Source organism: Halichoeres trimaculatus, unplaced genomic scaffold (genome assembly GCF_033239565.1).
Source record: "Halichoeres trimaculatus isolate MK-OKI-2021-1 unplaced genomic scaffold, fHalTri1.1 fHalTri1_scaffold_19, whole genome shotgun sequence".
In the NCBI taxonomy this organism is placed as follows: domain Eukaryota; kingdom Metazoa; phylum Chordata; class Actinopteri; order Labriformes; family Labridae; genus Halichoeres; species Halichoeres trimaculatus.
In genome coordinates this window covers 16,903,848-17,014,708 of record NW_027437197.1, presented here as the reverse complement: position 1 = coordinate 17,014,708, position 110,861 = coordinate 16,903,848, and the positions used below count along the sequence as shown (strand labels likewise).

The following is a 110,861-nucleotide window of genomic DNA, read 5'->3' as shown; positions in this document are numbered from 1 at the left end:
ACATGCCTTCTCTTCATGCTGAAACCTCCAACTACATGGCTTTGCTTTCTCTGTCTCTCCTCATCAGTCTTATCATCTATCAACACTAGAGGGTGCTAGTGCCAGTCTTAAGGTCAAAGACAAATAGCAGTCAACAGGTTTACACAGAGAAGGGTGAGTCAGAGTTCTCCAGTTGTCAAGGCGCCTGACCTGAGAATGAAAGACTTTGAAGGAGCAGATTTCTCTCTCTGCGCTCACTTGTTGAAGTAAGCTCTTTTAGCATAGGAGGGAGAATAGCAACAAAGATAAGCTTTTACAGGTGTAGAGGATGGAAGTCAGCGTGATGTCTCGGAGGATGCAAAGGCGACACCTCAGACTACAAAACCTACAAAAATAGCAGCATTGGAGTAACACCAAAGCTAACAGAGAATGACTGACAAGTAGGGTCTCTAAACGCAAACACAGAGCGAGAATTACCTCATTTATCCAGCTCCACCCCGACGCACAGATAAATAGACGTACAAACTGAGTACAACTCTCTAAACTGTTAAGAGCTGTCTGCCTTTTCTTCTCCGGGCCTGATTGTTATCCCCAGAGACAGCGCTGGCTGCTCGGAGAAGAGCTGGAGAGTCCAAAATAAAAACAGCTTAAATGGTGCAATATGAAGTAATAGCCTGTTCTGCTCCTGTCAGGGGAGCTCTCAACAAACTCCCAGCTTCCATCCTCCTTTTTTTCCCTCTCTATCTGCTGTACTCTCTCACTCTGGAACTGTAAAGATGAAGCTGCTTTATGCATCTGCCGCTGTATGATAATTTAACTAGCGATATCTGTATATGCGCACGTCTTTCATGTTTGCGTGCTCCCCTCTCGAAGCCTGCACGAGCTGTCAGTGCCGCCTTTAATCACACTTGCAGTTTGCTGTGCATCTCCCCTGACGGGAGGCAGACAGAAAACAGGAAAGGGTTGTGACAAGTTCAGATTTCATAACAACAACTCCATGAAGCATGTATTGATCCGTGAATCAAATTGATATAAATCATGCTCCTCTTTGTTTTTATCCTTTTTACCTGCAGACTCATGAGTAACAGGACGTCTTCACCGACTCTTGATTGAGCGTTTGTCATTCTGTCTCCCTCTCTTGCCTTTTCTCCACAGACCACTCCATTTAACAAGACGGCAAATACATTTCCATCTGACTGACAAACAAGAATTGTGTCGGGATTAGATGCAACATAGTTTCTGGAGCTGTTACAGTGGTGAACAAACACACGTTAATGCTTCTCCAGAGGACTGCAGGGTTTTTTATGACAGCTGAGAGCAGCACGGGTTGTTTTTTTACTTTCTGTCATCTCATGATTACTCGTTATTTTAATTCTTACCATGAAAAGAGATCATTTTGCATTACCGAATACTTTAAGATAAGACAGCTTAAGAGAGACTAGTGTGTGGAGAATGAAGGATGACGATAATGGATTCATCTCATTTCCAACACAAAATGTGCAGGCATGGCCATTCTAGGCCTCCATAGCTCTCTCCTTGACTCTTGTACTTCCCTGTACTGTAAGCCTTCCCGCTTCAACTGTCAACGCTGTCATTATTCATACCAAAAATACTCCAAAATTCTCTTTAACAACTCCTTTGGCGTTTGTATCAAAGACGCACCACTGACAGCAACATGTGCCCATGTGAATAAGTCATAACGTACACGATTGAAGCAGAGGGCAATGTCATGCTTTCCATTCAGCATGCAGATGACTCTATGGCATTGCTGAGGAGACATAAGTAGCATGGAGTCTGGAGATGTCAGCCAGAGCAGGACTCATTAATTCAGCACAACTTTGGCTCCTGGCTGAAGTTGTTGATGTGAACTTTCTCTGGGTGAGAAAATGGGAAAACAACAGTTAAGCTGGTTCAACCCTGTCTGTGTGCGTTATCTGATTTTGATAGCGACTGAGCCGCAGCAGAGAAGAGGCCTCTTAGCTGAGGGATAAGAGCGGTGGAAAATGTCAGCTGCTTCCGACACATATTTTCAGTGGTATCTTCCAAGCAGAGCAACAGCCACAGAATAATGTATATATATAGCTCTTTAGCTATCAGGGAACTCTTTCCAGCAGGGGCCATGCTAGCTGCTAATCAGCTAATACATCAACTGCTGGCAGTGAAGGCTTTCCTCACACACTGTGCGCAATAGGGTCCCACTTCCAAAACGTTTCCTGGAGGGCAGAGAGTAGGGAAATGCCACAGTTGACTTTTACCTCACTGCTGTTGGAGAGGAAAAAGACCCTGGTTCCTTTTCCACCTCGGTAGTTTACCCCAGGAATTAGGGCTTTTTGCAAGGGTTGATCTACCATAGGTGCTTTCCAGATCTCCAGGAACTTTAGTGGGCAAGACCTGCAATCTGATTGGTAAAGCACCCACAGTGTCACCCAGCTGTGATTGACTTGAGTCAGTAACTCTTCAACAATCCTCTCCTTTCAGTCTGATAGTGTGGATGTGTCTCTGTCAGCTCCCAGTGTTTCAGTTTAAAGATCGAGTTCAAGTTTAGTTTTATAGAGGTATATTTATTCTCTTAATCTAAAGTTGTTCTAGAGGGATGCATCCCACTGAAGGTCATCCATCAACAGGGTTGTTTAGAAACACCCATCTATCTCTGCCTTTTTCATGCTTTAGACGACAGAGATCCAGTGTCTAAATATTCTTCATTCATGCCTCATGCATGTCTTCTCGTCTCCTTTGGTGTCATTGTTGCTGAATTGTCTTCACCAATGTCTTACTGCCCTCTACTGGTCTGGCAGTGTGATGCAACTACTTTCTTCCTCTATATGTCACTGGTCTGATTTGGATTATCTCCCAGGTCTTTTAACCTGTGGTGGAAATGCAGACAAACATTGAGCCACAAGAACCAAGTAGTTCCTGGGAATGTTTACCCCTGCCAAGGAGGTCCTGTTTTTGGAAGAGTTTGTTTGTTTGTCTGTGAATAACATAACTCAAAAAGTTACAAACAGATCTTGAAGAAATTTTCAGGAAATTTTCAAAATGGGATAAAGAAGAAGTGATTAAATTTTGGAGGTGATCTGGATCACTGTCTGTATCCAAGTTTGTTTTTAAAGGATTCTTTATCATTGTGAGATAGGGCCGTTATCACCATATGTGTATATAACTCCACAATAAATGGTCGGATTGCTTTGCAAAACAATACAAGACAAGGTCACCATAATTTCTGACAGATGTAAAAGTACGATCCAGATGCTGACAATATTATGGATACTAAGATCTGGGATATGAAATATGTACTGGGTCATCATAATTTTCAACACTGTCAGGTAACAAATTATCGTACAAACCTGCAACTAACACCAAATTGTAGCAGACAGTCTGATGAAAGGGAGTATAACATTAAAGTAGGACTAAAGTGTTGGTGACAATCACAATGTGCTTGGCAGAGATCTGCGCTCTCTGAGTGCTTTTCTAGTTTACAATGTTTTACATCCCTGTGTTTTGCTTTGTTCATGAGGATAGTGAGTTTACCAGTTTGCATTCACATTTCCCCCCTCTGTGGTCATGTGTGGTTATTTTTGCCATGATAGACATCACATCTATCACAGGGAAACTTAAATTCAAGAGTTCTACGTCTTCTCCCCCCTACAGTGGCCTTTAAATCCTCATGGCAACACCGCACTATAATGCAGAGTGACCTGAAGTGAAAATTACTGTAATAGAAACTTTCTTTGCCTCTCCTGCTGCTACAAGCCACCCTACTGCAGCCTTTGTGGATTACAGTATTTGCCTGCATGCTAAAATAAAGCGAGTAAATACAGTTAGAAGGGCTGAGATAAAGTAGATCTGCAATAACATAGATCCATCGAACAAACACGGACCATCTGACGGTGTTTGCTGTTTTCCTTAAGTTGAGCTCTGCACATTTGATGAGCTATGCAGAGCCAACAGGACCCGGTTTCCTGGCTGATGGGATGTTTTACTTCTCCGCCTGGGCATGTGTACTTCTGATGGTACTTCTGTATACAGTGAATACACGCCAGATTTGACGTCTGCCTGGTTAGTGACAGAGAGCCACGCAAGTGAGCTGATGTCTTCATTAGCAGAGTATAACCCCCCCCCACACACACACATACACACACACACACACACACACTCCATCCCACCAGCAACGACACGCCGCTGTGCCCATCAGCTCCCATCAGCTTTCCTCTGCATGTGAGACGTTACCCCGACTGCTGTCACACTAACTCATGTCGCTAATTAGCTGACAAACACTGTACAGCTCGACCAGGCGTTGGGACAATTACAGCACTTATGTTGGTATACATCTGCACACACACACATACACACATGTGCTTCCTTTGGTTGCATGCATATGGCTTTGTGAGGTGTGATTTGTTTCATAAAATCAAAATCTATCATCATGATTTACTGGCTTTTTACTCATTGGGACCGTGCCCTCTATCTTATTTGATGTTATACAGTTTCAACAAGAAAGTCTGTAAAATTAAATCATCAATTTAGAGCCTGCCCTGCCTTTCTACAGCTCATATACTGTAACATTAATGTTTCACGAAAGGAAGTGATTACCATCCCCCACCCTTCGAATCACCTCCTGGCTTCCATGGTAACCACCTCCTTGAGAGAATTAACATTAAAATAAAAAAAAACTTCATAATTGTGAATGAAGCAGTTATGACTGGCATTAATCTCCATTATATGTTTTATCTGTTCCTTATTAGTGCTTTTAATCTGACACTTGTAAGTGTCACATTATGGCCCCGCTGATCCAATCAGGTAAGAAATATGAAGCCAGAGGATTTCCATTCTTTCTCTCAGAGTGTCATTGTCTCCCCCTTTCATTCATGCAGCTTCTCCCTTTCCGAGCAGCTGCTTGATGTGACACAGAGGCAAGCCAGCTTGTCACCATCACCACAGCCTTCAAATATGACACAATAGGCCTGGAGGGCACGGAAATGGTCTTGTCCATGTCAACATGTATCATTTCAGCTCTGGTCCAGAGCACAGACACTGCTAATGAAGTAATGAGAGGTCCCGTGATACCTTCTGGAGACATTTTCTTTGCTCCATCATCTGCCAGTCTGTGCCTAATGGCGTTCAGTGCAGACACAGCCATCAGCTGCTCCTTTTATTTCATTTATGAGCTCCAAACTTGAGTTAGAGACTTGATAAGCAGGCACACGTACAAAACCCACATTTGGTGCCATTTTTGCAGCATTTGAATTGGATGTTTCTGATGTAGAGCTGGTGGGGTAACCATAGACGGTAATTCCCCAGTGTGAATGTTATGAATTAGTCCTTTCTCTCTTTATCTTGCAAGCTAATCAAAAACAGAATCCACTTTGATTGAAACATGTTAGAAAATTGCCAAGTTAAGATAACTCTGCACCCTGGCAACAGTGTGGCAATCAGAGGTGTTACAGCATGTGATTTCCTCTTCAACAGCTGACTGAAACATCACTGATTGAGGTGTGGCCAAGGGAGCAGCGAGCTAGCAGTTTCACACATGGCGCACACTTATCTTCACGTTAAAGTGGTGAACATTTCCACTTTTAGAAATCCCTCCGTATGTTTCTTACTTACTAATTTGTGCTATTTTAGCTGTTTGACTTTAAATCTATCCTGCTATTTCAGGAAATATGTTTGAGTAGTTTTTTTCATTTCTACTCCTTGTGGTTGATGTCCTTTAAACTCATTTATTTAAAAAAAAGTGCTCAAATTTTATGATTGGATTTTAAATCTTAAAATGTTAAACATTTTGTAAAATAAAATTTGTAATGAGAACATGTGGTAAGCTATTGAGTGCTAAAGCTTGAATTATAATGCTATATTATTGTACAGCTATACTAAATGTTTGCTACCCTGCAACATATGTCCAGAAAATGCAAAATGAAACAACAAATCTTTATTTAAATGGTCTGAAAGTTGGCGCAAGCATTCTTTGGATATCAATTGTTAAATGTTGACATTTTTGTAAAGAAAGGTCAAATAGTGAGGCTGTACTATGGGCACTACTGGATGGAAAACAGTTTCAATTTGACCATTAGTTTAAAGGTCCCATATTATGCTCCTTTTCTGCAGTTTAATATGGATCATTGATGTCTTCATGAAATGGTAGTGACATGTTTTGCTCCAAAAAGCCAATAAATCAAGCACAGCAGCATTGTTTCCAGGCTCTCATAGCCCCTCTGTTAAGAACGCTCTGATTTAGTGGGCGTGACCTTCATATGTAAATGAGCCACTGCTGATACTGCCCCGCTCTTCAGCGTCACTGAGGGCGGCGCCACAAGCTCTGAGTCCACAGTGTTTAGAAGACAGCAAAGCTATAACAGCCTGTAACATTACAGGCTAAAACATTAGGTTAACTGCAGCTAAAGTTTGCATCCTGAAGCTAACGCAAAGACAGGGGGGACACTGAGGAGAAGCTCTTACATCTGCTCCACAGCACACAGCATTTAAAATACTCACATTTCCAGGGTCCGAGGTTTGTTGGTGGATGGTTGGTAATGCGCCTGGATTCAGGACCAGTCTATTCGCTAGCCCTCTGTTGTACTGTCCAAAGTTGGAAAAGCAGTCGGCCGTGAAGTGACTGGGACACACATGCACAGTTTTACAGAGTGTAGCTGGCACATTTCCTTGATAAATGAACTCTAGCCACTTAGTCTTGTCTTCTTCTGAGATGGGAAGCTTGTGCATGGAACTATGTGGCTGTTTACCGCCAAAAACAAAGCAGTGATGGCCCTTTAACTTCAGCAAAAGGGGATCCCTGACGTCGGCAAATCCCCAAAATACAAACAGCTGATTTTAGGTCAGGATTTTACATTCACAAGCACTACTAAGTACAGGTTTTGTAGTTAAATGTCACATTTTGTGGGCTGGGAGGAAAGCCAAAGACCCACAAATTTCACTAAAAGACTTAATAAAGGGATTTTTTACATAATATGGGACCTTTAAACATTTGTTTAGACATCCCCAAATTTCTTGATAACTTATCCCAGACAAATATTCAACTGAGTATTTTCAAAATATTGCAATACACTCTCTGAATTTTATAGCCTTCTTTTCAAATTTCCACCCTAGTGATTTCTTGGCCTCATGCAGTGAAAACGTGCGGTCTCAAAGGATTTCTCACTTTAAAAGTGTAAATTGTTTTTTTGATGAATTTTTTTGTGGCTTTTTTTGGCTTTTCTAGCAGCTTGGGAGAAATGTGGTATGTGGAGTGGCATTATACACCAAATCAGTGTGACTGAAGCCTCTGTGCATGGGGCGCCTGCTCTACCAGCTGAGCCAAACCAGCAGCCTGAAAGTGCAAATGAATTTTCATCACAGCTTTATGAGCGTGAAGAATTAAGGTTTGAATGAATTAATTAATAAGTACGCATAAGGGCAACATGATTTTCACAGTTTTATTTTCAAATTAAGAGGCTCAGATAATGCCACAGGTAAGCATTAGTGACAAGGGAACAAAATTCACCTTTCCAAATTTTCACACATTCAATTTGAATCTCTTTCAGTTCCAAGTTCCACACACTTTAAATTTGAACATTGATTGTCTCTCATGTTGGTACAGTCCACAGCAGCACACCTCTCGTGTTGATTAAAAGCAGACACCTTTGACTTTGGAAAGTCGAACTATATTGTCACTCACCCTTCCTTCTCTTATTTGCTAATCAGGCACAAAATTTTGCAGGAGCCTCATTGGTCCGCAGAGCTGTCAATCACAATGTTACAACCATCAAAATTAAACTTTCCTGAGAAATAAGCATGTGAGCATCAGTAATTGGATCATATTGTATAGACATGGAGGCTTGCTGTCAACATCTCATCTATCAAATTAACTCTCCCATTAAGTCATCTATTTAAATCACTCTGATTTCATCTGTGAGCAGGAGACCGGAGACATTAGAGACTGAAGAATGTATTTATACCCTCTTTGTATTAGCACTTCATTAACGGTGAATCAGAATCAAACTTCTAACATGTTACCGCAAGTTAAGTCAGTGAAGCTCAGACTTGGGCTCTGTTTGTGACTTAACAGCAATTAACCACCAATTTAAAGTTGTCCAATTAAATTAAGAGTAACTTAAAAGTATCTTTTATGTTGTTACTGAGGTATTCACGCTTATAGAGACTCCTTGCTACACAGATTAATCCAGAAAACTTAGCACAGAAAGTTAAGTGTTTCCTTTCTTTAACACACCATACCAATCCCTCTCCTCCATCAGCGAGTCCTTTCAGAGTAAAAGCACAGCTCTTTCTGATATTAACAGATAAAAAGCACAACTTCACAAAAATTACATTCACACCCATAAAATAGAAAGTTCATTTACAGTTAACTTTAAATTATCTGTTTTATGGCTAATGAGAGTTCATGCAAGTGTTTGTACACAACCACATAGAGATGCTGTTTGTGTGTTTTTCTTTTCCTTTTTTAAAACTCTAATAACACAAATATTTTCTGCGCATTAATAATCTGTTTACAAGACAGATAGCCAAATCTGCTGCCGACACAGCTAACATGAAAGGCAAAGCCTGGGTGAACCTCCGGCAGCAGACAGCCGTGTAGCCCTCCAGCATGTTTGTCACGCTTAGCCCTCCCTTCAGAGTGTGAAAAGGTGGTAGCTTATGCGAGTTTAGATTCTTGTTTACGCCCCTCTAACAGCACTTTTTGTCCGCTTTAATGAACCATGCACTGTTTATTTAGCACAAGCTACACAGCGATAGCACTTTATCAGAGGTGTAAGCATGAGAGGCTCTTTAAAACTGTACTTATTGAGGTTGTATAGTAAAACAAGCAGCTGAGGGCTCAGATACAGGTTTTACTAAAAGAGAATGCACAAATCTTTCATCCTGAGCGTCTCTCCACCACAGCAGGCCCATTAGACTTCATGATGCAGTGTGCGGTAATTGGTGTTTCTGTTGGTAAGCAGCTTTTTTATCCCAGAGTCGAGGCTCACGCTGTGCTGGAGACTGTAAGATATCACAGCTGTGGAGGAACACACGGCTGAACCTGTGCACAGCGACGTATCACTCAGATAAACACCTCCAAGGACCAAACTCCAACACTTCACAGATGAAATCAAATAATACAAGATTTGCTTTGTTTTTTACACAGGCGTCCTCTCAGTGAAGCTACAACCCCTCCCCATGAGGGTTTTGCATATCGTATTTAATGATGACCCCAACGTCGCTAAAGGGATGTTTATAAATTAACTCCTTTTTTTCCTGAATTGCCTGTGTCATCAGAATTGGCGGTTCATTTTACACAAATGGCAGGAGGCTGGATTTCTCTTTGATGTGCTCATAAGCTGTTTTGATTCTGTGCGTCAGGCATGTTTTAATAGTGAGAGGCATCCCCAACAGCTATCACTTCGAAATCAATTAAAAACGCTTTCACTAACAGCCTGGTTCAGAGGGAGCCATGCTGAACCCCTTCTTTCTCACGCACACGCTCTCACATATAATTGAAGAAAGTGGACCAAAAGGAGCAGAGATACAGAGTCCTGAGGGAGAAACAGAGAGTCCTGGATTCAGATAGCTGGGCTGCACTTCATGTCTTCAGCTCTCAACAGGTTTACAGTAGAGCCTGAGCGACAGCAGGGATCATACAGAGGGATTTTTTTCTGCAGATGTTGCATTTAAGTTATTCATGAGTGTATCTGCAATGATGGCAGTTTATTGCATCCACAGATATTAGTTGTAGCCACAGGGTGTGCAGTATTTTCCTCCAACAAAAAGATGATTTATGAATAAAAGTGAGTGTTTGTAATTGTGCTTCACCTCATCGTCATCTGCCGCCATGCATTCGAGCCAAATCTGTCAATGTGATTGCATTGCTTCTCCGTTGCTTTGGCTGAATTCTCCAGTGACAGCTGAAGCCAGCACACAAATTCATCAAATACCAACAAGATTTGTTACTTTTGTGCACAACAGAAGGAGCGTTAATCATTCTTTGTTTTTATTTACTCGTGTTTTTTCGCACAATAAGGCAAATGACTGAGCACAACTGACTCCGATCTGAAGAACTTTTGTGTGTAGACGTGATCATTATCAAAATGATAATGTTCCCTCAAAATTTTACAGCTTATTGTACAAAAAAATGTCAAAATGTATGAGCTATTCTTCATACATTAAAGGAAGAAGCCTCATTCGCATTATCAGCCAGATGTGTTGAACACTTGATTCTGATTGGTCGATATACAGCGTCTCTGGTACTGTCAAGTGTCACCCGGTGTGGTTACACTTCTAATGAAGACTGCTCTACGACCTACATAGAGCGTAGACAAGGTGGTGGCTGCTTCTCACACCCTCGTTTCATCTTCATCAGCTGTTCAAATTTCCTTCATTAATGAGAGGAAGTGAGGGAGTGAGGTCACACCGGCTCTCATGCACTTATTCTCACAATCAATCAAAGCGCAGGCAGGGCAGCTCGTGATGAAACCCAGCTCTTAAAAACCTGCTCTGTCCCTCAGGTGTCTCTTGATACTGGATGACGAGTGGTCAGTTTTCTGCAGTGTTATGTGCTGCGTAAACATCAGTAGACTCTGCTTCTGACCAAAGAAGAAGTTCTTCATTAAGGGGCGATATAGGGAAATTGGGTCAGGATGTTTTTATGGCTGGATCACAGTCTCAATTTTAACATTGCTGTTGGTTATATTTTAAACTGGAAACTACATTTTTAGCACCAAGTATTTCTTATCCTACCTACTTAAAGGGGCTGTGAGGAGTTTGAAAGTGATCTTGAAAAACTCTCACTTCTAGATATATTCCTGATCGTAATACACACTTTAAAATACAGGTTACAGGTTATTTTAAATTGCTACTTCTTAGCTTCCAGGTTGGGTCGTCCAGGACAGGATTTACAGCACGTCTAGGTCTCTATGACAACACCACGCCGGCTGTTGAAGTTTAGCAGAGAGAAGAGATAAAACACAGAGATCCTCTCTGCTGAAAATAATTTCTGTGACTAATTTTGTAGTGATGGTGGACACAGGGGCCTAACTGTCAGACAGAAAAAGGACAGAAGAGCAAAGGCTCATTAGCCTTTAGCTCGGGTTGTATCAATCCATAACACAGGGGCTAAACTGTTTGTGATAATGTTCATTCCAACCCACAGTCAGCAGTTATCATGCAGTGGTCTGTTCAAACTTTAGAGTCTATCAATGAAATGAAGAGTGAGGTTACGTTAGCTCTGATTGGTAGATGACTGGAAGGACATAGCTAACCAGGATTCACTAACGTTACACATTACAGACATGTCTTAGAGGACCGGGCTGTTAGCTGAGCTAAATATAAACAGCTACTTGACTACTAACGACACGTAAGCCTACGGATACGTCAGAGCACTGGGCTGGCAGAGCTATATGTAGATGCTACGTCTGCTTGATGTCACGTTTCAAACCGTTGCACCATATAACTGTACTGATAAAAACCTTACCTCAGGGCATTATCTCCAGTAAAAAGTTGTCTTGAACAAAGAAAACTGTTTCAATCAGATGTCCATATAATTCCCAAACAAACACATGTCTCGCTAAATGTAATTTACAACAATGTGTGGAGACTCTGGGCCACAAGGTGGCGAGGGAGTGCAATCAAAACAGATCCTCCTCATAGCATCTTTAACCATTTTTCTGCACCATTTAATAATTTTGATTTAGTCTTGTGTCCTTTCACAGGTTTTTCGAACTCTCACATTTTCACATTATGATAAACACATTCATTTAAAGACATCAGCTGAAAGAGTAGTTGAGTTTCTGCTGAATATACAGAGCTTTGGCTTTATACAAGCAGCCTGTACAGAGTCCAAATGTAGCATTGTGAGGCGTTACTGGATAAACTTTGAGTTTGTTCGTGTACTTGACAGAAAATGTTATGCACACATAATTTAGGACATGTTTTATTTTGGTGCCACGATTAATACATTTTAAGGTGAAACCAGGCCTTGGACGAACAGGATTCTTCTACAGATGAGTTTTGGTGCAGATGGAAACATGGTCAAAGCTCTTTGGAAAACAGGAGATAAAAAGCAAACCATCACTCTCAGGGTCACCTAGAAAGATGTTTTTATACTTCCAACACATTGGTTTCATAGTTGACAAAGTTGGCTACTGATTAATTGACCTTCAGAACTTTATTTCGACATTGAACCAAATAACTTAATAAATTTGTTTTTCTTCATGCGTGAGCTGTTTTTTGTTGATGCATTTCCAGTTCTTTTAAGCATTGAAGTGATATCCCATGACCTGTGAAATCCAAATAACCTCCTGATAAACACTTTTTAACAAAGGAATTTTCATTAAAACATCAGAAACCAAGTTTTTTTTTTTTTTACTCCAACAGCTTTCATTTCCAAAGGTTGTACCCCCAAATCAATACAGTTATACAAGCCTCATTCCTGGCTCCAGAATGTGAGCCAGGAATGTCAAGGCTTGCATAAAGCGGTCTGTTATGATTCACAACAACGAGGGTCCTCTATTGCACAAGTGCTCCCAGTGTGAAGGGCTTGGGTATTTGCTTTAAAACTCTGAGGTGTGTCAGAATTTGTTAGGGCAGGATCTTCCACACGAGTCTGCATGCATGAGTGTCCACAGGTCTACACATGCTGATTGCATGTTGTTGTTTTGAGGCTCCTCTTTTGCTTTTCCACAGTGGTGCTGCCACAATCATAGGGAATCTGTCAAAAAGAGGGGCAAAGGTTGAGAGATTTTTTTAAAGATCTATAAAAGATCATAAATCTGACTCATAACTGCTGAAGAGGTAAAAAAAACTTGTTTGGTAAACTGATTTGCATGGGATGTGCTAGCGTGCAAATGCGTTTGCATCAGAAGCGGTGTTGTCCAAATTGGTGTTGTTCACATCAGGTATATGTGAACGCCTATGTGTGTGTGTTTGAGTGTGTGTGTCCGCGGAGATGAATATGCAAGTGTGTTTGTTTAAGCAAGTGGAGTGCATGACTCAGCCCGAGGTAGGCAAGCAGCTCATGTTTCTTCTGCTTGGCAGGCAGCAGAGATAAAATCAGACTGACCTGATCATTTACGAAAAACCCTGGGCTTTACCTCGGCACAACATCACAGAAATCTTTATCAGACAGCTCTTAACTCCTTTTGAATACTTTGGTGAAATGCCAGTGTGTGAACGACCTTGTTTACCTTGAAACTAAAGAATATCATCCTCTAATTGTCACGTCCTTTTCGTGTAAGGGCTCAGGTAGATAGATAGATGGATAGGGAAGGTTAGACTAAGCTCCTCAACAGGCCCTTATCTGAGCCTGCCTCCTGTACACCAATTTCATTGTGTGACTTATTGTGTGTCATCACCATCAATACCTCAAAGTGACCTTTAACAGGATTTAATACTTGTTTCCTGGAGACCGATGCACTCTCCGTCGTCCCAGCTCAGGTTTCACCATCCATGATGATGATGATGATGATGATGTCACAGAGCTTTCTCAGTGCTGCATGAGGAGGCACGAGCGCACACCTTCATTCATGGCTTTGCAATTTTTCAGATTTCACAGAGCTTTAGCAACCTGTTCAAGGACACAGGGACAGAAGTTTTTGTTGCAGAGTTAGAGGATTCACTTAAGTCCTCGCTGACAGCGATGCAGTATGTAACCTTGAGGCTGAGATTTAATACACTGTGTCTTTCCTTCGGTGATATTTGTTGTGTAGCTGGAATAGATAATTGGTGGAGCTGGAATCAAAACATGTTGCTGTTTATTTTTTTCACTCTGACTGAGATGAATCATACACAACTGTGGCTTAAACAGTGATTGATCTGTTTCCTTATAGAAATCATAATTTTAAGCACATGATCGCTCCTGTGTTACCAGCTAAACATGCAGCAGGCTTAGTAACCAGGGGGGATAATAAATCTCATCAAAGCTTGCAGATTGACCCAATATCCCTTTACCTGCGGAGGCTAAAATAATCTGGACATATGTCGTTATTATGGCTGTGAAATGGGCTGAAAACATCCTGTGTCTGGGTGCTTATTTTGCCACTTTTTCCAGTCCATAAACTTGTATTTTTAACATCTGGTATATGATTATTGCACATGATATTGAATGAAAGCAATGTAAAAGAAGAAAAACACAAAAGTAAAATATATTTTTTAATAAGTTAAGTGAAAAAAATTGATGAACAATGGGCAAATACTGGAGGAGTTACAGTCGTTTAGAATTTTGCAGTGTTCTGTTGTTTTAGGCTTGTTTGCTAGGCTACGTTGCATGCATGGATTACCATAATAAATGGACGTAGCCTCTGTAATGTCACCTGTCTGTTCCTTACACTTGAAATGAAGTCGATCCATGGACGCAGTCACATTCTTTATGACACCAGTTGTAAGTTTCATTTCAAACAGCTACAGGGCGCTCATCAGTCACGTGACCTGAGCTGTTTCTCTGATTGGACAATCAAACGATCCTAATAACTTCTAAACTGCCAAGTTAGGAAAAAACTTCACTCACCGTACAGTGTGTGCCAATAGAGAAATCAGTGTTTCAGACCCAAGCCAGTTTTTGAACCAGGCTGTAAATGTGTTTTTAATGCCCTAAAAGTCTGTTTTTATGGCTGGGTGTGTACGTGACTTCAGGTCTTTCTGCCTCCAGCCTCAAGCGGACTCTCAATGAGCAGCCACTTTTAGCACTTCCGCATAGGCTTCATTTTCACTGACTGGATGTTGACCCTTTATCAGAGAGCACTTATTCTTAGGTTTCAGTGCTAATAAAAAATATTCTGATTGGACAAACGGTGACAGAGTTATGGCTACAACACTCTGGCTAAGATAATATAGTACAGATGCTATTGCAGTGGATAATCTTATTTGTGATCATTTTTTGATTTTTGTATGAAACTTTGTCACAGTTGCACCTGATAGCTACATTACTTACCATTAAGGTCAGGATGACGGCATGCAGGTCACAAAGTAACTTGCCTTACCTGCCCTTTTTCAAAGACCTTGCCTTGGATTTAATTAAAATCTACAAATACAACAACTTTATACCGAGGAATCTCCAAAGTCACTTTGCGCTGCACAGTGGAGATGCTAACAGCTCATGTCTATCACAATTTGGTGCAGAACTGGAGCTAAATACACAGCGCTGCAGAGCATTGAAGGCGTTTTATGCCTGAATACCATTATTGCGATTTGAATTTGAATACAAATTGAGACCGAGCAGATTGCAGGCGCGGACACTGCAATTCTTAGCGCTTTCAGTGGCTCCAATCCATTCTCTGTGAACTCCCCCACTGAGTTTGTCTATAGACGAGGAAAACAAACATGTTCCAGTTTTTAATGAATGAACTGAATGCATCTGCTGTCCAACAAATGCTGTTTTCTCTCACTGTAGACCATTTTACCACGTAAATAAACACAGAGTGATGTTAAAAGTCTCTGAAACACTTACAAATTACTCTGCCTTAATGGTTTTATGACCAGTGTATGAGATCCGTTCTTGCAAAACGGAGTTGTACAATTTCAGTTAATTAACACAAGTTATTCAACAATAACAACAACAACAACAGACTGCATGAATGAGTTATATAATAAGATGTGATGTATTTACCTCTTCATTTAGATTTTCTTTTGCATTCTTCTAATCGTCTTATGCTGCAACAAGCCATAATTTTGAAGAGAGAGAAGCAAAATTACAAGACGCAAAGAGCACAAGTCTCTGATGCCAAAATCTACCCCTGAGGTGAAAGTAATCCAATAATAAAAGCAGAAAGTAATCCTGTAATTATTGTTTAAAGCCTGCTCACAAAGTCGAGCCGAGTGTCAGACCCAGTTCAACACAGGCCAGGAGCAGAGCTGTAAACCCAGGTTGGGTAATTCACAATGGGAGGGGGGTTAAGTCTGAACAGGAAGTCAGAGTCATGTTCCTGGGACAGGACTGGAGATTTCCTTGTAGCAGAAATCCTTTTTACTGCTGTAATTATAGGCACATATACCCTGTAATTTCTCAGGGCTTGATAGCTGAGCTTGTACTGGAGAACAAAACATAGTCGTGTTCAGTTTTTTCAGATAATAAGGTTAGATGACACTATGTACTCACCCAAAGATAAAATGTTAAAGTTCTCTACTTGATCATTACTGCACACTGAGGCCCTCGCCACGGATGCTGAAAAGACTAATTCATTAGTTAGTAAATGAGCTGGTTAATCACTATGTTTGCCATAGAATTCATCTCAACTCCAACAGCTTCAAGGGCTTTTGAAAGTATAATTACTCACAGTTTGCTCAACAACATTTACAGCTAAATGGTGCTAAAACAGAGAGTAAGAAAGATAAAATACTTGAAGTCTGCTCACCTAAAAATCAGGGAGGACAAACTTCATGCAACTGTGCTGCTAATTATAAGAAAAAAAAATTTAATTAAAAAAATAATAATAATAATAATAATAATATATATATATATATATATATATATATATATATATATATATATATATATATATATATATATATATATATATATATCCTCCAGTCTAAGAATATGAGACAATGGGGAAGTGCTAAATCTGGTGTTTCTCCAGTGTCTGCTTGAGGCTGGCTCCTGAAGTACTGGAAGTCACATACACACCAAGCCAAAAAAAGCAGTTTTCAAAGCAGAAATTAACCTAATTACAGCCTGGTTCAAAAAACGTCTCCTGTCCGAAACGTTTACTCTACTATCAGCACACATTGTACAGGGAGTTAATTTTTTTCTAACTTGGCCGTTCGGAGGATATTTAGCTCGTGCGCTCGCCCAATCAGAGGCACAAGCTCAGGTCACTTGGCCGAGTGGCACCCTATAGCTGTACGCGACAGCCGATGTGCTTCGTTTTCTGTTTCAAGAACAGATGGGTGACGTCGGGTGAGACTACGCCCAGTAATTATACAGTCTTTTGGCTAAAGGCTGTGTTATGCTCTCCGCATGAACGTGACTCATGGAAATGTGACACATGAGATTAGCGCGAGAAAACGCATGAGGCTTTTATGCTTTTTGACATCCCGCACAGCGTTCGTTGGTGTCCATTCCTAAACTGCAGGGGGGAATGTATCACAAATGTGCGTCTTCCAAGATTACTAAACAAGAGTCAGAGAAGTTCGGCTTTGTTTAAAACTTATTTACACATCTGTCCCAGAGATTTTTCCAGGTTCTTTCAACTGATTGCTCTTTTCTGCCGACAGTGGTTGTAATTTCACACTATGAACTATTTACCACTTGGTTACTATGGTGACCTCTGTGTGAAGAGTCATACAGTTGCCTGTATTTCTGCACTTTGACCACTTTCTCCATCTTGTCCATGCGTCTCCGTCCAGCAGGTTAGAAATTTTTGAGTGTGCATGGCGTGGAAATTTGCAGTGTAAAATGGACCACGCAAAGGGGCATATGTGCAAAAATGACGTCATTCATCCACGAAGTCGCGCGGACCCCGCAGACGCCTCAAGCATAAACCAGCCTCAATGGGGACTGATTCCCTTTTGCAACCTCAAGTGACCACCCAAGGAACTGCAATCTTTTGGCCTCTTTGATTGTCTGTTTATAAAAATCCAACAAGCGTGCCAAGCCATGTGATACATGCCATCAAGCATTTATATTTAATAAAATCTTATATTTGGTGCCATCCAGTGCTTTGTTGTTTTTTTTGTGTGGTTAATGCTATGATTCAGTAATCTGCCTGTGTATTAACTCAGCCTCCATGAAGCCTTTCTCTCGTGCCCACATACTGAGTCATGTCAGCTTTTTCAGGCCCATGTAGTGAGAGTGACTTACCTTGTTCAGCACACAAAACGCAAAAAAGCTCCAGCGAGTGTAACCATGAAAAGCAAATGATGTTTTCCGCCTGGAGTTGATAGATAGCATCTGCTTTGTTGTTGTTACCCAACAGCAAAAAGGGACAAGCCTGCACCTGTGAGGAGAGGGATGATGATGAAACGTGCGTGTTGTGTAATGTGCTTTGTGTTTTGGGGCGTAAAGTCGAACAATCTTCACAGTGTGTCTAAGCTCACCTTGATGCCCTTGCCATCATGAGCTATTCACGGGGAAAAGTGTGTGTGTGCATGTCTGTGTGTGTCACTTTTGTCCGGTACATTACAAATGAACCATGTTTGACACTGAGCTTGATGCTAGACAACCCTAGATAACCAAGAGAGGGAAAAAAACGAGGCAGACAGAAAGCTGGAAGATGTGAGACTAAATGGAGGAACCTTGCTAAAATCCTCTTTAATGAAGATCTCAGAAAACGAGAACAAGCGCACACAGCTGCCTTTTTGTTATGACACAGGAGGATTTCACCACCCTGCTGCCAGATTCTGTCATAATTATATCTGATTTGTTCTGTTATTCAGCGTGGCCTTTTGGCTCTGCTTCTGACATTGTGTGAATATTAACACCTGCTGAAACATGGTATAATAATATCTTCTGTAAATCCAGACAGGGCATGAGGATCTATTGTCACTCAGATGTTCAGGTACTTGTTGCTGCGTTCAAAAGCTCATAATTGTCCTATTCAGCTGGAGTAATCATTTTCAATGAAATAAGTATAGGATGGGTCTTTCAACTACCAGTCAGCTAATGATTATGAGAATGTCGTGTAGTGTTTGGCTAGCTTCTCTGTAATTAGAAAAAAGAAGGAGGTCTAAGAAACATACAGGTGCATCATTTTACATCCACAGAACAAATCTCTGACTCTGGACTTCAGAAAACAGATAACCAACATCAGCACAATAAGTTTCTCAGCGAAATTAATTTCTTAAGATTATCTTGTATATAAATACTCTTAAAAACACCTGAAAATATAAAATGAAAGACTCCAATCTTTTGTTCGTGAAAGTGAAATCGTTTTCAAGTATTTATAGGCTGGAAAAAATCTTTATAATGGAAAGAAACAATTTGTGCTAAGACGAATAAATTAGCTTTTCAATGCATGTAATCATAATGTAATCATAGCAATCAAAGCATTCAGGAAGATGTGAGGGCTTTATACCAAGCACCATAAAAGAACAGGAAACAAAAAAATCTATTGAATGTGCAGGATGAATAGGAGACACATGGATACAAGGACCTTGGTTTTATGGTAGTATTCTAAATTAAGAGCACAAATAATGAAGAATTAATCTGCCAGAAAATGCAACCTTTTGTGCTTCTGTCTGCCTGATTCAGATTAAACCAAATCCCCGTGGCTGTGATCAGGAGTGCATACAGTGTAAGATTGATAAGTTTGGATAACCAAGCTTCTTTTCTAGCCTCAAATAAAAAAAACGCATGTGCATGACACTTGACATAAAGACAAAATTACATCTCTGTCTGCTGGTGCCTCAGCTCCATATAATCAAAGGTTATCTGACAATGCAGTGTGTAATCTCCAAAGCCAATGTGAAGTGTGGCGTGAGGAATTGAAGTGTGTGGCTCCGACTGTGTAGTGACTCAGCTCGCATTAAATCCTGGATAGGAGAGTGGCACTCTGGAATCCGGTTGGTCCCAGCTGGAGTGTTGTTGCCGTCTGCCTGCTGTCTGTCAGTGTGGTGGCTGTCAAAACCCACAGTGTGTACAATATGTCAGGCTGGTGTCTGTGACTACACAATCTACATACAATCAATCAAATCAATCTCTGGTATCACACGAAAGTGAGAAGGTTAAATTGTGTAACAAACTGGTTTTGCTGTATTTCTGTTAGAGCGTTGTATGATTAGCAGTATTGTGCACTAATGGCCCAAATATTGAAAAACACATACTAAATACCCTCTTGAGAGCCAAAATTCCTGCTGAAATCCCCACTTGATGGCCGAAACATTCTGTTGTGTCCTCCTGAGAGCCAAAATCTGTGCAAAGTGTCCTCCTGGAAGTCAAATTGTGTGCTAAAGGCCCTGTTTACACGACAACGTTTCATCCGATAACGCCAAAACGCAGTGGAAAAAATTACAAAGAAACGCTGACACACTGAAAGCGCTGTAGCAAGCAGACCAGGCCTGTAGATGGCGCTTTAACTATCTTGTTCAGATGCTGCTTTTGGAAGATGTCCACTGAAGAAGGGTTGGGACAATCATCTGGTGTATTGGGGAAGACAGTCAGCAGATACAACACATTCTGCAGCACAAGCACAACATAGTAGTCCATGACGATAGTAACAACCAGTGTTGGGAAAGTTACTTTTAAAAAGTAACTAGTTATAGTTATAGTTAGTGCTGAGAAAATGTAATCAGTTACTTTACTAGTTCCTAAATTATAAAAGTAACTAGTGACTTTACTTAACTTTACTTTAAAAAAAACTTTGGTGGCTCAGTAACAGAAAGGCCAACTTTATCATTAGTGACTAGTTTCGTTGTGTGTTTCGTGGTCAGGTGCTTTAAAAGATTGGCATCGCTGGATTTCGACGTGGATAAACGTTTCTGCACTGGGCAGAGTTTGCATTTCACAACAATGTTTTTGTCGTCTGCCTTTATCTGCCTTTACGAATTCAAAGTAATGGTTGTACTTCCATCCTGCAGAGCTGGCACTGCTGCCTTCCATTGTAGATGGTTGTGAGGTACTCGTCTGCTCGCTGCTGCTCATCTAGTCGTGTTTGTTTACTGTGTGTGCATGCTTGATCATACTCAGTGTGTGTGCAGCAGCATGGGCCCGCCCAACTCTGTTTCTGATTGGCTTACCGTCAGCAGTTCCCCTGTGTTAACCAATCATCACTATCACTCGCTTTCTCAGCAGCAAGATTCATGTTAGTGTGAGAGCTCACCGCTCCTCATCCATGCGTTTGTGAGAGGAGGAGGAACGGGGAGTGCTTCATTATAACGCGACTAACGCAACTAACGCACCTATTTAATTCAAAAGAACTGTAACGGCACCACAGAATGACAAAAGTAATGCGTTATGTTAGAAGTTACAGAGAAAAGTAATTTCGTTAGGTAACGTAACGAAAAATAATTATTTCTTCACAACACTGGTAACAACAGTACTGTTGGACTATTGTATGCACTTGCACAAAATGGGATGTGACATCAGCGTTTCCACTGAAAAGACCAGCTTACTGTTTACACAGGAACAGTGTTGAGAAAAACTCCACTCTTGAGGCCGTTTTTAAAACTTTGCGTTTTAGGTCGGCTAAAACGCCATTTCTGTGTAAACGCGAGGCCGACAATACTTTTGTGTTTCACTCTAGAACCATTATAGTGAAAACAGCCCCTAAGACCTCGTATACACAAAAACGTTTCATCTGAAAACACTAGTGCACAGGACCCAAACACTGTAGTAAGCATGCCAGGCCTGTAGGTGGTGCTATAACTGTCTTGTCCAGAAGCCACATTTGGGAGATCTCCACCGAAATCTAGTTGGGACAATAATCTGGTGTATTGGGGAATACTAAGTGCAGCAGTGGAGCAACAGATGCACATTTTGTTGAAAGATAGTCAGCAGTTTGAGCAGCACAAGCACGACATATTAGCCCGTGACAATCGTAACAACAGTACTGTTGTCGTGTTGTATGCGCTCATGCAAAACGCAAATATTATGTCAGAAAACATTATGTAAGTGGTCTCTTGGGACCCTCTAAAAAACCCCAAAACTGCTCCCTTGGCTGGTTAAAACATGTTAAACTGCCCATTTGGGAGGTTATCTTTTTTTTCTTTGTGCCCTGCATTCCAAAAAGTGTTTGCACGCCACTTATTTAAGAAATCTAAAAAGCTATCATCTAATCTAGACTCTAATGTCCAAACCAACCAATAAACCAAACCTTATGCGACCTCATATGGCCCTCTGACTGTCACATTTTCAAACTGACATGTAAACAGATGAGGAAAACATGGTTCCTGATAGCGATCGCTCCATTTTTGTGGATAGATTCTGCACAACAGTTGCTCTCCATAAGCACTACCCAACCCTTTCTACCTCCACCCCACTTGTACTCATGTATAATTCAAGTGAAGCACATATTGAGACATAACTTTTGTTTGACAGTGAAATACACTTTCTTTGTTCTCTCTTTGTCTTCCGTCCATCTGAATTATTTCCTCATCCCTCTTACCTAGCTCTTAGGAAAACCTCTCAAAATAACTACGGCCAGAAGTAGTTCTGAGCTCTTTTTTCATTGTTTTGGACTCCATCAGAGCAAAGAGCTTTTGTTTACTTATTTATCATTTCCCTCATTTGTTTCAGAGATCATTTATGTAACACAGCATCTTCCATGCACCCTGGTATACGGGTGGGATTCAGCAAAAAGGAGGAAGACTCATGTGAATCAGTGTTTGTGTGGTACATGTTTTTTTACATGCTATTTTATTGCTTCAATATCAAGTGATGTGAACATCTGCATGAGGACATTTGCTTTAATATCTGAATCTTAAATTGGAAGTGAGTGTGTATGTGTGTGTGTGCAGCTGTTGGCTAAGATCTACCTGTACACACTCCTGTGCAGCACTGACATTCTTGTGAGACTGGAGAAAAATGCACAGAGAAACCCAATAAATCATTCATATACTTTTGGGTTGAACTATGAAATGTGTGTATGATGAAATAAAGGAAAAAATCTCCCCTGCACACTCACCCACTCTCAACTTTGGCACCTTTTGCTTTTGATGTTAATTTTTCTAAAGCAAGTGCTCAAAAATTACATAAGATGACTGGTTAAGAAGCAGAAAAACAAAAGATGCAGCTCCTAAGACTTTCTGTGGGTGATGGACCCTGTTACTCTGTTATGAAGTGCACACAATGCAGACTCCTCTGTTTCCATGGAGACCCATTGTGATCCCCAGCACCCACTCCGCTTGGAAAAATTCTTCTTTATTTTTTCTGAGCAAACACACTTGCCAGAGCTGGCGTGAGGGGTCAGGGGTGATTTTATCGCCAGTGCTAACACGATGCTTGGCTCAAAAAACACCACAGCTGCCTTTTGCTTGCTCCACGCTCGTGCAAACTGTGCCATCTCTCTCCCGGGCAATAAGGAGTCTGTTGAGGACTGTGCTAAATTTAGGTGCAGAAATATGTAGACCAGGTGTAATGCACATGGCCTACCTACTGTAGCCAGCGATGGGATAATTCAGCCATGTTGGCTCTGTGAGAACTCATCAGAGGCCAAACCTTCAGCCCACACGCTCAAACCAGCGTCTGATCTCACACTGGCTTGCTTTTTGTTGGCAGCTAAAGCTTTTGTTTTTGCCGTATGATATAGCAGTCTGCTAATGACACAGTTTGGGACAGAAAAAAGGACAAACATCTCCTTTTTTTTTAATCGCGCAGTTAGAGAGATTTGAGGTTTATAACGCACTGTATTCTGTAAACATGTCCTTCTGTGCTTTGGGGGCCTGGACCATTTCACTGCTAGCACAGAAAGTTTAATCTGAGATGAAACCCAAAGCAAAAGGAGGAAATCACTTTTAACTTCTTTCAAAGTTAAAAAAAAAAAAAGTGTTCATGTTGCATTCAGGCACTGTTCGGGACTCACAATTCCCAGTTGATAAGAGAATACCAGATGGATCCATTGCAATTACTTCTTGTGTGCAAAGTCGTACTCATTTATTTATGTAGGCCCGTCACACAGGAGAGATCTTTATTGGGTTTCTCTAAGTAAGGGCTTTTTGGATTCTATATTCCTGCTCCCTCACCAAAGCCTTTTTATCTCATTGTGCTATTTTTCCTGTTCCCTCCCAAACTCATATTCACCCTGTCTATTTTGAGACCCTCTTAATATCACAGCCGAGTGGTGCAAATAAATAAATCTGTGTATGTCAAAGCGACAGTCGCTTCAGCTACCTTGGATTTTGAATCAAAGACGAGTGGATTTTTCTTTTTGCAACTTCCAACCTTTGCTAGAAGGAGGAGGTGTTTGTTCTGATATTACCTGCAGTTTTCACGCAGAGAGGCTCATCATTATGCTGATTACTCGTTGTGACAGTGTGGGGTGGTGGAAAAACGAAAGGGTGGGAGTGATATAATGCAGACTGCAGGGTAAATTATGCATGAAGAAAGTGACTTTTTTGATCCACATAAGACAAGTTAACACCACAAATGAATAGGCTGGTGTTAAAAACAGGATTTATTTCCTTATCCGCTGAAGGACCCCATCATTATACACTTAATATGCAGCATAATGTGATTCATGTCAGCCTTTAAAAGTGCTTAAACTCCCACCTGCAAAATAAAAAAAAGCTGAAAACACTGATAGGTCTGGAGGATTAATTACCCTCCACTTGGCTTAACCCATTCAAACCATCAACGATCCTGGCCTAGAATTTAAATTCAGAAATGCAAATGTAGCGGCCTCTCCCACAGAGGACGGATGGTGTCCAACGCGGGCGGGGCGTGGCTTCAGGGAGGGGGTGGGGGCACTGGCAACACGCTGTTAAGTTTTCAAAGTGGCAGGCAGGCAGGCAAACAAAAAAAGTGGCTCCCAAAGCAGGAAGCAGGCACATAACCTTGGAAGAAGAAGAAACGCGGAGGACTTGCTTTCTCTCTGGGAGCAGATCACAGGATTTGACTGACAGAGTGTAATTACGCAGCAGTGTTTGAACTCCTGCGTCAGTCCGTCTTTTCGGGCGCAGTTCAGCGTGTGAATCAGGTGTTCAATTGCGATCCCCGAGTGTTTGGAGTGAAAGTATTCATTGATTAAGCTGATGCATTGTGTCAGAGCACAAAGCCCCCGTCTGCTTCATCTCGAGCGCCCGCCCATTGGGCTTTCTGCGGAGCGATAGTGGGAGATTGATTATAGTCTCCGGGATTTTCCGTGGAGTAAGCCAGAGCCTGCTTGGACTGCGATTTGCTCTCCCATCAGTGAGGAGGAGGAAATTAACAGCCAACATCAAGGACTTTTTTTTCACCCTGACCGCACATTTCCAGATCCCCTGCTCACATTCACCGGTCAGATTCCCAATTTACGCGCAAGTCACGCCGGACTTTTCCCTTTTTTTCTTTGTGTTTCTTTTTTTCTTCGGAGGAGGCTGTGTGTGAGTGTGAATCGCCTCCGCAGTCTTGGATGCGTAGTAAACGGGGGAGTGGGTTGGGTCGCCCATACAGGCGCCTGGCATACATACGCACACGTCGTCAGCGATAAAAGCAGATAGGTGAGGGTGGAAGCGACAACCGGGGGACGGGGGAGTCGGACAGCGGGCAGACGCGGGACTGTGGATTTGACTTTTGAAGACAGGCTGCGTTTTATCGCCAGGGATTCATACCGGCTGCTTTCATCACGCCTGTCCGGCACTGACCACGACCAGACGTCGCGTCCTCTCATCTGGAGGGAATATTGGAGTGTATCTGCGGGGCAATACACACACAATGACAGCCGGTGCGCTTCTCCTCGCCTGTGCGCTGCTTGGTAAGACATCTAAAAAAATCTCTCACAGCCATGAAATGATGTGGAAAAAAACTCACCATGTATGTGAGTGAGTGAGTGAGTTAGTCACGGCGCACCTGTGTGACACATTCAAACTGGTTTGAGTGGACAGCAAGTACTAGTCATCACGAGTCAGGTGGAAGTGGGTTACATTGGTAATCAGTGCAATAATGACAGATGCCTGGGAACAGCTGTGTGTGAGGGCGAGGGTGTGTGTGCTGAACTGGGTTAATGTGATATTTGGACTTAAGTCACAGATTAACCCTTTACACTCTGACATCCTGGGCTCAATGATTGATCAATAACACACACTGCTATTGCTTATTGTATTGATTAAACAACACAAACACACACACACACACATGATAACCTGGATCACACATCCTCAACATCCCCTGAGTATGAAGTCATCAGTGTGTTGACACCCAGCACCAGCTTTGTTGTACAGTAACTCACCTCTCAAGTGTGTGTGAGAGTGTGTTTGTGTGAGTGTGTTCACCACTCACACATAAGTTGTCACCTACCTGCAGATTATTAGATTTCACAGACCAATGCGAGTTCAAGCGTGTTCACCTGATGACAGTGACACATACAGAACACTCAGACAGACAAGGACTGCTGGCACACACACATAAGCACACATGCACACACACACACTGCATCCTGCCTGTGAACTGTCCCAAACAAACACCAGATGGCTTTTCTTTCTGTTCCTGGACGGGTAGGCCTGAGGGGACAGAGGAGGGAGGGTGGAAGTGGGAGTGGGAGTGGGAGTGGGAGTGGACGTCGGGCCCATTGGAGGCCCCCACTTGGCACAAAGGATTACCAGTCTGCTCCTGAGCTCCACGTCCCCTCCTTCAGAAGTCATTTTCACCAGCGTTAACGGGCAGAAATCTGCGTTTGGTATCACACATCCAAGAGTTAACAGTCACAATATCTTCAGCGTGGGATGGAATAAGAGCGGGTTTTCACATTATGTAACAATGATGAATCACATGTTTAAATAGGAAGCAGTGTGAGGTGGTGAGGAACATTTTCAGGTGTTGTGAAGGAGGACGTTGGGTGTTATGCCGTCCTGTTTGTGTGGATTACTGGCACACACCACCATGCATGGCCTCCTGATGTTTTGCCAGAGTTATTGCTGAGTGTTTGACTGGTAAATCTGTGAAATGATGAAAATAAGTCCTCCAAAATTGACAAATTAGTTGACAGACAGCGAAAATATTGGCAGGATTTCTCTCAGTATTCACTCATTGGAAGCAGAGATGGAGAAATTCTCCAGCTCTGGCTTTTGAATATTTTCTGTTGCTTGGTGCTCATGACAGTAAACTGATTTTCTGTTGGGTTCAGCTGCTGGTCATACAGAAAACAACATCTGAAGATGTCACATTAGGCTGGAGGACTCTTTGTACATCAAACAATAGATTTTTTAGATCAAATGCATCTGAGAAATACAAGCTGTCCACACTGAAGCACGACTCAGTCTTTATTTAACACAAACAGCAACATATAGTGCCATCTCCACGCGATCATAACACAGTGGCAGAAGGCTGATCTTATTTTGAAAAGTAGAGCTGCTTCATTTTTAAATGCTATGAGTAATAATAAATCTTCTCTCCAGCACATGCATTATTTGTGCCAGTGTATTAATACCACATTACAACAGACTGTACAGCTATATTTTGCTGTATCATTACTCCATCTCTCTCCCTGTGCGTGTCAGAGCATCTGTGCTCCTGTATGATCAGCTGTCTCAGTCTGTGTTAGCTGCCATGTGTGTTTGCACTTGCATTGGCTTGTTATAAAGAAAAGAAAGGGCGGGGATAAAGGTGGTTGACACCTGCGTGTGTCAGACAGAGACTGTATCAGTCATTGTTCAACCCAGAGGTACCACTTACTCAGTTCTTCAGGAGGCAAATCTTATTTATGCTGCTGAGTTTGCAACCAGGTGTGATGGAGTGAGTGTGTGTGCGTTTTTGTGGCACTGGGGGGATACGATAAAGAACATATAAAAAGAGTTGCCTGAAGGAAGCGGTGTTTATTAGCTTTAGAGGCAGGATGTCTTCCTCCCCCCCACAGAGAGTGAGAAAGATGTCATGCCTTTTTGTGTGGTGCCACACAGAGTGCTTTTTTGGGGGCTTGTGTGCGTCTGCCTTTGTAGGAGCGTGTTTGAAACAGGCAGCCTAAACCGAAAGCACCCAAGACGTCCTAGTTTATGTAACTAAATTGAAATGTAATATGTGCGTGGCTGCCTTGGTTTAACTGTGAAATGCCTGAGTGCTTTCCATTTGCCGGGGCTGACGGGAGAGAGCAGCTCTGCCTGCAGACACACAGGTTCAGACGAGCTGCCACTGGTTGGGTTTATCAGCTGGTCTCAGAGCTGCTATACCTTTTGTACGGAGGTGGGGGGGGGGATCTTTAGAGGCTTATGTCTGACGTGCTGCACCTTCTGCCATGTGCGGTTATTCACGCCCTCGTCATGATGTGATGTTTTTATTTTTATCCGGCTGCCAATTCAGGAGGAAGGGTGCTGTTTCCTGGCTGTTCACACTCTGTGCAAGATGTTCTGCATGAATTTGCACAATCCTTTGTCAGATGGTTGAAAAAAGGGATGAATATTTTATTAGGCTTTGCTTGCAGCTGGGTGGGGCAGTGGGTGTGGCTTCCTATTCAGAGGGACAATAACAAGAGTCCTGAATATATGTGTCTTTACATTTAGACAACTCATTTCACTAGTAAGTAGACATGCACTGATTGATTGGTTGGCCGATCGATTTGTGCCAATTTCCTTAATTTTGAGAATCGATGATTGGTCCATTCTTACATATGAAACTGATCTTATATATCTCTGGGAAGGTCTGACAGCTAGCCTTTGTTGCTTTTTGCTCTGAGACCTAAAACTCAGGACACTTTATTAGTTGTATAAGTTATGACATAATGATTTTATTGTTTCACAGATATTGTTCAATGATTTTTAATAAAATAAGATTGGAAAATTGAAGGTATATGCTGTCAGTTATAAAAAATAAAAATTGGCAGGTATTGGCAGGTCAGGCTTTGTAAAGATCGATGATTGGCCAGAAAGTTGTGATCGGTGCACCCCTACTAGTAAGCAGTAAGTTCAGACGTCTTACACCACCTCTACAGTAGCTGAAGCCACACTATTAAACTACTTCACACACAGACAGAAAGAGAAACTGGCTCTACATAATTGGAAGAATCAAACAAGGTGACAGTAATGACTTCATTTGCATTTTATACCAACTTTTTTCACCAAACTTCAGTGCTTCTGAAGAAGGCCGGCTCTCAAAGCCACTCGAGCATAGATCTATTGTCAAGCGGTGTTGTCACGAATGCTTGAAAGTGCTGAATACTTGAACAATCTCATTTTCCATTTCAGACGCAGAGTCATTAAATGTCTGCATCAGGGAATGTCAGACAAGTTTATAATTAACACTGAGAGAAATTAAACTCCTCATCAAGATGACTGTGTGAACTTCAGTAATTGCTGTAGAGAGTTTTCGATGTATTTACAAGAATAAAGAGTAAACTATGAGAGCTACAGAAATGATCAACTTTGGGTATCTTGAGGTCAACTCACAGGCATCTCAAACTTTCTCACCATTCAAAGTTTTCAGCACCACGCCTCGACGCCCGGCCCTGCCTCTCTTCTGTTGCGCGGAGGAATGACAGCTGAAGCCCCCGCGCCCCCAGACTCATGGAGGTTTCAGGCTTGTGTGTGGCCTTCTGGGGTCGTCCTTCCCTTTTTTCTGCTGCGCGTCTTGACTCAGCTGTTCCTCGTTGGGAATGCTTTCCATGTGTGTGCGTAAGCTTCAGCTGACACTAGAGAGAGCGCCGTCTAGACAGTAACGCCAAATGCAATAACTCACCGTCGCGTGTTTGTATAGCTGATGCAGAGCTAAGTATGGAGAAGTTTTCTGTCTGATCATCCCAAGTTGTGTTTCTCATTATTGCCTATCTCCAGCTCTAACCTACTTCTTCCTACCTTTCTCCCTGTGAGGGGAAATGAGCGCTCCTGTGTGCTTCCCTTGTTATTCTCTGCGCCTACTACGCTCTGTGCTTGCATTGCACGAATGTTTGCATCATAAGCACCAGACCCACGTCTCTGTGTGTACACCCATGACAAGATGCCTTTTGTGCTATTGTTTTTTCATATCATAACACTGTTGACTCAACTGACAAAAACCAAACAACAAAAGAGAAGAAGAAGAAAGACTGTCAGCTTGGCTACCATCCATCATCCAAGCGGCTGGTTTCAGTAAATATTCATTAAAGTCGGGATGTGGAATGAAACTCGGGCCATCTTCAGGTCAGGACTGAAACAGCTTATTAGCTGGAAATCAATAAGACTGGGTAAGAGGAGTGATTTTCTTGCTGGCATGGGCATGTTTTTCCTTCATGCTGCATGTGGTGCACCTAAAGAGGAGTCAAGCCCTCGTTACTGGTGTCTACTTCCCTCAGGGCACGCAATCGCCCTTTAATAAAGACTTCACCGTCAGTTTCAGAAGCTCACACTCGAGTGCTACGACTACCGCTGTCCTGCTTTCAGGTTTCCCTCCCATCCCTTAAAGGGGAGAGCAATAAAACTCCAAGAGATGAAGGAGAAATTAGAGATCGGACTGACTGACATTTGCTGCCAGCTGAGCAGTGAATTAAAAATAAAGTGAGATAATGAAAGCTTGTCCTCTTCTCAAGATTTTTTTTTTTTCTTTAACGATGATCCTCCCCTCTGACCCAGATCTGAGCTGCAGTCTCTCCGGTTCACACGGGGGGAGATGAGTGACTCGACTGTGTGAAGTGAAGCAAACTTTGTGAGGGAGACTTCCTGCCTGCCTGCCACTGTGAATCAGGAAAGTGGCTGGAGCCAAAGCAGATTCACAGTCTGCTTTGTGTCTCTTCTTCTTTTTTTTTGACTCTGCAGCAAGCAGCAGCAGCAGCAGCAGCACCTCTGGTTAACCGTCAGGACTGTCTCCCACCGCGCTCCTGCACATGCTCGTCACGCCTCAGATTGTATCTCATGTTTGGTGATAGCATCACAACAGCACCCCTGTAGCTATTCAGATGCAAACCATTTAAAGGGCTCTTTTAGGTTGATTTGCATACCTCTGCTTCTCCTCCTCCTCCTCCACTAAATACCCCTTGACCTCCCTCCTCCACTAGAGCTGGAGAATACTTTGCCAAGCCCGCCTCCTCTTCAAAGATCACTAATTAGAAACTGCCCTCAAGTGTGACCCAAACCAGATATTTTCATCCTCTGCTCAGCGTTGGATCACATGGACTGTTTACAAGCACCTCGTCTGAAGGCCAGCCCCCTCCCCCCTCGAGATCCTGCTCCTCCCTGTGCTGCTGTTTGTAGTGATGATGACCGTCCAGCAAGAGAATACCACTTTACTCCTCCACACACACACACACACACACACACACACACACACACACACACACACACACACACACACACACACACACACACACACACACACACATGACTAACCACACTGCTGTGAGCTGCTGTCCACTGGTGAAACCACACTCTCTCCCTGCTTGATTCCCCACGCTGGTGGGATACACACCAGGCGAGGTAACTATGGCGACAGCGCTCCCCACCTGCACATCACTGATCCATATTCAGTCGCTCGGTTCGGTGTGCCACACTCAGAGGAGTGTGTCTACGGCACATGCATGTTTTAAAAAGCCTCTTATGCAATGAGAAAGAGCACTTCACTCTCTTCCATTATGTCCTGTTAATGCACCGCTTTCCCGCTTTACACCTTAAACCCAAAGAGATGCATATGTGTGTGTGTGTTTGTGTGTGATTGCTTATGAATAAATGCATGAATATACAAGCGCATGTCTTTTATTGCCTGAGAGACAAAATGACTGACAATGTTGCAAAAAGTCTGTTTGAAGTAGGCTAATTAATAGTTAATTAGTTTCTTTGCCAATCTGCAGCTTAATTCACAAAAGTGAGAACTGATAACAAAGCTGCCAGTCTCACACAGACTAACCACTGTATATATAATAGATACAGCTGTCAGGCTTAATTGTTCGCTTGCTCAAGATGGATAATGACCGAAGATAGCTGCGAGTTTTATAGCTTCACGTTCTTTGACAACAATTAACTCAAACATTCAGTTGACTCAGAATCCGACAGGATATTATTAGAGGAGGTTTTTATGTTTAATGTGTACATCTGTGTGAAAGTTGATGGGGAAGCAGAGTGCTTTGTCATGCGGGCAGGGTGGGGGAGGTGTGTCTGTGTGTGTGTGAGGGGGGTTGGGTGAGTGAGGTTAGTAGGGTAGCAGGTGTCCTTATGGAGTTAATGGATTCAGGGATCAGAGTAAATAGAGGCCCGTTGGCGAACTGGAGTTGTGTGTGTTCATGTGTGTGTGTGCATGGGTTAGTATGAATAAACCAGTTCGACCACTCGCCTCCGCAACACTAACTCCTTTCATCGTGCTATCACTGAAAATAAACAGAAGAGAGTGTGAAACGTTTCTTTATAAGAGAAGGACTAACACACACTTCCTTTAACTACACACACAGTAATCATGTCACAGTGTGAGTTTTCACCCCACTCTCAATAACCCACAGAATCAGATCTGACAAGCCTCTCTATAATATATATTGTTGCAGCTTTCTTACTGTGTTGATGTCATCTATGTCATGGCTTCGCTCCAAGTGGAAATGTAAGTCAGAAGCATGAAGTGCAGGAAATGAATTATTCTTTCAGTTAAGTGTCTTCAGCTCGGCGTGTGTATTCAGTGATCTACAGTTGAATTTCAAAGCAGGTCGGTGGAGCCATTCATGAAAAAGGTGACGGAGAGTGAGATTACTTTTTGTGTAGGGCCCTAGATTTTCTTTATGCGCAGGTTTTAATGATGGCTCACGTTGTATCTGCAGGACTGAGGGGACTTGGTTTCAAACAAGCCGCTACCTCCAACTTCAACTCCAATTTCTCACTCACAATGTCAGGTTTCTAGTTTGCATAAAAACCCATTCACTGTGTATTATTCTGCTTATAAGACGGCCAACTGAAGACATTTATACACAAGTCAACAAAATATTGATTAAAAGATGATTTTATGGTTAAAAACTATTTCTAGAGCTAAAAACTTCAGCTCTTTCATACCAGGAGCATCTTTACTTAGACATATGTAACAAAGTTATGTACTTTGTACCAGTGGTTGCATATAAAGCTGCTCTTTTCTGTTATTAGATAAACTGAGCATCACTCCAGCAGGGATATTTACGTTGACATTTCTGTCCTCAATCAGCTCTCCTACTCCTCAGACTTCACAGTTGACACTCATGTAAACATCAGAAGGCAAATGTCACACCTTTGAGTGTTGTTGATATTAACACCACTCAGGTCTTGTGCTCTTGCCTGGATTGCAGGACGGGATCTTACTCCAGTAGCTCCTCAGGCTCTCATCTAAACCTGCTAACAACAACGTTTTTGCCTCGGTGTCATGAAGCAGAGGTGAAATGTCCCGTAGCTCTTTCTGTGGATTTGAATTGCTGAGTGTGAACTGATCATGTTGTTACCGGCTTTGCTTTTGTTGTTGGGATTTAATAACTGTTATTTATGGGGTTTGACCAATTAGAGCACATTATAATAAGCACAGCCTGGTGATAAGTAAGAAAGCTGGAGAATTAAAATAAATGTTTCTTAATCTTGCAGCTTTAAAAACAAATGTTTACACTGTAATTTGACAGATCCATGGCAGAAACTCAGAGGGATAAAACTAAAATGAACATTTAACGACAGAGAGAAGTAAAAGTTTGAGAAGACTAAAGGAAAGTTATCATCGTGTTGATTGGGGAGTAGTTTTCTTTTGTGTGTTTGTGACTTGGCCACCCTTGCACTGGCCAATTCTTGTGCCATTGTGAAATTGAACTCTAAATTAGTTTTAGTAGCTTTTAAAGACTGAGGCTTGAAAGTGGCATAACCCAGTGCTGCTCATCTCCAGCTTCTCTCTCTCCTCCTAGTTTTTCTCTTCCTCATAATTAAGTTGGTCAGGAACTGTCTCCACATACAAAAACAAATCTTAGCCTTTAACTCGATTTATAAATCTGGATGTCACTGCAGCTAGCTGTGGCGTATTGTGTGCTAACTGAGTTGCAGCTCTGCACATACTCTCTCTATCAACAATCACTCCTGCACAGCTAAGCACTAGGGATGTCCCGATATTACATTTTCACTTCCGATACGATACCGATACTGCAGCATTGAGTATTGGCCGATACCAATATTAATCCGATACGATATCAGCATTAAACTTGCATACTTTTATTACTTATTTTGTAGTATGTCTGTCATGTTAGAAGAGGCTTGATTACGTGATATTATTCAAACAAAAAACAGTAGTCAGCAACAGTAGGTATGAGGAAAAACTGACCCATTTATTATTAACCATTGGGTAGTAGAAATGTTAACATTAAACATAAAAGATACTAGTAATTGAATAAGATAAATAATTAATTGGAAGACCCAGAAAATAACCTAAATAAATCAAATAAAAACAGCAGGAGCGGAGTCTGGAATGGACTGCTTATATCGGAGATTTTAGATGCATTCTGATACGATACTGATATTTGTTTTTTTGCTGATATCGGACCGACATCCGATATCAATATCGGACTGGGACACCCCTTCTAAGCACTGTCACCGTATTATTCTCTGATAAGTTTAAAGTTATCCTGCTTATGCTGTCATCTTGAGGGGAATCAATAAAGCCACATACAGTCTTTGATAAACAGAAGCCATACTGGATGACTGAGGAAGTTTTTGTCTGATGAGGACTTTGAAAGGATTAGAGAAAAGGTTCAGAGGAAAATGTGTTTGCTAATTATCTTTTTTCAAACGAGATGAAACAATAAAAAAACTCCAAAGCTCTTTTTCTATTGTGGTCAAACAGGAAGACGAAGCAGCTGAGGGTGTGGGAGGGAGGATGAAGAGGCAGCTGTTCAACAGAGGATAGATTATGATCTCCTCCACGTTGTTGACACTATCGAGAAACGCTGCCAGCTCCGGAAACGGATAGGAGAAAATATGAATCAGCCCACGTAGAAATCACATTTCTGCTTATATCTGCTTTATATTGAGCATTAACAGTGTAGCAGAGTGCAGGAACACTTTACACAGATGTAGAAAATTAGCTTTAAAGGCTCCCATTGCTTCCATCCTGGTCTCACCAGCTGTTAAAAGCAGCAGCACAGGTGGGGGTCATGGCTGTTTAAGCCTGGGGGGGGCCCATAAATTAGGTCTAGTTATGTTAACAGGAGCAAAGGACAACATGACCCACGTGTGACACAAAGTTGGAGTTCCTTATAGACCTCAGACGTGGATTTAAAGCAGACTTGGATTTGACTGCTGTCAGTTTTCATGTACAACTCTTGAATCTTGTGTTTAAAACTCAGAATATTCAGTAAATCAGGGGTTGGCAACCTTGGGCACAGGTGCCAGAGCCAGCACGCGAGGCTAATTATGTTGGCACACAAAGAATACTTACAATAAGACAGAGGACAAAATAAATTTAAAAAATTATAATAAAACCATAGTTATGTATTTTATTTAACATTTAACAAGAAATCGAGCACACTTTAAATATACAAAAATAGAAAATTAACAAATAACTTTAAATAATAAATTTAAATTATTGACGTTGTGCAAATGTGTCTTGCAAGAGCTTCACAGCAAATCTCTTGGGACGTCACTCTGCTAGCTTGCAATCATATTTATTTAGCGGCAAAACAGTGTTAGCAAAGTATGTGAAACAAAACAACACATTCAAAACTTAAAGTACCGTTGAAAACCAGGCAACAGAAGGAAGTTGTAGCGTTTCTCACTGCATACCTAAGCATGGGAGTGTAAGAGTGTATTTTAAAGTGACACAAATCATGGAAAAAGTTGCCTTCCCCTGCTTTGAATGGTGCTTTTTGGAGGACACTGTAAGTCTTCAGGAGCATGTGACTTCCTTTTTGGCTTGATAGCAAGTTTCCCTGATGCTGTGCAGCAGGTCGTGTCATCACAACAGGCTGGACTAGCTCAGTAACGGTATTCATTAGCATAACTGCAAAAATGCTCCAAGGATGGGACATTGTTTTGGTGTTCTAACTGGTCAAAACTTGGACTTTTAATGTTTTTAGCAGATTTTTTGAATAACACTTTACTTTAGAGGTCTGCAAATTTTATCACACTTAGGTAATAGTTGGACAAAGTTTTTTCTCATTTCTTTAAAATAACTTCTTTAAGATAATGTCCAAATTTATTGACCCAAGTCACAATTGGTAGGTTACTGTTTTTTTTCCAGTTTCTTTGAAATTACTCCAAATTGCAAGGAAAAAAGTTGATGATTAGCAAATAATTAATTTGAAATTAAATCACAACCCACCACAAAATGTTTTTGAAATAATAATAACCTTTGAAATGTTCAGTGAATGATTCAATTTCCCAATAAGCAGTTGATAGTTAGCTATGTGTTATTTGATTTCACCAAGTTCTTTAGTACCCAGTTTGTTGATATGTATAATTGAGATCACATGCAAAATGATAAACCTTTATGATTAGGCCTACAATGTTTTACATGATACAACTGAAGGCTTCAGATATGATATTCACCAAGAGTGGGGTTGTAAGTTGGCTTTACTTGATTGTGATTGACACTGCGAGTACAGGCATACTGCAAAACACAGTCTGGACAGAAATTATGTGCTAATTTTCAAAAAATTCTCATGAGATTTTGTGAGTAATTTTAAAGAAATAAGAAAAAACTTTGTCAAATTATTACCTATGTGGGATGAAATTTGCAGACCTCTAAAGTAAAGTGTTACAATTTTTGGTGTGGACTTTAGACACAAAGCTGTACAGTGGTAAAAGTCTGAGCCACGCCGTCTGCTCTATTTACAGTCGAGGATCCTGACATATAAACCTTTTTAGAGCAAGTATTTATCGATTAGTTTCAGAAATGCTCTCAGCTTGAAGCTGCTCACCTCATGCTACTAAGATTCACAAGCTAACGGTAGCTTCTTATTAACACTTTTACAATCAGTGTCAGTGTTTTTATATAACTCTAACTGACAGTGTATTGAAGTGTCAAACACAGCTCTGGCCTGGTAGCAGAGGAGCGAGGCGTAGTAGGCGTTTCACAAAGAGCAGAGATATGTTCCATGTTCATGTGCTGTACATGTACATTTCTTCATGTTTGGCTCTCTTCTTGCCCTCAGGCTATGTTTCCTGCTTTCCAGGGTGGTGAAAAGCATGATGGGGAGTCTTCCTCAACACAGCTAGCTTACAAAAACTCCCTCTGTGAATTCCTCTGTCTTCCATGTCTTTATCTTGTAATCCCTGTATCTTTAGCGGTGGTATCACTTGGATCACTTTACTTGAGCTATACAAAGATAGAGCAGGGATGTACAGTTTATCCACTTCATCTTCCCACTCTCTGGACACTCATGAACTCTCTTTTGTTCTGGCTCTGATTGGAGCTGCGTGGATGGTAATGCGCAGTTGTTGTAAGTGTTTGTCAGCTGTTGTTTAACTGGCGCTCTAATGGAAGCCCGGACACTTGCTCTCATTTTCTGTTTGTTGCTTTGTGAGACTCTCACATGGGGAGACTTTCACCTGTTTCCTGCTGACAGATTTCCAGCAGCATGAATGTTCTCTTTTGAACGCTGAAAATCATTAGGCTCTTTCTTTAGCATACAAAAAATACACAGCCCCTCTTCGGCTGCTTGATGAATCAGGCAGTGAATTTCACATTTCTGGGTTTGAAGCTGGAAAAGGGTAAGAGGTCCTTAATGACAGGCTGACTAGACTGATTTCTACATTCTCTCACGGATGAATATTATCACTGCAGGAAGGACAAGGAGGAGAAAAAGAGCAAGAGTGTGAGGCCTGAATTGTAAAATGTGTTGCTGCCTGGGACCTATCAGTCAAAGAAACAAGAATCAGGGGGAGCACGAGGACAAAAAGATGTGAATCTTCATCAGCATGTAACAAGGTTTACATCAGGATGACACGCTGTGATCTGTGCGATGACTGAGCAGCGAAGTAATCATGTTTTTGCTGGAGGAAAATGTGACTTATATGTCAGATTTTGATGATTAACAAGAGAAGACACAGACGCGGCTTTATTTTGTTTTCTCAGTTTAAGGAAACAGGCTTGATTCATGCCGATCGGCGCTCATATCCCCTCTAAGTGTTAGCGTTTCCTTTGCATGAAAATTTCTCCTCTTTCTGCTGCTTTCATCTTCCTCCCTCCAGTTCTTCCTCATATTGGAATCTTTCTGTCTCCACTCGCGCTCGTGCTCTCTCTGGTAATGATGTTAACAGGGTCAAATGCTTTCAGGGGCCTAGAGGGAGACAGACGTAGAGGTTTTTTTTTTTTTGGAGAGAATTGTTAACCAGGACGAAGATACCCGTATGTTCTTCATCTTCCTCAGCGTTTCTGTATCTCTGTCACAAGCATGTAGCGCCTGAAAGTCAAGCTTACTTTTATATTCACTTAGCTCTTTACATTTTTGTGGCGCTCGGCCCTCTGGAGGTAGCTTTAAGGCTTCCTCACTGGTTCCTTTTTTCTCTCTTTTCACCACGCACTCCTTTGCTTTCCTCTTCGCCACCTCGCTTGTGAGAATCTTCACACAGTTTCAGATCTGTGGGATTAGTCTGAACATCCCTTTGGGAAAGAGGACGTTGACTCAGCCCATGTATCTTACGTCTGGCATGCATGTTGATAATTAATTTAAAACTCACCAGCTTAAGTTTCTCTGCTTCTTAACTTTCAGGGAAAGTTTTTTGTAAAAGTTTGAGTCTGTTGAACACCAGCAGGGGTGGGGAGCAGGGGTTCAAAGCAAAAGCCAAGAAATGAAAGAAAAATCAACAGTATTGATACTGTTTAAGGTACTGTACCATCAAAACTCTGGGTTTTAGAGTTGAAATACTTTCAAGTTGTGAAGAACCGACAACCTGTGAAGAAAGATTTATGTAAACGAGGAAAAAAGCCAGGATTTCAGTTCTGGGTGGGCCTTTAGTTACAAAAGTTTGTAGATCATTGATTTTACAAATAATAAAAATGACTTATAAAATCCCTGGGCTACTAAATGTGGTTCTAGAGAGGTTTCGATCGCTGTTTTTACCTTTAATTTGCATTTTTGCATCACAAGCTGTATAAGCAAACACCTTAACCACAGTTAAATGAAATAAATAAAAATCTTCAGTCTTTCCCGAAATAATTTTCTGATCCCGCCCACATGAAGATGAATGTTTCATAACTTTTTTTTTTGCCTTTTCCAGCAGGGTTTAAAACATGGCTCATTCTGCAAAGACAGAGCATCTAATGCTAACAAAACAAACATGATTTCACAACATTTTACCTCTTTTTAAACCGGTTTAAAAATAAAAAAGTTATAAGAAAATTTGAGGGGGGGCCTGGGAACTTTGGGTCCACCCATGACACAGCCCCTGATGTAAACATCATAAAGCCACTAATAAGAACCAAGGGTATAATTGTTAGATTTAAAGAAAGGGGGTTTTATGCTTTCCTGTGTTTCCAAACGGCTACATAAGTCATAGAAATCTCTGAATCTGGTTAATTTCACAAGATGTTCAAAAGATCCGCACAAGACTTCCTGAAATGATGAAGTTATCATATAAGGATCTCCTTATTCTTGACTCATGGGATGAGCGAGCCATAAATGCCAAGGTCTCTGCCCCTACAGGTCTCCAGAGGGCTGGCCAATCAGAGTGCAGGGGTTTTTGGAACAAGGAGCCTTAAAGAGACAGCAGCTAAAACCAAACATTTCAGGGAGAGGCTAAAACTAAGGGTTTTCTAATACACCAGTGTGAGAAAAGTCTGAAACGCAAGTTTAAAATCATGTAAAGCTCTTATGGGGGCACCAGAGGGACAATATAAAGCCTTAAAAGTGCACAGTACCCTCTCTTTAAAGAAATAAAGCAATATTGTGGGCAATTGTAGGAGTTTTTCATAACGTTTTTCCCAAGGGGAGCTGTTGACCTTGATGTTGGCCTGGTTATCTCTGTCAGGAGAGCAGATGAAGTACTAAATCATATCTAGCAGCAGATATCCTGTGTTAGAGGATGTTTCTCCTCATGTATAACAGACAACTTTTTGAGTTTTGACTCTTAATTTCAGATTTTGAAGACGCGCCTCTTAATGTTTAAATAAAAAACAGTGTTGATTGCTTGTTTACAGTTCCAAATCTCATCTTTTTCTGCCTTTTGGGAACTGCATTAAAAGATTTATTCAGCGCCACTTGACACCAGCCAAGCGACATTAGCAAACAACTGCTGATTGGCTCATGCGGTGTGACATCATCTTTGTCTAACACTCCCAACTTGTGAAAGAAACAGAGTGAAAAACTCAGACCCGGAAATCTGTTGTGAAATAACCAAGAGCATTTCAATCCAAGCGGGACGTTTTGTGTTTTATGTTCCACCAAAAATCCAAGCAGTCCAAGCAAAAAAGAAAAAAATCCAACCAAGAAAAATAACGATTTATGTGTTAGAAGATAAGGCGCCTCACAAGGCGTTAAAAAACGAACTCGCCACTTCTGTGTAAATATAATCCCTTCAAAAAATGGGCAAATATGAACAATTCCTTCATGTTTTCAGGAGGCAAATGCAGGATGTGGTTACAAAGTGCAAAAAAGTGAGACGTGCATGATTCACACCAAGTCATGCTTGTTGGAAAGGTGACGATCGCAGCATGTCAGGTGTTTTGTGGTGAAAGAAAACGCACATTTCAGCTCAACTGATTTGATTTAGCCTCCTTAGATTCCTTCTGTGTGTGTGTGTGTGTGTGTGTGAGTGTGTGTGTGTGTGTCTAAATCAACATTAAATCATGGTAAGCACACTTGATTGACAGCTCCTGTGCTCCACATTAGCACATCCTCTCACCGTTGTGTCTGTCCTCCGTCTATCTTCCCCCCTGCAGTGTTTTTATTATACACCTTCGAGGTGTATAATTATCATGTGTCACAAAACGCTGATGATGTGAGTGGTGGGCATGAATGCCAGTGGCCTCGCTGCTGCTTCCTCTGAGAATAAGACACTGACCACGAATGATTGGATTAGTGTTTAACCCCCCTTCCACTTAGCATAATCCTCTTTGCAGATTTCCCAGCTTATGTGTGTGCGTCTGTATTTACATGTATGTGTGTTTGAGTGTGTGTGTGTGTGTGTGTACGGGATCAGTTTCTTCCGCCGCTCTGTAGGCACCAGCTGACGAAGAGTGAGGTCAGAGAGGGAAGTTTGTCCGTGGTCATTCAGCATCGTTTGACATGGGATGTGTGTTTCCTGTGTTGGGTCTGTGTGGGAAGGAGCCAGCGGCAGCGAAGATGAGGGATGAGACACAAGCCGGGTGGGAGGAAGAGAGAGAGACATCTGTGTTATGCAGAGATGGAGATGAGTGTTAATAATAGAAAATTTGAGGCCTTGTTGAGCAAATACGGGCACTCAGCGGTCGTGCCGGCGCTGCCCGAGGTGAAGAAGTGGGCGAGGTTCCGGGCACAGGATTATCGTGGAAGAGTTGTGGAATATAGAGCGATCAGTTTGAGGTCTGCAGGGTTTGGTATGTCATTGTCAGCCTTTTCTAAACAGCCTGCAGAGCGATGGGCACTTTGAAGTTTCACAGAGCTGCTTAAATCCTGCCTGAAAAGACGCAGGGAACCGCGAGGCATAGAGAAGAGACAGGAATATTTATACCAAGGGGAGGGAGAGCACAGGGGCAGGACGACAGAGAGGATTGATGGAGGGTGAAACATGGAGGAAGGGTAATCAGAAGTAAAGGGGGAGGAGGCAGCTTGTTTTCAGGATGATGACGAGAGACAGGCGAGCAGAGGAAAGCTCTTAGCTCAACCAGCACAGTGTGAGTGTTGGACTGTTTTTTTTTAAAGGATGAGTAATATGTTTCCAGCAGTGCCAGATGAGTAGCTGCAACATGAGAAGCAGTGATGCAGCGGTAGGTAGGAAGGTAGGTACAGCTCTGACCTGATCTGAGCAGGATGTGGGTAGACTCACTGCCGCCAGATCAGGACACTGACATCACAGGGAGGAGAAATGGGGAAGAAAGGCCTGAGTCAGGAGAGAAGGAGGATTCTTACATAGTGTGTAACATACCTCAGACCTCTGCCTCAGTCTTAGCTGGAAGTCAGACGTTTTTGGTGTTTTGTTTCGAAGTTTCATCACTTTCAACAATTTTGAGTTTGAATATATAATCCAAATTGATCTGTTGTTCATCAGCTGACCACAGTTAAAAAAAACCTGAAAACCCCATAAAATTGAAAAGGACTCAGTAATGTAGAGCTCCACTGTTCCTGTTGATTGCTTCATGTGAGTGTTTCCAGGAGACTAGTGGGAACTTTGCTCCAAGTGGTGAAGATGGCTTCACGAATGGCATCCACTGTCCTGAACTAATATCCATTTTTGTAAACGTCCCTTTCCATCCATCCTCAAATGTTCTTAGTGTGATTTAGATCAGGGGAACAGGCGGGATGGTCCCAGACTGAGGTTATTCATCTGGAAGAAGTCCTTTGTCAGGCTGCCATTGTGAACTACAGCCTTGTCTTGTTGAAAAACCCAGTCATTACCACACAGGCCAGGGCCCTCAGTCATGAAGGAAGCCTCCTGCAACATCTCTGCGAAGCCAGCCATCATTTGATGCCCCTGCAGAAGCTCCATTGTTTCACTGAAGGAAAAAGCCCCCGAAGATCATGATGGCGCCCTCTCCAGTGTGCCACATAGAAAACATCTCCTGTGGAATCTCTTAGTCATGCCACGTTGGAAGCCATCAGGATATCAAGGTTCAATATTTTCTCATCAGAGGATAAAACTTTCTTCCATCTTTCAGTGTCCCATGATTGGTGCTCTCTGAAAAAGTTAAAGTAGACAAGGCCTCTGGGGACACTCCTTTTTTCTTAAAGCCCTTCTCTCCCAGAATTGTTGTTTTCAATAAATTGCTCACTAATTTTTTTTCCCGCTCCCATTTTGCAATATGAAACTCTACTTAGGACAAGGGATGGGTACCTTTCAAAATTTGAAACGATATGGTACCGATGCCCGGTACCTGGCAATCGGTATGGGTACTCAATGGTACCAACTTTTGGTACTTTTTTGTGTTTACGTGGTAAAAAAAATCAATTTGTTTCATTATAAATTGTTTTTTTTTTTTACAATTTAACAAATATAATCTCAATATATGACCTTGAAATGCTGTGTTCATGTCCAGTATGGAAAATCACCTACTCTTCCTCTCCCTCACAGTCACAAGTATGCGTTTAGGTACCTGAACATGGTACCTTTTGACTCTACACAAATCAATACCCGGTACTTTTGACATAATTCGGTCGGTACCTATTCCTACTTCTTAAGCTCCATCAGTGTCCAAGTGTAAATTTGTGAAGTAGGGGTGCACCGATCACAATTTTCTGGCTGATCGTTGTTCTGAAAAAAGCCTGACCTACTGATACCTATTTGAGCTGATACTGATTTTTATTTGTTATTTTTAATTTCAATGTTCTGATCTTATTTTATTGAAAGTCATAGAACAATGCATGTGAAACAATAAAATCTTTATGTTTTAGCTTAAACAACCAATAAAGCGTCCTGAGTTTTAGGTCTCAGTGCAAAAAGCAACAACAGCTGGCTGTCAGACCTTCCAGAGGTATATAAGATCAGTTTCATATGTAAGAATGGGACAATCATTGATGCCCCAAAATGAAGGAAATCGATGATCGACCGGTGCATGTCTATTGCGAAGTTCTTCTTGGTCTTAAAGTTTTGATCAGGTGTGTATTTCCAGAAAGCAGCTAAGCCCTTTTCACATTAATTAAACTTCATCATGACCTTTCTTTAAAGGAATCATGTATCTGCATCATCTCTAGTTTATTTTTCAGTCCATTTTTTTAATCTAATGTAAAAAAAAACTCAAAAAGTTTATAAGCTATTGATTATTTTAGTGCCACTGTCTTAAAAAAGTGTCAAAAACTGTGTTTCTTTATGCAGCAAACTTGCATTAAAAATTTAAGAGTGCTTTTGGAAAAATTAATAAGCACAGAATTATTCAAAATACATTCAGAGCTGTGGTCGACTCCTCTTATCACCATAAGCCTGTACAGTATTCCTTTAATATCCCTACAGGGACGTTACTGCTCGGGGGTTGTGACGCCGCAGTGAGTGTGGATGCATACTTAATATTTGTTTGTTGTTTCATCCGTCAGTATGTTTTATGATTGTCTCACAGCTGATAAGAAGATGTGAAGCCACACGGTTGTTTAAAACACTTTCCTTCACCCTGCATTTAAGAGTCGACACCAGTGTAAGTTTAAGCACTGATTAGTCCTAAGGAGGTCTTTAGGGAGAAATCAAGCCATAAGGAATGTTTACTTTAATCGGTTTTCACTTTGCGTGGCTGCTGCGACTGCATTCAGAGCAGGAGAAGGAGGCACATCTGTAAAGATTTTATAAGCACACGCTGCACGGGTGGAAACATGTTGAAAAAAGTGAGTACAGACGACAACCTGAGGCTCCAGACGGGATGAATGGAGGGAAATGATCCAAAAAGACACACTCTCACACTCATGTATCGGTGTAAATGAAGTCGAACTAATATCAGTGAATGGAAGTTAGGATGTAGTGGAAATGTAAGAGAAGTTACTATGAGGAGGGAGAGGATGTTGAAGTTAAAAAGCTGTTCTGGTGAATTATTAATGCAGCGCATTGTGCCCTAAGACACGGCAACTTCCAGACTTTCCCTCCCTCTCACACACACATATACACACACATATGCACGCACACTCACTTAAACACAGCTGCAATCCCCAGTTGCTTGTGCAGACAGGAAACATCGCACTTGTCCGTCTGTCTGGATGTGGGTGGGTGTGTTGGGGGGGTATGTGTAGTGCTCTGTTGTCTCTGGCGCTGATGAGAGGGATGTTTGTAGTTGTCGGCTGAATGGTGAATGCAGTGTGTGTTTGCAGGGATGTGCTTGTGCGTGCATCCATAGGGTGAAGGCGAGATACACATATGTTCCTCTGCAGTGGAACAAAAGGAACGTATAGTTAAGATCCTTCCTCTTTAATCAGAGTTAAAATAGGATTGGCTCTCAGTGCGCGTGACTCACACTTAAACCTTAACAGAAACAAAAGCAAATCATATTTAGTCCTCGTGAATAAGATTAGGTAGCTCTCAAAGAATAGACAAACGAGGGAACTGGGGGTCAAATCATAATTGATCAGTTTAACAGATGACCCGCTCTACCTCTGAGCCACAGTCCCCCCCTCATGAATAAAAAACATCCCAAATGATCTGAAACATGGAGCAGATTTGCTTGTTTTCTAAATCTGAGCACATCCTTGTTCAGCTCTAAATATTGCAGCTGCCTGAGGCTGAGCGCTGCTTATTATCCATTAGAACAAGTATACCTGGCCCCTGTACTGTTTGACTCGCATAACAAGCCCTGCTGACCTGTGTTTACACGCTCACTCTGACCCCTCACCTGCCTCCCAGATGTCTGCCTCCCTCGCTGCAGCGCTCTCCGTGTGCTGAAGGGTTAGCATGTGAGTGCGTGTAATAGCAGGGAGCATGATTGTATGGCAGCTGTTACAGAGCGATGCTGAGACTGTTTGAAGTGGTTAGTGATGTTCAAATACTGTGTGATTGCGTATGTGTGTGAATTTGTGTGTGTGTCAGTGCACCTCAACCTCAGTAAGCCCTCTGAGGAATGCTTTGCTGCACATGTCACACTGTTTCTGTATCTCCCTGGGAGATGCTGGGTGCATAAACTCTGCTAATGCTAAATATTTAAACTGCAGTTTTGTAACCCGTGTTATCTCTTTTCTCCCTGCCTGCCTTCCCCCATTCACCCTCCCCCTCCCTCTATCTCCTCACCCCTCCTACCTGTGCAGCCGGTGTTGCCGTGGCCCAGAGAGTTGTAACCGTACAAAGCGGCCCGCTGATCCGTACCGAAGGCTCGCACGTCACCATCTGGTGTAATGTGACAGGCTACAAAGAAGGCATGAAGCAGGACTTCGAGTGGTCCATGTATTTGTCATCAGTGCCAGACCGGGAGATCCGCATCGTGAGCACAACGCAGCCAAACTACGCCTACGCCGTGTACGCTCAGAGGGTAAACGATAAGGAGATCTACGTGGAGAGGCTGAGCCGAGACTCGGCGGTGCTCCATATCACCAAAGTGCAGGCCAAGGACCAGGGACTGTTTGAGTGTTACACGCCCAACACAGACGGACAGTACCTGGGGTCCTACAGCGCACGCACCAACCTCACTGGTGAGTCTTTAAGCACTCAAACACACTCTTAAACACCCCGCTGACTTACAGATACTCTCCAGCACTGTCACCAGCAAACAGTGTTAATAGATTATGTGAGAACGCTGATTTAAAGCAACAAATCACGCCGTGAACACAAGCAGAACAATATACTTCAGATGGATTGTGCTGACATTTTACTCTCACTGACTTAATTTACTATTCCACCATATTTTATCACCACAAGTGAAACCACTGTTTGTACAGTATGCAAGACTTCACTCTGAGGTAGCAGTGCAGGGTTTTATTAGAGCACAGCTACAGAAAATTAAAAGGTGTATTCTTTCCTCCCTACAGAAATAAACTGATGTTCTGCTCAGTTAATTCGTTTTGGTTTGTGAGCCAATCAAGTACAGTGCACATGGAAAGCAAAGCAGCATTATTACATGTTGCCAAGTGCTACCAACAACAAAATCAGGAGGAAACAGCCAGTGATCAGTGTTGTCCAAATAAAATGAAATGAAAAAGGTTTCAAAACCAGATTCTGGGTCCCTACAGGAAGCTAGGCTGTGTTAAAAGGATACTTCTGTAATACTGAAGTGGAGTTGAATGACTAACATGGTGTAATAAAATCAAATAAAACATGGTGTTAAAGGTGCAAAGAATCTAACATGAGCCTTTTATGGGCTAGTACAAGAGGCTAAGTCCCAGCTATTCTTACTGGAGAAAACCAAGCCCTCTTTCTTCCTATTTTTGTCCCTTCTCACGTACTTTCCTCCCATATCTGGTATATTCATTCCTTGCCCTAAGCTGTTTAAATCATGAACACGATATGTTTCAAACAGCAGCACTAATTACTGTCTCCTACTCCCATCCCTCTCTTCCTTATACAGAGACATATTTAGATTCACCCAGCAGGCCCTGAACTGCTGAAGACACAGCTGTTATGTTTGGGATGCCATTCCCTTCATAACTTCGTGCCTTTGGGCCTGCTATGGGTGACCTTACTCTCAGGGTCAAAGTGCAAATGAGACTCAAAGTACAGATTTTGTTTTTGGTGTTCTAGTTTTTTCAACTTTTGTTTTTCTGGTCAAGTCTGTCGAGCGTAATAAAAGTTAAAGTGCACGTAACAGATCCAAGGGTTAAATTTGTTATCAATGAGTATCAGAAGGACTCGAGCAGATTTATTTCCTAGAAAATGGAGTGTGTAATGTGAATGTGGGTCAAGGCTCAGGCGCAGGACATTGTCAAACGGCTCTGCTGATAGTGCGCTGTATTTATAGCCGTGCGTGTGAGAGCAGAGGTGTTAGGGGACTTTGTTATCTGAACCTTTCTGTGTCTTTAACCTCGTAACCCAGTTTTCAGGGGTCAGGGGTACGCAGTAGGGTCCAGTCTTTTCTCATGACACGTCCTCCCCAGCAGCTGCTTCTATGTCTCTACGGACCGTTGTGGCAAACAATACCTTGCTTTTTCTCCCCCCCATCCCCCCAATCTCCTCTCCTCTCCCGTCTTTCACCCTGTCATCTGTCTGTCTCCATTCATCAGCCGTGGCCTCTTTCTCTAATTTGCTCTGTTGTATTAAAAAAGAAACCTTGAGACGTGAGGCAGAGGACACAAGCAGGGAGGAAATGTAGGGGAAGGAGGAAGGATATGAGATAGTAGGACAGGCTGATGTGTGTATGGTGGGGGGGTGTTTGGGTTAATGTAGGACTAGAAGGCCTTGCAGTAATCTGTGTCCTGAGCGCTGCATTAAGAAGGCTTACTCACAGGGATGTGTTTCATCCACTGTCACCTCTCTGTACAAAGAGCAGGAGAGGCTTTAACATGGAACTTAATACCTGCCGCCTGAGGAGGAGAACAGTTTCTGCTTTGCACCTGGACGCCGTTCTCCCTGATACTGTGACGCTGCGTTCTTTATGTCATGTAGTTTCTGTCAGAGGGAATCAGACACCTCGTACGTGCGGGTAGAAACATGATCTCTGGACAGAAGCAACGATAAAGTGGTTTGTGTGTGTGTTTTTACCCACAGTGGTACTAAACGTAGATAAATCAAATCAGACAGCATCTCTCTGCAGTACCAAAACTGCCTCAGGCTGTGCGGTATCATTACGCACGAGGAAAGAATAACTCTAAATTAAGCAGATGCAGGGAAATAATCATTTTTCCACTCAGGACAAAGGTTAGGACTTGACATTTTTCTGATTTTAAGGGAAGGCAAAGAGGCTTTTTTTAAGGTTGCAGATGAGCCATCGCCCTTCGCACTCAAAGCACCTCCTATTAATATTTCCATATTAAAAGTGAAATTTCAAGTGATTTAAAACCTCATTTTAAAATGCCCCAAACAGAATAATCACCCAGTCCTGCCTTCCCCTCAGCCATACAGAGCTTCATAATTTCTCGCACTTCATGGTTTTTACGGCCCACAACTGGACCGTTTTGGTTCAGTCTCTTCAGTCTCATCAAGCTTGTTTCCAGCAGTTGCAGGCAGTTAAAAGTAACACTGAAGTCCCAGCGTACACTACCTGCTCAGCATGTGAACAGCAGGAGAAACAAGGAAGTGACTGGTTGGTGTAGCTGAATTAGATATGAAACAGAAGGATGTTTCCCCGAGGAGCTGGTGGAGACCAAAAGTGGAGCTGAAATTGAAGTGGTGTGGGGTTTATGACCAAAATAGAGCAAGTCAGTCTCCCCTCTGTCTCCCCTTCATCACAGCAGCAGATCTAATGGGGTTGAATTCAAATCAATGTGATGAGACATTGAAATAAAGTGGCATACCCCAGGGGAGCTGGTGGAGACCAAAAATGGAGCTAAAATACGAGCAGATTTGGGTTTTTTGACCAAAATACACCAAGTCCATCTCTGCTCCGTCACAGCATCGGCTCTATTAGTGTCTCAGCCCTCCAAAACAAGTAGCCCTTCTATTATTGCAGGATACCAGAGCAAGAACGTGAACTGAAACTGCGTTAGAGCACCTGTTGACTTACAAAATAAAATAAACCATGTTGACATTATTGTTTTTAGCTTAACTACAGCAACAAATCAACAATATAAGCATTGTATGACCAAGAGTAAATAGGTTTGAGGTTTTACACCCCAACATGGATGAGGAAAAACTTATTGGTGTGGGGAGCATGGGAACCCCTCAATCTCGCGGCTTCTGCAACATGCAGGAGGAAACACAGCCAGTGTGAGTTGATGGATGAGAGAGCATGCAGTCAACTTACAACGGAGGAGATATAACCTATTAACATCCTATTTTTCCTGTTGGATGTCTAAACTCTCACCTTAAATGATCCATCTGTGCTTTTAATTCACATTAAGCTCACACTGCCCTTCACAAACAGACGTTTGTTTCTAACAGGGCTGCATGTGTTGCTGCTTCGCTGTTGTATTTTGGATCCTTGCTCCCATGTTTACACCGCTTTACTTCCACAGACTGACAAGCTGAGAGGGGAAAATCAGATTTGACATGCTCATCATAATGAAGGCAAATGTCTCTCAAATGTCACATTAATGCCTCAGTGAAGCACTTTCTCAGTGCTTTTGTGACAGATTGACAGTTAAGTTCTACAGCCTGAAGGTGTGAACTACGCTGTGTCTAAAGGAAACATTCAGATGAATTCTGCTTCCTTTTTGTCTTTAAATAATGTGAGGAAAACAACATTTGGAGAGATTTATTTAAACAGTTTGACTGTGAGGCAAAGGCAGAATAAGAGTCTCTCTTGTTAATTTGTTGTAATTAAACAGATCTTTTATTCTCCTGAGTCATTCTTGCTTGTAATCTCAGATTGTGTCTTTGTACAGGAGTAGGTGTTTGTTTTTGTTCCTCTCAGTGTTGAACAAGGTGTGCGTTAAACCTGGGTGTTGTAAAGCTCTACAAGTTCAAAGGTCACTTGGAGTTTCTCTGTGCACACTTTAATCTTAAAGGGGACATATCTTGCTTGTTTCTCCTTTTCACTATGCTAGACTAGGATGCCTGTAAAGCATTTCTGCCCTCAGTACAAGTCTTTAGTTCCTTCATTGCCCCACAATAGCATTCTCAATATCCTCATTTTAGGCCATTCTGAAGATCTTGTTGAAACGCTCCGTTTTGAGAATGACCTCCAGTAACCTCGCAACGTCACAGCCCTTTGTGCTCTGATTGGTCAGTTCTATCAGAGGGGTGGAGGGGGTAGAGCCAGGGGTCAGTTTTTGCAGCATGGCAGTATTTACAAAATCGCCACATTGGATGGAGAAGACCGAGCGAGTTTGCTGTTTGCCAAAACTTCACTGTAAGGCATTGATAGCACTAATAAAATGGCAGAGTGTAGGATACGTTCTTTTGTATTGGACCCCGAGTCAGACCCGGACGGTTCTGCAGCTCAGGAGGAAGAAAATCCACCTGGACACAGATCATCTCAGGACGCTTCAGTGTGGTGAGTCAAACCGGTACTGTAACATGTATAGTTTATACGTTGATACTCAGCTCTTGGTGGGTGTATCCCTCGGTGGCGGTTGTGTGACTAACTGACATCACAGAGGAGGAGCTGCTTTATCAGATTACTCCAATAAAAAGAAAGGATCCTTGTGTCGTCACGACGGTCGAAATCTCGCGGCCAACTGGCAATGACCTATTTTCAGAGGCATCAAATCTCGTTCTAGGATATCAGAAAAAAATACAATATCTCATTTTTTGAAAATTCAGGGGGTGAAAGGTCTTGTTTTCAAATTTATTATATTATATGTAAGTATTAAATCAGGGATCAGCATGATATGTCCCCTTTAACGGCTGACGATGATCAGTGTGGCGGGTGTGTGTGTGTGAGTGTGTTCGGGGTGTGTGAGTATGTTAGGGGCATGTGTGTACGTTTGACTTCCTCCCACGCGTCAGATTGCGGAATAAAAAGGACAACAGCCTGTCATGGCCATCATGGTCCGTCTTTATCCTACGCACCAGGCTGTGTGCAAGTGGGTCCAACAGCTAGCAGAACAGCGAGCATCACACTGCTCTTACTTCTACCCTCCCTGTCCTAGAAAGCACCATAGGAGTCACCATGCTGGCAGATATTCAGATTCCAGCCCCCGCGTTTGGCAGGAGTCATCCGTTCCCGGTGCTGTAGTAATGTAGTATTAGAGCTGGAGTACCACAGCCTCAGTGAATTTCAAACAAAAGCTTTTTTTTATCCTCATCTTTCTGTTATCCAATGCCAACGCGAAACAGACAGGAAGAGAACGTTGATCTTCAGATGTGTGACAGTGGAATAATTAAGGTTGGCAGTAAGTGGATTTGAAGAAAGTCACATGAGCTGAGGAGGAAACAGCTGAAATAAGGATATTTGGAAAGAGAGGACCAGGGGCAGAGGCGGTCGTATTGGAAAACGAGCAGTGGGGTGATTCTGAATGGAACGTGTGACCAGTAAATGATGAGCTCCTCCACTCCGCTCCAATGTGATTGGTTACACCTCCCCGAGGCATTCCCCACAATACAAGCAGCGCTATAGGGGTGCGTTTTAAATAGTCTCCGCCTGATGTGACTGAGGAGGTTAATGCAGTTACTTACCGCCGTACAAGTTCTAAATGCAATTAGCTAGCACAAATGGAGGAGACTGGGAGACAGGGGGATGGAAGAAAAAGGCAAGAGATGAGACCCAGGAGTTTCAATTAAACAAGAGGGCGAAGTGTTGGGCGAACCATTTTCAGAATAAGCTACGGCAAAATACCACATTTCTCCAGTCACACTCTACATTTTCATTATCTGTGAGGCTATATTTTATTTTCCTGCATTTTAAGTAGAGAGAATGAATCACCTCACCTGGCGAAATCTGTGAAGCTGGAGGTCAGAATGCATTTGTTTAGTTTTGTGTGTGCGTTTGAGAAGAAAGAAAGAGCAGGAGTGTTTGTTTTTCGTAGCATAGCCTGGCTGAACATACATGCAGGGTAAGAGTGGCTGAATCACGCTTCCGCTGAGCTCAGCATTGTGGTACCGTGTGTGTGTGTGTGTGCATGTGTGTGTCTGATTTGTGTCCCTCCTCTGCCTTTCTTTTCACGAGGGAGCCGCCGCTGCCAAGTTGCACTCCTCTACTTCACTTAATGAGATAGACCGAATGTGGAGATGTCATCTCACATTCATTTCATCTTCTCACAGGGTGACATCGAAACCCTCCACCCTCCCTCCTCCCTGAATCCCCTCCCCATCTCTCTCCTCATCTGAATCTCACTTGCTCCATCAATCCCAAAGCTCCAGAGTGGTTTCGGTCTGGTCCCTGCCTCGGCCTGGTGTTGCTCATGCAGGTATATGGTTTTGTCAATACAGCTGTTCATCGGGCTTCATCACAAGAGGAAGGCATACGGTGATTGAAGAGGGGAGCAATGATTGAATAAAGACAGATGAGGGAGGCTGGTGGAGGGAAAGATGAAGATGGGAGTCCTTTTTGGAAAAGGCAATTACACGAGCAAAGTTTTATGTTAAAAATGGAAGATAAAGTTTGATGCACTTGAGGGAAAAAGGGGGAAGAGGAGAGAATGTAGATGAATAGACGAGGGGAAGTTGTATATCTTTGTCTGTTTGCTCTGATTGGGAGCAGAGGCCTGTGTCTGACTCCGGCATTTTATCTCCCTTGTCTCTCCTTCCTGTGACACTTCTCGCTTTCTCTGCTCCCCCTTTCTTTGGCCTTACTCTCACCTCTCCATTTCATTTACTATTACATTCCCCCTTCTTTTTTCTGTCTCTCCGAGTGTAAGCACATACTGGCTCTAAGCTCTGGACCAGGCCGGACTCCAAATGGAAAGAGATTTTATCACCATGTCTGGCCCGCTATTTCCTCGCACATCTCATCTACTTTAGCGGACAGGGCTTCCTGCTCAATAACATTACTGCCACTCTGACCCACCATAGACAGGCTCATGCATATACACACATGGAGTAACACAGTCACAGTTACACTCTGTCGCGAGCTGTCAGTCAGGACAGATGTCGCACCCATAATTGAGTGTGAGAGAGGCAGAGCTGTAGTGCTCCCATCGGAAGACATCCTTTCTACTAAACATCAGTGAAGAGGGCTTTAACAGCCCGGTGGATCGCCGTGGTAGACGATACATCTGCTGAAAAAAACATGTAGTGTGTGAATAAAACAGGGCTGTTGAGCAGGGTGAAGAGACACCTTAATACTTTTTAGTCCCAAAGGACGTGCGGTACACTACTGTTGGAACATGTACAGAATGAGGACAACTGGAGTAGGTTATGGACTACAATGTGGGTAAAATATAAAATAACTCCAAGTCTGGTGACACTTATCCTCAAAGGACCCTGTGTAGTAAGGCACTGTATGAAGAATGCATGTGCTTCCATGCAGAGATTTGGACACACAAACTATCTTAATTCAGGTCGAGTATCACAAAAACAACTGATGTACCTCAGCTAAATCAAAAAGACCTCAGTGATGGAGCTGAAGGTCGTCATAGGCTGAAGCTTAAATCCACATCTGCAAAAGAAGAAGACAGAAGCTGACACCCGCTTCGGCATTATTAAGATAAAACACAGAAAAGACGCAGACACAATCTAAGTAGACCTGACCATTATTAGCCCAGCTCCAAAATGCTGTTTTTCCAAGCTCTCAAAGAAGACAAACAAACACAGAGAGAGCATTAATGCTGCCAGGAATATTAATGTGCAATCACTTAACAAGCAGCTCGAGCTTCAGCCAGATTGTCTCTGCACTTTATGTTGTATCCTTAAATAGAGGAAGTAGTATGAGACATGAGCATGAGGGAAACCACACACATGCTGCTCTTGCCTTCACTAGTCAGGACTAAAAAAAACCCTGCATATTTTAGCCCATTGCATTTTTCACCTAGTAACCTTTAATTTACTATTTACTTATTTCTAATTGCTGCCATATGAACTATGTGAAGGTAATATAAAGATATTCCGCTTGTGTTACAAGTAGGGATGCATGATATATCTGTATCAATATCGGTATCAATATCGGTATCGGCTGATCTTGGTCATTTTTTTTAACGTATCGGTGTGTAAAAGTGGGCTGATATTTACTCATTAGTTGCCGGCCATTTTCAGAGCATCTTGAACGATCTTACAAGACCCGAATAATATTGTTTTCTATGACTATGTAAACACCAATACTACATAAGAAGAGTAGACTCTCTCCTTTTATGTCTCTCTTCCTGTATTACCAATATTGATATTGGTAAATATTGGTTATCAGCCATAACACCAATATTAATATCAGATATCGGTATCGGCCAAAATTTTCATATCTGTGCATCCCCAGTTACTAGTATACTAAAGTAATCATGAGCTGAAGCATCTATGACTGAGTGCCCTACCTCACACATTGTCTGAATAAGTTTATATTGTTCTAGTAAACTATAAACAAGTGCAGTATCATATGTCATATGTAACAATCTTTCCAAACCCCACTTTAGAAAACCTCTATGCTAGGCTAAATATAGGAAATAGTTCGAGAATGGGAGCGAGAGAAACCATACGACTGCACCTCTTGCCCTCATTAGTCTGTAACCCCCTTACTGAATCCCTGAGGCATTACTAATCTATCACAGATTCTTCTAAGAGTAATTGATCAAATTAACAATCCATAGTATCTTAGTACGAACATTCAAAAGCAGAATAAGCTGTTTGGCATAGGAAGAGAAGATTTGGAAAAAAATATGGGCTCATCCCACAAATGCATGCTCCTTACCAGGAAATAAAAAAAGGCATCCAGAGAAGTAGATAGATTGCCTTACTTGTTGTGTTCCCATTCTTTTTCTGTCAACACCTGCATAACCTTGATATTTATACGCTCTCAATGTACCGCAATAAGGAAGAAACTGTCACATTTACAGCTCACACCCCAAAAACTTAGCATGCCCTTGTGAATAATGCTGAAAGTAATTGGGACCTGGTTCAGCTCTAGTCCAAGGTCAGGCCATGAACTCAGTGGTCTCCTGAGGACCTGTAGGTGAAGCAGTGTGGAGCTTTAACCCAGCCTTTCGCTCTGACTGTTAGTGCTGATGAGTTTAGAGGGCCAATTAGGAAACTGTTTCCATTAAACATGAATCTAAATGCTCCTCTAGCCCACAGACACACTTTCAAGCATACACTCTGACATAATTTATGTTTTCATAAGGCTAACAATGAAACATTTGCAAGAGAGGCTCCACATTTAGCTCATCGCCCACGCTACAGAGCTAGGCTAATGAGAGAGGATTCAAAATGTTAACAAATACTCTACAGAAGTGTATGTGTGTGTGTGATTGTGCTGTGTGAGTTAAGTGTGCATATGTTGAAGTGTGCTGGAGTGTATATGTTTATTAATGTTTATATAATAGGCTAAAGATGCACCACTGTTCTTGTAGTTGATTTGATTAGCTTAGCTAAGCGCTAACCCTCAGGGGCCCGCTGCCTCTTCTCTGTGAGATTAACACAACACAGACACAGTTTGAATATGTATTCAGCATGAATATGGATGTGCTAACGACTGCTTGTGTTCACGTCGTCCGAATTTGTGTTAGTAAACAGTGGGACTTGCTGTATAATCGCCGCCAGGACTGACGCTTGAGAGTGGGGTCCAGGACACTTGTGCTGCTCCTGCATTGTTTGATGTTGACAGCTGCTTTGAAGCTCGTCGGGGCATAAGGAGGGGCAGCAGGTTCTCCTGGTTCAAGCTGCACATGTGATTACCTCTCCTGTCCTGACATGGACACCTAAACCCATTCACAAGTTAGAGTGGACGAGCATGTGCACAGATATTAGCAGTCATGCCCTCACTCAAAGCAGGTCATTGAAGCGCTTACAGACACATTTAAGATGCAGAGACAAACACTCATTCAGTGATTTCTGCTGCACGTGCTGAGAAAGACAATCAGCATTGTTGAAGAGGAGCTGTGACCTAACTTGTGGTTGGTAGAGACATTTCTGTTAGTGCACAGCTGGCTTCAGAATAAAGCATAAAAGCCTCGAGTTTGTTTGTGTGCCAGAATGCTATTGTTGCTTAAGCAAGGGCGGGAAAATCCTGCTGAACTGAGGTCAGGCCTTATGTGAGGAACAGGTGATGTTGAGTTTTTTTATCAGCTGGTGGAAGCCGGAGAAAGGTGACAAAAGCAGTGAAGCAGTGCGAGGTTGATGAAATCCTAAAGAAGAAGATGAAAATTGGGGAGCCTAATGAAGAGTTTATTGACACTTGAGGTTTTCCTTTCTTTTTTTTCTGTCTGTAAAGATAATAAATCCAGTTAATAATTCATCTTTATGTTACGAGTCAGTGTTGAGTGCTCCTTGATGGATTCTGTATCCTGAAGGGCTGCAAAGCAAGTTCCAACAAGTACAGATTGTTTCTGGGTAAGGATTGCCTCAAAGATCATCGTTTTCTGTTTCTCTACTCTTCAGAACAACCTGACTCCTTTAGAAACCAGTAAAACACTGAAGAAAGCATCTATTGGTAAGAATGTGAAGCTGAGAAGTTATGATCTTCACTGGAGACAGGATGTGTGTTAAAGAGGAAGCCAGCCAAGCTGCAATAAACATCAGGACAAATAAAGAAAAGTTATTATTTCTTCATTTTTAGAGGATAAAGGGGATTTACTTTCGCTTGTCCCCCTTGGTTCTAGTAAAGATTTAATGTGGAGACACTCTCCTTCACCTCCTCCTCCCAGCCGGGGGCACGGAGTGTATAAAACACTGACAGAGTCTTAGTGACATCACACATTGCTTTCTGAGGAAGGGTTTTAGAGCCAAATGGTGGCAGGCATTGTATTAAAAGTGCTAACTCAATCTGACTTTGGTGATTCTGCAAAAGAGGCAGAGCTTTGAGGCACTTCTATATGGGTATTAACAGAGGCTGCAGCACTTTAGCAGCAAGCCTCTAGTGGACATTTGAGGAACTGCAGTTTGTTGCATTTCAGATCGAAGTTGCTGCTTTTTCTCAGAGTGCAGACATAGGTTCAAACCTGCAATGATGGGTGTTCAACTGGCTTTTGAACCATCCGAAACAAATACAGAGTCCTTTTTATGATCTGCACAGCCAAACACCTTCAAGATGTTGCAGACTGAAGGAGCTGATGAAAACATTTTCTTCTGCAAAGTTTCAAACATATGTGCATCCGGCAGCTGAAAGACATCAGGATGAGATTTATCTTTACTGAACACTACAACAGCTCGCACAGGAAATGGATGACGTGCACAGTTTTTCCATGGGACGCCCAAAATTTGACAAACTGACGTTCCTCATAGCTTCTTTAAAGATTAGCATCACACCCACCTCGTCAGCACACTAATCACAGCCTCATTATTTGCAACTGGAAACAGTGAGATTTAGTAAAAATGTCTGATGTAGTGAGTTTGAGTGTGGGCTGTAGAGCTGTAGCTGCAGGCGAGTTTCTCTGAGTGCTGGTGTAGTGAAAGCAAAAAGAAGGAGAAGAAGAAGAAGTGGAGGAGCCCAGGAGGCTAAACTCATTTCGGTGTAGCAACACCAAGGTGAGCGCGCTGACGACCCTCGCGCTGCGTCTCAGGGATACACGGCTATCTCAGATCTGTAGTGCAGAATCTAATACACTCAAAGTACAGATTTAATAGCTTGAGCAAGGACTTTTGACTTTGTGTGAGGCAAACACACACTAACAGAGAGGCGTGATGAGTGACGGGCAGCAGCAGGCTTATGTGGCCACCTGTGCCTCCATGCCAGGGTGGGCACCCATCACAGGGCGAGGACAGAGAGAGGGTAGTGATCTGTTTTTGTTGGTGTGTATGTGTGTGTGTGTATAAGAGGGGTGGGGTTTGGTTGGCATATGCCTAATTCCCCTCAGTCTTGGCAGCACAGACAGACAGTTGCTCCCTCATCTGCTGCCCTGCTGGACGGGTGCCTGTCGATTGAACGCTTTAGCCACACTATACTCCTTTCCCCCCTCTCCCCTTCTCTGTCTCCCTTAAAAACTCTCATTCACTAACACAACACACACACACACACCTGCTTGTTCAGCTTACACTGTCTCCTCCACCTCCTCCCCTGCTTAAGGAGCTGATACTGTAGATCCGGTCATTTTGTGCACACACAGTAAGCTTTAGATATGGCTCTAGACGTGGATTCATGTGCCAATATACCTTTTTGGCCCAAGACACGGCTTTGTACACGGATAAAAACACAGGGATACGTTTTGTATAGTCTACACACACGCACACACACACAGGAATGGTCAGATGGCTGGGGCTATAACGGGTTCTATCCTCAGGGAAGTCTTTAATTGGTCACAGTGCTTTACCATCTGGGGCTGGAGCGGCTGATGGAGGGAGGGATGAAGGGAGATGGCGGGAGTTCTTGTACAGGGGAGGACGGGGAGAAAAAAAAGGAAAAGAGAGAAACAGTAAGTGCAGCACAGGGGCTGAGCTTATTAGTTTTAATACTTGCACCTCCAGTGATATTTGAATCATAATATTTGTGATAAATGCTGTTTATAGTGTACAAGTGGGAAGGTGTGTTTGTGTGCAAATGCGGATTATTGCACGTGTGCCTGTAGGTGGATGGGTTATTGCACAGGGCAGTGTGTGTGCGTTTGTGTGTGTGTGTGTGTAATGACTCTGGGGTGTGTTTGTGCTGATGTTGGCAGACGGTGCAAAACCCTGCACATGTGCTAACAACCTCCAGGACGGCGGTGATGGAGCAGACAAACACACAGTCACAGTTGTGGCTTCTGTGTGAATCGTCTTTTTTCTTGTGAGAACAGAGGGGTTTGTGGTAATTTGTGTTATTTGGATTCAAGAGTAGAGATGGGAAAAAAGAAAGTGCCATTGAAAGCACATGAGTGAGAAAGTGGGACTGAGGCTTGTGAAGATGTGAGGAGAAACGTAGCTGATGCTGAATGGGGGGGTAGGAAGGAGTGTTTCATGTGTTTGGGCACGATGAGTAAATCTTTGATGCTCTAAAGGATTTCAGTCAACGATAGCTTTGCACACAGCTCTTCTCAAATGCTCTTAGTAAGATTTGTCTTTCATACTCCCACCTCTCTTCAGACTACCCCTCCTCACGCCTTGCCTTTTAATCTCCCGCTTACTCTCCATCTTCCCAACATTCACTCAGGCTCATTTCCTGGCTGGGCCTCAGTGAAGGGTTGTGTCATATTGTGTATCAGAAACTGTGTGTGTCGGTGTGTGTTTGTGTGTGTCTTAGTTGGTGTTAAATCCTCCTCTTCTGCCTTTGTGTAAACAGCGTCTCATATTTGAAAGCTTCTCCTAACCGCGGATTCCTCTCTTATCGCAACATTCAGCCTTTTAACGCCACGTCACCATTCTCCTGCTACAATAACAAAGCCCACTCCTTCACTCACTGCCTGTCTTTCTTTTCTTTTCTTCTCATCCTTTCTTCTCTGGTTAAATCTCTCCAGCTCTGCTTGTGACATCCAGTGAGGAAACCTGGACACTTTTCAGTCCAGTGAAACAAGGTGACCAGTCGAGATGTATTTTTGTCAGTTATCTAATCTCTTTTTTACTCCTTCCGTATCTATTTCTGTATATATAGACCTGGTAGACCTTTTTTCATAGCCAATTTTTGTTCTTATTCTTATTATTTTCAGATCAACTTTTCTGTAAAGAGAAGACATTTCTTTATCAAATCTAAGGTGCAGAGGATAAAAGAAATTTCAAAGGGAAACACAGACCCAAGTTGGAATGGGCTTAATATACATTAACTGTTATTTTCTGGCCTGAATACAACACTGCCTGACTGTATTACCCCTTTTTAAACCCAGTCAGTAAACAGTTGTTTGTTTTCACATATTATGACATCTTATGTTTCATTGTACTAGATATTCCTTTATTCTTCCCACAATGGGCAAATTTATAGTTACAGCAGCAACAAGAATGTGTATAGTGCAAAAATTCCAATAAGAATATATCTAAAGAATAATGTCAAAACTGTCACAAAGAAAAAAAAATGTCCATCACAGACAACAACTCAGCCATAATTCTCCTGTCAGCCACCACCTCCACAGGGTCCAGGACTGAGCTGGCCTTCTCAACCAGTCTGCTCAGTCTCACTCCTCTTTGTCCTGTCCACCCACAGCGTGTGAAATCCTTCCAATGTGGCGTTTGTGTCCGGTGTGAACTAGCACTGCCAGCTTAACCATCTTATTGGAGATAGATCTTACATATTGACGGAAGAACAGATCAATGTTGTCTCTTTTTAGCTCACACAGCAGTACCAGCACACTGTCCTTGCCTCCTTCTCCTCACAGGGAACACTGGGCCTAGCACCGGTTAGCAGTGGCATGCTACAGGCTGTTGACCACTGGTTTCGTGTGCAAACAATGCGACCATAACAGGATCTCTAGAAAAATACAGGAGCAAAAAAAGGAAAAACTCCAGAACACCATAGGACCACCATAGCCACCGCCTTTACCAGTGGTTTTGAATCTTCTCAGAGATCCTTTGACTTTGTAACACACCCCTAAGTTTACAAGCAAGATGCTAATTTGGTCTGTCCACATTTTGATGCTAAAAAGCTAGTGTACAACAGTGAGATCAGAATTAAATTCAGCTGACTGCTTGTTCAAAACTGTTTTTAACAGCACATGAAACCATCAAACGAGTGAAAATACGTCAGTTAATTCTCTTGTGCTGCTTCAATAACTACACGCTAAACTACATGTTAACATGAAAATCTTTAGTGGATGCTCTTTGAAAATTCAGCACATTAGTTATCAGAATCGAGTAACAAGTTGTTTTGACATTATCGGAAATTTGCTGAAGTGAATGCAAAGTATGTTCCATAATTTAGCTTTCTTCTCTGTGAAACCACTTACTCTCCTTCGCTATCGCACTTCATCTTCTTTCCTATTTTCTTCCCGTGTTGTGAGAGCCAATCTTCAGTGGCATTTTATTATTTGTCTTCTTGAAATGTCAGGCACCACATATACGAGTCATTCTCTTCTTCTATCCTTAAAAATCCTCCGCCGCCCTCGGAGGAAGTCGAGCTTATATTATTCACAAAATCCCCAGGAAATGATTAAGAAAATAAGAGGCCAAGGAAATAAAGCAGAATGAAACAGAAATGTTAATTTAATCTGCATGAAACACTTTGTAACCATGTTGTACTTATAATTGAGAAGCAGCGATGAAGAAGCCATGATAAATAGTGGTGGGCTTCTCATTTTATCCTTTTGCAACTAAGCAGAAGAAGTGAAACATCCTCAGCCCCTCACTTCTGTTATTAACCAACTGTTTGTGTTCCTCCAAACTAATTTTAATAAGCAGAACACCCCTTAGGACTGTGTGTGATTCAGTGACCCAGGATGGCTGAGCCTACAGCCCTGGCGGAGAGATATTTGTGCAGAAAGCAGAGGAGAGTACCTCAGTCACTTAAACTGCTGCTGTGTGTGTGTCAGAGAGCAGCTGTCCCCCCGGGCTTGAATATCTGTCTGTGTTTGTGCGTTTGTGTGAGAGACGGGCCGACGGACCCAAACTGTCCAATTTTAAATTTCCATTGCTTTTAGCTTTAGGTGTAATAAGCTATATTAGCCACAGTAGACTAGCTCTTTGTGTGCCTCAGACTCACACAGAGAGCAGATGTTACTCCCTTCACATGTTTTATCACCCCCTAGGATGAAAAAAGAGATTTGAAATTCACAATATTCACACGGCGGGCTTTTTCATCTGATGTTGCGCCCAGCTGGGAGGTTGAAACGCTTCTACAACGTCCACTGCTGTGTTACAGGTTATGATTTTTATTTAAAAAGGCTGATATTACGCAACATGGAACACAAAGTGACAGCATTTGAGCTTCACACCTTCAGCTTCACATCGTAAAGAAAACGGCTGTGCAGTGATTATGGTCAACAGGGCAATTATCTGACAGACGTGTGGCGTTCAAGCTGGTCAGAGAGGAATCGGTGCTCGATAAAAAAACGTAACCGCCTTTGTTCTAAGACAGGCGTGAAGAGGAGAAGCTGGAGGAGGAAGGAGAGAAAAACAGGATAAGTGATAATTGGGTGCTGACAAGCAACTAGTCGAACGAAAAAGGAAATGTGGTGGATGGAGGAGGCTGTGTGGATGGGGAGAGGGAGGTGTTCAGGGAGGAGGAAATTGTGAGTAGAAAAATGGGACAGAGCCTGAAGAAGAATGACAGTGTGAGGAGACAGGAGAGTGTGCTTCGGAGACCCCTTTATTAAATGAAGAAGCCCTTTCCTTTCAGTCTCTGTGACCTCTGAGTTAAAGCGCAGGACACACTTATACTCACACACCCTCTCGGAGTGTGCGTTCCATTAGCAGGGGACCTCACAGCTCCCAACAGGAAATCTCATAACAGCATCTGTAAGATCTCATATCCTCTCACCCCCGTTTCTCTATCCCCCTTCATTTCTATTTTATCTCTCTCCACATTTTTTGGTAGATTGCATCTGCTGTGATATGATAGGAGTGTGGGGAGGCCTCTTTGATCAGGAGGGATAATGTGAGACATTCAGCTTATCAGCGCTGTAGTCTAAACGCACGTTCAAGAAACTTGAAACAGCTTAAAAGGCAAAATTGAAAAGTTGTTCCCAAAGAGGTTATATAATACTACTAAGAAAAACAATTGTTAATACATTCATTATGTATAAGGAGCAGATTTATTCCTTCGTCATATTTTCCTACAGACACTGAAAATCTTTGAGCATCCAATTCACCCAGCAATACTTCCACTACAGTCTCTTATTCAGAGGGCAGAGCTGAGACATGCCTGACGTGACTCATGTGCTCTGACCTTTTTTGAGCGGTTTTACTGTCACATGACAGCAGACAGAAAACTGAGACAGGAAATGTGAGAGGAACAGGAGGCATTAGCTGACGTGCAGTTTATAGTCGCAGGAACAAACACTGTTTCTCCCTGATATAAAAAAGATATTAACATCTAATTCGTTGGAAGGTTATAACGTTTTAGTACATCTTTTGATGAACTTGTTACACGCTTTTGTTATCTTTGCCATAGCTGCCTTACAGAGTCAGATACTCTATCTGTAACTGAAAATGAGAAGCAAAAAGACACCATGTGCTGTTGTTGTCTCGATCACAACAGTTTTTGAACATCAAAACTCTCATATAGTCTAACTATTTGCTTTGCAGCACAGAATGTGATCTCCTTTATACTCGTTGGTCAGGCTAGCGCAAAAAGCAGCACAATCCCTCACTTTTTACCAAAATATGATCAGCCGAACTTCTCAGACAAGGAGGATATGATATAAAGGTCGACCTTTAGTACAAGTCTGCCTCAAATAAAGGCCTGGTGGCTTCTGCAGGAAAAGCTTATGAAGCCCTTGTCTATATTTGAGGATTCGTTGTGATATGAAAGAGCAAGGAAGTCTTGGATGTTTTTGTTATAGAATAGAATAGAATAGAATAGAAAATACTTTATTTATCCCCGAGGGGAAATTCAGGAGTCACCGCAGCATTTAAGAAAACAAATGTAAGAAAGAGTATAGAAAGTGCAAAAAAAATAGACATCATTTATTCCGGGATTGAGATCATCACCAAGACCAAGAAGTTGTGTATGCTTTATGCTTTGGCGTTTGAAATCTGAAATTTACCAGATTCATTTAACATGCTCATATTTTCATGAACAGTGAACTGAACCTCTCAGTTTATAATTCATGAACTTGAACGTGAGCAAACTTCACTCCTGAGTAGGGATGGGTACCGAATTTGGTACTCTTATAGATACCGACTAAAGTCTGTCAAAGGTACCAAGTACCGATACATGAAAAATCAAAAGGCACCATGTTTAGGTACCTGAATGCATCCTTGTGACTGTGAGGGAGTGGAAGAGCATGTGATTTTCCATGCTGGACATGAACACAGCAATGCAAGTTTTTACCAAAGAATAAATATGTAAAATTAGAAAAAGAAACCAAACATTTCGTTCTTAAACAAATTGATATTTTTTACCACATTAATACAAAAAAGAACAGAGAATTGATACCGTTGAGTACCGATACCGTCAGCTCTACTACGTGCATACAGCATCCTGCAAACAGTTCACACAGTATGGTTCCTTTATTTCTGTCTGTGATGCTATGATAGCATGCAGGGATTCATACATTTGGGGAATTAGTGTGAGAGATATGGGTTAAGGCATTGATGGCTCTACTGAAAGAGAGAACTTGTAGCAAAAAAAATGAACATGAGCTAGTTTATTTCTTGGACCATGAATTAAGTTCAACATCTCCAAAAATGAACTATGAATGTTTATTTGAACCGCTGTGAACTGAACTTTGGGCTAGTTCACTTTTTGTGTGAGCTGGAACAACATTGATAGAGCCCAGTGTGCATATTCAAGGGGCTGTGAGGAGTTTCTTAGTGATCTTGAAAAATCTCCCATCTAAATATATGCCTGATCATAATCCACACTTTGGAATGAGATTATCAGGGCCACTATTACATGTTACAGGGTGTTTTGAAACACTATTTCTTAGCCTCCAGTTGGGTCAGGCAGGCATGTTTTATAAAGTTAAATGAAAACCTAAAAAAATAAATAGCTAAAGTTTTCTACAGTAAATAAAGATTTCCAAAATTTCAAAGCAACTGCAATAACTGTAATAACTGCTCTGCTGATTGGCTGTTCACCAAGCCATGGCTCTGCTTGTAACCAATCAGATGATACTGTGGGTGGGACAGTGCTGGGGACTGAGTAGTGACTGCAGACAGTGGAGCAGCTGCATCAGAGCTGCAACAACGCAGTTATATATTTGTTTCATATTGGTCGTCAGATTTTAAAAAAAGGCAGATGCCAATATGCCTCAGAATGCCAAATACCGACCCGGCCGATTTGTCTATTTTTTTAATGGTTTATTGCACTTTTTGGCAATTTAGTTAGTTAATCTAGACATAAGTCTGCAGACATTTTATGAAGGAAATAGATAAACCTACAGTTTGGGATATAAGGGTTGTATTGACGTACAGCAAAAGTTTATGAGCAAAAATGACACTACAGCTTATAAAAATGTAGAGTTATGCCTTGGTAGACTTGGTATGGTAGGTCATAAAGGGTTAAAAGATTTGCAAGCTTGATATTTAACCACGCAGAATTTCAGCCCGCTGAAACTGAGAAGCATGCCCTTTTTTTCTGACTTTGAATATAAATGTTGAAATACTGAACAACAGAATACGAGTAACAGAAAACATAAAGTCCCTGAGGACCGACACACCACTGTAGCTGCCCATGTCGAAATGTATTAAGCGAAAGAAAATCTCTCATGCCTTTGACCCTGGCCTCAGCTGTATGGAGCTGTGGTAAGAGCAGTATACGTTTTATAAAAGAGTGTTTATTTTTCCAAAGCCAAAGGAGCAAAAGTTTAAGGAAGGAAATATTTAACTTACTGAAACGTGGAGCAACAAAGGTAATATTTATAATCATTTCAAGACTCGTTAGCTTGATTCATGAGGTAGCTGCTAGCGGCAGATTTTGTTTGAAAGTTGACATTGTTCTTGAGATAAAAAACGTGCTTGTTCTTTCTTTGTCTGGAAGTTGTTTTTTGTCTTTTTAAGTTGTCTTTTATGTTTTTGCGATGTGAAAAAACTCTGATTACCCAACTAGCTAAAGTTGTAAGATCACTAGCAACCTTTTTTGTCTTCCTCTTTTTCAGAATGAGGATTAAAAAACAATAGAGTTATTAAATACTTAAACTAAAGGATTCTGTAAGCTACAGTTATCGTTTCAGTCAGTAGTTTCATTCAGCTGAAACCTTAACCACATCTGACAATGTATCGCCAGAAATCCACAGAACAGCGTCACAGTGACGAAGACAAGACTTCTGAAATCAAATCCTAAACCAGATGCAATCAGTTCCCTGGGCCGATGCGTAACACCTTTGATGTCTGTATTACATAATTCGTAAAAAATGCAAAAACACAGAAACAGGAACATGAAGGCGGGCTGTTCTGTTAGACTCAATAAGGTAGCTCTTCTCATCTAGTCATGTGTGTTGTGTTGTATTATGGATGGACCCCCTGCTGTGGACCCAGATCACTCACCGCAGCCTTCTCCTCCAGTCATCTTCTTCCTCTCACGCCTTTCTACTCTGCTAAAGAGCGCTCCCACATGACTCTTTTCTGGCTCCGAGGCGTGATCCGTATGCTACCCTTTTTTTTTCTTGTAGTACTCCATATCCCGTCCTTATTATCACTAACAGGCTCTTGGGAAGGTGCGTAGACCTCAGTTTGTCAGAGTTTGCTTTACTGGTTGCTCACAGTGTTTTTGTTTGAAGACCTGCTTGATTTTTTTGGTCTCCTGAGATCTCGCTCTGTATACTATTGTTCGGCAGATTTTTTGTTAGTGTGTGTTTGTCGATTTAGGGTATTGAACTAAGAGTGTCAAGAACCATAGCTATATATAGGCTACAAACAGAATAATAATAATTCATCTGCCGAAGTTTTCCTGCTTGCTGCACAGGAATGTGTGTGTGTGCCTGGTTGTGGAAACATCAAGCAAACATCTTCTTTGTTCCTTATATTTTTCCTCTTTCCGTTTCCTCTGTCTTTTTTCTCCTTCCTGCTACCTCGCCCTCTTCTGTTCCAATTTCCTCGTCGAACCACTTCATCCCCTGTTCTGATTCATCAAAAGCTCTCACAGAGAAGAACAAAGCTGTGAGAGATGTGGATAGGCAGGATAATGGATAAGAAGTACGACAGGAGACAGGTGGAGACACTGTTTCTGTGTTTATCTCTTTCTATTACTTCCTGACCCAGCACGCCTGCGTGTGTCATGTGACCTCCGGGGTCAGTAAGTGACGTCTGCTTAGAGACAGGGCGCATGGAGTGGTGTTGAAGATCGCCCACTGGCTCTGTCTCCCACTCAGCCATACTCTCGCAGTCACCGAGTAATTAACAACAATTACCCGACCTGCTTTGCCGAGTGACCGTGTGCTGTGCAGACACACACATGCAAACACTTGAGGCTACTTCACACTAAAGCGTGTTACCACTTCAGCTGTGGCTGAACATCTGCACTGCAAGGCACTATTACTGTCAATGTCACATGCTGTTGGGTGCACATATCCTAAGACCATGTGTGTTGCAAGACAGTTTTCTTGCTTTGTGTTCAGCCCTCAGCTTTTCTTACACAAGGACAATTTAGACAACAAAATGAAAGGCCCAAAAAGAGATCAGATATTTTTACTGCAAATGGAGAAGAAGAGCTTTCCCAGGCAATGGTGGATGAATAACACTTTGGCACAGGATCCAGTCTGAGAAACACAACTGCTTTAAAGCAGGGTTACTCAACTAATATTCAGAAACTCCAGTCATAGTTGTTTTTGCTATCAACTTTTCTTTTCTCAGATAGCGCCATCTGTGGTTGTTTTTCTCTCCCTGCCTCTGGCTCACTTGTCTTTTCATCTTCTCTTTCTGTATCACTTTCTAATTTTTCATTTTCTTTCTGTGCTCTTCGCCTCTTAAAGCCGGGCATACACTGTACGATATTTTAAATCGTTTGACTCAGCTCCATCTCAAACTGTATGACTAGATTGCTCAGTTCAAAAGTTTCATGTCCTCACAAGACTTCACTGCTCACACTATACGTCCACGTGTCAGACTCTGTATCCTTCTTCTCCTTAGACGTTTGGGAGCTGGACTCTTGTATCTAGCTCTGCAACGTCAAAGGGAGGAGAAGAAAAAACCCAGAAGTGGAATATGCACACCGTAGATGCTCAACAAAAGCAAACGCACTGTCTTGGCAATTTGTGCCATTCTGTGTGAAGAGACAACAAAAAAGAAGAAGAAGAAGAAGAAGAAGAAGACGTTCATATACCATAGACTGTATAAAACATGGACGTAGTCTCCTGACGTCACCCGTCTGTTTCTGAAACGGAAAATAAAGCACATCAGCTATAGCTGCCATATTGGTGGTGGCAAGGGCTTCTCATGCAGCTATAGGGCGCCTGTCGGTCACGTGACCCTGAGCTGTGCCTCTGAATGGGCGAGCTTGTGATTTTAATATCCTCTGAACAGCCAAGTTAGGAAAAAAAATCATACAGTGGGTGCGGATAGTAAAATTAGCGACTCAGACAGGAGACGTTTTTTGAACCAGGCTGTAAATTCGTTAATTTCTGTTTTGAAAATCGCTTTTTTAGGCTTGGTGTCTATGTGACTTCCGGAGCCAGCCTCAAGCGACCACTCGAGAAACAGCAGATTTTAGCACTTCTGCATTGTCTCATATTCTCAGACCGGAGGTTGCCGCTTGGTATAGACAAGAAATTGGTCAGGCAGATGTTGGCAGAACAGTCTCTTAATTCTCCAGTGAGAACAGGAGATACACAGTGACAGCTAAAATGAACTTTAGACCAACTTCATCCAACTTTAGACCAACTTCAGAGATCCCGCACCTGCAGTGTGAGAGGTTGAGGCGAGTCGGCTCGTGGCGCTGCTTCGACTGTGCGATACCTTCACGAGGAGCGACCAGGATTTTGAACATGTTTGATTTTTTTTGCTACAAAAGATCTGCACATTACAAAAAAGAGTTATACGGTTAATAAGTCATGCTGGGTACAGAGATCACACTAACCCTCTATTTCTACAATTAAAATTGCTAAAATTCTGTGACATAGTTAATCTGATGACTGCTCAGGTGCTATATAAAGCATTGCACAATAATTTACCCGGTAATTTACAAAAAAAATTCAAAACCAGAGAGGGGGGCTATAATCTAAGGGGTGAACATAATTTCATTTTACCAATCATTCACTCAACTCTTAAAAGTTTGTGCATTTCTGTTTGTGGAGTCAAACTCTGGAACAGACTGGATGTCACTTTAAAAATGTGCACTACCACGCAAATATTCAAACTACACTATAAAAAAGTACTACTAAACTCATACAGGTAATTTAAAATAACATGGCCTTGGATTAGAACATTGATAACTATTAACATATGTAAATAATCACAGTAAGTAATTTAAAATGTTGCTTTGAACAGATATACAATGGTGAATTTGAAAGTATTATGAGTTGGATGTTTATGAACACTGTTGTCAGCGGGTTCTGAGTTATAATTTGATATTGTATCTGTTTTGTATTGAAAGGGGCAGAACTAGATAAGCTTTTTTGCTTCATTCTGCTCCTTCTCAAACTGGTTGCTGTGCATGTGTTTGCACTCATATGTTTATTTCTTTATTTCCTTTTGTTTTCTGTTTTTTAAAGTTTGAGATAAATAAATAAATAAATAAATAAATAAATAATAGATTCGTGATTGGGAGCACGTCAATCTCTCCTCGTCGCCCCACGTATACTACAGGAAGCAAGACACAATTGAGATGAAATTCGGCCCGATCCACAAAATAGTCGCACGGATGACAAATCTGCTCTTAACATGCTGCAAGTCTCACAGTGTATGCCCGGCTTTACTTTCAGTGTTTTGCACCTGGCATGTGAAGACTTCATTGGCTGCATAGCATCATGTGAGATGGTTCAACTTGAATGCAATGGGCCTGTGCATTTCATGATGTGCTCAACCAACACCAATAAAAATAACGTCTGGCTGCTACGGTGTAGCGTAAAAAATCTATGAGGAAATGGTTAGACATAAAGGTTAACGATGTCAATGCATCAAACCATTTCTAAAAGACTTTTAACAGCAACCAGCGATTGATACCCAACCCTTATCTAGAGAATAACTCTGCAGCTCCCCTGTCATCATCCTCTGCCATGAGGAGACCACAACAGAGAGCTTTAAGCGTTGTCTGTTTGGATCTTCACTATCTGATGTTTTTGTACCACATGTCAGACAGCGCGCACACAAACAAACAAGGCTTTTTGATTCCCTGCCGCTGTTTTTTCTCTAAAAAAAGAAAGAATCTATTTTGTAACTTCAATAGCCGCAGCTCACGCTGTGGAGAGATGTTGAGAGTTTGGCTGCATGTGAAATGTACAGATGAGCCTTAATAAATTACCATCTTTCTCTTCTCGTGTCTACTTTGCCAAATCTCCTTCCCTCCGTTTTTGTGTCCTCGTGTCCCCCCACACTTCTATCCCTATGTGACTGGACTTAAAAGGCCAGCTTGAGGGATGACAACCGTCGCTCACTTCACAGGGGCTGAGAGTCAGAGAAGATCAGGAATGGAGCGAGATGAAAGCATAAATTGCAGATGAGGCCGACCAGGAAGAGAGAAGTTTTAAAGATTTATAAAGGATTGACAGCTTCAGTGTCAGTCAAAAACAGCAGAATAACACCCACATGTTTTTTTTTCTTCACATCCGCTCACAAGAACCTCCATCTATAAAAACATCACCTGATCCATCCATGGAAGGTGCCTGAATAGTTACTACTTTAAGACTCAAGAGTTCATCTGAGAGGTGATTCCAATGAGGAAGATTACCTTAAATCCTTCATATGGTCTCTGAATCTTCATTTATTCGTTGGTAATAAATACAGGTTCACAGGGTTGCTGTTAATGCATGCACATATTTTCTGCAGCAGTGAAATGACAGTGTCACATGTTTTGAATATGTTTAAAAAGCGCTCAGAGGAGGTGCTCTAATCAACCTCGGCACACTTTCTCTTCTAGTTAGGTCTGAGCTACTCAGGGAAATTAAACAAGTTTATTAAACCAGCAAAGATATTAATAACATCTGGCATTTGCTTCAGGGGCTGTTTTTATTTTCTGTTTGCTCTGAGGTAACACTGTGGTAACACTTAGACGAGCTCAGGAAGCGTAACAGCTGCACAGCTTTTGGCTTGGCAAAATGGCTGCGATTGTGAAGGAAACAAAGTTGAGTTTTCACGTGTGCTTGTGTTAACAACGTGGAAGGAACAACAGTCTGTTCACATTACGGTGACTGTACCCTTAAAAGCTGGTCAGACCTTTTTTTTTTTTTTTTTTAATATATCACAGTTTAGACTTGAACTTAATTTTGTTTCAATTAGAAAAAAAGCAGTATGTCCTCCCCATGTTGCCATTTCTTTGCCTCAAGCCTTTTTTTTTTTTAGGTTATTGTCCTCAAAATGAACAAATCATCTTTATTGATCTACATCTTATATTGATCTTATCTCTATATTGATGTATCAATTTTTTCCAAAAAACAGTCAGCACTGTTGCTTTTTTTTAATCAAGCCTTCTCAAACAGAAGCAACTATGAAGATGCGACTGGATTGTCATAGGGTGATAAAGTTTGTTAAAGAAATTAAAGTGCTAGCAAAGTTCATATTTTGATTCTCGTACTGGGGTTGCAAAATTCCAGGAATTTGCAAAGTTGGAAACTTCCCATTGGAATTTTTGGAAACCAATGGGAGAACTAACAAGAATTGACCGGAATTTTCTAGAATTCATTACTTCATTTACCTGCCCATATACATTTCTAAGTATTAACTGTTTTGTTTTGTTGTGAGCAGACATGGTCACGAGCATTTCTAATGTAATTTTTTCAGAATCAGAATCAGTATCATCTTTATTCGCCAAGTATTTTTAAGAATACAAGGAACTTGACTCCAGTTTAAACTGCACTCTCTCAGTACAATGTTGTGAATAGAATTACAAAAGTAGAAAAAATAGAGCTTAAGTATTAGAGAAGAATAATAATAATTACAATATTATATAAAGAACTTTGCACAGAGTAGAATACAAAGTATATACACAATTTAAGTTAAGAAATAGTGCACTGAATAAATGTAAAAAAAAATGTGCAAATGAAATTACACATTTTGGAAACTTTCCCTGACTGAGTTTGTCATGATTACAGGCATAAATATTTGTCATAAGCAAACACACATTTAAACATATCTGATACAACTATAAATGTCACTAATAAACTAGTTTTTAGAACTGTAAAGAAATAAGATAATTTTCTAGCAATTAAATTTTTAAAAAAATATATTCGAGTTGACAGCAACAAAACTGAAAAAAAAAACAATTCCCCAAAGTTAAAGTTTCAATGAAAGTTTTGGGGAAAACTTTCCCAAAAGTTACTGGAAATCTGTCCCAAATTTTAGCTGATCAGTCATCCTCTGATGGTGATACAGCTCTTTTCAATGAACATTAACAGTCCAGATGAACACTCAGTCTGATTCTGACGAGTCTCAGTTACTTTTGAAAAGAAAAAGGCAGATAATCACCAAGAAAATCATATTTATGTCATCATAATCATCAGTTATCCCCTGAGGACAGTGTTGACTCTGTAAACTTTAAGTATTAAACAGCCGGTCTTTAGATCCAGTGTCATCTTTGACATATAAAAAAGGGATTTTCTTTCAGATCAAATCGAAGAGTTTCTGCAAAACACTACTGTCATTTCTTGAAGCATTAATGCTCCAGAGGATTATCCATGTATCTGTTTCTGATGGGTCTCAGTTTCACTGTAAAAACAAGGTTACTCCCTGCTTTATTTCATGCATGTTTGTGGAGATAAGATGTGCTCCACAAAATATCTCACCCTGTGGTTTTTTAATGTCTTTTTAAAGTTTTAACCTAACATTTAAGCTCGCATGGAGCTACAGTACATTGAGTTTTAGCTGCTCTTAATCGCCCGGATAAATTTCTTGTAGGATTTGTTGACGATGAGAAAAGTCTGGGATTTATCTTTGGTTCTAATTTCGCACACAGCTGTTACGACTAGGTAGAATAAGACTGTACTGTGTCCTCATGAGTGTGGAAAGTGAGAGTGTGTGTGTGTTTGTTTGTTTGTATGTGTGTGTGCCGGAGAATGCCGTCTCATGCTGCTCCTAATCCTCCCCAGATTGAGGTCAGTGGGGGTCTACCGGAGGATCTCGGTGTGTTTACAACCTCAGTCCGAACCTCGCTGAGATTGGCTGAAACTGGAGTGAAAGGATCTGGTTCATCTACAGGAATTGGAGTCACAAGTGTTGATTGACATGGCGTTCTGCCAGCTGTTCTGGTAAACACGGCGGAAGAGAATCTCGTCTTTTATGTGAACCCAAGCCTCATAATGGAGAAAATCCACCCTCTCTGTGGTGGTCGGGTTTGTTTTTGTAGGTCACTTAGGGAAATCAGTGCTAAAAGCTTCATATAGGAGCCTTAATGTATTTGTAGGTTATAAGGCCACTAAATCTCTTCCTTTAAGTGTGGATAAATGACAACCCAGCAGCATCTCAGCTCCTGTTGACGGTAATGAGATGATGGTCTGTTTATATGTACAAACAAATATCTGCAAGAAAAGAAAAGATCTTCATCAAATTTAACTTTTCTGTACAAGAACACAGCATGATTTAATATTTTGAGGGTTGATGTATCGTGTTTTTTTTGTCTTTTTTTGCAGTTTGCTTTGACTCCCAAAAGAAATCTCCCACATATGCAGACTCACTGAAAGTGCATAACGTGGAGATGTTAAGTCCACATCTGAGCCCTCATGCACCGACTGAAGAGCATGCCTCTAAGCCTGTTAATCTCGGAGTGTGGAAAATTTGGCCACAGTGACTCCCGGCTGTTCTCGGAGGCCCTGAGCATCATGTGGGAGGGTTGCTATGGCAGCGGCAGGTTGTAGCGTAGGTGGGTTGTTGTGGTAACAGTGTGTCTATGTGAGGCTTCCTTTCACTCATTGTTGACTGGAGAGTCAGAGTGAGAGGAGCCCCGGGTCCCGTAGGCGCAGTATGATGCTCCTGTAATATAAATGATGCTTTATTTGCTTTTTTTTCAGATAGAAAACAAATCAACAAAGATAAAGGCATGAAAGAAGCCTCGGTGATGGTTTAAATCTTAATTAGATTTCTTTTAATAAGGACATAATGATCAAATTGAAGGATTTATTATTTCTATTAAAGATTAGTGAGCCTAAGCTTGTTATAAATGTATCATCTGAGTAAAAACAGCAGTACAAGCTCACTCACATTCCCATGTTAGTCATTTTATAATTCAGCCAACAAACAAATATATCAGCAGAATATTTTTATTGCTGCCCATGACTACCAATTGCCTCCCTTGCTGCCAGGCTGTTTATCAAGCACTCACAGTAATGGGAAAGTGGATCAGAGGGCATATTCACTCAGACCTCGTCAGTATTTCCAAGATTGCTTCAATCTCTGGCAGGAAACGGAGTATTCCTGCCTGCATGTATCTCCAGAATACAGTGTGTCATTTACGTGTGGCTGTTTTTTGACCCGTCTGATTAGTCACTTTCTCCCGCTGCCACTTCTGTTTTATCGTTGTTTCCCTCTCTGAGAGTCTTGTTAAACTCTGCTAACCAGATGTCAAGCCTCTTCTCCCCGCCTCTTCTATCTTTCCTCTCTGATCTCGCTGCCTTTGTTCCCCCCCTGTTTGTTTCATTAGTCCTGTCTGCTGCTTTGTTCTCGCCGTCCCTCGTCTCTCCATTTCACTCATGTTCTCACACAGTGCGCACACACAGCCTCGTATATACCCGGATGCATCCAATGATTGAGTCCCCACGTCTTCAGGTGACTCGAGGAGACGAACAGACCTCAAACATGCTGATTTGTACTCTTCACAATGACAATCCCTTAAGAGGCTGAATAGCTGAACATCTTGACAAAGCACTCCACTAGCATAAACCCAAACAAAGCACTTCCATTTTCAGGCTTCTGAGACGGGCTCTCAGGCACCACATGGCAATGCAATAAAGCTTCTCCCTGCATTATTCGCCCAATTCATTTTATCCGGGCCTAGCTTAAATGCTTGACTGCTATCCATTGTGAAAACTGACAGCTTTGTATATTCTCCATTTCTTCAGCATTGTATAAATATGTATGGGCACATATGCAGCCGTGCACTGTAACTATATGTGTGTGTGGTTGCGACATCTTTATGCTTGCGGCCCTAACCAGTGAGGTCATGAATTGCATTTATGGCAGGGAGAGATGGAAAAGCACCAACATGCAGCAACACATCTCACACTCTGGATCCTGGAGCGACTTATTTAACCCTTTGAACCCAAGAGTCCCCCGATTGGGGGATTTGGACATCTAATCACGAAAGAATACTGTAATGTTGCACATTAGTCCTACTTTAATGTTATACTTCCTTTCAGCAGACTGTCTGCTACAATTTGATGTTAGTTGCAGGTTTGTATGATAATTTGTTACCTGACAGTGTTGAAAATTATGATGATCCAGTACATATTTCATATTCTGGTTCTTAGTATCCAGAATATTGCCAGGATCTGGATCATACTTTTACATCTGTCAGAAATTATTGTTGTCTTGTCTTGTATTGTTTTGCAAAGCAATCCGACCATTTATGGTGGAGTTATATACACAAATGGTAAAAACAGCCCTATCTCACAATGATAAAGAATTCTTTAAAGAAATCCTGGATCCAGACGGTGATCCGGATCACCTCCAAAATTCAATCACTTCTTCCTTATCCCATTTTGAACATTTTCTGATAATTTCATCAAGATCTGTTTCTTACTTTTTGAGTTATGTTGTGTGGGGGGTTGGGGGGGTTTCTTACTCTGCAGTTTAGAGGATATTAGAATCACAAGTTTATCCAATCAGACGTGCAGCTCAGCCCATGTGACTGACGGGCTCCTTATAGCTGTTAGAAAGGAAGCTCAAAGCCATATCCATCATATCCATCATCATAAGGTCATATCCATCATGGCCCCCGCCAACGATCAGCTGCATTACTCTGCATCAGGAACAGACAAGCAGCAGGGACTACAGCCATATTTTATACAGTCTTTGATTTCAACCCTGTGACACTCTGAGTCTGTGTCCTTACTTAACATTTTCGATTTGTTTTCATTCGTTAACTGAAGTGTCAGTTGTATTTGGTCACTGTCTTCGTCAATATGTTTGACTTATTTTTTAGCTTTTGTCCATGAAAAAGATTCATTCATGAATATTTTGTCACAGTCTTCATCAGCAAAATTAACACTGCTGGGTACCATCTTTATTTACTCTTTACCAGTACCACAAAAACTCACAAGTTTTACCCTAAATATGACATTAAGATTATTTAAATAGACCTTTTGTGGTTGCACAGATAAAGATGTTTTATCATGAGTTTTCAATTTTGAAGCAGAGAGCTGAAAAATCAGATCAGGGTTCAAAAGGTTAAGTGTTTTGACCTTTTGACCTTTATTTCCCTCTGTTGTATTTACCTCTACATGCAACATCATGTGTTTCATTTGTTTCTACAAAGCCATCAACTACTGGTCTGGTGAGCTGACTCAAGTGTTTCAGTGTTTTTTGTGTTGTCAAAGCTCAAAGTGAAGCCACTTTTGTGCCAGGTGTGACTGTGCCAGTTCTCACCTGGCCAAACCATTCATCTCTAAACACGTCTCCGGAGACCACTTCTGATTGGCTCTCACTTCTCTGTGTTATATGCAAATAAACACAGAGCCTCATTCACCTTTTATAAGCTCTTTTTTGAAAATAACCAAGTGAGTTTAAATAGTCTCCGATACATTTTCAGAGCTCAGAGCAGGAGTGGGGGAGGGGGATCCACAGTGGCACACTCGTGGCAGAGTGAGTGGGTGATTACAAACTGAAGTGATGATGAGAGATAAAATTCGGTTTGATAATGGAGGCTGATGTTCGTCTACAGTCGTGTTTTATAAGTATATGACCACAGAGCGACTCTTATGAATGATTCTATTTAAGTTAGTGAAACATGTTATGTAACATTGAGATCAGGCTTCAAGATCTCCTCCCTCATAAAAGCGCCAGCTGCTCTCTGAAGAATGATGGACACATGACGTTTTGCATCCCTAAGTTGTTTGTTTTGAACTCTCATGTGCCGCTGGCCCTGTTCCACGTCCAAAAATACTTCCTCAGCTCCTTTTAAAAGCTCTATATATTTATTTCTGTCTATGTGTGTTTGGTGTTTCCAGCTTCCTGTTTGAAGCGGTCACATCTTGATGTCTCACTTCCGTCCTTGCACTTGGCTGTCCCCTCTCCCGCTCTCATCTCAGCTGTTCTCAACCATCTGGCTTGAAGTCCGTCCTCTTCTGTTCTCTGTTATTTGAAAGTCAGAGATGAATTTCTTGGACTTAGCTCGCTTGTGATTTCACAAACCTTTGAGGGAGTTTATTTGGAAAGATCTGTGAGGTTCCTGCGTGCAGCTGCTGTGTTTGCTGAGGCAGATGACATGGGACGTAATCGGTGTGAAAGAAGTGTTTGAGCGGCCTCTGGGGGCTTTATGAGATTGAGAGAGGTTTATAAACATGTGATGACATGCGAAAGTCATACATGGAGCAGGAAATAGAGGGCAGTCACCTCTGAACTGAGAGCTTGGTTGCATTAACACCTTTTTCCCTCAGAGCTCTCAGTAATGTCGGCTTATTTTCACCAGCATACACACAAAAGAGACCACTTTAGTGCAGGCAGCCTTTTAAATTTAACAATAACCTGGCATTTCCTGTAAAAAGAGACTGAAGGACAAGATAAAAGTCCTCATAATGAATGCCTCTTACCTTTTTGTCACTCATTTCCTGTCCTCTTATTTGTCTTTTTTCCCTGCAGTCATTGCAGATTCGTTGGTGGTATCAGCTCCGGCTCAGACTCTATCCAAAGTGGAGGGCGACACGCTTCAGCTGACCTGCGAGGTGTCACGAACCACGATGCAGCACACACACTTGTCGGTGGGCTGGTACCTTCGCTCTCCAGAGGACGCCACCGCCCCGCCTCAGGAGCTCGTCACCCTGTCGAGGGACTTCGTTCTACGCTCGGGCGGGCCGTACCGGCAGAGGATGGCGGCAGGGGACCTGAGGCTGGACAAAACCACTGCGACAAGCTACAGGCTGACCATCCACAAGCTGCAGCCGGTGGACCAGGGCCTGCTGTACTGCCAGGCCGCTGAGTGGATCCAGGACACGGATGGAAGCTGGTTCGCAATGACTCGCAAGCAGAGTGACAAGACGCAGCTGCGGATTCAGCCCACGGGTGAGTGACGGGACGGAAAAACATCAGTTAATATAGTGTTTGACGTTACACAAACAAAAAAAGTGATACCAAACAGTTTGGTTTGAGATTTAGACAAGCTGAATAAAAGTATCTCAGTTTTAGGGCGCTGGTATGACCCCTAAGCGATATGCTGGGGTTCAGATGGTCTTGTTCCTTCCTCTTACCCTATTACCTGCTCCATCTCCTGCCCTGTCCTCTTTGAATAAAGGCATTAAAAGCCTAAAAAAAAAGGTTAAAAACAACAACAACAGAGAAATATTTCAGTTTATTGGGTCTTCCAGATAAAAATCAAAGTATCGTCGGCATAAAAGCAAAATAATCAAATCTGTTCCTAAAGGCAGCCAGCGTTCTCTCAGTCAACAATTTGTGATGTTTCTGTGTTGGAACAAGAAGTGGGAGAGGGTTTAAGGAGTCTTGTAACTCTAAGGTCCCCCTTGTCCTTTTTGACAGACACACGCCCGAGCATGTGGCCCGGCTCGTTCTGATTACTGATCAGTATCACCCGCTAAGCTCATTAGCTCACTAAACAGGGCTTAACTAAACCTCCACAGACTCCCTGCGTTGTTTTTTTCTATGTGCGTCTGTGACGGCATCATTACAAGCACATCCAAGAATAATTTAAGCAGCTCCGAACAGTGTGGGTGTGTGACACGGGGAGACCTATGTGGCTCCCACATCAACAATCTCCCAGGCAACAAGTAGCTCCCAGATCAAAGCCAGGGGATGTGTTTTTCAATTACTTCCACGCCAGCCGTTACAGTATTGTTATTTGTGCTTGCACGCATTAGTGGAAGAAATCACACCGCGGTTTGCTGCCAACTCGGAAGGAGGGGATTGTTTTATGGAAGGGAGGAAGGGACTTAACATTTGAGAGAGGAGGGAGCGTGACACCGATTGAGGAAGTAGGGAGGAGTGTATGAGGAGGACACAAAGAGCACATTGGAGGAGAAGGCCTCAAAGGATAATGATCTAATAAGCTGTCATCCTCCAGGGTTTGATGGACCAGAAACAAAGACATCTTTATGACTCCTCACAAGTGCGTGTAACCTCTCCACACTTACATAAAGAACCGCTTTGTAAGTGTGCGAGAAAGACCCAAGGAGATGGGTGATAAACTGCTTTGGCGTTAGCTCAATTATTGTGACGGTTCGCAGTGGCGAGCGTCTCACGCCAGTTAATCATTTTCAAAGTGGAATCATTTTGTATTCCTCCATTAAGCTCCCGATCCGCTCCGGACCGATACGGCTTGATGGTGCTCCAGATAGCGCTTGGTAGATGAGAAGGAGATGAAGTCAGATGTTAGAGCAGCTTGTCAGATGACTTCCTACAACATCAGGGAGGAGACCAAAGGAGCAAAGTGCTCCCCTCTTAGCACCCTTCGTGGCTCTCTTGTCTTCCCTGTGATCTATAATGGATGGAGGTGTTGTTGCGTGACAAAGAGAATACAGCAGAGTGTGAAAGCTCCAACTTTGGTTCATGTCTGGATTCAATTTGGTTTCTTCCAGCACATGATGACGCGCTTTCAGCCGGGCTGGTAAATGCAGCGTGTTCAGGAGTAAACCTGAAAGAGAGGAAAACTATAAAAGGAGAACGAGATGCTCCTCCATTATGCTCTGATTGTAAAGATGGAGTGGATGTCAAGACGGCGCCGTCATGAGCTAATCATCAGCAGCCTCGGCATCAGGAGGAGGCGCAGTGGATGGAATCTTAATACACTTTTCCCTCCTTTTACTTTTCCAACATTTCTTCCCTCTCACCTCCTCTCTTCTTCTCACAATCATCTCTGTTTCCACAGTTCAACACTGCCTTTTCACTTCCTCCTCCTTTGTTTTTTTCTCACAGAAATCTTTTATCTTGTTTTTTTTTCAACACTTACACATGCAAGATCTACAAAGCTGTGTGTTTTATTTCCACCCCGTCTCTTTGCGTCCTCTCAGCTAAACTCCTCCTGCCCCATGCTGAGTGGTGACCAAATCTTGTCGAGGCAGGTCACGGCATTTTTAGCTGCGCCGCCTCCTTACGCTATGAATCACATCCAAATGTCATAATACGATGTCCTGCTGTTTTAATGTGGGCGAGGCAGCGACAAATCTTCTCTTTTCTGTTCTGTCTCTTTTAACTTGTTTCTTGTACCAAACAGATTAAAAGCAAAAGACTCCTCCAAACATATAAAAAATGTATAAATATAATTATACACATTCAGAAAGGTAGAACTTGATTTTTTTCAACCCTTACTCAAAAGAATCCTGAGACTTTCAATGAAATTACAAATTTAACGACTATTTTTTTGTTTTATGTCTATTAGAGCATTTACAGCATTTTTTTGTTGTTGTTTTTTTTATTCTTATCATGTAGACATTTAAATATTACAGACTCACTTCTATTATGTAAATAGTAAAACAGTGATATAAATATCGACAACAAATCAAAACAAAACAATCCTTTCAAGCTTTTTCATTGTAAAAGATGTGTGCAGCAAAATGCATTGAAATTCAAGAGTCTGAGAATATTTTGCATCATTTTTTTTGTTGTGAAACTATCAACCTAACCAAACTATCAATGGGCATTTCAAGCAAGAGCGCCCCTTCCCACATGCCTATACCTGCCCCCCACCCACTGGACATTAGATGTCTTATGGATGTGCAGATCAAGTTTATATTGTGCCTGTCAGTTAAAGACAAATTCTCGACGTCTACACAGCATTCAATTTTGGTCCACTATTTGGACAAACCACGACCACACTTGGACGTCAACATTTGGTTCAACACCTGTACGTCGTCTTTTTGGACGTCAAGTGGACGTCTAGGAGTGAGTGAATTATCCCATTGCAAAAACGGATGTTCAAAGGCCGTACCTTCAATGTCATTTTTAGACATTTAATTTTGAACTCTAATTTTCAATAAAATCAATATTTTTTTCTTTTTTTTTTATTAACATTTCCTGGTTTTCATTCTTTAATCTTAATTTTTTGTTATCCTGTACTGGTTTTCCTTTAGCTTCATTTGGCTCAGCAGAAGGTTTGAAGTGGAAATGTAAAATGCCTTTGTATGTATTTACAGTTACCATCAGCTGCTGAGAAAATTAAATCAACTGGAACAACATTCCACCTTTATGATTGTGATTTGATTTGATTTTTATTTATATCACACATTTGCAGGTCAGACATAGAAATATAAAAGTACTCAATTTGTAGCCTAAAGAACAACAATGTAACAGTAATCCAGTCTCTTAAAACAATGAAAGCAACAACCAAGGAAAAAAAAACATACCTGCCCCTATTGACGAATCACACTATGGCATATTACTGAATAATCTCATACATAGAGTAAATACAATCACCAAACAGAACAAAGAGGAATATTTCAACCCTCACAATTTAACAAAAGGTGGTCGAAGTCGTTTGATGTGTATAACACCTGATATCAAATAGTCATGTCCTCCAACAGTTGGAAGAAAAAAGGAAAATAAAATTGGACTACAGTTATGCACAGAAGCAGGATAAAAACGATTAAAAAAATGCCTAAAATGGCTGCAGCAACAGAAGCAGCAACTGTAGCTCAGTTCATAGGAGCTGGAGGGTCGCTGGTTCAAGGCCTGGCATGAACAGAGATTGTGAAGCTCTTCCACCGAGGTACTGCGACATCATGGACATTCAGTAGACATTATCTGAAGTAACAGTCTGCATCTTCACCCTCAGGAGACCAAAGTTAGACGTTAGATGTTTTTCCGAATTTTAATCATTTTTTGAAATTTTGTTATGCAAGAAAAAAAACCTTAAAAATAAGTCATGTAGACGCTGGAATATTACAGTTTCCCTTCTGAAATTTTAACAAGAAAATTAAGTTTAAAAAAAGACAAAAGAAACTGTTATGCAAGAATTCTTTCATTGCTGGAGATAGAATTTTATGGATATTTGAATATGCATGAAGAAGAAAAGTGTCAAGAATCTGAGAATTTCTTTGCTTTTGTCAGAGATTTCACTGAAAATTGTTTCTTTAATTAATGACTTTTCGACATGAGAGATACCCCTCTGTTATTTCCAATCATTGTGTCTCTGGACAAAACACACAAACAACCCAAACATGCTTTTGTTTCTGTGTTTCATATGTTTGTATGTGTGTTAACAATATCCTCTCCCACTCACTATGACGTTCCCGCAGCACAACAAGCTCCATACCAACCTCTGCCTTTGAACCTTTCCCACATCAGTGCGCGTCTCTCAGGAAGTCTCTTTAAAGTCTCTGTAATTACAGCTTGGGGCGACCACCTCACGGAGAGGCAAAGCAGCCATCTCTGGTACATACAGCGCTCGTCATCTGGAAATTAATACAGCAAATAAGAGCTGAGCACACAGACGTAAACATAACAGCACATGCGCAGACAGCAGGGGGGTGATGCGGCTGACTTGAGGAGCTAAAACTCGCGCTGTTTGCTCTGTTTGCTCTTTCTTCGACCGTGCAGGAGGAGGAGAGAGGCTGACTGTGTTTGAGACTGCTGAAGAGAATCTTAATTAGATGTGTTTTTTGTTGCAGAGGTGAAACCAAGGGGGTAGAAGGAGCAGAGTGCTCTGAAAGATCACTGTTTTTACCGCATGACCTCTAGCTTCTGTTTCCTCTTTGTTTCTTCCTCGCTCTGTTTAAACACCCCATCTCTTCCTGACTAACTCTTCCTCTGACCCTTCTCCATCATCCCCCTTTTTTCCTGTCTGTATGCAGGTTCAGCACCCAGACTGTGGATATTGTGTTTGACATTTTAAGTGCAGCTCTTATTTAGACATCAGTCTCGTTTTCGACATCAGGAACACGTTGTTTGAAATTGTTACAGATCTTCTTCAAAAGATTGCTTCCACACCCACACTCCAAAATCTGCTGCTTTATTTAAAACCTGCTGCTGTATTCAAGAGTTTTGTACATTTACTGTTGGATAAAATTCTTCTGTTACTAAGCTTCAATAATGTGCCGCAGCAGCAGCCAGAAGAGTTTCTTTTAGGTTTCATATCACAGAGGGTTTTGTTCTCCTAAATATTCTTTTAACCCTGACGGTTCCTTTGTTTCCTCTTTGCCGTGTGTCCCTCTCAGATCGAGATTTTAGCATCCAGGTGAGCACGGAGCGACGGTCCTTCACGGCCGGTGAGCCGCTGGAGCTTCGCTGCACAATCGAGGCCCAGAACGTCCCAGAGCGCTTCTTCTCGGTGTCGTGGGTCTTCAGCAGCTCACCGGTGGCCGTGGTGGGCCCAAGTGCCGTGCCTGTCCTGGGCCCGGAGTACATCGCCCGAGAGGCGGCTGGTCACATGACTGTGCGCAAAGAGAGCCCCAACGTGCACTTGCTCAAGCTGCAGCACCTTCGCCCCGAGGACGCCGGGAAGTACATCTGCCGCGTGACGGAGCGGGAGAAGACGCCCACAGGAGACTTCATCGATCGCAGCAAGAGGTCCAGGAATGTCCAGATCACAGTCCAGCCGCTCAGTGAGTAATCTTCTCTCCTCGAGGCCACCGGCTTATGTGTTCCCTTCTTAGTTGTCAATTACACCAAGAGTGATGAGCTTTTCATAATAACAGCTTTATCTTCATGGAGGCAGGATGGGATGTCATGCTGTGCCCCTCTTCAGGCGCTTTCTCTCCATCCTTCTCTTTCTCCAAGGTGGCCTGTAAGAGATAGCAGCACAGCTCCCGTTGTTAACCGGGAGTTAGAGGGGAATGTATAATGCCACTCGTATTCCTAATATACTTTCTGTTTGAGTGGACTGCTAAGGATTGGTAATGCAGCATTATGGTCCTTCCCATTTCTTTGGCTTCAGCAGAGTGAGGTGGGGAGGTAGGGAGGTGGGGGGTAACACTATAGCAGGATAATGGAGAGCAGAAGACTCAAGGAGGCTGAGCTAACAGCCATGAAATTAAAGCGTGGAGAGAGAAAAGAAGCAGAGAAAGGCGCCCAGCTCTCAGGGGTCCTCTAAGTGGTTCCCCAGGCTGAATTTACGTGTTCGGGGGGGGGCTCACTTCAGCTGGATTAAGGGGGGTGGGGAGGGGGGGCTACAGGTTCACAGCTGATCGATGTAAATGTACAGACTCAAGGAAACCCCGCTACAGCTAAGATGCAGCAATAAAACCATCTCTGCACGGGATGGCCGTAAAATAACACCGATAATGATGACAAGCTTCAGATATTTATTCACTTTGTTCTCTGGAAAGGTCAAATAGACTATCAGACAGCAGGGATGGAGTCAACAGACAGTATTTAGACTCCAGGAGTAGATCTAGAAGAAAGCGATGAGGAAAACTAAAGGTATACAAAGCAACAGAAGGAGGAGACTCCTGTCAGCCCCAAAAAAGATGATGAAGATGTTGACAAAGAATCAGCTTGGCTAGTCCTTCCCCATCCTCCAGATAACAGCAGAGAAATAGTACATTACAGCAAAAAATACTTTTATTGAGTCTTAACAATCTCATATACAGAGGCTGTATTCAACTCGATTGGTCATAACTCTGTCTTGATCCTCCGCCAACATTTCCCGACTCTCTTCTTTTCCTGGCAACAAAAGGCTGAAAAATCTGCGAGCCACCGTGAGGAGGACTGAAACAAAATAGACGACGACTCTGGCGGTAAATTAAGCAGATATGAGTAATGGTGGTGCAGTGATTAGCGCTGTATCTTACAGAAAGAGGGTTTCTGGTTCCAATCCCTGGCTGTGTACGTGCCATGCCTTTCTGAGTGGAGTTTGCATGTGTGGTTTCCTCTCTAGCTTTCTCCCAGGGGTCAAAAACTTTCTCCTCAGCAGTGTGAGAAATACCCAGCCACATTTGGAGGGTCCACCCAAACTAGTGCTCCAGTATCAGGCTGAAGCCTTACACATCATGCAGTAAACAAGACCACAAATAATGACTATACACATTCTAGACACCAGTCTGGCATCATCATCAACAAAGCTGCACACAGCTACAGGACACAGATCAGCTCTACTCTGCAAACTGTGCTCACTCTAACACAGGCATACGAGAGCTTCATCAGAGCACAGCAAAAAAACTGAAATCTTATCAAGTATTTTTCTCTTATTTGAAATAAAAATGGTCTTATCATACTCAATATGAGCCACATTTTACTTACCAGTCCAAAAAATGTCTTAAGTTATTTAAAGACAAAAATGAGGCCTGAATTGCTTGTAACAAGTAAAAAGAAAAATCTGTCAATGGAACAGGAAAAATTGCTAGAAAATTTGCTTGAAACTAGAATAATTTCTCAATACAAGTAACTTTCCTCATGTTCCATTGGCAGATTGTTTCACTTGTAACAAGCAATTCAGAGCTCATTTTTGTCTTTAAATAACTTAAAGACATTTTCCTGGACTAGTCAGGTGAATGTTGCTCATGTTGAGTCTAAAAAGACATTTTTACTGAAAATAAAACAAAAACACTTGACAAGATTTCAGTTATTTGCAGTGAGACATTGTTCTTCAGTGTTCTTATGTGTGAATAATTTCTTTACAATGGACCTTACTAAAACAAACATGATATGCTTTCAAATGGCTTTTGTAGCAACAACTGCAAGTAGAAAAAGATATTGATACTTCTCAAGAGACCCCCATAAATTTGCAGTTGAGGCCTTCAGGGGATCCCTTGTGTTACACTGCGTGTGTTATCATTTGTACTCAGAACTAGGAAGTTGGGAATGGGAGCGTCGTCGTCTCCGAGTTCAGTGTTTCTGTTGCCAAGTCGGAAAACTTGTCATAACATTAGTATTTCTGTATAAAAACATTGAATAATACTCTATAAACAGCTTATTTATTGCAACAATATAGGAAACAAAGAATATAACAGGAGCTTAATTACTGTTTACCCCTGAACTTGAATTTCCTACTGGGAACTCAGGGGTGGTGTGGGTGCTTCGACTTAGTCTGACCTTGGGGGGCGTTCTAGCTGGGCGTTCCCACTCGGAACTTAGAAATTCCGACTTCTGAGTCTAATTGGAACGCAACATAAATTACAGAGTAGCAGACCCCCCACCTAGACCCCCCTCCTGTATTTTGCGCTCTGCTCCTCAGCTTAATTGGTCGATGTTGGGGTTTGAGTCCCTTTTCAAAGTCTTAAGATAAAACAGAACATTTTATCAAGGTCTGATGTTTATGATTATTTACCATACAGTCCTTGTGCAGACATAACTTTGGTCATTCTTTATCAGTCCCCTCTAAGTCCCAGAACTTTCCTCTATAACAGAAAAACCATGTCACATTTCCATAATGCATAAATGTTTCTATTATCTTCCGCTTCACACTTTAACAGCAGCTAGCTTTGCTTCCCTCTCTGGGTGTTATAATATTTAATAAGTGTTTTATATTAAAGAAATGGCTCCAGGCGCCTGATACAGATCCTTTTGTTAAAGAGAATCCTCTGTTTTTTTCTCACTTCGTCTCAAGGTTTGGCTGTATTTCAAAAGTTATCTTAATTTTACCTTTTGCCACATCACCCCAGCCTTACCCACAATGCCCTCATCTATCAATGAGATATGTCTTCATCAGAGTCACAGCTGCAAAGCATCCCTCCACCAGTTCATCCCCTCTCCTCCTCTCTGCACCTCTGTGTCTCTAAGGACGGTAACAGCATGTGGAGCCAGCTGCGAGCGGCATAATAAAACATAATAACCACAGAGTAGTATCTCCTCGCAAGCAGCCAGAGCTACCTTATCCTGACCGAGCGGCACCCCCTGCTAAATCAGCCCAAAACAATGGCCCCGAGCCTGCAGCCGTCTCCAGGGAGCCTCTCTGTATGGGGGGTTTTGTTTTTGCAACAAAAGACCTTAATGCCCCATAAAAGATGTTTATAGGGTTTACACAGGATAATGGCTGCGAGTATTAGAGGAGGACTTCCGCAAAATGCAGCAATTGTGGTCAAGCTGGCTGTTTTTTTAATGCACAAACTGTCCTCTCACACGCATTTACAAGAAGTGCTTCGTCATTTTTAATTGGGAGGGGAGAAGAGTTGGGAAACAGGCGAGACAGGGGTTAAAAAGTGATATGTCGGGGTGACAGCAGAGGAAAAACAGAAGTAAACACTTCTGGTAAATCAATGCTGATGGATGAGTTTACATCTGCAGCGAGAAAGGTAGCAAGAGCTCACACGCCACACTGGATCTGCTTCACCCAGACGGTGAGGAGACGTGCAAAGGCAGGAGGGAGGAAGAGGAGGTTTTTACAGTAAAAGAGGAGAAATGCCTCGTGAAGTTTGAGAAGCAAAGAAGAAAGCGCTGGTGGTGGGGGAAATTGTGAGAATTTAGAAATAAAAGTTTGAAGTGAAGCAAAAAAAAAAAAAAAAGAAAAGTTTGAGGGGAAGCTGCAGCTGTCCAAAGAGCAGACAATTTCTCTCCCCAGTGTGAGAAAGTAATGGAATACAGTCTGTTCTCAGCTGTGGAAAAACCATGTAGCGGTAACAATGACAGACAAAAACGAAGAGGAGAGGGATGAAGGCTTCTTCTTTTGTTCATTTGAGTGTGATAGAAATGAGAAGAGAGTTTATTCCATATTCACAGAGAGAGCGGATGCTTATTAGGAGGACCAGCAGGCTGAGAGGGGAGCAGCAGAGCTTGGCCTAAGGGGAGACAGGAGGGGGAGAAAAGACAAGAGGAACCTTTAAGACACACCCCAAAGAGAGGCAGGGGTCTCACAGGGCCAGGGGGAAGAAGCTTTTGGTCAACTAGAGCTCAGTGATTTTTGACAGGCGATGAAGTGATGAGATAAAGAGAAGAAACAGAGGAGGAGAGCCTGTAAAGACTTTTATCCTCCTCTTCTGAAGTGCTGCTGAAGTGCTGCTGAGCCTCGTGATCTGAGACTTCTTTCCTGCGCCCGTGGACTTGGTCAACACCGCCACACAGGGTTCACAAAGAGGATCCAAACGCACACACACAGACTCAGCAGGGCCTCTTCTCTGGGATTTCACTGTGATGAGCCTCAGGCCAGTTACAAAGGCGCCTACATGCACGCACACGCTCGCAAATGAACACGCGCATCACTTGGTTATACACACGGGAACAGGAACTACGTTTTGTTTCATCGCCGCTGGCCTCCTGTACTCTTTGAATACTTTAGTACAGAAGGAGAGAGTCCTGTTGTCAGAGGGAGAGGAGGTTTTGAGGAATTCTTACCTTCCTGTGTCTGTCTCCTTTTCTTCTCAGAGAGCAACATCACAGTGTCCTTGTCAGCGAACTCCTCCGAGGTCCTGGAGGGGGACGTGATCCAGCTCACATGCTTGATCCAAGTCACTACAGGCCCTCTCTCCGTTTCCTGGCAGTGGACTGACAAGGACGGGGCTGAGCCGGCTCAGGAAGTGGCCTCCGTGGATCGAGATGGTGCTGTGTGGCACAGTCCGGTCTACAGGGAGCGCTCCAGCTATGGAGAGATCCGTGTGGAGAAGTCAGGAAGTGACACGTTCACGCTGTCTGTGTACAACGCCTTACCCGGGGACGAGGGGCAGTACAGCTGCACGGCTACTGAGTGGGTTCAGGCCGGCACTGAACCGGAGCTGAGCTGGGAGAAGATCGGAGAGAAGTCAGCGACCAAGACGGTCAATGTGAAGACTGTTGGTGAGTGACAGAAGCTTGATTTATACTTCGCACAGCGTTTATTCTTACTCTGCAGATTGAGGCTGGAGTTTAAGTATAATGTGGGTCCAAACACTGAGCGGTGCTTCATTTTATTGTTACTGGAGGTTTGAGTTAGTCAGACTTTTCATTTAACAATTTTCCTGACAGTTTCCCTGGGAATTTTAGCTCAGGAATGTTACTTTCTTTTCTTTTTTTTTACATTTTGTTGCCATCAATTTGAACATTTTTTTCTAAAATTCCTTGAAAATTCTGTCTTTAAAATTTTGGATTTTTTTTTCTTGTTAATGTTATTTAAACATGTTGCATTAAACATGCATATCTGCTTGTAATGAACTAAAATGTTTGATATTTACACATGTTTACGACAGGTAAATGCAGTGAAGGTGAACACCTGAAAATTCCCTGAAAATTCAGGAATCAGGAATTCTGTAAATTTGGTATTACTGTGCTCTTTACTTAATACAATTGTTGGAAACAAGATGAATAGGGACATACAATAAAATAAAGTATTAGGTAAACGATAAATAAGCAAAATTGAGCAATTAAGTATTGGTAAGAAATTCCTGTCAATATCCAGAAGTTCACATGGCAACTTTCAATTTCCCAGAATTTTGCACCCCTGGTTGTGTCTCCTTTTTGCTATTTGTTGCAGTTTGTAACAAGTCTGACACATCTCCTGAGGAATCCCTGCCCATTCTCCTTTGGTGAATCTAAAAAGCTCCTCAAGATCTCCAGACCTCAACTGATCAAATCAACTGTGCTTTTTGGAGCAATTTAGGGCTCCTTATCTTGGCTTTAACACAGAAGTATCTGGTATCAGCCCCTTTCTTCTGAGTCAAACAGACCAGTTCTGACTCCACTTGACTATTTTTCTCCTGTAGAGTTAGTTTTTTATTAGCCTGAACCTAATCCTGTACCCAGAAATGAGCAAACCACTCTTTAACAGCCGATATGAGTCACGCTATTGTTAACATGATGAATGACACACCACAGAGTGTGTGGTTATCATACGCCTGAATATCCAAGTTTTTATACGAGTTCTTCAATTTGATGAGTCAGAAAATTTGACTTGAAGGAGGCTTTATTGGCATGAACACACTGAAAAATAGTACTGCTGAATCATTGACTCTTTATTAATATGGACGGCGTGTCTCGGACTCCCTCCGCTGTGAGATGTGAGGCTGAATAGCGCCTGGATATGGAGGCCGCTGGAGCCTGCTGGAAGCCTGCATTTGTCTGCAGAGCTGTCAATCAATCTTCACTGTAATATATGATAATAAACTTAAATTTGCACATGAATAAACACAACTGAAAGAGCGATATAGTTTTTTCGCCATGAGACTTTGTGGCTTTGTGAAGAGTTTTCAAGAAGAATCAGCCAAAAGATAAGAGTGTAGTGTTCAGTGTGAGAACAACAAGCCAGTCAGGAGGGAAAACATAACTGATGGTCACCAGAAACAACACACAACAGCTTTAATGGGCGGTGTGTGTGTGTGTGTCTCAGCCGAGCTTGTTTCCTGCTGTAGTTTTATTTACTCACAAGCTTCATATCTAACTTCAGATGTCCTACATCTGTCAGCTGCTTATAGTAAATATTAATACTATTTTTCTATAAAATGTACACAGACACACTGTATATCCTTCCTCTGGCAGCCAGAATCAAAGAGAGACACCTGGAGAGTGATTAGCTAAAGACTGATAAACAGCACGTGCAGTAAAACACACCGCTGTTTATTCATGCATCACATAAAGAAGAGAGCTATTTAGACACACACACACATCCAACACACCACCTGCCACACGTCAACAGCAGCGCTTCCCTGACACCCATCATAGATGCACACACACCCGTATGGATTAGGCAGAATTATTAGAATGGAAATGCAGCAGCAATGTGTTTCACAGTCTGTGGCTCTCCTCTGTCAGTGCTGAGTTAAGCTGAACATCCAGCGTACGGAGGAAGCCACTGGAGCGGAGCAGTGAGGAGCTGGCAGGCCAGGAGCGCCAATACACACACACATCTACACACACACGCACACACATAGTCCAAGGATTAGCTCCCTGCAGCAGTACACAGCAGTGCTGCAGAGAGGAGATGTCAGTTTTTAAGTGGCCATTTGTTAAGTTCGGGCAACAACAGAAACATTAGTTTGAGGAACAAAGGACGCATTATGCAAATCAGGCGCAGAAGAAGTCCGAAGCCGCTCTCTCCTCCTCGACGTCTCCTCTTGCGTGTTGATCAAAGGATTTTCTAAGTGGTCGCTGTAGTGTGACGGTCAGTGCGCGTGTTTTACTTCTCTTCTGATTTGGTGTTGCGCCTCGTTTTTCTCACTTTAGCTTCCAAGTTGAGCTTTATTGGATCCAAACCTGCCACTTTCGATTCTTTTCATCCGTCTGCTCTTTTTAAATGATTTCTAACTTCTTGAGTCCTTTCGCCGAGTTAATTGGAAAAGAAAACTTCATACACACTCGCTATTCCATGACGTATTTCATCGTCTGGACTCCCTGTGCTTCCTGAGAAGACCTGGAGGGGGATAAGGAGAGGGCTGTCCTGTGTGAGATCCTATTTTGGATGCCACAGTGAAGACAGAAGTGCTTGGTGGAGAGTCTTGTTTTCTGCTGATTGGTTTAAGGGCCCCTCTGGGTGTTTGGGGGTTCGACACACACAGGCTCAGACTCCCACTAGACACACTCTGTGCAGTAAAGGAAACAAATGATTGTTTTCAGACAAATAAAAGACACAACTGTTTTTGAAAATGGATCCCAGTGAATTACTCTTTCTCTGTCACACGAGTGGAGGAAATGGGTGCTTGAACGACAGGCGAAAGGAGATGAGGGATGGAGCGAGAGGGGGAGAGTTATTGTCTATGTGAGAGTTATGGTCCCAGGCAGCTGTCCCCGCAGTCGCCAAGCCAGGACAGAAAGCCATTGATTACACACTCTGAAGGACACCGGAGGAGGGTTGATGGCTGTCGGAGGGAGAGCAAAGAAGAGAGGCTGGATCTGCAAAGTCTCAAGGGTTGGGTTGATCTGATCAGGCTGAAATCATCCTGTTTTCTTATTTTATCTGACTTTCAATCATTCATATTCACTGAAACGCCTTAAAACAAGCACAGCTGGGACAGGTGATTTAAATCCCTCTACCTCCCTCCCTTCTCTCCCTCTTTCCTCTGCTTCCCTTCGCCTCTCCTGTAGACGTATCTTGGCAATAACATATGGAGTAGGGTGAACGTTTTTAGCTTAATGAGGATAGTTTAGACTTGGCAGGGAGTTGGGCGTAGATCGAACACCGGCGCTTAGAGGAAATCTCTCCCCTGGGTTTTCTTTGTTGCATCACCCATTAATTTTGAAGCTCTCACTGAAAAGCGCACAGACTCGAGCAGAGGGACGTGCATCCACGCATACACATAAGCTAAGTGGCTAACTGTTTGCGAGGGCACTTTCTGTAGCTGCTGTGTGTTTGTTCCAGCAGGGGGCTTTGTTCCTCCTCCTCGTAGGCGTGCTTAAAAGGAAAGTTACTTCCTGGACAAGAACGTGAACCGCCACACCATTTGCTGAGCTTTTAGAGAGCAGACTCCATCACACGCCCAGGCTCTGTTGTGCTTTTACAGGCAATCAGCAGCACTTTCTTTGAAGGCTCATCATTAGTCAAATAAAAAGCCCATTTCACAATCTGTCCGCCTAACATCCTCTCCCTCTCCTTCTTTCTCCATTTAGAGTCCTCCTTCATGGTGTCTGCTGTTTCCAGGACGCCATCCGTGACATTCGGAGACTCCTTTGACCTCCTCTGCTTGGTGAAACCTCGCCATAACCCTCGAGTCCCCACCTCAGTGACATGGCGCTTTATGCCTGCCGGCGCCGAATCTGACGACAACGAGGGGGATCAGGGGGAGTTCAAAGACCTGGTGACTTTCACCCGCGAGGGCACGCTGCAGTGGGGCGAGCAGCTGCTGGGGCTGGGCACGCGCACAACGGTTGATCGCTCGCACTCCAACACCAACTTCCGCTTGTCTGTGACCCGGGCGGGGCGACTCGAGGCCGGCAAGTACCAGTGCACCGCCGTGCTTTGGAGGAGGAATTACGACAACAGCTGGAGCAGAGTGGCGAACCGCACCTCCAACCTGCTCGGCATCAGTGTCCTACAGCCAGGTAAAGCTGCGTGGCTGCCTGCCAGACGTACACACACACAAACACACACACACGCTCCTAATTGGAGTAGACACAGACGAGCACACAAACAAGGATACACACAGATCACACTCACGCTCACATCTAGTGAATTCAGCGGAGCTTAGAGGATTTCTGGCAGCTCTAATTGCGCTTAGTCTCTGGTTTTAGCCACTAATTGGTGTACGCGTGTGTGAGTGTGTGTGTGTGTGTGTGTGTGTGTGTGTGTTCATGGCAGGGTGGAGTCTCTTAATGGAGCGCACTGAATGGATTGTGAAACATCCCACAGGAAGAGAAAAACGAGTGAAAGGGGTAGAAAGGAGAGACGGAGTGATAAAGGGAGTGGGCGATCTGTCCTTGAATCTTTTTCCTCAGTGGAGGCATTAAACTGTCTACGCTGCCCTCATTGGTCCACTGTGCTTCACACACACACACACACACACATCAAAAAACGCAGTCAGACACGGCCCAATTAGAGCCTGAACACAACAACAAACACACGCAGACGCAGACAAACACACACACACACACACTGGCCTGATTTAGCCCAGTCTGGTCGCTCCTCAACAGAATGATACTTCATTTACTCAGGTGAACGTGCTTCAGGCAAACACTCGTCTCTAGTAGCTTTGAAAGCCGTCCAGCAAAGCATCCTGGTACCTGGAGTACCAGCGTGGTCCAGATTTTGTTGGATTTGGCAGCAGAAACACGAGAAATGTGTGTGTGTGGGAGGAAAAGTAGGGGTTCGACTTGCGAAAAACACAAATTCTAGCGTTACGTTTGCGATCATGTGTGAGTCAGATAAAGTGGAGATACGTTCGCGGGAGCTGTTTTCCTTCCCTGCAGGCGTCCTCGGCGTTCAGGTGAGGATAAGTAAGAGGCTTTATTGAGTCCAGAGTTAGACTGTAGTGATCGATAACTTTCTCAAAGTGAGCCAGCGGGGAATGTAGCCACATGTACGGCGAAGATAGTCTCTAATTCTCCGCTGCTATTGATTCAGATAAACACACACACAACAATGCAAACACACTCACACACGCATTAAGAAGCAGCAGACTCTTCACTCCTTGCCTGACTGACTCTGCTCTGACCTTATGCATTCACGCAGAATGGCGTACGGCGTCCCCAGACCCTTCAAGAGGGATTTGGAAATCAACTCATCACCCTGAATGCTCATTTACCTCCTCGCCATGTGCGGTTTACATTGTTTATACGCAACAAGAGGAGTCTCAGAGGCCGACACACACACACACACATATACACACACACACACTCAAACTTGCACACATTGCAGTGGAATAAATACTTCTGAGGTCCTCCCCCCACTCTTCTTCCTCGCTCCGTCTCCATGACAGAGTGTTCAGTTACCTTGGTAATGGCATCAGTAACTGTGACGATGTGATCATTCACCGACCGAAAGCCAATCAGTTACCATAACAGTGCGATTATTCTGTGTGTAAGGGCACTATCTCACCAGGGAGGGAGTAATTCCTTCATCTCATTGGTTACCGAGGCCCAGCTCAGGCCGTTCATGCTGCATTCCCTTTTTTTTTTCCTCTTTCAGGGGTTGTGCAGACCTTCATTTAGAAAGATGATTCATTTGTCAGCATGTAGGACTTCTCGCCTCTTCTCCCCATCTGCTCTCCTCCCTCTCTGTCTTTCTCCCTAAATGTTAACCACTCCTGGCTAAACGAGCGGCTGGCATTTGCAGCTCACTCTCAAAGAAGAAGAAGAAGAAGAAGAAGTGGGATAAAGGGGAGTGAGCGTAATGAGGTGTGAGCAAACACAGCAGCTGACCAGATTCATTATTGAAAGACTTTAAATCGTGCTTCCAAAGGGTACCTGCTCAATATGTATGAGCCACCTCATCAGCGTTATGTGTGCATACATACATACATGTGTGCATGACTTCGCTCCCTGCATGACTGCTCCGCATACTCGTGGTGTCCCTCTGAGAGCTCTACCCTGCACGTGCACAGCAGGCCACCTCACCCCTGACACAAAGGCAGGAGCGTGATGGTCCATTACACCCCCATCTCGTATTCAGCAGAACGAGTTGTATGCGTGCAGCACATAAGAAAGTCTGGATGACGCTCCTCATTAAATTGTTGCAGAACTTCAAAAGCGTGGAGTGAAACCAGCATCAGATATCGCACCCTTGATCCAACATTCATGGGTCTTAGATCAGCAGAAGAAAAAAAAGAAGTTGGACGTAGATTAAACAAAAAAACCAAAGCCACACAGAAGCCGGGTCAGCGTGACAGTTCTCGTCGAACCAGCCTGACTCCCTGCTCCAGATTGTGTTAGCAGCTCTCCGCCTGTGTTTGGAAATCCCGGGGGTCATATCAGCTGAGTTCACCGCACACATCCAAGATTTTTATGTTCATTGTGAGCGCAACCCCTGTGCAGCAGTTTGGTGGGAGTTACCCACAACAGGCTTCCTGCTGAGAGCAGGCGAAGTGCACACACAGGAGCACAAACATGTACACAGGAGCATGCAGTACATGGATACACACCACCACCAGGAGGAGGAGGAGGAGGACGAGGAAGGAGCAGGAGGGGGGTTACATCCCCGGAGCAAAAGTGTAATTATCTTATACTGGAGCACAATTCAATATTAGCTCTCGCAGCTGAGGGAATCCACACACACAAACACACACGCACACAAACAACAACAACAACAACACAGGCGTACAGTTCCACATACAGTGATATTAGATTCCACCTGATTGAGTTTTCTCTTTTTCTCTTTTCTCAAAATGCAATAATGGCAAACACATGTTCAGCATGGCAGATCACCAGGGAAGCCTCAGCCTCGACGACACAATCTAATATCATCCCCTCATAACTCACACACACTCGCACACACACATGCAACACACTCTCTGCTTCATCATCTCTTCCAACACACACTCGCTGAAAAAAACTAATTATTCTGAATCTTCCCTAATGGAAGCGGAGTTTAGATTAATGATGGTTTTGGGAGTTCAATACGTTTTTCTCATCATTGGAGTGTGTGCATGTGCAGTTTTCGTGCGTGTTCAGTTTTCGTGCATGTGTGTGTGCCCATCTGGTTATTGGCTGAGCTGGAATGATGATGGTGATGATGGAAGGGGAAGAAAAAGGGGGGAGCGTCCCACTTAGAGCTCCAGCTCCTCACACACCTACGCTCAGCTGGGCTACCTTTGGCTCACCTGATCAAACATCACGACGCAGGAAAACCTTCTTCTTGTTTTTGACTTTCTGCTTTGAGTTAGAGAACACATGTGCCTCCTACTTCTCTCCTGCTTAATCCGCTCCCTTGCTCGTGTGCTCTTGTCTGCCTTGTCCCTGAATGTTCTTCAGGGTATCTTCCCGTTTAATTTGGGCTGGCACCAGCAGATGCTGCATGTGCTCTCCTTTCATGCCAGCAAAGCACTTGCCACCCAGCCGTTATTGATAGCAGAGGCACCCGCTGCGGTGATGGGAGATTCCTGCTTATCAGGGCATGGATAGGAGCTGTCTATCTTCATTAAGGCCCAGCCGATCACCCTCATGTCCTCCTTTCTCTGTCCCCCTCCTTCCATCTCAGCTCTTCCTGCAGTTTGTCCTCTGCCTCCATAAGTCTCTTTTAATGTCTTCTTTCCCCTTCACTCTCACTTAGCCGCATGTTCCCCTTCCCGCACGCCCCCAGCTTCTTCTTCACTCCTGTGATTTTTCAATATTTTATAATTCCCTGCTTTCCTCCTCCACTTCTTCGTTGTCCTCATAATTCTCTCCGTTATGTTTACATTTTTCTTCAAACAGCTTCTTCACTGTTGTCAGTATTTCATAAATAATAAGGATCCTGCAGCTCCACGCATTCGCATACACAATATCGACTTTATCACAGCATTGTTGTTGTTGTTGTTGGTGTCAGGGTTGTAAATGTTTACTGTGCCCCTCTTTATGGCTGGGGCAGGATACAGTTTTGGGTTCACCCACAGGCTCACCTGAGGCAAACCCCCCTTCCACACCCGTGTGTGACTCCCTGCTCCTCCTACACAAAATTTGCAACATAAAGTCAGAGCACACACCATTTTAAGGGTCGCACCGGGTGATGAATGAGGAGCCTTTGAGGGGTGCACTGAAACAGAAAATAATTTCATAAAAGATTCTTGATTAATCACGCCGGCGTCCGACACTCAAGGTCACACCCCCTCCCTGTGTGTCTTCCTCCTCACACATGGTTTTTCTGTCAAATCCAATCCGTCTCAGGCCTCATTTCCTCGTTTTCTCCACTCTGCAGACACAATGAGATCTCTGTGTTGTGTCTCACATGAGCACCTGTGTGTGTGTGTGTATGGCGTGTGTGTGTTTGTGGAAGGCTTGTGTGTCCTGCTGCTGCTGTAATTGAAGTTAGTGTTTTATGCTTATTGGCAAACCCCTCCTCCAACACGCACACACTCACGCTCACTCTTCAGTCTGATATGTCTTTATGCTCTTCCCTCCTTGCCAGTGTCTTTTTAGGGCCATTAATCTCCCAGAGTTCCCCTGCCCTGACCCTCCCTGTCTCACTCCCTCCCTCTTGTGCATCCGTTTCCCCGTTGGGGCAGCCTGTGTCCAGCAATCACTCTCCCAGACAGGCAGGCAGGAAGAGGAAAAGCGCCATGAGTGCTTCTGCGTGTTCTCACTGATGGTGTAGAATAGAGATTATATTTGTGGAGGTTGCGTGTGTGTGTGGGTGTGTGTGTGCGCGTGTGCAGATCCCCATAATTAGCCCATTCTTAATGTTATTAAAAAGGGAGTTGCAGAGGGGAGGAATGAGGAGTGGTAATATCCCTCTGACACAATGGGATCACAGATACATCACAGTCATTAGCATAGAAATTAGGCTCCCAGTTAGACAGAGGAGCCACTTTTCAGGCAGGGGAACCCCATCCCTCATCGCCTCTGACTCGCAGCCTGCTCTGATCTACATCCCTCATGACAGAGGTCCAGACGGGGCCCGGGATGTGCGGCACTTTGTGTGTGTATTTTCGTGCACAGTAGCTGCAGATGTTGCCAAGAATTATCGAGCCAAAGCGAGGCCGCTCGGCTGGGGATTGAAGCGTCTTGAAAGCCTCAAGTCCTGACATGCTCGGGGTCCCGGCCGCTGGATTAGCCGAGGGCCGTGCTAACGCTAACGCTAAAGGCGGAGCAGGCAGGCTTTAAGACTATAAGTCCTCTGGAGTGGAGCTTGAGAGACTGCCTCCTGCTTTTTTTCCAAAATCCCCCCAGGAGCATGTCCTGACTTTCTGCCTCTAACATCTCTGTCTCACTCTGCTCTCTGTTTGGAGGTGAATATCTGTACAGTTCTGCTGATACATCCCTTAACTCCACCACTTTTCTCTTTCTGTCTCTATTCATCGCTCTCATCTCTTTGACTCTCTTTTTTTTCCCACTCCAGCCTCGTTCAAATAAGTGGACGCATTACACCTGTGGCCCAGCGGAAAGGTTGTCAGCTCAGCGGTCATTAAGTACATATTAGACTATATTTAAAAAAGAGGAATAACACACTAGCAACTCTGCTGCGCGCACTTCATTTAGGCCTCATTCATATTCATAAACCTGCAGGTGAGGCTGAATATTCATGTTAGCGTCAGCTGATTAGTGTGATCAAGAGAGGGTAGATCATGCAAACACAGGAGGGAAGATAAAGGTGATAATTGGTCAAAACAAAGGCTGCCAAGCAGCAGACTTTTCAGCATTTAGTACCGTCTGTATTGAACCATTTCACCTGGAGCAGCAGCGTTAAACAGAGACGGAAAATGAATTGAATTTCCTCTGTAGCCGGAGAATAAAGCATGACACTCTTTGATTCACAATCGCAGGGCTGTATTCTCCTCCTCTCGACGCTCAGCCGAGCCGTTTCCGAGCTCCTTTGATGTTATCCTTAACATTTTTTTCTTCTACGCTCTTCCCCGTGTGTGTGTGCGAGCTGGGGTTTGTGTGCGCTGACTTGTCACAGAAGCATCCTTAGCCGTACTCTTCTCCCTTCCCCTAAGACTCCAAACTTTCATCTCTCTTCTCCATGAGCAACACTTGTGCAGTAGTTCAGACTTCTCGGGGAGCTCTGGGTGCACTTAAAGATCTTCCTCATCAAAATTGGGCTTGTGTTTGTAGCCTTTTGTGTACTTATCTCCGCCGATAAATAAAAAAGAAAGCAGACTCTCCTTTTTGCAGTTAAGTGAGACAAATTGGGCGCACATGAGAGGAGAGTTGGACGAGGGTTCAATGGGCCAATTACGGAGTGTTTGTGTGCACGTGTAGCACCATCACAGCAAGCACTCAGATACTTTGGTGACTACAGTTGAGACACTTTGAGGGCAAAGTGCTTCACTCCATAAGGAAGGATTCTTTATGCATTTTGCAGAGCAGGATTTTAAACATCATCTTTTTTCTTTTTCTTTTTTTTTTTTACAAGAACAAAAGCCTCTCGTTTAATTGCTCTTTCTTCACTGGAACATAAGATCAGCAAGGTCCTCCATACTGTGCCAATCCTGGAGACAAGGTTGCCCTGGAAACCACAGCGGCAGGTGAAGTGTATGATAGGCTGTCAACATTTTTATGCCTCCAAATTAGCTGTGGGTGTTTATCTCCTACCTGATTATTCAGAGGGGGAGTTTTTTATTTCAGTTATCTCTCTGTGAAAGCAAACTGACCACTTATTCTGCATACTGCATATATCTCCGCCTTTCACAAACTAAATCCTACTTTTCAGCCAAATCAGTACGTACTGCTACTATAGTCGGCGCTTTTAAAGCCGCCCGAGTGTTTTCAATAATGGATTTGTCTTCCTCTGTGGTACCCGTGAGGCTCGTTACTGAAACACAGAAGCTAAAGAACATGTGAAAGCACTTACAAAAGGTATACACACACACACATACACACACATACGGCTGATGAGCCCTGCTAATCACATATGGTTGAACAGGCGCTCTGCTGCTTGGCTGTCTTCCCACATATACGCCCTCATCAATACCACATTGACAGAAACGCTGCATGCTGTAAGTACATCATGAAGCGTTTTCAGCCTGCGTTTTCTGCTGCGTTCGTCTGCAGATGCATCGATGTAACTGTGTGCGGCCGGCCTGTAGCTGCAGGAAGAGACCTCGCTCTCGGCAGGGGGATGGAGACAAGTCAAAGGATGTGACAGGCCGGTCTGTGGAGTCACTGTCCTCTGGGTTTTTTGGGAACTTTGAGGTCGTTTTGGGACATAAAACAGCCATAACTCTTTCCTTTATGCGTCTTCTGCCTCTTTCCCCATTACTTCCCAGCTTTATTAGCCCGTGTGTCTCTGCTCGGGCGAGTTCTTGGTTATAATAACTTGTAATATCTCATGATGCTGCCTAATAAAGCTTGAATAATTAGCCTATTTTAGCTGTGAAAAGACATTTCTGTAAACACTGATGTAAGGCAACAGGCTTTCAACCCCCGATATTTTTTTTCTCTCCTGGCTGCAGATTTTAAACTTCAAATGGTAAGCAGCAGAGAATTGCTTTGTCCTGTGCCAATCCAATCCTGCATGGTTCCACTTCAGGAGGTTCAGAGGTAATTCTTCTGAAAAAAAAAAAAGAGAGAGGGGGAAAGATTGCCAGGATTCCGCAGGGCTCGGCAGTAATTCCGGATGGAGACATTTTTGTCAGGCTTCCTACCAAGAAGTCTCTGGTGGGAAGTGAGGCAATAATGATGACTAATTTGAGATGCTAGCTTGGAACGTCTTTACACTACCGCATGGTCTGACAGTGCCCTGCAGCTGGACATCTTTTAAATGCAACCATAAACTATTAAAGTGCAGATATTTAGAATCACAAACAGAGATCATTGGAACATGAACTATAATCTGTGCATGGGGGAAGAGGTTTTTAAAGGGGCAGATGGCTCAGACCTTAGGGAGTCTGTCAGTCTGTCAGTCAGAGCAAAACTGAGCAGGAGCTATGAGGGTGCATGAGGAAGGAGCAAACTACAATATAGAAATCTAAACAGGTCAGAAAACAAACTTTGCAAACCTACTGAAGTTGTTTTTCAGGGGCTGATTCCTCCAAGTTATTCACAGTAATATATATCAGCTTCAAGGCTACGAGTGAAAATTCTTCTGATAGCTTCAAAAAACAGATTTAAAGCCTCTTTGTGCAAATATAACATGAAAAGTGTCTTGTGTGTGATCATATGCTGTTGTGCGCTCACAAACCACCTGACATGTGCCTTTTTGACAGATCTGACACCCATCAGCGCTCCTCTTCCAAAAATAGCATCCTCCACTCAAAATGGCAAACTGGCACTGTGCAGTTGTGCTTCTGCTCCTGAGATCAATTAAGGGAATTTGTTTCTCCAATACGGGCTCAGCCAACAAACAGCTCCTGGCTCGCTGTCAGCGTGTCAACACTAGAAAGTGCCACCAATCAAATGCTCATTGTTCGGGGTGAGGATTGTTGTTGCTGATAGGGATGGAGTGCGCCGGATCTGTCAGTTCCAGTCAGATTTCTCGTTTTATCCCAGTTGTGGGCTATTTGCTGGAAGATTTATGCAAGTGTGGTTTGCTTGAGCTCTATCATGGATATCTGTGTTGTTGTTGTTGTTGTTGTTGTTGAGTCGTTTCTTAGAATGTTAAAAGTAACATACAGCTGGTTTACAGGCGGGAAAAACTCATAATCCTCCCTCAAGCTCCTCCAGCGGGGCCATGGTTGCAGTCACACCTGATGTACCTGCAGCTAATCCTGTCCCCAAACCGATGTCCCTGAAACTGAATCCTGTCACAGCTCTCAGCTCCTTCCTGACATCTCAGTCAGACTCCTCCATCATTTCCTCCTCTGCTATCTGCTCTCCTCGTGCCCTTGTTTGACTTTTTAAATGATTTCCTCCTCTTTCTTTTCTCTCCCCCAGCAGACTGACACACTCTTTTTTGTCTTGTTTCTCACCTAATTTTATCTAAAGCTGTGCATTACAACCCATCACCCTCTCCTTCACCTATGCTTCTCTTTCTGTTCTTTTCCATATCCTACATTTCTGCATTGATTCCAGCAGACATACCATCCTCCCGCCTTTCATGTTCCTGACATTTCCTCCTCCTTTCACTTCCCAGCGTGTGTCTTTCTTTCTCTTTGTCACCTGCCTTATCCGCCCACGCACCACTATCTTTTCCTGCCCTGCTGCCACCAGAAATAAACCCAGCTACAGGTCGTCTGTCACAAAACAGAAATTGCATTGTGTACCTGTCACTGGCGCTCACTTTTCCCTACACCCAAAGGAATGACTGTCTCCTCTTCCTCCTTTCCTCTCCCTCTTTTCCTGATTTCTTTTCAGAGAGCAAACTGCGGATGCAAAAGACCAACCAGTCCCAGGTATTCCTGGAGGACAGTCGAGTCAGAATCAATTGCTCCATCGCCTCCCTGACCAGCAAGGACTCCCAGCATACAGTGTTCTGGTACGTGAGGCGGGCGACGGGGTCGGAGGCGGATGAGCTCCTGCTGATGATCGACAGGACGGGAGCCTTTGAGTACGGTGCCTTCGCAGACGAGGAGAGACTGCGGCGCAGAGTGCAGGCCGAGAGGCTGTCGCCACGTCTGTATGTGCTGACCCTGAACCGAGCGGAGATCAGCGACTCAGGGACGTATTACTGCCTGGTGGAGGAGTGGCTGAGCGATCCAGATGGAGCCTGGTACCGACTCTCCAGAGAGTCTTCAGGGTTCACGCAGGTCCTGGTCAGACAGCCAGGTATGCAAAGATCAAAGCTGTATCAAAATGCTGTTTCATTCCCGAGGACAGGAAACAGAAGCTGCCACTTTAGCCCAACACGCTGCCCTTTAATACACCCGTTAAGCATTCACTCTGGTCCAGAAAGCACAGCCTTCCTCTCCCACATGCTCTGCTCGAGGCCGCGAGGCTGTCTCGCTCTCATGACCTTAAGTCCGCCCTGGGCAGGAATCAGGTGGCAAAAAAATTGGGTTGAAGTGAAGCCAGCTGTCATATGCAACACCAGAAGGCAGATTTAGAAAGACAGGTGATCTAATCCTCTTGTCCATTACTCAAAAACTTCTAAAGCGCTCAAAACCATGATGTACCGTCTGCTCCCCAAAGTCTGACATCCTACCTCAGGACACTTTTTCTCCTCTGACTCCATCCTAAAGGTCTTTGCACACTGAGTCAATTTTTTCAGATGCATTTTTTATCTGTAATCCGAAAGAAAAAAAATGTCATGCACAGACACCTGGCACACTTAATTCGATGTGTTTATTTTGTATTAATTGAAAAAATTTGCAGTACGAGAAAAATGGAACCATCAATCATCGTCACACACACACATACACAAGTTTTCATTCATCATCGCAACATCACCCAAACTGTGTAGAGAAAAAAGTGAGCCTTCAGCATCTCTGAATAGTCAAACTATCCAAGAAACGAGCTTGGTGGATGGGTAAAAACGCAACAAAATTGAACCTGTTCCGAAAAAAAAAAAAAAAAAAACGGACGAAGGTTTCGGAGTGGGTGTGCAAACATGATTGACATAACATGGGCTCGAAATTTATTTTTTAAGTGTCTGATGAAACAAACGGACTCAGTGCAAAGGCTTTAACTTCTTCCTCCTCCATAGTATAACTCCAGTCCATTGAATAGCATTACTCATTAGCTTAACATTCCCTATTTTGTTTCCTTTCATTTTCCCCACACTGAAGCTAAAGGTGACTTCTCTCAATCGCCTCCCAGAGCTTGCCAGGTGTCCTGTTTAAAATGCAGAGTGAAATCTCTGACCATGGCGTCCATCCAACTTAAACGTGAGGATCAAACTGTCTGGTCATCGGCCAGAAGGGCAAAGAAAACGCTTGTATTTTACATCTACGGTGCTGCTGACGCTGCTCCAACAATTAATGGAGCTACAAAAGCAGAGATCAGTGAGTTTATCCACCTCGTGTTTCAGTTTTAATTCAGAGACTTAACACATTAAACCCTCCTGGGCTGTACATGCATACACTTTTAATGATATATAAAGATGTATGTGTATGATGAATGTTGTACAAACATCATAGATATTCATAAAGTAGTAAAAAATGCATTCACGCAGGAAGTCATCCAGAAACGTCAGGAAGAAATACGAGGAGAGACGTATGCCAGCACCGTTCCCCTGCTGTCTTTTCTGTTTCTCATTCTGCTTTAACAAGAACGTCGATCCAAACTGTGTGAGAGAGGAGAACAAGCAGGCCAGGTCCTGACTGCCAGGTTTTTTTCTTCTTTACCCACAGTAGAAGTGGGTCATTGTACCACCCCTGAAGGGCTGTAACAGACCCAGACAGACACACAAGCCTTGGGGTGATAACCGGGGAGCTGAGTGCTGGTGATAGCTGTGGGCAGCGCTGTGGGACACGTTTAGTTTTGCCCTTTGTTTGCAAATTTGGAAAGTTTGTTGTCCCTATTTGCCAATCTGTTGAAGTTCAAATGTGGGCTGGAGCTAGCATTTATTCTGATTATTTAATCATGCTTATTATCGACTCAATCTTTTTGTTGATGAAAGAAAAAATGAAATTGCCTGCCCAATTTCCCAAAGGCCAAGCTGACAACTTTGATTTGCTTGTTTTGTGCTGATCAACTGTTTGGAGCACGAAAATAAGATTAAGATAATAAACAGAGAGAATCAGAAAATCTTTAATCACATGTGAGAAGCTTGAATAAGGAAATGTTTGGCATGTTGGATTGAGGAGTACCCCAAGTGACCAACTTCCAAATCAGCTTAAAATCCAATAGATAACATCAGTCTAACCACAATGTTTGACTTTTTCGTTTAGTTCCCGTGCGTAATCAGTGTTTGTCTTCTGTGATCTCTGCAGAGGTTCGACTGCAGGTGGAGGAAATGGAAGCAAACGTGACAGTAGAAGAGTCCAGCTTCATCCGTCTTGGCTGCAGCATCCCCTCTCAGTCCTCACGAGACTCCCGTTTCTCTGTGTCCTGGTACGTGGAGCGCTCAGAAGTCGATGAGGACGATGATGATGACGACCAGACAGGTGATGAAGAAAAAGAGCGTGAATGCGTGTTCTCCATCGGGCATGACGCCGTTTTTGGAAACGGGAATTGCAGCCCTAGGGAGGAGGCGGGGCCAAATTCCCGCCTGCAGTTCATGAGGATGACGTCGGACCAGTACAGCCTGACCATTCAGGGCGCACGGCCGACGGACGCGGGGCGCTACTATTGCCACGTGGAAGAGTGGCTGCTCAACCCCCGTAATGCGTGGTACCGCCTGGCTACAAATAACTCTGGCTTCACCATCGTGAATGTTCTACAACAAGGTGAGTCTTAAGCCCTGTTTACACCAAGCAGTTCAGTTCAGTTCATCTTGGTATTGGTACACATTTTATGGCGTTTCCACTGACTAATCCAGGGATAGATCCCCAAATAGCAAGACACAAGTGAGACAAGCTGTCCCACTTTTTGGGACTCTTCCATAGGGGTGCCAGACTAAGCCAATCCTGAAAGGTGGAGCTACAAAAATGCAGTCCGTTGATTGGTTGAAAGAATCGTCACTTACCGTGTGACAGCAGCTGTTTTATTTCTCCTCGTGGTTCACAGCCTTCTCTGAAACAAAGCTTGATTGTGCTTGGTAACATTGAGCCACATACCAGCCACAAAGAAGACAAATTGCTGGATGTCTCGCATAGTTGCTCTTTGTTTACTGTGTCGCATTTTTTTCTTCATTGGATTTATTAGCCGAGTACACTGTGTCACGCTGCTATGGCGTCATGCTATGAGATAACTGATGTGGCTAACAGCACCCAGCTCACACGCTGCCTACTGCGAGGGGGCACGGTTAGCTGTGGGAACACAAACAGAACCAGGCTTAACCGAGCCAACCCGTACCAAACTGTACTGATCTTAACCAGACTCCTTGCTGGAAACAGGGCATTAGAGTAGACTTACTTCTATCAGCAGCTTTCTTTTAATCTCAGGGTTTCATTTTAACACCACAGAGACTCATAAAGTTCCAGCACAGTTAGCTAAAGATATATCTAAGTGCTCCTTATGAGGCCTATTGTTACAGGACTGTAAATGTAATAATGTCTCTCTAAAGATCTCTCTGGTGCTGTCTGCACAGTCTCACAGATACAATCATCCTTACTTTGGATGATTCGCTCCAGCTGCTTTTATTTTGAAAAGACGAGGACTCAAGGACTAGCTCAAAATGTGACCCCTGCTGTGGGTGTGCACTGTTTTGGGATTTCTTCTGAAGCTCCATGTGTCTCTTTTCTCTCTTTGTAGTTTCCAGTGTCAAGTCAGTGGTCTGCTCCAATGATGCCCTCTTCTACTTCGTCTTCTTCTACCCCTTCCCCATCTTCGGCATCCTCCTCATCGCCCTGCTCCTCGTACGCTACAAGGGCCGCAACAACAGCAAGAGCCAAGAAGGCAAGAACGGCGCCCCCCTCCTGTGGATCAAAGAACCACACCTCAGTTACTCCCCCACCTGCCTGGACCCACCTGCGCTCAGCCTGCACCCTGGATCCGTCGACTAAGCGAGGGACGTCACCCCACCTCTGCCTAGCGTGTGTGTCGCGGATTCAGCCAACAGAAAGCCGGGGAGCAGACGTGGACTCCACCTTCAGACTTTACTGTCGTTCACTGCTGTGTTGAGTTAGTTGATCAGTTTCAAAATCCTCCCCTGGTGGCTGCCTGTTTTATGTTACAACGTTCAGTGCGCGTGTGTGTGTGAGGGTTTGTACGGATGAGTGTGACCTGGGAATGGATGTGCGTGCTAATAGAGAGGCGAGATAGAATCAAAAGCCTTTCTTCTTCTTTGTTTTCTGTGAAGCTCATAGCTGCATTTTTCTGTTTTTTATTACTCTACATATCCGTCTATTTTTCAAAGAAAAACAACCTGCGCACATGAGATAATCGGCCAATCCCGGAAGAACACTTAAGAGAAGGAACTCTATAATCGACTCCGGCTCTGTGTGGATGCCAGACAAACTCTTCGCACCGATCCAAGAGCAACCACAGCCTGGCCCACTATGCTGGTTGCCATAGTGATTCTCTGCGCCCACTGACTCCGTAGCTGAGGACTTGGTTGCCAGCCTGCATAGAGACAAAGGCAAGGACACACAAGTCTGTGTCCTAAAGTGAGGATGTGTTTGTGTTAGTGTGTGTGTTAGCCCACCTGCCTCCACAATGAATTTGCCTTGGCAGACAGAAACAGGTCCTCGTGTGCCACTTAAACACTGCCAGACACTCTGGCCTCAGCGAGAGACCGCCCGCTCTTCTCTTCTTCCCTCTTCCTCCTCCTCCTCCTCCTCAAGCGAGAAGAGGAAGAGAGGGACAAACATCCCTGACGATGGAGAGTAAATGAACACTGCTCTCCTGCTGAAGTTATACTTTTCACATAAGAGAATTTTCCTTTTTCGGTGCCAAGTTTTTTTTTTTCTTTTCTTTTTTTCCACACAGTCGTCTGCAGCTCCCATTTGAAGTTTCAAAGAGACGAGGAGGGAAGCTGATTGGTTTGAGGGCAGATTGTAAATATGTCTGCTTACCTCCTGCTGTGGCTTTATGAGCCTTTCTGGGCGAAAGGGCAATTTCATATGCAGTCGTGTTGAATCAGAGGGATTGTTCTGCTGAGGAAAAAAAAAACAGCAGGAGACGTTGACTGAAACAAAATTCTTGCACATTTCTTTAAGTTGCCCTGTGTGACCACTCCGTCCTGTCTTTAGAAGATACTATACACTGAAAAAGATGCACATTAATATAGGAGGATAATTTTTGATTCGCTTAGACCCCCGTCTGAGGGTTAAAAATGTGTAAATGTTACCTGCACATTATAAAAAAAAAACAGATTTAAGAAGTGTGGGCACGTTTGACTTTTTGTGTTTATTTTAAAGATTTTCTATTTATTGTTTTATACTACTTTGCATAGCTTTGTAAGATTTTTTCTTTTGCTTTGAAATTCTCTAAGAACTGTGCTGTTTGTGTTGCCAGGAAACTGCACCAAGCAGATTATGTCAATAGCCTGTGTGTTGGCAATGTGGTAGAAGTAGAAATGCTAGATCTGTCCTGCGCACTGCAGTCTGTAGCATTTCATACCAGATTGTCACGTTTGGTCAGTGTCAGAACACTGTATATCTATATCTGTAATGGAAAAATTTCTGTGGCTTTACTTGTACAGTAGTCAAACAGACGAGTCACACAAATCAATTCACTTAATGCTTTTCGCTTGAGTCGCATTTATTCAGTGAAATGTGATGTAACGCCAACGTAGGATGTTTGATTCAAAGACGGACGGAGCTGAACTCGAGCCGTCTCGTAATCACAGACTCTGGCTGAAGGCTGCGTCCTCGGCTCCCTCCCCTGACGCGAGGCAGAAGGGTTCAAATCTGTGTCACCTTCGCCTGGAGTAGTGCGACAGCCAGAAGAGGTGAAAACTCATCTACCTGACCTGGGCCCATTAACCCGTTCACTGCCAGACTGATCATGAACACTCTCCAACAAACTTGACATTATTCTTTCAATCGTGTCGACATGTATATTGCATGACAATACCGCAGGAGGAATTTTGATGTTTTGTAGAACTTTTGAACTCTTTGAGCATTGTGTTTGTGTGACAGAGCAGTGCCCAAACACCCTGAATTCCTGAGCCAACAGTCTACACAAAGACCCCAACCCCTGAACCCTCGTCCACTAGGATATTTGACTGACACTTCGAGAACATCCCTGTGAGCCTGTGAAGTTATCTATTTCCAGAATGGGTGTTGTGGAGATTGTGTTTGATATTATTGCTCATATATGTCTTTTTAATGCTTTGCTTTTATGCGGCACTTCATTAAACAGATTTATGTCAAAAAAAAGAAGCCAAAAGTACGTAGCTGATACCTGATACTGACACGACCCACTTAGTTCAGAGTTCTTCTGCAGTCTTCATGTTTTTTTAAGGTAAGATTTTAAGTTCAACACACTTTTCCGGGGGGCATGAGGCTGGTGCTACATTCTCATGGTGGTCATTTTCCTGTGGTGTCAAACTCAGGATGGGAACGTTGACTGTACGACACATGGATGTATCTCTGTGATGTCATCCATCTGTATTTGAAGCAGAGATTTGAAGCCTGTCATGGTTGTGATTGGGGTGTTAGAAATGTTTAGCTCAAACTAACTTTAGTCAAGGTGGTGTAGAGGCAAAGAGGAAGAGTTGAGCCTCAAGTGGACACACAGTGATCTGCGGCTTCATTTCTCATCACCTTTGGTTTCAGCTTGGACGGGAAGCACAAACATCTTTAGCACGTTTCTGGTTGCAAGTCACACAAACACTTAGACGATTGATTTTTAGATAGCAGTTATAGGTCGCACCCTGAGCTTGAAGTCTTCAGATAATGGCCGCCGCGTGAATATTAGAGATCTGATGCATGTGCAGCAAATGCAGCTACTATTAGATTGAAATAAAAAGCCTACTGAGTGTTTTAGAGTGCACTAAAGTGATAATGCTGTGGATTTAATGGAAGAAAATTACAAGCAAAGACTGTTTTGGCCCATCAGCTGTTGTGTGTACAAAGCATCAGGCATGAACACATTTTAGTCATCATGCAGTTAGTGAGGCAACATCTCGATAATTAAGTTGTTTGAAGAAAATAATCAATGTTAAGGAAGAGGGGAATTAAAAAACTGCACCTACTGTTAGAAAATCTTCAATTTTTATCATTTTTCTGCCTTAAAAGAATTCAGATAGCATAATCACGTAGGTTGATACACGTGCTAAAACTGGTGAATAGCGTGTGAGGGATGTAAACGATATGTGTGAAATAAATATGTACATCACTGGGAAAACTTGAGAGAAATGAACCAGTTTTTGAGCTCACTCAGAAATAATGTAAAGACCTCAGTGGGTGATATGTTGCCTCATTAAGTTGCAGTATTCAGTGATTGCTCTGTCAAAGACAAACAATCTTTAGCCTCCTGTTGCTATGTGATGTGATGCCAGAGTAACTCAAAGGTGTTCACAACAAAACTGCAGAAAAGTCCCTCTGTGCATTTTTTGGACCAGTTATAAAGAAAAACTGTTGGAGTTACCTGAATGATAGTTTAGAAGTAACAGCTTCGTATCTTTTAACATGCGTTTTATTGGAAGTAGATCTGAATATGGATGTGATTTAGTTTTTTCATAAACGAGAGAAACCTGCAGGAGTGTATTTGTGCGCTGAGTGATTGCCTCTTCTTAAATCTTCAACATTCCCAGAGATGCAGGTTGTGAAGACGCCGCCACTTGAGCAGCTGTTTCAGTCTTGGCGTGTAAATCACATAATCCCAGATTTAATTTGTATAAAAATTTCATTTAATCTCTCCAGACTCAACGCCAGGAAGTGCAGGGCACGGTTCGTGGTGCGTTTGACGTCACAGCGCTGAGCTGTGTGGTGAAAATTCGAACACTGTGGGGCTTTTTTTTGTAGAGGTGATATTAATAAAACCCATGGCTACCACCCAAGATTCCTCCAGACGTTCAGACGGTGTTGTAGCTGGGATTTTTGAGGGCTGCATGTTTTTTGGCTGTGTGCTGGCGCCAGATATAGGTGTAAAATAGTTTTTGGTGATATTTTCAGTTCAGCCAGTGATGCTTTATTTTCAATGATGTATTTTTTTTATATGACCATGTTTGTTTTATTTAACTTTTTTTTCTTATTTTATCTAATAGTTGCCATCGTGACCATTATTGAAAAGGCACTTTGCTATTGTCAGTTTACTGAAATAAAATACTTTCAGTGCATTTTCCTGTTTTGCTTCCAACCTCATTGGACATAATTAAAACAAGATATTGATCCAGAGGACTCAAAATAACTACGATTTATTCAAATACTGCCTGCAATCTCTTCAGCTAGCTTTAACGCCCTGCAGGCTGCATGCGCTTTTGAAGTCTGCATGGATCTTGACCTTTGACGACCTCAACAACTAGAGAGTTTTTTCACTCTGCATATTCAGCTTGGTGCGTGTGTGTTTGTGTGTGTGTGCCAGGGAGAAGGATTGGGTCAGCATGTCAGAGGATAAATGATGCTTCGAGGGCTGCTGCTGCAGGTTAACCAGGCACCTTTTTGACAACCTCAGCAAATCACATCTCACCATTCATAAGTCATCCATTGCAGAGAGACTCACTTCTTCCTCTTCCTCTCCCAAGCGGTAAACTCACTTAAGTCCATACCTTTCATAAACTTTTCCCTGACTCCTCTTCCATGAATTCACATTAGCTCATATCGATGCACACATACCCAATGAGGCCAAGAACAAACACTGCCATTGTTCCATAAATCACAGTGACACAGAGGGGGGAAAAACACTCCCTGCAAGAAAACTAAAATCTAAGTTTGGGTTTTTTGCTTGTGGAGTCAGTGGATCGTCTCTCGCTGGTTCTCCCTGCAAGAAAAAAAGCTTTTTGGTCGACTCTTGACGAAACAATCCTTCTTGACTGAAAGAGCCCCCACACTCACAGATCTCTTGATGCTGCCGGCGCTGATAGCAGGCACGCTGATAATGCTGATGTTATTGTCAGCCGGCTCCGTCACAACTTCACAGGACGCAAAAAGCACTGAATTCTCCCGCCTTTGAGTGCTATATTCCTGCCCCACTTTCACCATGTTCTCCTTGTTTTTGTGGTCTCTGTTTCCATTTTCTCTGGCGCACACCCGATGAGGGAAAAGTCTGTTTTGCATAAAAGTAAGCAAAGCTCACAAATCCATAGTCCT

At 42.8% G+C, this 110,861-nt stretch overlaps 1 protein-coding gene across 1 annotated transcript; it reads left to right on the top strand.

Moving 5' to 3' along the window:
* The first annotated feature begins 24,341 nt into the window (after positions 1-24,341).
* igsf3 (immunoglobulin superfamily, member 3) lies at positions 24,342-107,347 on the top strand. Its single transcript, XM_074694311.1, has 9 exons — positions 24,342-25,283; positions 45,246-45,626; positions 76,981-77,400; positions 82,500-82,886; positions 87,580-87,987; positions 91,726-92,157; positions 101,479-101,889; positions 103,995-104,450; positions 105,418-107,347. Exons 1-9 carry the CDS (start codon positions 25,244-25,246, stop codon positions 105,666-105,668), a joined length of 3,186 nt encoding a protein of 1,061 aa, XP_074550412.1. The 5' UTR covers positions 24,342-25,243; the 3' UTR covers positions 105,669-107,347.
* Positions 107,348-110,861: the final 3,514 nt, after the last annotated feature.

Excerpts from the sequence above, each read along its gene's own strand:
- igsf3 (XM_074694311.1), top strand. The coding sequence starts at position 25,244 with ATGACAGCCGGTGCGCTTCTCCTCGCCTGTGCGCTGCTTG. Across the intron at positions 92,158-101,478 it reads CATCAGTGTCCTACAGCCAG|AGAGCAAACTGCGGATGCAA; the intron begins GTAAAGCTGCGT and ends ATTTCTTTTCAG. Across the intron at positions 101,890-103,994 it reads GGTCCTGGTCAGACAGCCAG|AGGTTCGACTGCAGGTGGAG; the intron begins GTATGCAAAGAT and ends TGATCTCTGCAG.